This window comes from Eublepharis macularius, chromosome 5 (assembly GCF_028583425.1).
Source record: "Eublepharis macularius isolate TG4126 chromosome 5, MPM_Emac_v1.0, whole genome shotgun sequence".
Lineage (NCBI taxonomy): Eukaryota > Metazoa > Chordata > Lepidosauria > Squamata > Eublepharidae > Eublepharis > Eublepharis macularius.
The window spans coordinates 144,478,584-144,579,968 of NC_072794.1; the positions used below are offsets into that span (position 1 = coordinate 144,478,584).

General features: G+C 43.5%; 3 protein-coding genes across 7 annotated transcripts; 1 reads left to right on the forward strand and 2 right to left on the reverse strand.

The window, feature by feature from the left end:
* Positions 1-1,916: 1,916 nt before the first annotated feature.
* Positions 1,917-60,638, reverse strand: GDAP1L1 (ganglioside induced differentiation associated protein 1 like 1). 4 transcript variants are annotated; one of them, XM_054981026.1, is made up of 7 exons: positions 60,459-60,638; positions 52,445-52,453; positions 38,893-39,085; positions 22,495-22,668; positions 12,410-12,507; positions 11,456-11,570; positions 1,917-2,260 (listed from the first exon to the last, which is right to left on the reverse strand). In XM_054981026.1, exons 1-7 carry the CDS (start codon positions 60,636-60,638, stop codon positions 1,917-1,919), a joined length of 1,113 nt encoding a protein of 370 aa, XP_054837001.1. The 4 variants fall into 4 exon arrangements, with proteins under 4 accessions (XP_054837001.1, XP_054837000.1, XP_054837004.1 ...); XM_054981025.1 differs by lacking the exon at positions 52,445-52,453; XM_054981029.1 differs by lacking the exons at positions 22,495-22,668; positions 52,445-52,453.
* Positions 60,639-70,209: 9,571 nt separating this feature from the next.
* LOC129330819 (oxidative stress-responsive serine-rich protein 1-like) lies at positions 70,210-78,204 on the reverse strand. The gene is made up of 4 exons (XM_054981024.1): positions 78,178-78,204; positions 73,028-73,148; positions 71,592-71,696; positions 70,210-71,097 (listed from the first exon to the last, which is right to left on the reverse strand). The coding sequence occupies exons 2-4, from the start codon at positions 73,102-73,104 to the stop codon at positions 70,395-70,397; spliced, it is 885 nt and encodes a 294-aa protein (XP_054836999.1). The 5' UTR covers positions 73,105-73,148; positions 78,178-78,204; the 3' UTR covers positions 70,210-70,394.
* Positions 78,205-78,407: 203 nt separating this feature from the next.
* OSER1 (oxidative stress responsive serine rich 1) lies at positions 78,408-100,834 on the forward strand. 2 transcript variants are annotated; one of them, XM_054981264.1, is made up of 4 exons: positions 78,408-78,644; positions 86,109-86,207; positions 96,598-96,708; positions 99,836-100,834. In XM_054981264.1, exons 2-4 carry the CDS (start codon positions 86,146-86,148, stop codon positions 100,515-100,517), a joined length of 855 nt encoding a protein of 284 aa, XP_054837239.1. In that variant the 5' UTR covers positions 78,408-78,644; positions 86,109-86,145; the 3' UTR covers positions 100,518-100,834. The 2 variants fall into 2 exon arrangements, with proteins under 2 accessions (XP_054837239.1, XP_054837240.1); XM_054981265.1 differs by having other exon boundaries at positions 78,640-78,701.
* The last annotated feature ends 551 nt before the right edge of the window (positions 100,835-101,385 follow it).

Sequence of the window (101,385 nt, forward strand, 5' to 3'; positions counted from 1 at the left end):
ACACCCAGCATCTAGCAAATCCTGAAATATGTGCAGCATGAGGGGCAAATTTTGTTAGTCTGTATTTTCTGAGGGGGGAAAAGTTATCCAGAAACCAGTTTGGAGGACTGAATGGTTTTACGTGTTGGATCTAGAACTGCATGTCCCATTACTGAAATGTGTTGATTGGAATATTCACTGAGTTAAATTATTCCATTTAGAATTCAAAGGGAAGTTTTACTTTGAAATTGGAGTACGTAAACTGCCATCAAGTCGCAGCACTGACTCATGGTGACCCCATAGGATTTTGACAGCAAGAGATGAACAGAGGTGGTTTGCCATTGCCTGCCTCAGTGTAGCAACCCTGAACTTCCTTGGTGGTCTTCCATCCAAGTACTAATCAGAGCCAACCCTGCTTATCTTCTGAGGTCTGATGAGATCAGGCTAGTCAAGGCCATTCAGGTCAACTTGAGAATCTAGGGCTGCAGATTTCCCTTACAAATTCCACATAGTTGAATCCTGTCAGGTCATTAAGTTCAAGCCTACCTCAGAATCATGATTCTGACTAGGAAACCCTTCTCTCTAAACCTAGAAATCTGTTTGGTAGCTGGTTATGGTTAACACTGGTGAGAGAAAGACTTTCTGCACATATTCAGAGACATAATTGTTTACTTTCCAGGATTTAGCCATGCCATTGAAATTCAATCCTGAGTGTAAGCCAATCCCCTAACCCGTGAAAGTGAAAAAATGGCACACGTGCTCTCATACACATGTATATGCACGCGCACACACAAACACACACACACGCTTTTGGAAATGAGTCAACTGATGCTGAACACATTTAGAAATGTAAAGCAGTTACTCCTCCCATATGGTTTATTTAGGATCTCAGAGGTTTTTTTAAAGCGTGAGTAGCAGTGATGCTCATTATTCTTTTCAACATGCAAAAGGCACAAGAAAGTGAAAAACGTAATTTTTTTTTCCTCTGTGCAAAGTGTTTCCAAGAAAATACACAGCGAGAAAGTGACTAGGGGAAAAAAACTATGAAAGGAAGAGGAAACACAAAATCAAAATAACAGAACTCCTTTGGAAATTACTTGAAACTTATGAAAACAGTCATGTTGTTAAAGAGTCCAGAAAGGCTCCATCGGTGAACGATGCTTGGCAAATTCATGAAAGAAGCTGGAGGTGAACACCTCGGTAAGACAGAATTCATCTTTGAAATCAAGATTACAATCAGAAAGACCACTGGCTGTTAGCTATAGATACAAAAAATTAAAAAAATTGAAGTAGAAAGTGGATACATTCTAAGCGCAGGTTAATAAAAACACTTGATTGAATGGAAAGAATGATACAAAAAGAGAGAGAGAGAGAGAGAGAGAGAGAGATTTCATTTCCACCTAAAGCCAGAACTTCATAATCTACTGTGGTCTAACAAATCACATTCATTCCTTTTCTTTAAAAAGGCTCTGGTCTCTCATCACATCACCCACCCCAGTTTGGAGGAGAGGGAAAGTCCCTGCTATTTGCACCCGTGAAAAAATGTGCTATGTGGCCAACAGACAGTGGGAAAAAATGTAAAGGTACAGAAGAGAACCCCCTATTTGAACTCTGTTTAACTGGGGTTACCACATCTTCTGATGGCGCTTGACTGTGCTAGAGGGCAGTTTTGCTCTACGGCGGTTGTGTAAGCTTTATACACGTCTACCGTTTACAATTTTATAACAGTTAAACCTAAAAAAGGCTCCTTTTAAACAAGTTGACTATTTTTGTTGACTTGCTTCCTTGCAGTATAAGTTTCTACTTCTAGACTATGGAATGTTACATTAACAGTATAGTTATTCATATTGGTTTCAAATTTTCATTACAATTACTGAGGATTCATCATGGTTTCACACGGCACGGAGACACCAAACTAAACACCAGAACAGCCAGCATTAGATGTATTTTTTCTTTAGATACCAATAAGCAAAATACCCCATCCCCCCTAGAGATCCCATGAGGAAAGAGGCTCCAAAAAAGGACGGAGGTTTCCGTTTGACCAGCCTGAAGGCGTTGGGTACCACAGCCGAGAGGAGGGTGGTGTGTATGTCTCCCAAAACTTTCCTGAAGGCAAAGCGTTTTTGTATCCTTTCAAAGAAGTTCTGTAGGTTGGGCCTGCTGCCATCTTCCCAGTATTTCTTAGAGAGTCCTAGAAACTTGAGGCGGTGCAGGGTGGCTCCCAGCAAGATGTCGGCCAAGGTGAAAACACACCCACAAAGCCAGAGTTCACATTTCTGTCCTGGAGAATAAAGCCATAAGAGAAACAGCGTGAAAAGACACAGCGATCTCATTTGGAGACTTGAGAACAATATTTCGCCCAGCAAACTTAATCACTGGTCTACATTGGAGGTGATTAAGTGATCTTCTAGCAATTGGCCTATGGTAGTAACTGAGGCTGCCAGCTATGGAGAGAGATGCATTTTGATAAACCTCCACTGCCAAATTTTTGTATTTTCCACATCACATCTGGAACAGGGAGAAGGAAGCCACTGGTTATCCTTTAAATCTCAGATTAACGGGGAGGGCAAATTTTAATCCACAATTAAAACAATTTATTAATTTAGTCAAAGGTATTTATTTCATAGTGCTCGATGTGAAAATGTTCTTATGTGATATGAAGAGAAGCAAAAGACCTGACAGGGCCTCTCTTCTCTGTTAAAGCACCTTTTCCCTGTTGGTCTTGGCAGAATTTAATAAAGCTACTGCCAATGTTTAACCTTTTCAACAGACTGTAAAATCAACCACTGTACAAACTTCCCAGACATCTGGGAGGATGGGAGACAACTACAAATAGTTAAAGAGAGCTACCATGCTGGTCTTGAAAGCTGTGTTTTTTCACTGTGCATTGAAGGTGACTTTTGTTCATACTCAGGGCTTTTTTTTTAGGAGGTACACACTGGTATAGACTACCAGCAACTCTTTATGGAGTACCAGAACTTCTTGGGCATTTGGGGGTTGGGCTAAAAAGGGAGAACATAATGGCTCCTCTTTTTAAAAAAGAAAAGAAAAAGGCACTATCCATACTAATCAGTGATGTAGATGTCAGAATTAATATTGCAAAGTAAACAAACTTGTGCCCTTTCTTTCTTTGCATGATTAATTCTGCCATTGCTGCTATTTTGCATAATTTATTCTGCTTCTCTTATTGGCAATAGCTATTCAGCGCACTGATGCTCCAATCCTTTCACTAGAAATCTGCTGCGACTTACATGGACTAGAAACTCCCTTTGTCTTCTGAGATTTCATCACCCGACATTAAGCGGATTTTTGCAACCCTAACACCTAGATTTTTTTTAAGTAGCAGTTGAGAAACACTGTGTGCTTCACCAGAACTACAGCTCTATCTATATTACAGAGAGAGTTGGAAATTATAATATATAAACCCAAAGATCATCATGTGCAGTGATAAGTTAATGCAGATTTCCAAGCAAGTTGTTCATGCTCTTGCACATGCAATTTTTCAACATATAACAAGACAAACAAAAATAGTTTTCAGACCATGACTCTTTTTTCTCCGAATTGCAGGTTTCCTCCCTCCCTGTGAAGTCTATCACCTTGGTACTTTTGCAGTAACTCGCTAAGGAATTTTGAAGCACATTGCAATGAAGAAGAAGGAAGTGGCTTGAGGTGTAGAAACCCTGATGACTTTCAAAGCCATATACAAAGGCCTGATAAAGGCCAGCCCTCAAATGCATAGACAGGTGCCATTATTAAAAACGTTAATGCATAGGAAAGGCTAACCTTTAATACTCTGATGTCTTTGCTGGGATGAGATGTCTCTAAGGTTCCCTGCAGTGTGGGCTTAGTTATCTCACCCTCTAGATAATACAAATTTATATATTCTCTTCTGAAGGAGAATTGGGAGAGGTTATTCCAGGCATTTCCAGACCCCTTTCCCAGTCTTGCTTTGGAATTCCTTTCTTGATCTCTCATGAAATGGGCTTCTGTCCTGATGCGCTTGCACACCCTGGCATTTGCTTTCTCCTTCTTTTTTCTCTGTCCTTTCTATTGGCCTTTCCTTTCCTGGTCCTTTGACAGGTCTCTATTAGTATTGCCAAGGGCTTCTGTGAGGGCTAGGAGCAGCCCTCTATGACATCAGAGGATGGATGCTTCCCTAAAGCGGTTGGGCCTGGTTTCAATTGGCTCAGCTACTTTGATGTCACAGGCACTGGAGGTTCTTTGATGCCACAATTTACCTTGTTGGCTGCAGCTCAAACAGTTGATTGCACAAGGAGAAAGTTGGGTTCTGAGTCGGTACACTATAATGGGGGAGGGAAGGTGGCATGATATAGCCCAATCTCATCAGATCTCAGAAGTTAAGCAGAGTTGGTACTAGGATGGGAGACCACCAAGGAGAGACTGCAGAGAAAGGCAGTGGCAACCCACCTCTGCTTCTCATTTCTTGAAATCCCCTTGCTGGGTTTGCCATAAGTCGATTGCAACTTGATGGCAAACACACTTAGGCGCACAGACCGTATAATGGCATAGAGAATTAGTTGCGATGCTTCAAATCTCATCTCAAGAGATGGCCTTAGGCAAGCCACTATCAGCCTCAGACCCCCTCCCTCCCATAATATGGGCCTAATGTACAGGGTTGTTATAAAGATGAGTGTGATACAGCACATGAAACACTTTCAACACTAAAAGCCCTACATGACATCCTAAAAGTATGAGCATTACTGAATTCCATGGGTAATTTTAGCTAAATTAAATAACAGTGGGGTTCATTTATGTCATAGGAGTTCTAAATGACACTGTTGTCAGCAGCTCCCCCTTCCTTTTAGGCACTTTGTAATGCTGAACTCAGCACCCACCAGGCCCAGTGGGGCTGTGGATGCACGCTTTAAAGATCTGCTTGTTGACAATCTGATCGGCATCCTGTAACAGCTGGCCACCTGTCAATGAGCTGCTTGGTGGCTCCACCCTTGTAGCAGGAAAGGGGAACAAGACACCCCGTTAATAGACTCTTGTGGGTCTAGCCACACCCCCCATGGGGCATCTGAGTAGAAGAAGGCCCTCCCAAACATGGCTAGGTCCTTTAAGTGAACTGAGGGAGGAAGATGCACCAGCTCTGGCTCCCCGTACAGCAAGGAGTAGAGCTAGGGGAGGGAACATGGAATAGTGTAATGCTCAACCCCACCCCTCTCAGTCTGAGGCCAAGGTAGGGGGCTTCATCGTAAGCAGACCCTGGCATACAATGGCCATGGACTGGGGACATGACAGACACCTTGTGGGCATGAATCAGTTAAGCCATCTCACATCCCTTTGCCACATACAGCTAGATGGCCCGCACTCCTTCTGAGGTAGGGAGGCTATAATGTGGAAGCATAAAACTCAGATGGGCTGAAGGGCCCAACTGTCTGCTGAACAGATATCCGGCAGCCACAATCAGATTTTCCCACTCCCTCAACCCCAAGAAGCCATTGATGCTGATGGAGCAAAGGCACAGAAATCAGACCAATAATTTCAACCATACCACTCATCATCCAAACCCCATATTCCCACTTATCACACCAGGCTTGCAAAAATCTCTTCTCCAACACCCTCATTTGCCAGCTTCACTCCTGGGCCTGAGCACCCAAATCCCCACTATCTAAGCCTAACTATCGCCAATTGTCTTCCAAAATATTCTCTCTCATGCCAAAGCAGCCATCATTCCCTAATTATCCTACCAGCTGAAGCATCTTTTAAAGGCTTTTTTTCCAATGACCAAACATCACTTGTGCATATTCCATTCCAGGGATTAATGACTCAGGAGAAATGCTGTCTGTGTGAACATTTCCGCTTGGGTATTACATTGTGATAGATCCAACCAGGTTTTCTGCTTATGGATGAAGGGAGGCGGGGGGGGGGGGAGGGGGGGCTTTGACCACTAAAAAGGATGTGCTGGGGATTCATAGTAAAGAGTCTAGTAGCACCTTAAAGACTAACCAACTTTATTGTAGCATAAGCTTTTGAGAGTCACAGTTTTCTTCATCTGATGAAGAGAGCTATGGTTCTCAAAAGCTTATGCTACAATAAAGGTTAGTCTTAAAGGTGCTACTGGACTCTTTACTATTTTGCTACTAAGGACTAACACAGCTAACTCCTCTGGGGATTCATGGGACCCATATGCATAAAAGTCTTGTAGGATGGAGACTATAGGTAGGAGGCAAATTGAGTGAGATTGAGCAAAGAAGCAGCCTGGATCCAGCCCATTACATTAACATGCATTGGCTGTTAACATATCCACATGACAATGTAGATACAAACGTCTAAGCATAAAGGGCACAGTCAGTGAACCTCCTGCAACACAAATGGAAGGATAGCCATGCTCTGGCCAGCCACCAGTGAAGTCCATTGCTAATGTGTTTTGTGAAGCATTAGCCACCAGGGCAGTTTCTGAAGACCCACGTGGTATAGAGTTGGACTAGGATCTGGGAGACCCAGGTCTGAATCCCCACTCTGCCTTGGAAGCTTGAGCCATTCACACACACTCTGCCTAATCTACTTCATAGAGTTGTTGTGAGAATAAAATGGAGGAGCTGAGAATGCAGCAAGCCACTTTGGGGAGAAAAGTGTGGTATAAATGAATTAAAGAATATGCCCCTCCTCCCGCCTCTCTACAAACAAGAGAAGTTTATAGAGGAAATGGGGAAAATGAACAGGAATATGAACATGGTGGGACTTGCTAGCTGCCCTCTTTAGCACATGGCAATAAAGCCCTGGCCTTTCCACCTTTACTCCAATCAATAGCAATAGCATTATTTGCCTAATGATATGGGCTCTTGCACACATCATTAACACTTTGAATTAGTACATCGGTCACCCATAAGCCTATATGGGGTGAAAGACAGTGTTTTTGCCGATTGCTAATCCACATGGTCTAGCAAAATGGGCACAGGGGACAGAGTTACCATTGTGCCCAACAGCAACCATAACTCCAAACCCTTTTTAACAGGAAGTATTTATTAGATTTTCATCCCATCTCGTCCTCCAGTTGCTCTGGATGCAGGGCCAGCTCCAGCGTTGCTGGCACCTGAGGCAGCTTAAGGGGTGCTGCTGCACGTGCACATGTGCACGCCGGACTGCGTGATAATGTCACTGCATGTGACATCATCACGCAGGGCTGGGTGTGCACACGGGGGGCCTTCTAGCCTTCCCATTCTGCTGCTCTGTGGGCCAGGCGCAGCCAACCACCCTGGCCACCAGCTGCACCTGGCAGTGCAGAGCAACTGAACAGGACGTTGCCCGCTCAGCTGCCCCATGCTGCTGCTGCCAGCACGCACTCCTGGCCACGCGCAGCAGCTGCGGGCCAGGTGCGACAGGCGGCTGGGGCAGCATGCATCCTCCCAACCCTCCGGCTCAGATGCTCTGTGTGCTGCCCTGGCCGCCTGCTGCATCTGGCCCGCAGCTGTGTGCTGGCGGTGGCGGCGGCGGCGGCAGCACAGAGCAACTGGGTGGGAGGGCTGAGAGGCTGCCCGCTCAGTGGCCCTGTGCTGCCGCCGCCAGCACACGCTCCTGGCCGGGCACAGCAGCACAGGGAAATTGAGCTCCGTGGCGCACGCCCCTGCCCCCGGGCCAGTGCCCCCTCCGGCACCTTAATGCCTGAGGCGGCTGCCAGGCCAGCCTCAATGGGCGGGCCAGCCCTATCTGGGCGGCATACATGGTGGCCATCTTTCTCCACATCACCCCCACAGCAATCTTGTGAAAGGGTTTAGGCTGAAAGAAAGTGACTGGCCCACCAAGCGAGTTCATGGCTCAATGAGAATTCGAACCTGGGTCTCCCTGAGCCTAACCCAGTTTTCTACCTTCCACCTTGAACAAGTAGCTTTAATCAGGCACTTACTGCTTCCCTTCCAGTCTCCTAGCTACTGTTATTGATATAGCTAAAGTATGCGATCACACTAACATTTATTTCGTTTATTTAGAACATTTTTATGCTGCCTCAGCAGGGAATCTGTCTTGAACATTAATTCACTTAGAGCACCCACATATTGTTCTAAATAACCACTTTCAAAACCTTGATTTGCCATCTGCCAGGATTTCATACATTTAAGAGGCATGGAGGGATTTGCAAGTGACCTAACACATACGTGCACCCTTAGGCTGCATTCAGACATGACAACAGTCAGAAAAGGGTTGAGGTACTAGTTAGAGTGTAACGTTTGCAGGCGATTCAAATGCATCGTCCCCAAATCCATACGCATGCACAGGCAGTATCTGTAAACACATGAGCAAGCAAGCAACAGCAGCAATCCAATGCACAACCAGGTTAAGTTACCTGACTGGCTCAGGCAATTGTTTGGATGCTGAAAAGCTAATCAAATTTAAAAAGGGCAGATTAGTGTGCCTGTTTTGAACACAGTATGGAAAAGTCCAGCCTCCTTTATCCCCCTCATTCCTCTCTTTTATGACCACCTTTGTGAACAATTCTAATAATGACTGGGAGTGAAAGGGACTAGAGACAGAGAGACTCCATCCACACAGCAGCCATCCTCTGTGCTGCCTACATTGCCAATGTGAATGCAGAGACATTTGCAGCGGCAACTAAGCCGCCCCGTGGCTGTTTTCCTTGGACTTTCATTGGTTCATCCCCACCCCCAGCTACCATTACCCTCCACAGCCAGAGAGCTTTTTGAGCTAATTAACATATCACTATAGCATTATAACATTCCTGCAATTTTGATTTTGCTACTACAGACTAACACGGCTAACTCCTCTGAACCTTTACAGAAGCAAACTGATCTCCATATCAGAAGGAGCTGTTTGCATCTCCATATCAGAAGGAGCTGTTTGCATCTACTCCGCCCTCCCCTCTCCTCCTCTATATCTGACCAGTTTCTTTTGGCCCTCCATGCATCTGACGATGAGAACTGTGATTCTCGAAAGCTTATGCTACAATAAAATTGGTTAGTCTTAAAGGTGCTACTGGACTCTTTTTGATTTTGCTACTACAGACAAACACGGCTAACTCCTCTGGATCTATTCCTGCGATCTAATCACTAGTTTTACTGCCCCTCCCCCAAAGGAAGCCTCTTGCCTTTTTGAATGGAAGCTAGGAATTCAGAGGGAATAGCAGAGAGATCGCTATAATGATGAAACGCTATAGCAACATGTTAATTGCCAATTTAAAAATATGTCTTCTGACTGCAGGGAGAAATGGCACCTGTGGCAGTGGAGGGGCTGAGGAAGGAAAACTGTACTGCAGAGGACAGGACCTGTAAAAACACGCTCCTTCCCAGCTGCACAACATACATACATGGTTTGACTATAGGGTAGCCAACTCTGGCTTGGGAAATTCCTGGGGATTTGGGGGGGGCAGTGCCTAGAGAGGGCAGAGTTCAGGGAAAGGAAGGATCTCAGTGGAAATGTGACGGCATAGAATTTGTCCTTTGAATCTGCCCTTTCCTTCAGGGGAACTGATCTCTATGGTCCTGGAGAATGCCTGGCCCCACCTATTTGCCTATGATCTTTCCAGAAAGATTGTACTAATCCAGGTTTGGAGAAAATAGCAACAAAGCAGGGGAAAATATGGAAAGTGGACACTTGGGGGCAACATTGTGTTGATGCTTAAAAAAAAACCCTGCTCCAGTTTGGACACCAAACTAGAACAAAGCCTCCATGTAGAAGCAAGCAGTCATAAACAGTGGGCTCACCAGTCTCGTGTTCTAATCTTCCCTCCCCCTGCAATTTACTAAGCTCAGCCAAACAGAGAAACCAAATTATTATCTAGGCAGGGTGAGCAAAGGTCAGGACCAACTGGAGGGTGGCAGTGTGAAAGGCCCACCATCATCCAGCAGAAACCGAGAATTACAGGAATGTCTCAGAATCTTTGGTGTCTCTTTTTAGATGTCTTTTCGTTTGTGTGCAAGCCTGGCCAGGTGAGAACAGCTGAGCTGTCTTCCCATGAAAACTGTCAAGGAAAGCTGAGACTGCATCCAGAGGATTCTTGGGTATTCACAAGATGCACATTCAGGGTAGCCTAGACATTACAATCCATCAAAGCCAGCTTAAAGTGCAGTTACATTTAGATCTAGCTGATGGCATAGAACGGAAAGGCTGTGCTGGAAGATTGCTTTAGATGTTATTAAAATCTAGCACTGCCAATCAAACCTGGAAGCAACTGCAAATTTGCCTGACTGTATGGATTTGTACAACATCTGAAGGTGCTCTTCAGTCATTCTAATCACCAGCTAAGCCTGGTGGCCATAGAACACTGCTCCCTATATGGGTGGGTATGTAAGCAATATTTACCTGCTGCCACAAGAGACTGAGCTAATTGAACTGATGGAGGCAGCCACTGGGATGAAGGGGTACAAGGAGGTCTTTCTCCATTCATTTAGTGTTAATGCCAGTATTAATATTCTGTCTGTACCTGTTCTCCCTCTAAGATTAGAGTGACATTTTGCCTGCATTTTTGGCACTAGGATGCTTTGCTTGAGAATATGACATTTTATTAGAATAGAAATAATTAATAGTGATGATGTCATGGGGTCCACCAAACAAGAAGTCTGGATACAATGTCTTCAGTGAATGCTTTAGAAAATCAATTCCGAATGGGTGACGTTGGTGGAGCATCGTTATGCTGTTTGCCAGTATTGCTGCCAGCTCCTCATCTGAAAGTATTACCAGGTGGGGCAAGGCTCATGATAGCAAATCTAATTGGCATGCAGAAGGTCCCAGGCTCAATCCTCGGCATCTCCAGTTAAAAGGACCTGGCCGTAGGTGATGTGAAAGGGTTCTACCTATGATCCTGGAGAGCCACTGCTAGTCTGAGCAGAAAATTCTGACCTTAATGGACCAGTATTCTGATTCAAGGCAGCCTCATGTGTGGCATGTCTATACATTTCCTGCACTTGAAATGTAGCTACTGGTTCCTTCCTCTGTGAGTCTCCGTACCTCTCCCCCACCCTGCTGCACTCCAGTTTTGACTATCCAGTGATCAAGAGCACACATTGTACATGACTGACAAATCAAACGGATCAGCCCCAAATTAACTCTGCTAACAATCACCGAAGGCCATTATTGCTGGATATCCAAATACAGAAGAATAAACAGTCAGCATAAGCTATACAAAGCTCTAAATTAGCACGGGGCAGGAGGGGAGGGTGAGCAAAAGGACCAGCAGAGAAACAGGATAGCAAGAGAATCTTGTCTTGATATCTGGGACCACTTCATAGGGCAAACATTGCCTGTAAGAGAAAGACACACAACCCAGACTGCCAATGGATAACCTAAATGAAAGAACAGTGGTTGGAAGGTGCCTATCTTTTAAGACTGTGGAACTGTCTCTGTTCAAAACTATCTTCTCAACATATGTCTTGGCAGACCTTCAATGAAGTTCTAAGTGGAGCTACACTTTTTAAAGCCAATATACTTCAACAGAAGGGTATAGCTCTGTTTAGGATTGCATTGGTTATCATTCCTGTACCAGATAGAACATGATACCTACCTTGATATTCAATTTTCCTCTTCTCCAGCTCAGCCTCAATCTGATCTAGCACCATTCCCAGCTCACCCAGGATTTTCTTCAAGTAGTTCACATTGTCATGTTCCAGGATTTTGGCCTAAATAAAAATAATGAAATCTTCATACCAAGCTAAATAACGCACGAAGAGAGTACATTCCTGCAAATAATCTCTTTACAAATCAATGTGTACACTGTTAAAATGAGTTTTTTAAAGATGAAACTAAAACTCCATCAGGATCTCTGTATTATTTTGTTATCCTTCAGTTCAAAGGAGCTCAGGAGGCTCTAGGTAAGATATTCAAAGCTAGGTGAAAATAATGATTTATTTTGACAAACAAAACAGATATTCTACTTTGAAGGAGATGCAAAGAACATTGATTCCAGATTTAGGAATTTAGGAACTCATCTCCAGACTACAGAGCCTTTGAAGAAAATGGCTGTTTTGGAAGGAGGATTCTATATCATTAAACTGCATTGAGGTCCATCCCAAACATCTCCAGGCTCTACCCCAAAATCACCAGGAATTTCCCAAACCAAAGCTGGTAACCCTATACCCCTCAATCCTCTGTCGCATTGGGCCCTGGATAAAAGACCACTTTTGTGATAAGTACAGGGCTTTTTTTCAGCAGGAACGTGGTGGAACAGAGTTCTGGAACCTCTTGAAAATGGTCACATGGCTGGTGGCCCCGCCCCCTGATCTCCAGACAGAGGGGAGCTTAGATGGCCCTCCGCGCTGCTGAGTGGCGCAGAGGGCCATCTACACTCCCCTCTGTCTGGAGATCAGGGGGCAGGGCCACCAGCCATGTGATTATTTTCTCCAAGGGCAACCCACCGAGTTCCACCACCTCTTTTCCCAGAAAAAAAGCCCTGGATAAGTACATTGATGTGCCCTCTCCTGACTTAGCAATATCCCTGTTGCTGCTTCAAATGTCTCACCATGAGTTTCTTCTGTTTGGAAAGATATGGCTCTGTTAACTGTGGCTCCTCTTCATGGTCTAACTTCAGAAGGTCCGTGCTGGCATTAACTAAATGTCCTGTAAAAATGGAAAGAGAATGGATCGTAGCAGGTTTTTCTGGTATTTCATCTCTGTCTCTCAGTAGACTTTTCGTTGACACATAGTCTAAAAATTGTTTTCTAGGAAACTGCCATACTTACTTGAATAAAACACACCAAGAAAGAAGTAGCCTCACAACGAGCTTAAGAGTTGCTCCATAAATCAAGGCGTTTGCTGAGCCTTCAAGAGAGGGCTTTGCATGTAAAAGGGTCACATGTTCAGGGACTAGGGTTGCCAGGTCCCCTTACCCTACAGGCGGGGGAACCTGGCACTCACTGTGCAATGACATCACTCCCATCAAAGATAATGTCAGTCTCTGGTTTGCACATGAACACACACTGGGAATTGAACTACGGTCCAGGTCAGAAAGGTAGTCCTTTGTTATTATCTTTGATGAGTGAGGACTCTCGGTCTATACAGAATTGACTTATAACCATTATTTGGAGTCTCTCTTTTTAAGTAACCCACATTCAACCTGCTTGGCCTGAAAAAGAAAAACTTTTTTTACACTGACATAGTTATTGTTTTATGTGTGCGTTAATGTAACTCTTTCCACTGAAGAAGACCCTCAGGGCTGAAATGTGTTGGGTCTTTTGGTTGATATACATGTGTAACCATTATTGTAATTCTCTGTTATTAGATGTGCAACTTCATCTTGTTGCTTTATACTATGATCTGAATTTTTAATGGTAAGGTAAAGGTAGTCCCCTGTGCAGGCACCAAGTCACTACTGACCCATAGGGGGACGTTGCATCACGATGTTTTCTTGGCAGACTTTTTGTTATGAGGTGGTTTGCCATTGCCTTTCCCAGTCATCTACACTTTATCCCCAGGAAACTGGGTACTCATTTTACCGACCTCAGAAGGATGGAAGCCTGAGTCAACCTTGAGCCAGCTACCTGAACCCAGCTTCCGCCAGGATCGAACTCAGGTCATGAGCAGAGCTTGGGCTGCAGTACTGTAGCTTACCACTCTGCGCCACGGGGCTCTTGAATTTTTAATGGTATTCTATATATACAGGGCTTTTTTTCTGGGAAAAGAGGTGGTGGAACTCAGTGGGTTGCCGGCACAGGGGGCAATTCTTGGTGGGAGGTGGTTCCGCTGGTACCACATGTGTGCACGCAAAATGTGCGCATGCTCCCAGGGCCAATGATGACTCCAGCGGCATGGATGGCAATCTAAACTGCCCTCTGTCTGGAGATCAGGGGGTGAGGCAACCAGCCATGTATCCATTTTCAAGATGTTCTGGAACTCTGTTCCACTGCGTTCCATCTGAAAAAAAGCCCTGTATATATGTCATCTTTAATCCTAAGATTTTGTGCACTGTCACATGTATTTCTCCCTGTTCACTTGCGCTCCACTTGCACTACACTTGATCAAGTGGAGTGCAAGTGAACAGGGAGGAATACATGTGAGTCTGTTCACTTGCCATTCAAGTGTCATTCGTCACTTGTAGCTTGGCCGATAGTTGTATCTATATTTTTTTGTTGCTCAACCTTTTGGTTCCTGACTTGATTTTCAGGTTGGGTTGGGTCCCCCCGCCCCCGCTTTATCTCTTTTGTGTTCTACCCCAAGAGACGGGCAACTGCATTTCACACTTAGTGAAATTTCCAGATTATCCTCCAGGACAGCCCCACATACAGCACAATGGTAGTAATCTATCAGAAAAACACGTACATCTCTACCCAGAGAAAAGACTAGCGAGTGGATGCATAACAACAGGGAGCTTGTCTGCAGGCAAAACCGTGAATGAATTCAGCCAGTAATGACTGGTGTTCATCCTTCTGCTGCCCTGACTTTGCACCTCCCCAAAGCAATAATTTGTAATTATCACAGCATCATTAGCTCAGCAAAATCAAGGGCTGCCTTATAAATCAGACTGTCGGTTGCCCTTTATTTCCCAGCACGACCAATGTGATTAAGGTCCCTACCAGAACCCCCTAGCTCTCTCTGCTCCTCCATGGTGAACTTATTAGATGACTAAGACCGGAAGGACACAACTATTTTCCAATCTAGCCTCTTCTGTAGCGGAGAAGGTCAATGGGCCGATTTGCTTTTTTAAAAAATGGAAAATGATCACATCATTTGCTGAGGCTGCAGTTTTGGGGCAGGAAAAGGTTACAGCCACCAGAATAGCAGAGAGAGCTAAACATCACAGCTGAGCTCTGTTCTCTTCAGTGCTCTTCTTTCAATTCAGCTCACTTCTGATATTAGAGCTGAGCTGGAACAAAAACCTTTAATTAACAGGACACAGAAAGGTAAGAAGGGGGAAGCGCATGGTATAGCTCATCTTGTCCATCCACTCCAGCTTTGTTTCCAAAATTTCCCCACCCACCATGTGTTTTACATGCAAACAATAGCCATGGGTATATATTTGGATCCCCCTTGTCAAGTCTAGGTGCATTTCTAACTGTAAAGTTCTTGGCACAGGGACCTGCATTTGTGCTTACAATATTCTGTACAGAGTCCAGTAGCACCTTTAAGACTAACCAACTTTATTGTAGTATAAGCTTTCAAGAACCACAGCTCTCTTCATCATAACATTGAACTTCATCTCCTCCTGAGAGGTTCTTCTTTATATACTTTAGCAGAAATGGATGTTCAGAATAATACAGATTAGTTATCTCCTGTTAGAATGTCCTAGGTATTCACTCTTGCTTTGTAAATTAAAAAGACATTGGTGGGATTTTAATAGGGATTTTAATATTTAAAAGAAGTAAAGTAGACTGTGCAAGACTGCAACCAGCTCATCCCTGCTCTAAGGAAGGCACCATTTCTCCCTTACGCTGTGGCTTCTTCTATTGCAAAATCTTGACACAGGCTGCAAAATGCATGTTAAAATGTACCTGCCATTCACCTCACCCCTTAAGGTATGAATTATATTTTATTCTTCATTTCCTGCCTTGGATCTCTAGTGGAGGCTCCTCTCAAGAGCACCACTTTTAAAACCTTTCCTGAATGCTTCAGGGCATACAAGGCTGTGACTTCATCTACAGCAAATCAATAGTTTAAAGCCCTATTGACTAGCCTGCCCCACTCCTATTTGCCATGCATACAAAACAGGCATTGCAGAGCTCATGTGTTATTAATTGCAAATTCTAGCTAGTAAAAATGCATACCTGCCAGGCTAGCCAAAGAAATGAATATTCAGGCAGGACTCCGACTAACAGTTTGCGGAAGCATCATAAAACAGAGCTACACCTTTTAAGTCCGTTGAAGTCAATGACTCTCTGCTTAGGATGTTCCCATTAATGTCAGATTCAGGGGCAAGGCCATAACCTGATTGGTACTAGTGGGTGTGCTACTAGGGCTGTGAGGCATCCTACTATGGTGGCAGATCTCCTGTTGGCTGTCCTTGTTGCCCACCACCACTCCACGTGGCAGTGGGAGGGGGAAAATGTCAGCATCCTGTGTGCTGTGAAGCCATTTCCTGGTTTTCCCTGGAAGTGATGTCATGGGGCACAGGACATTGCACACACACACCCATGTCCCTGCTCTCAAAGTTTCCACCAATTGCCACTCTCAGCCTGGCAACCTTTATGCACCTTATCCAGAAATTTCGCAAGCCAGAGTTGGCAAGCTGTTATAGAAATATTCTAGATAATTAAATGAATCTCCCAGCAGGCGGTGTTTCCAGCTCTGTTGTTATATCCAAGAATACCACACAGGCCCAGACCTGTTCGGCTTCAGCAAGGTTGCTTACCTCATGGGCCTCATGAGGAAGGCTGGCTATAGCCTGCATAAGGGAGCCCATCCTCGTGTCCCTTGGAGGTTTTTAAAAAATCTTTTTTATTCCATCTGGTTCCATCTTAGAACTGTATGTGGGCTTTTTGCACAAAGCTCAACCTGTAGATCCAGGGCCAAAGTTATTCTGTCCCTCTGGTTCTAGTGCCAGACTGGAACAGAACTGAGGCCCAGCTTTGTTGTCTAAGTCTCACTTGACAATGCAACATCTTTTCCATAGACAAACACGGACTAACATACAGGGATGGAAGATTCATTCCAGCTCCTATCCAGTAGTTCATAAATTAATTACTCTGTCCATAGTTCTCATGAGTAGCCTCTGGAGATAACTGAAAGAGTTTATGGCGTTTGAACCTTGCATCATCTCTGGCAACAACACCTGTTATGGTTGCCCTAGTCTCCGTCCCCACCATATTTGTCACGAATGGTCTAGTGTATACACATGGCCTCTGTCTGCATGGTTAAGAACCCTTCCCAAACTTCTTGCCAGTAGGAAGTACAGCTCATGTTGAGGGCAGCAGGAGCCAATCACTGTAGAGCAAATTCACACAGCTCATTTGCCGTGAAGGCATGAATCCTAGAAGGCAAAAAAAAAAAGTTCTAAAAGCAGTTGCTTAAATTGACTTGCATCTACATTGCCTTTATAGGATTCTCTTGCACACATATCATGTGTACAGTGGACTGGAAAATAAGGTTCTTGTGTACCATTGATCAAGTAGCTAGATGGTGTTTAACTCAGGAGCTGAGATTGGCTAAGGAAGATGAATAAGAAAAATAGGGAAAGATAAAGGGGAAACCAGAATAATGTGCTGGAGACTGAACATAAATCACCTGAATCTTAGTGGAACTGATCATGTGTGAACCGTCTGCCTCTCTCCTTCCTGATCTGCCCAACTAGGTTTGGCAGCCAACAGTGATCTCTGCATAAGCAATGCCAGTGCTGGCCTGCAGTGGCATCCAGCCATAGGTATCGTTCACCCAAGGGTACAAAATGCCTCGGTTTTCTTTCAGCAGCTTCAAATACATTGTTTAAGACAGTGTCCGATGTCAGCACAGAGTACTTAACTAACTTATCTGTTTCGTTTGGTGTTCCCTTGCTGACCCTCTCTTCCTGTTTATGCATTTTAATTGTTTATGTGTTTTGTTTAATTGCTGTTTATAGTTGCTTTCATAATATGTATTTTTAAAATTGTGTTTAATAGTTTTGTTTGCTGCCTTGAGGATCCTGTTAGGTGAGAAGGTGGCATCAAAATGTTCGAAATAAACAAATAAAAATAAGATGTACGATATAACCTGCTGCAGAAAGGCTGGAGCAGATTGGGGTGATGGGGGGGGGGGGTTTGACATTGCTCCAACTGTGCAATGTCACTTCTGGCTTGAACCCAGAAGTGACATCATTGCATCAAGGCAACAGCAATTTACATGTCCACCCACCCTCTGCTGTCTCCCACTGGTGCCATCACACTTTAGTGGCAATAAGTCCAGAAGAGTAACTTCACTTTCCCAAGAGTTGCAAAAGGTAATCTGCAGATTTGATTGTAAAAATCATTGTGCAATCTGGCATTTGTTGTGCCATCCTTCTTTGTAGGCTTCAGAACACTGAGTGCTAGGGATTTATATGTTCTTTCAAAGGTCTGGCAAGCAGAGAATTACTAGCAAGCATGGGTTTGGCAACCACTTGAGACCAAGAAGGCATTCCAACCAATTCCCAACCAATATATTTTAGGTAAAACACACAAGCTTTCAGCCTGAATCACAGGACCAAAACTACCTGTGATGCAGAAGTTCTGTGATGGGAACAGCAGATGTGTGATTTGGCTCTCAAAAAGCAGCTGTGCAGAAGGCCATGATCTGGATTTTGACCAGTTAGGGTTGCCAAATCCAGGTTGGGAAATTCCTGCAGATTCAGAGGGCAAATCCTGGGAGGGCAGGGTTTGAGAAGGTTAAGGTTTCAGCAGAGGTGTAATGCCATAGACTCTACCTGCCATTTTTTTCAAGGGAACTGATGCACGTAGTCTCTGGAGATCAGTTGTAATTCCAGGTGCCACCTAGAGGTCACCAACCCTAACTACAGCAATGAGGGAGTTAATTCTTTTCCCCAAGCCAAGGTCCTCTAATTCAAAATGCTCCTCCCCCCTCCCCCCCCCCCCCGCACCTACTTTAAGCCCCAGTATGGGGGAAAGGACAGGCACAAAGATACAGTGCCTGTTTTATTTCTGTACCTTAAGCACCTTGGGATGAGGAATTTTCAATTGCAGGAACTATACATGAGGGAAGAGTTAACTCCTCCCCTTACCAGCACTTTATCTCCACCCTCCTCCACCCTGCTACTTTTAAAAGGCAAATTCCATGTCTGGATTTCTGATCACAAAAAAACTTCTGGATCATTTGGCCCTTAGATGTAAATCGAACAGCTGGAATCCAGCAGAGAAATTAAAGGGCAAACCCCTGTGGCGTTATTGTGACAATCCAGAGCAGAGCTGCATTCTACGAAGACGTCCTTGAGGCAGAGTTATATTAAGCACTCTCAATGTTTCATGAATGCTTGTAGGGCAAATACAGATTCTGATGCCAGTTTATTTCTGTCCCTGTAACCTGATATGCATACAACAGGGCTTGCCCAAGTCAATTCTGATGGAATCCCAGTCCTAACCTATATATACCAGGCAAGATCCAGCAAGAAGTTAAGTACTTTTTAAAGAGCCATTGATTTCAGAGTTAACTACCTGATTATATCTTATGTTGAAAAACTGTTTATTTGTATATGAAAAACAAAATGGAGACTTTTATTAATAATTATCAATGCTGTTGATAGTAGGATAAATCATCAACCCAGAACAAGTCTAAAGGATCTTGAGTGCTGAGAAAGGCCTTTCTCTGGACCCTAGAAAATGGCTTCCATTCAGAGCAGACAGTATTGGGCTAGGTGGGCCAATGGTCTCACTCAGTATAAGGCAGCTTCATCCTGTGTACATCATTTGTTCATGTGGTTTTATGTGAACTCAGACAGGGTGACATTGAACAGGCATACTTAAAGAGGTTCATTGGCACCTTAGAGACTAATAAAATATATTACAGAATAAGCTTTGTGACTCAGAGCCAAGCTACAAGTGACGAATTACACTTCCCTGAACAGGGAGGAATACACGTGAGTCTGTTCACTTGCCAGCAAGTGTAATTCGTCACTTGTAGCTTGGCTCTCAGAGCTGACTTCATCAGATGCATGAAGAAGTCACTTAACATCTGAGAATTACAAATGCTGCATTCATAACTTTGTACTCTGGAAATCTGTATTCCAGCAGTGCATACTGATATTCTAAACTACTTATTTATGGATTTGGTGACATTGCTACCAGCTGTATACGACTTTAGTACGTTAATAAAAGAGGTAAATACATTCTTCCCTGTGACTAAAATTTCTGCAGTCCTAACCTTATAATTGAAAACAAAGGGTATATGTGCCCTATCCCACTTCTTTGAAAGAGTCCTAGGAAATTGTGCTGTGCAGGAGGCCAGAAACCTGAGAATTGTCGGTAGTATCCTTGGACCTATAATTCCCAGAGTTGCCTGAAGGAGCAGTAATTATAGTTAAGCAAATTTAAGAGTGTTATCCTAGGCTCTTCTATCTGCGAGTCAGCACAACTGAACAGTTTGGGGGGAAACAGCCATAAGAAAGGGTTGGACTGTGACTGATTGTAGATGACCTGCTTTGCATGCAGAAGGTCTCAGATTCAGTCTCCAGTTTTAAAAAAATCAGGCAATATGTAGCATGGAAGTCCTGTACCTGAAACTCTGAGGAGAGCGGTTGCCAGTCAGAGTGGACAACACTGACCTTGAGAGACCAAAAGTCTGACTCAGTATAAGGCAGCCTCTTGTGTATTCATGTAAGATCGAGCTGTAACTCTTTAGTTATGCCCAAAGTGTGCTAATCCTGGGGACAAATATGCCTTTGTTCTTCTGTATCATAACTAGGCAGGCTATTATTCTTGAACTATCCCTTCAGCCCTGTGGTTCTGTTCTTTGCCTTCCTGCCAATTTTTTGTTTTTTACTTCTTCGGTCATTTTGAATCTGGATTCCTCAAGCTGTAACTGTCTCTATTTAATTACAAGAACTGTGGGCACACATAAACATGAATCTTAAAATAGCTGGATGTCTGGGATTGTAGGTAAATGGTGTGATAGAAATTGGGCAAGGTTTAGAGCTCCATCCCACAAGGCTTATTTCCAGCATGCACAACTCTGCTTCGTTTGCACATTGAACAACCAACGTGCATGTGTCAATTGGGAGCCGCTCATGTTTGCTAGAGGTCCTTTGATAATACAGTAGCGTTTCCAGCATCAAATCTGCAAATCATGAATTGCAGACCCCTGCTTTTAAACACATGTGGAGATGCACATGACAGCTTTGACTTTACAGGCACACTGTGGGAAATTGCACTATTGGCATATCTATGATGGTCCCACAGCCAGCACAATGATGTCACTTTCAGGGGTGATGTCATGCCCCTTGGGAGCGTGTGTACAATGCACATTCCTGGGGTGCCTGCCGGTGGCGAGCAACCTCCAGGAGCTTGCCACCTCCTGCTGACCACTGGTGGGTTAGCAGGCAAGGTGGCAAACCCCCGGGAGTTTGCCCGTCACTGGTGGGCACTGGAAACCCTAGGAGGAACCTCAGTGACCCCAAAGCAGCCATTTTCTCCATAGGAACTCAAATCTGGAGATCCCTTGTAATTCTGGGAGATCTCCAGGCAAACCGAATTGATTTTTCTGTGGGCACACTGACTCACAAGGACACCAAAGAGTGCAGCACGAAGTGGGAGGGGGGAAGCTCATTTGCACTGCCATCGAAAGTCTCCTGAGGAAAAGACATTTTCTCCTGAGAGAAAATGTCTTCCTCATCCACAGTTAAGACAGAGCGAACTACACCACAATCCCTGTCAGACATGAGGAGACATTAGCTCGGTCTGAAGGAATCCTGGTAAGTCTGGACTGTGTGTGGACTGGAATAACTGAAATCTGTCCTTTAAAAACTGAATTGCTGTGGAAATGTAAACCGTATGTGTCTATATGTAAAGCTCTGTGAGGTTTTTAAGGCAAGAGGCAAACAGGTGGTTTGCCATTGCCTGCCCCTGCAGGTCTTCTGTGAGGGTCTCCCATCAAGTACTAAAAAGGGCTGGCCTTGCTTAGTTTCCAAGATCTGGTGAGATTGGGCTAGCCTTGGCCATCCAGGCCAGAGAAACACCATTACCTATCTTAGAATTAAAAGCTTCCTTATGATGAATCATATTGTGAGGCCATCTGTTTTCTACTCTGAGGGGCTTGTTATTTCCAAAAACTCAGTCAAGGGCTGTTCCAGCACTCTTATTTATTTAAAATAGCCTCCTTGGTGGCTCTGGTTAGGCAGAAAGGTTGGATATAAATAACAAATATTATTATTAATATAACAAATATTTATATTCTGCCTTTCCAGACTGAGATATCTGAAGCGGCTTATAATATTATCAATTTATTTATTTATTTAATTAGATTCAAACCCCACCCTCCCTGTGAATGGGCTCAGGGTGGCTAACAACTGGAGAATACTTCATACATCAGACATTAAAACTATGTACAAATATCTAAAAACAACACAAAAAATTAAAAAGCTAAATATAATACAAAACTGGCACTGTGAACAATACAGGCTACAATAAATACCTAAAAAACATGGATATAGCTGTGGCACAGGTCTAGCTGCCAGCAGAGCATGGAACGTGGTGGGCAGGAAAGGGACAATTCACAGGAAAGGGACAATTAAGACAATAACACAAATCTTGAACCAGGAAACTTAAATTGAAACTTTGTTTTCAGAGCTGGTACTGCTCCCCATGCCACCCAGCACTCCACAGCCTAGCAGCAACAGAACATCTGCTTTGAATACAAAAAGTGCCAAGTTCAATCCAAGGCATCTCCAACTGATCTGGTAATAGGTGATTTGAAAAACCTCACTCTGAGACCCTGGAGAGCCACTGCCAGTCAGAGCAAACAACACCGAACTTGATCTGAGTCAGTATCAGACAGTTTCCCATCCACCATCATCATTTCCATGTTGATCATTCACTAAATACCCGCAGTTGTTTGGTTCAGGAGAAGAGAAGCTTGCAAGATCCAAATCCCTCCATGACTCTGACATGTCCACACAGCCATCTAGTCCTAGGCAACCCTGCTTAAGTAGCCACTTACTGCGGATCTCAGCTGTAGCATACTTTGGAATCATGGATTCTGTGGTGAGCTCTGGGTGAAGGATGCATCCGTGCGTATAAGCGTCCATGGGCAAGGAATCCAGGAGCTCTCTGTACTGCATCACTCTGGAATGAAGGAGGCTCCCCGCTTCTGGAATTAGCTGGGTAACATTTTCTGAAATGCAACAAGAAGGGGAAAAAATAAAATAAAAACTGCTTTTAATTATGAACAGTGCATTATGGGTTCTTATTTGTAATCCAAATTCTGCATTCTAAATACATTATAAGCATTGGGTTGGATCCAGAGGAGATTATCCATAGACTTCATGGCGGCAGGGGTGGGGTCTGCCTGATACTTCTTTTCCACTCTAGACCTCCAACTCTACCCTTGTGCTATTCCTGAAATCTCTTGTTTTCCAGGGGCATCATTTTAGGGGGCATTTGAGGCTCCAATGGGAGGGGAGAACACCATGTTCCGAAGAAGGGAAACCCTTCCATCAGCAGAAATCCTCTGTGGCATCTGAGCCATTAACAGTATTCACTTAGTGTTGATGGATTATTTTGCATTCAAGATGCAGATTTTCAAAAAGCTGGGGATTTGGGACAATAAATGATCGATTGCATGTTGATGAGGGATCTGCAGCAGCTACCTACATGATCATAACATTGCATTACATCACTCTGGGTGTAGCTTTTTGTGGTGCTCTACACAGAACTTCTAAGGCGTAAGACTTTGGATTGGAAACCGCAGAAAGTTTCTGTATGTATATTTGTGCAACAGTCCTTGTGCAAGCGGAGGTAGTGAAATAGCTCCTCATTGTCTGCTTCTGTTAACTGCATTGTATCCTCACTATCTTTTCTGCATTCACAAGGTTAGGTTTGCCAACTGTGGCTAGGGATATTCTTGGAGATTTGGGGATGGTACCTGGGGAGGGCAGCAGGGATGTGATGCCGTAGAGTCTACCCTCTGAAGCTGCCATCTCCTCCATGGGGAGCTATCTCTGTAGTCTGGAGATCTGTTGTAACTCCAGAACTAGACGCTGGCAACCCACACAAGGGATTTCTTCTGATCAGTTTCAAAAGCGAATTCAATAAAACAAGGACAGCCACCTGTTGTACATTCCATTGCTCCAGATGCACATTCTTATTTCATTAAAGTCTTGAAGGGTCTTTACAGTGTTGTTTGCACAAATGGAACTGCGCTAAGTACATCTTCCTTACTGCTCACATCTTGTTAGTTCCAACCTCGTGTTTCAGTTGGCATTGGATGGCCATGGGTAGAGTGTTCATATTTGTAGGGGTTGATGTGTTTTTGACTTGAGCCATTTACCCAGGGAAACTACAGTAAAAATTCATAAACAGAACCATACAATTGTTTGCTTAGTGCTTTTAGTGCTTTGCATATCTTTCTCTGTTTTGATGTTACTCCTCTGCCTTGCTAGCTTGTTGATTGTTATTTCCATTATATAGACAGGGAACTGAGGCCAAGAGACAGGGGCTGATTCCAGATGACTAACCTTAAGGCACTTCATGCCGTCCTCTTCCGGATCGCGACGGGGAAAATGCGAAACATCGCGTTTCCTCGCGCGAGTTTTGCGTGGCGACGCGCAAAACTCACGCGAGGAAACGCGATGTTTCACATTTTCCCCGTCGCGATCCGGAAGAGGACGGCATGAAGCGCCTTAAGGTTAGTTATCTGGAATCGGCCAGGGTCATGTTCAAAGCCACCAAGGGAATCCACATCTGGGAATGGGTTTTAGTCCTGAGAAAACTGATACACGAGTTTGAAATGCAAGATACTTAATAGTTTCTCTACACAAGACATCGTACACAGGGATGCTCAAGTGACTTCCTTTCTGCATGGGCATATATTCAAGTATACTCAGTCTCCCTAGTGGTGGATGTGTGTCTACAATGGGAGTACAAGTGTAAGATCTTTCACTTGATCCTACATCTTGTATAGAGAGACTCTTAGAGCCAAGCTACAAAAGACGAATTGCATGAGGAAGAGCACATGGAGTCGCAATGTTAGCCGAGAAGCTGAGTTTTAAAAGAGATTAGAAGGCTTTGTTAATTTCCCCTCTCTACAGAGCCAGGGAGATTGCTGCTCAGAGGGTTTGTTAATTTCCTGTTTGCCTCTGGAAGGCTGTCAGTTTCACCTCCCCTTCTAAGAGGCTAAGAGGAAATAAACAAACCCTCTGAGCAGCAATCTCCCTGGCTCTGTAGAGAGGGGAAATTAACAAAGCCTTCCGGTCTATTTTAAAACTTAGCTTTCTAGCTAACATTGTGACTCCCTTCACGTGCTCCCCCTCATGTAATTCATCTCTTGAAGTTTAGCTCTTACTTGGTTCCTAATTCCTTGTGCATGTGTGAGACTTCCACTGATTCTCTCCTTTCTTAGCAGCCCCTCCAGGTCTTTTCTTAAGGGCATACTGACTGCAGGCTGTTGCATACTATTATGATTTTTTCTATATTCAGATTTGTGTGGTCATAAATATGATTTTAAAAATCAGAAAACCTAGGAAAGAAATCTAACCTTGCGAGGGTCATTCATATGTTTTAACCAAATTAGCATTTCCTGGACACAAATCCCATAATTTAGGATTTTAAAGCGTCTGTACGAATTGCAAGATTCATGGTTGCTCATTTAATCTGGTAATTTTTGTTTCACCTCTAGTCTGAGTCCAGGTCTCTAGTGTCCAAATTCAGTGCTCATTTCACTGGCTGTCATCCCAGACCTCCAGTGTTCAATTCCTACTGCTCATAAACTGGCAAGATTTTGCTTCTCAGATCTTGGCATGCATTATTTACAGCCTCATTCCTCAATTCCCTATTTCAACATTTAAGTGTCTTCATATTGCTAACCTTATTTCTCCTCCTATCCCATTCCACTGGGCAGACAGCATGCATCCATCTTTTGATTGCAGCTACTTCTAAAAACGCAGAGGGGATGATGTTTGAATAAAGAAAACCATATTTTTCTTCATACTCTCTGGGCCATTTTTTATAGGGGCATTCATTTTTATGGGTCCTACAAGCAGCTTTTAATCGGCATCAAGTACATTTGTTGACATGGTTCCAAAGTCTTCCTGTCACTAGTGTGTTTGGTGAAGTTTAATGTCCTGATTTGGATTTTGTTCTATATCTAAACACAAAGGAATGTTCACAGGATTGTTCTGTAAGGATTGGCCAGTAGTTCCTACTAGTTAGTGGTCTGCGCTGAAGGTTTATCTGGTGGTGTGCAATCCCACCAGATGAAGATACGGTGAGGCCAATCCAATTATGTTACCCATTTATACGGGCCACCAGTTCAGAGGTTATGTTATTGGCAATACTCTGGTAATTTGCCAGTGTGGACCCATTTTCTCTGCACTATTTTTGGTTGCCTTCTCATGACGTGCTCTAAATTATAGGGAAGAGACTGGAAACAGCTGTATTTTGTGGCAAGTATAGCCATTGTAAACAACCACATAGAGATCGTAGTTTCAGATCTTTGTTTGACAGACCTTAACCAAACATAGCTAGTGTAGTTGTCTATTCTGACAATCAGTTAAATAAGGATAGGTTAATGAAACTAAGGTTAAAATATAATTTCCCAATCTATTTTCTTCAGCCTTTAAACAGAAGAATCACAGAGCTGGCCAAGAGCAGATGGTATTTAGTTAGCTGATTTTTTTTTCAAGAATCTTGGGAGCTATCAGTCACAAAATGGTGGCTCAGTAGGAGAAGCCAGTCACAAAATGGCAGCTTGAAGAAAAATTCTAGTATTTCAGAGCAGGTCTCCAGAGGAAAACTTTCCTCTGCTCTTTGCTCAAAGCAACCCCCCCCCCACCATTGTAACTTGCCTGCAGGGGGAAAAACATACAGTTACCTGTGTGTTTCTCCCTGGAAGAGACAAATAGCAACTTTGACGCAGAGGAGAAAGAGTCAGCAGCAGCATGCTCCTTTCCCATCCACAGCAAGAGTGCACACAGGAAGAAGAGGAGGAGGAGGAGGAGAGGCAGATGAGAAAGGGTGCTGTTTTTGTCATTTTCCCATCCAGAGCAAAGGTGTGTGTGTGTGTGTGTTCCTCCTCTTCCTTTGCATAGAAAAGCTGAAAAGCTGCTGTGGTAGCTTGAAAGAAAAGGATAAGTAGTGCTCGAGGAGGGGCAAAAAGCTACTTTTATTGCTTGGAGATTGACTGGTCACCTTTGTTCAGTGTAGAAACGCCAAAGATGGAGCCTCCTCAGCAGATGCTGGTCTTGGCATGAAGACCTTCAGTGAGGGCGAGAAGCCCAATCAGATGCACTGGCAAACAACTCTTGCCATTAGGAAGTGTCCCCTAATGCTCATCTGAAATTTATCCATACGTTTCTGAGAGCTTTGGGGGCTGCCCAGGCCTGGGCTGAAGAGGCCTACACATGGGTGGGTGGCATAAGGTTGTTGTTTGTAAAGTTTGTAAACATCTGTTGTTTGTAAAGTTTGTTTCATGAAACTGTTTTTACATTGTTCTTGCTTGCCTTAAGTCCTGAGATGTTCAGGAGAAAGGCAGGCCTATAAATATTTTAAATGAATATTACTTCTTAGCTCCTTAGATCAAGCCTTGTCTTGTGGAGCAGCCAAGATCAGATCTTTGCCTTCTTCTGTATGAAAGCCTACCCAGTTCCTTCAACTCTCTCTCATCAGGTTGGTTTTCAAGGCTCCCCAACCACCTTTGTTGTTCTCTGTTTCCAGTTCTTCCAGATCCAACTTTTGCCTAGAATGAGACACAGTAGAAAGAACTGCCTCTTGCAGCTACTGGTGTTTTGAGCAAGCCCGGCTGCTTTTGTTTAGCCCCACCTGCACGTAAAACAGTGCCAAGAGATGTGAAGACTCATTCTCCACGGGCTCCTTCAACAATGAAAGGCTTGGTTGATGCTGCTCAACAATTAAGGATGTTACCTCCTCAGCTCAGCTGGCTGCTTAAGACAATGATGGGCAAGCTTGGGAGCAGCCCCCCCCCCAATCCTAAAATGGCTCAGGCAACTTGCCAGTTATCCCAACCTATACTGTAGCAATATACTATTACTGCCAAGACAAGTTATGGCTTGATCAGTCAAAAGACCAAGAGAATACCACTACTCCCCAGGACAGTGCAGAGAGACTGAAAAAAAGGGGGGATCCCTTTCCAGCCAATTTGAAAGAGGCCCCCCAAATTCCTGCTCACCCTCACAAAAGGCAACAAGCAATTCCTGCCTTATCCATAAGGAGGGCAGGTGGTCCAGTTTGCTCAAATGTTGCTGCAGAGAGCAGGGCAGAGAGCCCACTTCTCCAACACCCCTTTGATTGGCTGCTCCACCCAAGGCAGCAAATAGCTCATTAAGAGACCAGAGTGCTCTTGTGCCTTATTCAAAATTGGGGCTTCCAAAAATAAGTACCTCATAGGGATCCCCTGCTCCCATCCTCTGCCCCCCCACTCACCTGGCCAGTTGGGGGGAGAGGCAGGGGACTAGGCCTCCTGAGGTGGCGCAATGACATAACTCCAGGGAGTGACATCATTGCAATGCCCCAGGAGTGCTCCTGTCCTCTGTGTGATGACATCACTTCCTGGAAGTGACATCGTTGTGCCACCCCAGGAGCCCTCACGTGCTTTGTGCACACACAAAGACATCAGAAAAGATGAGTGCTGGGTTCCCACCTCCCATCAGGAGGTTAAGGGGACCTGGCAACCCAAGTACCCCAGCTATATAGGATCTCTTTTTTCCCCTGGGAGCACCCAAAGAGGAAAGGTTCCCACAGGTCAGCAGGGCATTCTGCGACACTCCTCACTACTGAATTAACTGGAACCTTTTTCTCTCTCTCAAATAGCCTTTTAAGTTCAGTATCTTTTTTGAATGAGTGGTGTCAGCTTGTTTACATCATATCTATGATGCCCCATTGCTTTTTTTTATCTGATCCATATCACTCACTACAGACTTCCTGTTTTTAGCCAGAATTATTCTTGCAGTTAATAAATTGCCAGTTAAGTCCTTGCCTTGAGATTTGATTGAGCCTCTTAAAAAGACCTAATGGTGTAATGACTGAGTCAATAAACAGATTATGCACTATCATTTAATGCAAGATTCTAACCATCCTTCTGCTACCATAGATCTATTTCTAAAACAGCTATCGCTGTGCCTAATGGAGAGGGGAGAGCCACAGTAGGAGATCGTCTCTGCCTTCTGTTCCGATCCTCCTCTTCCCCTGAAAACCCCTCAAACTGTCCTGACCAAGGACTGTTCTTGTCCTTTACTCACAGGGAGCCAAGAACTATCCCATCAGCATAGAACTAATGAATGTGCTCCCCTTGGGTGAGAGCAAGGAGATAAATTGTTTTGGTTGCTGAGAAGTTCTTGCCCTATGTGCTACAGGCAAGCCTTCCACTTACCCACCAAGGGTAGAGAATTACCTACCCCCAGCCCCAATTCCTGCCCCTGAGCAACTATGGAGTGGGAGAAAGATAGCCTCCATATTGTGATGCTTTCAGGGTTTCCCCTAGTCTCTGTGGTCAAGATCTATATAGATGAAGGCAGGCAGCCTCGATCATCACCTGCAAGTGGTATCACAGCCGTCCCAAACTCTCCCCTCCCCAGACACCACCCCTAAAGCATCTGGCATTGGCTGAGGCAGCGTTGGGAGCTGAGCTCCAAAGGTTGCTCTTTCAAACTCGCCCTGATGCAAATAACTCTCCCTCTCTCTCCCCCACTATGGCACGAGAGAGGTTCTCATCTACCGCTTCATAAGACCTGGTATGGTCTAGTGGTTAGAGTGCCAGACTCAGCTTGGGGGGGGGACCGACTGAAATCATAAGCTGACTAGCTGTGCAGTCCTAAGTAGAGTTACATCCTTCTAAACTCATTGTTTATCATCATCATTAGTAGTATTAATTTCATTTATACCCTGTGGAGCCAAAGTGGCTCACATCATTCCCCTCTCCTCCCTTTTATCCTCACAACAACCTTTTGAGCTCGATAAGGCTGAGCGCGTGAGACCGGCCAGAGGTAACCAAGCAAGCTGCCATGGCAAAGCAGGGATTCAAACCTGGGTCTCCCAGATTATAGAGACTCTAACCATGACACCACATTGGATCTAAGCCCATTGACTATAAGGGACTTAGGAGGGTATGACTCTGCTTAGGGTTGCACTGTGAGTGACCTTGCTTGAGCCAGCCTCTCTCTCTCAGCCTCACCCATCTCATAGGGCTATTGAGAGGCTAAAGTGGAGAAGTGGAGAACCGTGCATGACCCTCTGAGTTCCATCAATTTCCCTGCAAAATGACTGCAAAACAGGGAACGACATTTAAATGAAGACTTTTTACTCCGTGTGTGTGTGTGTGGGGGGGAACTATGTATGGAAGCAGCCCTAGTACAGTGAGGATGCTGAGAATTCTCTGAGATCAACCCTTGGCCCCCTTAAAACAACTCCAGTTCCCAGAGTTCCTTGGGCAGACAAACTGGCTTTAAGTCTGTGGTGTACATCTACCTTTAAGCCAGTGGTACTCCCTCCACAGCTCATGGGCAGCCATATTTGCAGTTACCATCAGCCCAAAGACCCACATTTACTTGCATTCCTGGCATGAGTCCTGCACCTCAGAAAAGCTCATGGCTTACCAGTTCCTTCAGTGGCAGCTGGTTCAAGGTGGAAACCAACTGCCAATCCCAAGCCTCACTGGGCAAGGGCCTCCTCCACTTTTCTGAAACATGGGGCAAGTGCCACGTTGGGGCAGAACAGCGTTCTGATAAGCCACAAATGACGTGTCAAAGAGCCACATGTGTGGCTCCTGAGACACTGAGTAAGTATCAGGGCTTTAAAGTTTTCTTGCACTGGCCCTGCAAGCAAAATGGGAAACGAAGCTTTTATGGTGCACACTTTTGGCTCAGCCTACCTGGAACTCAGGTGGTGGAGTGGATTAAGGGGTGTCCATTCTGGCACTAGGAGCACTGAAGTGGAAGGGGGAGGGTTCATTTATAGAGGTGGGTGGTTGATACATAATCGGTTGTAACTGCCTCTAAGAATCAATAAAATGTAACCTCCCATATATATGTTTTTTCTGTAGTACCTTTCCTAGTAATCTTTCCTAAACACCTATCTCATACTGAAAGAGTTTTAAATTTTCACTACATCTTACCATTTCCTTCTAATAGCATTTATTTATTTATTTATTTATTTATTGCATTTCTAGACCACCCTCCCAGTCAGACGGGCTCAGGGAGGTGTAACAGCATACAATTTGCAACATACAATTTAAAAACAATAAAAATATTATAAATAAACATTAAAACACTATTCCATATACAATAAAAAATTTCAGTTTTAGGCACAGGGCTTGGCTCTTACATCATGCCCTGCGCCACACTTATGAGCTCCTGCATGGGTGGTGGACGGTCTTCAGTGCTATGGCCGGCAAGAGGACAGCCTAGCCACATTCACCATCTATCTTTTCTATTTTCATTAAGTATATTTCTTTTCCGCTGCCAACTCAGAACACCTTCCCCTTCTCCAGTTTGTCACTTAAAAAAAACAAACTGCCCCCAAATCCCCCAACAACACTCATGCCAGAAAGGGGTTCTGAACCCAGACCTCCCAACCTTATCCTGACACTCTAATCAAACTAGACTTTAATATCCAGAATTGCTACCTAGCCAGTATTACAACAATTTCTACTAGCTTGACTCAGTACACAGTCAGATGGCCCAGAGAATATATTATACCTGCCCTTGAGGGCAGAAAGACAGAGTACAAATTTCCAAATTAATAATTAAAAAACAAATAAATATAAGTTACATTTAATTTAGCTCGGGAACAAATTGGCAGCCCAGGTGCTGGTGATTTACCTTTAAATCCCTTTATGTGAGATATCTGTGAGAGTGCCTCCTCCATGACAGGGTTGCCAACGGACCTGGAGAAAAATGTCCTGTCCCTTTAATAGAGGCTCCCTGGGTCAAAATGGGTAGGTGGCTCTTTTCATGGCATGATATTACCTGGTAAATAAAATCTCATTAAGCCACTACTGAAAGGACAGAATAATTTTTTTCTCCAGGCAATTGGCAGCTCCACCCATATGTCCTCTTTTGTTCCCTAAAATCCACAGAAGACGAGTTCGGTAGCAGTTCCACATAACATGAAGCAGATAGCCAGAGTCTGAACAAACTTTTTTCCTTTACGGTCCCTCAAACCATGGAACCAATACACTCCTGAACTACTTGGAAGTTGAGAGCTGACTTTTCCTTTTCCTTTTCTGTTGATTCAAGATTTTAACTAATTAAATTACTAAAATAATTATATCCCACCTTTCCTTGTGGCTCAGGGCAGGTTACAAATCACAAATTAAAAACATACCGAATAAAATAAACCTGGCCCAAGTACTCCCCAAGATATCTGCAATCAGACACTCCATTAAAAGCCCTGGCAAATAAAAATAGTCCATGCCTCCTAAAAATGTGTAGAGAGGGCAGCCACCTCACCTTCTCACGGAGCTTGTTTCACAATGTTGGAATGATAATAGAAAAGTTCAGGGCTCATTTCAAGGGGGAACGTGCAGGAACGCAGTTCCGGCAGTTCTCCCAAGAGGTCACATGACAGGTGGCTCCGCCCACCTGACTCTCAGCCATTTTTGGCCCGTTTCAGCCTGGATTAGGGTTGCCAGGCCCCCTCAATCTCCCAGCAGGGGAACAGGGGCCTGTCACTTATGTTTTGGGAGAGGGGTGTGTGCACGCGCTCTGCGCGTGCGCACACCCCCACAGGCACGATGACATCACTTCGGGGGGACATCATCACATGGCTGGGCGCTGCAGAATGCACCCAAAAAGGGCTGTTCTACCGCGGATTGGCCCAGTTTTGAGGCGCTACAGAGCGCAGGAGTGTTCCTGCACTCCACAGCGCCTCAAAACGGGCCCGATCTGCGGCAGAACAGAGCATTTTGGGCGCTGCGGAGCGCAGGAGCGCTCCTGCACTCTGCAGCTGCTGAAAACAGGCCCGATTTGCTGTGGATCGGGCCCGTTTTGAGCACTGCGGAGCGCAGGAGTGCTTCTGTGCTCCGCAGTGGCTCCGATCTGGGCCAAAACGGGCCCGATCCTGGCAGCTGTGGTACACAGGAGCACGCCGCGCAGCAGGGGAGCACACAAGGAAGGTGCACGCCCCCCGCTGCTCAGGTAAGTGTGGGCGCGGTGTGGGGGTGGGAGATCCCCTGCTCCCACCGGGAGTCTGGGATCCCTAACCTGTTTTGGGGCCAAAACAGCCTGGATCGGGCCTCTGACGGGTGGTGGATCACTCTCCCACTCAGCAGCGGCCCAATCCTGACCATTTTGGGCCCCTTTTCGGCCATTTTCAGCCCCTTTTTGCCATTTTGGGCCCAATTTTAGCCCTGAATGGCCAGGATTGCGTCCAAAACAACCAGGATACATGATGTCAGGGGATGTGGCATAAGCAAATCAGTTATGCTAATGATACACTTCTGGTGATGGCAAGGGGTGTGGCATATGCTAATGAGTTATACTAATAAGATCCTCCAGCTCTTTTTCTACGAAATGACCCCTGGATAGGGCTGCCAGAACCCTGCCACCCCTGCCCCTCCCTGGCCAGCGGGGGGCGTGCACCTTCCATGCGCGCCCCCCTGCGGAGCTGCGTGCCCCCGCGCACAGCAACCGCCAGGATCAGGCCTGTTTTGGCCTGGATCAGGGCCCCTGTGGAGCGTGGGAGCGTTCCTGCGCTCCGCAGGGGCCCACAACGGGCCCAATCCGTGCCAAAACGGGCCCGATCCTTGGGGATTGGGCCCGTTGTGGCGTGGATTGGTCCCGTTGTGGGCCCCTGCAGAGCACAGGAACACTCCCGCACTCCACAGGGGCCTAAAACTGGCCCAATCCGCACCAAAACGGACCCGATCCGTGCCAAAATGGGCTCAGATCAGGCCCGTTTGGGTGCGGATCGGGCCCGTTGTGGGCCCCTGCGGAGCGCAGGAACGCTCCCATGCTCCACAGGGGCCCACAACGAGCCCGATCCGCGCCCAAACAGGCTGCACGGTGACGTCACTTCCCAGCAGTGATGTCATCACGCTTGCAGGAGCGCGCACGTGAGCTCTGCGCGCGCGCGCACCCCCCTCCAGGTAAGGGCCAGGTCTCAATCTCCAGCTGGGAAATCGAGGGGGCCTGGCAACCCTACCCCTGGAAAAGTTGATTGCAGTTGGGCTTCTCTCAATGAGGGTACACGTAGCAGGGGGCTACCAGAAGACGGCCACAGGTACACATCTAATGAGATCTGATTTAGATGTGCTGCTTACTTTGGTTTGTGGTCATGACATTATAGTACAGTCGATTTAAAACATAATTTTTTCCAACCTGGGTTTTGTAAATGCATAAATAAATGCAGGCTTCCTTGGCCTAGTAAGGCTTAGCCATGAAGCCTGTCCCTCAGTCTGAACATCTTGCTTCTCATGGAGAAAATCTGGCTAGACTGAACTCTGGTTCCCTGCTGTTCCTTCCTTTTTGCAACTTTTGCTAGAGTTGCCAACTCTGGGTTGGGAAATTCCTGGAGATTTGTGAATAGACCCTGGATAGGATGGGAGGAAGGAAGGGAACTCAGCAGGTTATAAAGCTATATAAGTCTACCCTCCAAAGGTACTATTTTCTCCCGGGGAATTGATCTCTGTAGTCTGGAGATGAGAAGCAATTCCAGGAGATCTCCAGGCTCCACCTGGATGTTGGAAACCCTGTCTCTGGCCCTTTTGCTCAATAACTGCTGCTCCTGAACCTTGGCCTGACTTGGGCTAAACCTTTGCTGCTGACTCATACTTCTTGTAATAATATAATAATAATAACATTCTATTTATACACTGCTCATCAGGACAACTTAATGCCCACTCAGAGCAGTTTACAAAGTATGTTGTTATAATCCCCACAACGAACACCCGGTGAGGTGGGTGGGGCTGAGAGAGCTCTGAAAGAGCCATGACTGACCTAAGGTCACCCAGCTGGCTTCAAGTGGAGGAGTGGGGAATCAAACCCAGTTCTCCAGATTAGAGTCCCGCACTCTTAACCACTACTCCAAACTGTTGTCAGTAGGGATGCTGAACACCAGAAAATCCTGGCATGGGATGAATCCCTGATTTCAATACAGAAGCAATTGCCTCTGATGGTGGCATCACTCACATGCACACAAACACATAACATGAACATCATATTTAGGACTAGGTACCATGGAGTTCTGTGATGAAAACAGATGTAATATTAAGCAAGACTTTGCAGGAGACACCCACAGCGATGGAGGATGTCTGCCTTCTTAGTAAAATCAAAAAGAGTCCAGTAGCACCTTTAAGACTAACCAATTTTATTGTAGCATAAGCTTTCGAGAACCACAGTTCTCTTCGGTTCTCGAAAGCTTATGCTACACGGCTAACTCCTCTGGATCTATGTCTTCTTAGTGTCATAACTAAAATGACAACTATGTGTGCCTGTGAATCAAGTAGGGTTGCTAAGAGACCTAGAGAAAAAAATTCCTCTCTTTTTAACAGAGGTTTAATGTGTAGAAAGTGGGCAGGTGAAGCTTTTCATGGCATACAGGCAAATAACATCAACTAGTTAATAACATCCCATTAAGCCTGTATTAAAAGGACGAGGCATTTTTCTTCAGGCCATTGAATACCCTTGAATCAAGTGCCCCTTAGCCTTGCCCTTTCTGACTTGTTTCAAATGGGCTGTCTGCCTTTTAAAAAGTGATATATGCATTTACGTGTTTATTTGTTTATATATTTGTTTATTTGTTTGCTTTTCTCTCCAATAGAGGCACAACGTTTACAATATCACCCCCCCCCCTCCTTTATTTTATCCTCACAATAGGAGCTCTGGTCTGGGAGATAGGGTAGGCTGAGAACGAGTGCCTGGCCCAAGGTTATCTAAGAAGCTTCCATGGTACAGAGTGGGGATTTGAACTCAGGATGTGATGGCTTGACTCAATAAAAGAAGCCACGTCCTCTAGTTTGCAGGATCTGAGCAAGTCTGTTAATGATAGGATGTTTTGGAGGTCTTTCATTCATAGGGTTGCCATAAGTTGGAGGTGACTTGATAGCACATAACACACACACACTCCCTGATCCCAGTCCAAATTCTTATCACTAGTCCACACCACCACCTTATCAATAAGAAAAAGCCCTTTTGAGGAGTGGAGTGGGGGAAGGTTTCTTGGAATCAACCTGGGTGCCATGCACAGATTCCTCAGCTAAGAACTTGCATAACTGTTTCATTCTTGAAATCTTGATCTCAAAGAACAAAAGTATATTTAGACCAAAGATAGGGAGGAGCTGCCAAACTTGCTCCACTGCTCTGAAAACTGTGATGTCTGCCTTCACCTTTGCTTCAAGATAAATGTGTTTAGAATTGGAGCTTGGATTACATCTTTTGTGGATTCAGCAAAGACCAGAGCGATTAAACTAACCCAAAGTCTCATATTCTGCTGGCTACATTTTCTTTCCCAGCTGAAATCCGCTGAAGGCAGTAAGGGGTGGGGGTGGGAAAGGGAGTTCATTTGAATGCGAGAGCTTTTAAGCAACCAAGAATGCAGTAGGGCTGCCAAGGCTCCCCCTTTTCATGTGGATCTATTTTTAGGCCATTCTTAAAGCATCTGCTTGCACAGAAGACATGATCTGTGACTTTGGCTGCAAAAAGACCCCACTGAAATATCCGTTCGTAGCCTTTGAAGAAGTTTCTTGGTCTGGCAGGCTTTGGAAACAGAACTGAGAAAGAAGGCTGCAAGGAGAAGCTTCCAGCACAAAAGAAGGTGCAAATCCTATGTAAACAAAATGAAAAGTAAAACAATGTAAAGGCCAAAAGTAAAACAAAATGAAAAAAAAAACTGGTTAGTGACATTTCCCCCACCTTTTAGGGAAAACGCACTTGCAAAATTTCCCACTTTGGAGCAACTGCACCCATGTTCCATATATAATATGGCAGCTTTCTAGACCTGCTGATGGGACAGTGTGGTGGCAGTTGGGAAACTGTGCCATGTGGCAGCTTCTGAGCACAGCTGGCAACTTCTGTGAAGCTGTGCCTTTGTGGGTCAAGCCAAACTCAACCCTACCAATAGGATTGTCAGCTCCAGGTTTGAAATTCCTGGAGATTTTGGGGGTGGAGCCTAGAGAGGGTGAAGTTTAGGGAGGGGAGGGACTCGGAAGAGTATAATGCCATAAGTCCACCCTCCAAAGCAGCCATTTTCTCCAGGGGAACTGATGTCTGTTGGCTAGAGATCAGTTGTAATTCCGGGAGCTCTCCAGCTTCCTACTGGAGGCTGGCAAGTGGTAACCCTATCTACCAAAGAGCCCCCTACTTCATGAGATTGCACTGCTGGAGAACAAAGGTTATCATCACACTCTAGACTCCTTGGTAAATTGAAAATGTTGGACAGATCCGGAAAGAACACTTGTGTCTTTCCCTGGTATTGTATTCTTGGCACTCAGCCTAGTCACTTAACTGGCAAAAGAAAAGCAGAGGACCAGCCCTCACTCTGCTTTAGTGGAAGCAACACACACACACACCACAAAGTGGGCTGTCCGTAGGACATGGGGTGCCGATAGTCATCAAGAGATGGACACTGGACATCTCTGCATCAAATTGCCTATCCTGGCATGGCTACTTTTTCTCCACTGCAAAGCATCTATGAGGGAGGAAATTTGAAATGGAAACACATTTGGGGGAAAGGGAGGGTGCTTAACCCTTTTCCTGAAATTTATTTATTGTATTTTGTTTTATTTACAAACTTTGTATGCTGCCTCCATCAGGGCCACCCAGGTGGCTAACAGTTAACATCATTATAAAAACAATTAATAAAAAACACCAATCAGAACCAAAACTAAAACACGTATCAAAAGTACATAAAACAGCAAGGAAACATAGGGGTCGGATCACTGGGAGAAGGGAGAAATGTCTCTGTTTTTACTCTGCAGTGGTCAGGAGGATCTGTGTTTGTGAGTAGGAGTGTTGACAGGCCGGGAGGAAAAATGTTCTCCTTTAAAAGAGGCTTAATGTGTAGAAATTGGCAGCTGAAGCTTTTCATAGCATGAAGGTAAATAACATCCAAGTAAGTAAGTAAGTAACAGCCCATCAAGCCTCTGTTAAAGGAGGGGACTTTTTCTCCAGGCAGCTGACAACCTTGTTTGCGTGATAAATTTGGGTGCTTCTCTCGGGGTCACAATGATAAAGTATTTGGGGGGCAGGGGGAGGTTCCTGGGGAAAGCAGAAGTCAGGAGAAGGATTAAGTGATTCTTTCTTTTGGCCCTTTTGAATGGCAAACTGCGTCCTCACTAGAACAGTTCTGCAGCAAAGGAGCTGCTTTTGGGCTTCACCATCATGTTATAGATGCAGAGGAGTTAGCCGTGTTAGTCTGTGGTAGTAAATACAAAAAGAGTCCAGTAGTACCTTTAAGACTAACCAATTTTATTGTAGCATAAGCTTTCGAGAATCAAGTTCTCTTCGTCAGATGCATGATACAGAGACTGGTCAAATATAGAAGAGGAGGGAGGAGAAGGGGAGGAGAGAGAAGAGGCAATTACATATACTAGCAAAGGAATGTTTTGGTTGCACCCTCCCCCCCCCCAATTGCCTCTTCTCTCTCCTCCCCTTCTCCTCCCTCCTCTTCTATATTTGACCAGTCTCTGTATCATGCATTTGACGAAGAGAACGTGATTCTCGAAAGCTTATGCTACAATAAAATTGGTTAGTCTTAAAGATGCTACTGGACTCTTTTTGATTTTACTATCATGTTATGTGCAGTTGGGCACTGAGGCAGCTATGGCCATAATGTTTATGAAATGATAAGTTATCTTGAGATCTAATGCACAAAATCAAAGGAACAAATGAAAATCTAGGAAGTGGAGGTCTCCAGAACTGAACTGGATCTGCAGAAGTCCCCTTCCCAACTTGACTTTTCAAACAAACAGCACTTGGCCAAAGGCCTTAAAAAATAAAATCTTGTCGCCCTGCTTATTTGTTAACGGGCAAAATTAAATCGATAAAACATTAGTTGATTGATTTGTGAGGCCAAATTTCAACCATTAGAGCTGAGAGTTAATGGCACATTAGAAAATGAATACACCCAAAGCAGTTTCACTTCCAGTGTGTGACTGTAATAGGGAATTAAAAAGGGAAATGTTCAATATGGTTTTTTAACAGATAGCTTTGGTTTATAACCTACAATCCTGTCAATATCATAAAAAAGTCATCTATGCAAATTTATTTACAGCGGTTAACCTTCTGCATTTTAAACTGATTACTCAATGACCTTATTTAATTCATTGGCAGCCCTGCTTACAAACTCTTCTCTACTTTCCTTATCTATTCACATAACGGAAAAGGGACTCGGGGCTGAAGATTCCTCCCTAGACCCCTGCCTGTGACAGGCTCCAGATGTCTCATCTTACCTCCTATGAAGTTCTTTTCCATGTAATCAATGATCTGATTGTAGTCACTGATAATGTTGTCTCCATGAATGATCACAGGCACCTCTTCCCCAAGATTGAGCCGCATGAACCAGGGCTCTTTGTGCTCGGTCAGTGGCATGCTAACGTCCCGTTCGTCACATGGTAACCCCTTTTCTGCAATGACCAGCCGGACCTGGAGCAAGACATAAATGAAGAGATGACTCAGCACTGCTTTCCAACCTCAAAAAAGCATGCACTACATAAGTTACACTTGTGTGACCATTTTGTGCATTATCTTTATCGTTATCGTTATCATTATTTAGCACGTCAGATACTTCCTAATATTGCAACATGGCCCTGAAATTCCTTTAGTTCATATCACCTTTATGTAAATTACACCTGTGCACAGGGTACGGTTCCCAACCCAACCTAGGCAAATGCTGGGAGATTTGGGGGGAGCAGCTGGGGAAGGTAGAGTTTGGGGCAGGCAGTTCTGGGCAACACTCTAGAATTTCCTCTAATCTCTCTTGTAAAGATCATAGAGACTAGAGGAAATCCCCAGAGCATCACTATGGAGGCCACTTTTCTCCCACTCCTGATTTTTTTTGAGGATGGGAGCTTGGGGTTGGGGGTTGAGAATTAAGAAAAAAGACAGCTAAAGGAATCACAATAGACTAAGGATTATAAATGTATGATAGTGCAAAGAAAGTAGGTAGAGAGAACTTTTTCTCCCTCTTCCTTAATACTAAAATTCACAGTGACATGATTTAAACCAACTGGCAAACTAAAATATTTTTTCACACAATGTTAAGTTCATACATGGAGATCACTGCTACAGGATTTGATGATTGCCATTAGCTTATCTCTTAAAAGGACTAGAGAGCCGAATGGGGAAAAAGTCTATCAACAGCTATTAGCCACAATTACTAAATGGGACCTCCATGGTCAGAAGCAGTATACCTTCAATGACCAATTTGTTGGCAACAATGAAGGAGGGCTTTGCCTTCATGCCCTGTTTGAGAGCTTCCCAGAATGATCTAGTTAGTTTCTGTGGGAAACAGAAAGCTGGATTACATTGAGTTTAGCCTGATCGAGCAGTACTTTTCTTATGGAGTAATAGCAGATAAATTGTGTCATTTATGCTTCTATATGGTGTTATCATAGTAAAGTTAAAAAGATGTTTAATACATATTCATGTGAATTATATTTTCTAACTAAAAGCGAACAAGTAACAGTGAGATCTAAGTTTTCCAGGTCTCTTGACTCCCCCGGCAGGAACCTGGGACTTACCCTGCCTTGTCCTGGGTCTTTTTCTTTATGCGTGCATGCGCATGCTATGCACTCCCGACTTGCATGATGACGTCATTTCCATGAAATGACATCATCATGTGGGTCAAAGGTGGCTGCGCAGGGCAAAGGGCGTTCCCCTGCACTCCTCGAGTGGCACAATTCGGCCTGAAACAGGCCCGTTATGGGGTGCTGCAGGGTGTGATTTGGGCCACTGTGGCTGCAGGAGTGTGCCGCACCACCGGGGGGGCGCCCTGGGGAGCAGGCCCCCCACCAGTCAAGTAAGTGAGCACGGGGGAGAGAAGAGTGGGAGCAGGGGATCCCCCGCCCTAGGCGGGGGAATGGCAGCCCTAGTGAGATACAATGGCCAGTACACGGCCCTGGTAGGACTGGTTTTTCCCATCTGATTCTCTTCCTTCAGCCTCCTGTGAAGGCCAAAAAACGGATACTGGGTGTTGAACAAAAAAGCCACACAACATGAACAGCTATAGTGAGGAGGCGGAAGTGAGTAAAATCCCCTTGCACTGCCTCTTGCATCAGCAGAGCCTCTTGAACTGGGGAAATGCCACTGGCAGAAGAAACAGGAGGGACAATTTCATCCATTTCCACCTCCTCACTGCAGCTGTCCACATTGAGTCATTCCTGGCTTCACCCACTTTCTAAAAACACCACTTGGGGGGATCGCTGATGTATAGAATCTAACCCAACCTCAGCTCGTTAGGCAATACAGAAAATTAGAATCCTTATGAAGTTAGCAATATTCAGATTCTTCTGGTAGTAGGGAGAATCTTAGACTAGAGACAAATAATTTCTTTAAAGAGAATTTCAAGGGGATTAAGAAAAAAATTGCTTCATAAATTGTATCCAGGAATAGGCAGAAAGTAGACTAAAATCCACTAGTGAACTTGTGGCCAGTTTCTATTGAACCACCTAAATATTCACTGGTGGTGACCAGAATTCTTATTGGTTTGTTCCAGCAAGGCACTTCCTACATTCTTAAGCAGGGCTTTTTTTCTGGGAAAAGAGGTGGTGGAACTCAGTGGGTTGCCAGCACAGGAGGCAACTCTTGGTGGGAGGTGGTGCCCCTAGTACCACATGCGCACATGCAAACTGCACGCACGCTCCCAGGACTGCACAATGACGTCACTTTGGGTCAGCTGGAACAAGGGGGGAGTTTTTTAAAGTTTAAATCACCCTCAGCGCAAATGGTCACATGGCTGGTGGCCAGCACTGCTGGAGTGGCGCGGAGGGCAATCTAAACTCCCCCCTGTCTGGATATCAGGGGGTGGGGCCACCAGCCATGTGACCATTTTCAAGAGGTTCCGGAACTCCGTTCCACCGCGTTCCAGCTGAAAAAAAGCCCCGTTCTTAAGCAATGGAGTGAATACAGGATCAAGTTAACTATGGTGAGGATTGTGAGAATAATTTCTTGCTTTTGAAATTTAAAACTTTGGAATTCCAACTTTCGAAAGGAATTCTAATTTTAAAAATAGACCTCACGTGTATGTATAAAACTTGAAACAAGCTACACTAAAGTTAGGATTTTTGTCGTTATCATATTTATGTTAAATAATCACAATAGAAATAATATTGTTACAAACCCTGTAAAGTTGGAATAGCAACCCTCTTATTGTTACTGAAAATACTGAAAAATTAAAATTAAAAAATAGACCTCACAAGGCTTTTACCATGCACACAGACTTCTTTTGTTTTGCTGTGATGCTGCATTTGTGACTTTTTGAAACAACACAATAACCTGCAAAACTCATTGCCCAGAGAAGTAAGCGGACAATGGTATACCTCACAAGTAGTAAACCCTGCTCCAGTTCTCAGAAAATACAAATATATCCATCTTAACTCTCAGCTTTTGCTAGCAGCAGGCTTGTCTTCTATAGCCAAATAGCAAAAACCACAAGAGATCATCAGATAACAAAAGTCATATGGCTTTTAACCGCACAGTTCAATCACAGCTAGCTTGACAAGATTCTCCCAGCGGTCACCCTTTATTTAACCTCTGTGCCATCTCTGATGTGTCCCGTGCATGGCACACTCAGTATTCAGCTCTGGCCCCGTTAATTTGATTTGTCCACTACAATGCAGGCACAGAACAGGACAATGGCCAGTCACTGCCCACGCTGACCACACAAGACCTGCACTGAGTTGCAGCCACACTAAATTGACAATTTCTGCTGATTTCCCCCTTCCTGCTGCAGACCCCCCCATGTCATTCCCTGCCCCCCCCCCCAGGAGCAGCATTTAATGGAGATCTATGGGCTGCATGGGGGGGGGGGGGGAAGGTAGGAAAGTTCCATTCTGCCACTGGGAGATTTACAGTGCAATCCTAAGCAGAGTGACTCCAGTCTAAGTCAATTGAAATCAGTGGGCTTAGACTGGAGTAACTCTGCTTAGGATTGCACTTTTAGTCTGAATCCAACCCACTCCATCCACCTAATCCATGTATGTTTGAAAAAAACCAGGTAGCATGGCAATGCATGCAGATCATACTTAAATTCACAAGCGGAATACCAAAGGATTGTAATTTTAGCATAAAACTACTACTTCTCTGTCCTCCAAACCCACTCATGAAACCCCCTTCTTCAAATGTCTTTCTGCCACAAGCTCACCTTATCTGCTCATTCACCACCATGGGACTCTCTACCTAACCTATCCATGCTATTTATGACAGATGTCTGATCTCTCTTCCACTCCTGTCTATCTTGTTAGTGGAGACTGAAAGACTTTTGAATAGGGGGACTGTCTCTCTTCTGTGTTCAGCATAGCACCTGGCACTACATTACAAGTATAAATAGCAGTAAAAAGGAAGTAATGCTGTGGATGTTACTGGTTCAAGTCCAAATTCTCTTCATATATAAAAATATAATATCAAGGAGGCTAGCTAAAATCCTTTTCCTTAGGGTGCTGCAATATGCAATGTTGAGGGTTCTGTGAATGTTTCCCCCCCATATTTTTTCTTTAAAACCAGATGCATGGGAGACTGACTTCAGTTGGGATATGGTGTAAGAGAAGAAGGTTTTAAACCTTTCTCTCATACTATCTTCTTCATCTGAGCTGCCCTTTGCTCCACTGCAGCAAGTGTAGAGGTTCTAATACAGATGGGGCAAACAGTGACTCCCTGGGGCCATATCAGTTGAGGAAAACAAAGTGTGGGGAGGTTTCCTAGTACCCTTGTGCTGGTTGGAACTGAGCCACCACATTCTCTGTTCACAGAAATTCCAGTATCTCATCTAGTTGAGCTGATAATAAGACAGCAGAAATTGGAGCAGAAATTGGGTGGGGGGGGATTTAAATGTGCAGTCTACCTGAATTTTGCAAGGGCAGAGTTCCAAGAAGGCTCTCCCACATCATTTTACTGTATGTGGCCCAAAATGCAGTAAATGTGAGTTTGTGGCTGCCTCCACAAACTGAGTTTTCCGCAGATGAGACGTGCTGTGAATTGAATTACAGAGAGCAAGTACCCTATTGAGGTCTCCAGACATGCTCTGTTTACATGCCTTCCCCACAACAAAGGGACTGGCCCAGTCAGTTCTCTGTGGTGGTGTTTTCATCGAGTAGCAGTATGTCCCTGTTTGCTAGCTTGAGCTGCCAAAAGCGACACGGGCGGATTTCATCCCTCACACTTCTGGGTGATTAGACTGATGGTTTCATCACTAGATAATTTAACTATTGGACTGTGAGGGGGGGGGGGCATTGCGTTTGGCTCAGCCAGGCCTCAGTTCTCTCCAGCAGGTGCTGGGATCTGCTGAGACAGGAAAGACGCATGGCGTGCATTCCTTCACCGCCCACGCTGTTCAGCAGCTTTTCTGGTAGGGAGCACGACTCGGCTGCCTTGGCCAGCTTTGCCTTTCTCGCTGGAAATAGAGAGAGCCGCTTGGTGAAAGAAACTACCAAGAGCAAGGAAAGCTCTTGGTGACATTACACTAATAGTCAGTACATTATCTAGCAGTTGGCTGAAGCTACAGGGAAGGATGTCTTCTCACATTACCAGATAGAAGTTGCTTTTCCGTAGACGTCCCTATGGCTGCAGTTAGATCACGCCATGTGAGGATGATCAGGGTTGGCCCTGGATCAAGTGGTCCCCCAGGTGAACAGCATTGCCAGCACTCACGCCTCTCCATTCTTCCAACTTTTGAATACCTTATTGTTGATTGTATTTGTAGCCCATGCACAATTTGGGTGCATGATTTATCCAAGCAATATAAAAGAAGATACATTTGCATGCTAGGATCTGTAAATCTGTGTTTCTTCACGCCACAAAACAGCAAATAAAAGCAAGAGTGTTTCCTCTAAACAGAGAGAAGTGTTTTAATCTTAAAATACCTGAAATGCACAAACACGAAGACACAAGCAGACACCAATGTTGAAGGGATCAGTGTTAAAGTACTATAAGTAGGTGACACCCTCAGACTGCCAACCCTTTTAGTTTGTACAAGTTGTTTCAGTACACAGACAAGCCTGGTAGTCACTGGGTCTGTTTGCCCCTAAATCCACCCGTGATGATGTTCCTACCTAAATTGCTGTATGCTCACGTAGTGTAGTGGCATGACCATAGCCAGCTGTCCTTTTCAGCTGGGCTGCAATATTCCTGTGGCTCGGTGATTTCTCCATAATTAATCAAACTTTCTATAAGCTTGTCATCTCTCTCTCTCTCTCTCTCTCTCTCTCTCTCTCTCTCTCTGCCTGCCTGCCTGCCTGCCTGCCTATATCCTGCCTCTCCTCATGCTTCAAAGCGGCCTAATCTGATTATGTGTGTTGCACTGTATATGAATGGTTAACTTCAGAACACATTGATTAAGAGCTGTCTTTTTTTTTTTAGTTTAAGAACTTTTGCTTGTTCATAACACCATCTTCCTTAAACAAATAATGACTTCCTTACTCTGCCCCCTACTGTCCCATGGCTAAGTGGTAGAGCCTCTGCCTCAGAATATCCAGTGCCATCCCCAGCATTTCTAGTTAAAAGGACCAAGTAGTAGGTGGGGCAAAAGACCTTCACCTGAGACCCTAGAGAGCCACTTCCTGTCAGAGTGGGCAATACTGACCTTGATGGACTGATGGTCTGTCTTGGTATAAGGCAGCCGCATGTGTTCTAAACATCCGACCATGCTCGAAGTACCAAAACAACAAAAAGAGAATTTGTTTGAAGACCAGTTAGGAAGAAAAACTGATTGTCATCTTAAAAAGTCAACCTTGATCTTGAGGGAAAGGTGGATAGGCAGAACTGGGGAGGTCAGGTGGGTGGAAATTGGATTACTTTGGTGGACCACTATTTTTTAAAAAACAGAAATGTCCTCATTTTTTAAAACACACTCATTCTGTAAACTGTAAAATCATGCCTGGAAGAAAGGAAAGACAGCAGCTGTTTTAAGAAAGGACCTTGGGTGGGATGGAATAAACACTCCAGGTGGGATGGAATACACAGAGATGTAAGTGGGCCACAAATGCTGGATGAGTTTTCCAGTATGTTTACATGGAGTAAGTTACATAAAGCATATTGTCACAGGCTATGACCTACACAGCAGAATCATGGAGTTTTGTGTGATTCGCAGCCCATGTGGTGTAGTGGTGAGTGTATCAGATTCAGGCTGGGGAGGTCAGTGTTTGAAAGCTCACAGCCATAAAGCTCACTCTTTCCCTCAGCCTCACTTAACTTTGTTAGGATGTTGTGAGGATAAAATGGGAGAGACCCACGTATGCCACCTGAAGTCCTTGGAGGAAGGACAGGATAAAAACAAAATGGATGATAGCAAGAGTCCAGCAGCACCTATAAGACTAACAAAATTTGTGAAAGGGTATATAGCTGAAGAAGTGAGCTGTGGCTCATGAAAGCTCACACCCTGCCACAAATTTTGTTAGCCTTATAGGTGCTATTGGACTCTTGCTCTTTTCTACAGCTACAGGCAGACTAACACAGCTACCCATCTTGATCTATCAAAATGGATGATGTTATTTTTGAAGAAATCAGTTTATTTAGCATTTATGTAATTAATTCCAGGTGTTAAAAAACACTTCTTAGAGCATTGTGCGAATGCAGTCCTGGGTCTACTGCAATAATTGTATTTTATCACACAATACTAGAGGTAAATGTTGATTTAGTATTTTACCTAAAATCATTCTAGCACTTAATAATAGACTATATTATATTAAGACATTTTCTCCTCTCCCCTTCTTCTTTTGTTACAGCTCTCGATAAAACACCGGGAGCATTTCATGATTGGTTTCTATATGTGTGGGTGTGTTTGATTATAAATTGTTTATAATTGACCACTGAGGAAGGCCTTAGGGCCGAAACACGTCTGGTCGGGTTTTTTTACTGTATCTTGGTCTATTTGTTTTGGTCATTGCACTGTACCATCATCTGTACCTTGAGATGTTTTAGCAAGTTTTAGCATATACATGTAGCCTGCCATTCAGGCCTTATGTTTTAAACTTGTTTTTAATCTGCATTTGTGCACTTTCATAATCAATATTTTCTAATATATCAAAATAAAACTGAATCCAATGACGATATGCAAGACACTGTCTTTTTTTTTTTTTTTTTTAACACTACAGACTATCACAAGGAAAGGGGAGAGGGAAGGGACAAAGGGGGGTGGAAAAAGAAAAAGGGGGGGAATGAACTACAAACACTAAACACTACACTTCAATGTTTCCCTTCATACTGTCATAATACAAAAATAGCTCCATAGAATAATGATGGAGTGGTTAATCATACAGAGAATAAACATTTCAAAATCTGATTAAACTTTCCTCCCCCTTCTAGGTCCCGGACGCAATTCTCTCTGTGCAACTGCTGTTGCGATGCTCTCCTCCTCCCCCCCCCCTCCGGCTCCTCCTTTTCTTCGTTCTTGGTGCAGCAGAGTTCTGGGTTTTTATTCTCAAAATCCTTTAGTTGATCTTCTGATAATATCTTATAGGCCTGATCTTTATATCTGAACCATATTCCTTCCGGGAATAACCATTTGTACTTTATTCCATGGTCCCTCAGAAGAGCTGCAAACTTTTTATATTTAAAACGCCGTTTCCGGACTAGAAATGGAACGTCCTTCAAAATCTTGACTTTCAAACCCATAAAGTCCAAATCCGCATTGTATGAGTTATATAGGATGGTGTCCCGAATCTTTTTAGATAAAAAGTCAATAATGATCTCACGAGGCAACTGTCGCTTTGTTGCATATTTTGAAGAAGCCCGACGGACCTCCAAAATGGCGCTTTTAACCTCTTCTTTAGTCGTCCTCGCGGGTGTCGCCAGTAGTTCCGAGACCAAATCCCACAGATCCTCATTTTCCTCCTCTTTCACGTTTTGGAGACGCAAAATTGTCTGCGTTCGTTCCACCTGTAGCCCGATCAGCTGGTTCTCCACCAACTTCAACTCCTTTTTTGTAGCCTTCACAAGTGACGCACTTTCCAGAGCAGACTTTTCTGCCCCCCCCGCTGCTGCCTTAATGGTTTTCACCTCGCTTTCAATTAAGCCCACCCTTTGATCAGTTTCGTTCAGCTTGTCAACAAAGGGTTTTATGGCTTCCACCACCGCCCTGCGCACCAACTCTTCGAGCGACTCCCCCTTCAAGGTAGCCGAGATTGACTTACCGAGAGCGGGACTTTGCTTCTTTGCTGCCATTTTGGGGGGGGGGGCGCCGACAAAATTCTGGAACTCAACGAAGGGGAAGAGCGAGTCTTCTTCAGATCAACCTCTCCTTCACAAACGCTTGTAGAACAGAAGGGATTCGCTTGTTTACAGGCTTCCGCCTGTTTCTTTTACTTGCCGTTTCTCGTTGCCCGGCGGCACTCGAGGCGCCGCGCACATCTGCCAGCCTCCATAGGGACAAACGGGCAATTCCCCCCCCGCATTGGTTTCGGGGAGTTCTTCCCGCCGCGTCCCGGACCCTGGCTCCCTCCCTGGGAGTCCTGGGGGCTAATCCTTGCAGATCAGCCGCCCGGTCAGGGTGCCCGGTCGTTTCCTCCCGGACCAGCCGAGAGGAGCGTCCGGCATGGCTGAGAAAACGAAACCGAATCCGATATGCAAGACACTGTCAATGGCGAAAATACATGAAACCTGGTGAGCTTCATAAAAAAAATTCCACCAGGTTTCACGAATCAGACCAGTGATTAGAGCTTGCCAGGTGCCCACTGGGGGGGGCAGGCAAACTCCTGGCAATTTGCCCCTCTGCCTGTAGATCACTGGCAACTGGCGGAAGGTGGCAAGCCACCAAGTGATCACTCGCCACCGCCAGGCAAACCAAGCAAAAGTGTGGCGTGTGTGCCCACATTTGATAGTCAACCCAGGAGTCTGAGGTAAAAAATCTTACACTTAAAGCATTCTTGGCAGAAGAATGCTTTGCATCTTTTTTGCTTGAAATCTACAGCGGTGAAGATTCTCCAACCTGAATACTGCTTGTTGCCAGCCACTTGATTAGGTGGGGCTGACTTTTAAAAAACGCACTCAGTAAGTCTCATTTCATTCCGCCCCCTCACATTGAGCGCTGCAGCAAAAGCCGTGTTTCAGTGCTCCTCATTTCTGGGAGCTCTCAAAGCACACAGAACATGGGCCAATTAATAGAGGTTGAAATTACAGATAATGAATTGAAAGACATGAGCCTGCAAACAATCTGGGCAGAGTGCTTTTCGTACAAACTCATCGCTGGTGGCTTCAAAACAACGGTGTCTGTTTCATGAAGTGCTCGATCACCTGCGCTAGCCACAAAAGCTTTTGGCAACAGGCAAGTTCATGAGGAGCTGGGGAGGAGGCAATTTGGATAGTGACTATGGTGCTGTGGTTTAATCCTTCCTGACCCCATCATTTTCCCATTAGAAATTGGCTGCCCTTCACGAACTATTGTTATCTTCCCATCCTGGAATGGCCTGGAGACCACTGCAAGATCAGAAATCTTCTCTTATCATTGGCATTCCTGTCATTCCCATTTCCGTTGGCACTGTCAGCTAGAGGGGCAGGAAAGCATGATCGGAGTATGCCTCTGACCTTTTCAGGTGGGTAGCCATGTTGGTCTGTAGTAGAAGAAAAAGATTCTGGTCCAGGAGCATCTTAAAGACCAGCCAGATTTTCAGGATCTGAGCTTTTGAAAGTCAAAGCTCCCTTTAAGGTGCTACTCAGACCTTTGGGTTCTTTAATACTCTAGATTTCGGCCAAGCTGTTTCAGTTCTGCCTCGTCTCCCACTTTGAGAAAAACCACCTGTTATGTAGGACAGCTATAACTGGACTTTCTCACAACTTTTCTGCAAGCACAGCTGAAGCCCAAGGTGGGTAATTGTCAAGGGTTCCAAGCCCCTCTGGCCCGGCCCAGCTAAGGGGAAGAGCCACAAGCTGCCTGGAAGGCCTTTTTCAAACAGCACACAAATTACAAAACAGGCAAGAGGAGAAAGTCTCACTCTTGCCTAGGTAGGCTACCACCAGCTCTCCTATCTATCCCAAGGCTGAGGACTCAGGGAGCAAAGCTCCAGAGCCTATTAGGGAATTAACCAAACAGAAATCTGCTTTGCAAGGGTGGTTTGCAAGCAGAGGTCTCAACACAAAGCACTGTTATGGAAGGTGGTTCTCGAGCACACACAGGGTGAGTTCAACAAAGATTTTATAGCTTTGAGGCTTCAGAGTCACAATAACCCACACAGGGTAAAAATACAATTGTTTATTAATCAGTGTGCAAGGTTATCACAAAGCACAAGACAAAATAATAATAATAATAATAATAATAATAATAATAATAATAATAATAACAACAACAACAACATTCGATTTATATACCGCCCTTCAGGACAACTTAATACCCACTCAGAGCGGTTTACAAAGTATATCATTATTATCCCTACAACAAAACACCCTGTGAGGTGGGTGGAGCTGAGAAAGCTCCAGAGAACTGTTACTAGCCCAAGGTCACCCAGCTGGCTTCAAGAGGAGGAGTGGAGAATCAAACCCGGCTCTCCAGATTGGAGTCCCATGATCTTAATCACTATACCAAACTGGCTGTGAGAACAAAAAAAAGCTATAGCTGTTAGCACTACATACCACAGTAATTCCTTAGGAGGCAAAACAAGTTGATCTCAAAGATGTAGCAATCAAAGTCTCTGGTCAAGAGCCCACAAAGTCAAGAAGCAATCTCAAAGTGGGGAGCCTCAGTCCCTCTCACAAAATGAGCCAGAAGCAGAACAAAGGGGCAAGGGCAGTTGTCTGTTGCTGACACCCACCACAAGCTCAGACTCCATTTTTAGTAGCCAATTTATGCTAGTTGAGGCCAGAGTAGCTCAGGCCTGACAGCCGATCTGGTCACAACTTGCCAACATCACCTGAGAAATAGGAGTCTAGTGCAAAAGGGAAGCGTGTCAAGTCTGCAGCTCTTGGTACATGACCCAAATCCACAGGTATGAATTTGATTGCCAATTAACTCACAAAAAAAAGTTCAGCTATGGTGGCTCGACTTAACACCAGCTAGAACAGCTTGCCTTATCTCAAGGACAGAAGCTAAAGTAGCTTGCTGCTAGCAAGAGACGAAGAGGCCTCTCAAGGGGGGAGAATTTCTCTTAGAAATGAAGCCTCTGAACTAACTCTCAAGAAATGACTTCTCACACAAACTGAACATAGCATTTTTTTCTTCACAGTAACAAATTCCCCTTGGTGGTTTGGTTTGTACACTGACTGTACCTTCTTCTGAAGGAATTATGACATTCCAATTGTCTGTCACCTGCGCCTTGGTAACTTACACATTAGGGGTTGAACCCAGGGATCTGCAGTATGGTACAAGGACTGCAGATCCTTCCTGTGTCCCCTCCCTCCCAACAGTCTTTTCTGACCCCAGGAAAGTTGATTCCTGGGACTGCAGGATCCAAATGTGCTAACAACCATGCAGGTTCTAGGGCTGCCCTGATGGGAGACATCGGGACACTTCTGAATCTTTCCCATGGCTGGATGGGATTGCTGGTGGAAAGAACACGGGAAAGATCTGCAATCATCTGTACCTAACTGCTGATAGATCACTGGATCCAATCCAATATCATTGTAATGCATGCTAACTGTGGTGGCCTTTGAAAATCACTCAGGCATAACTGTTAGTAATGATCACTGTGGCAAAATTGTGAACTGGCACTGGGTCTGAGTGCATAATGCTGATGCTCAGATAGTAGCTTCACCAGCTTCAAACTGGATTTCCAGGCAAAACTCAAAGTCCTTTTGACTTATAATGCCTTAAATGATCTTGGACTGGAGTATCTAAAACATCCCTTTGCCCTAGAGAAGCCTATATAAAATGCTTAGATTTATCATCTGAACAGCTGCTCCATGCATTGACCCCTGACAGAATTTAGATTGGAAACCACTAGGGGCAGGAATTTCTCACTGGTGGCAATCTGTCCATCTGACCCCCCCTCCCCCATACTTCAGAGATGTCAAAACTGTTCCACATAAGAGAACTTTTGATGAAGAGAATGGCTGATTCCGCACACGTTGGATAATGCACTTTCAATGCACTTTATCAATCGTTTGAGGTGGATTTTTTGTTCCGCACATGAAAAAATTTGTTCCAAATGATCTATAAAGAGGATTGGAAGTGCATTATCCAATGTGTGTGGAATCACTACATGATAGGTTGTTGTATGCTGCTTGTTTATATTTTAATTTCTTATGGTTGCTATAGAATTAGACTGGGGCAGTTTTACTCTGCTATTTGGTGTAGTGGTTAAGAGCAGCAGGACTCTAATCTGAAGAAACGGGTTTGATTCCCCACTCCTCCACTTGAAGCCAGCTGGGTGACCTTGAGTCAATCACAGCTCTTCCAGAGCTGTCTCAGCCCCACCCACCTCACAGGGTGATTGTTGTGGGGATAATAATAACATACTTCGTAAACTCCTCTGAGTGGGTGTTAAGTTGTCCTGAAGGGCAGTATATAAATCTATTATTATTATTATTATTATTATTATTATATTAAATCTATTGTTTTGTGGGACTGTTTTGCTTTTGTGTTTATGCTTGACAGGTATTTTTTCAATGTTGTTTGGTTGGATGGCTTGTTGAGGTGGAAGAGCAGTATAGAAACAGATTAATTAATTATTCTCCACAAAAAAACCCTCCCCCCAGCCCTACATAATACAACAGTCCAGCACAACACTAACTTGTTGTCATCTCGTATAACCAATGAAACATATCCAGGCCTAACCTAATTCACCAAACCATAATAGAAAAATTAATGATGGGTGAATTCCCTACAGCTGAAGTAACAATCAGGTTACTAATTATGAGAGGCACTGTCAAACGCTGAAGGGAGAAAAAGACTTTTATCAAGAGTTCTAAATTGCCTCACAGTTGTTTCTGTGCATGTGTGTGGGAAGGCAGTGTGGTGCCTAGGAGACTGTGTGACATTTCCCTTCCTTCTATGTATATTGTGTATCATGACACCTTTCCCCATGACTATCTGCATGCACTTCTTCCATATATATCACTATAGATCCCCTGATGGAGACAGAGGTATTGAGGTAGATGCTACCCATATCCTACCACTCCTCTGAGCAAAGTTTGAAGCCTTCTGCCAGCCAAAGGAGATTTCCTTCAAAATAAGGGGCTCTTCCATTGGAAGTAGAGCCTCTTAAGATGGAGGATGTTTCCGTAGGCTGAAGGAAGGATCCTTGGAGAATAGTTGGATCAACCCCACTAGATATATGGAGCATCTTCAGGTATTATATTTGGTCCACTTTAGTCCCCTTTACAACAATGTCAAGAGAGTTTCAGCAACTCAGGACTTTCATTAAGTCCAAGTAAGGAGTTGAAATAATCACCTTTTGAGTATGTACATGTACCAACTTTCAATTTTAGCCTTGGCTACTTAGTCTGATGAATGCTTACCATGTAGGCAAAAAAGCAGCCCATAAGCCTGAAATACATCTCCTGTTATTATAATCTCTTAGCTGTAATTTCAGAATTGACTTCCCCAAGATGTGGCCATAGCCAGTGCTTAGATGGCTTTAACAGGGGATTAGATAAAATCATTAAGGTTTGGACTGGCTTTTAGTATGAACGCTAAATGATCTTACCTGTTCAGGAGCGGTGTACCTCTGAATGCCCGTTTCTGAGTGATAAAAGGTTACGGCTGTTGCTTTCATGCTCTGTTTCTGAGAGTCTCTCTACACAAACATCTGACATGGGAAGAACATGTGTCGGGAGATGTAATGTTAGCACACGGGCACATGGGCATGTGCGCGCGCACACACAAACAGAGTTTCTGTTGCTCTCTTCACGGTGTTTTGCTAAGTTTAACCTTTGCCTGATACTTCTCCACAGTACCTCTTTTTGCATATCCTTTTCATCCACCTTTCCTTAGCCACCACTTTGGGCTGTTCTCTGTCCATCCAGCCTTCAAGATTCTGTGACATCACAGCAACTCAACAAATTGTTTAGCGCTTAGTCAGTTTATTCTGAAGTCAGCCCTCTTCAAGCTGCTCCTCTCCTCCACACTAAGGGATTTCTAACATGTGTGTTGAGGCCCCCTTAGTAGTCATAGAACATAACATTGTTCTTAAGGAAGGAAATTAAGTTTTCCTGAACTCCCCTCACCCATTCCTGTCAATATCATATAACCAATTTTGACCTTAGGCCTTGTGTGAGACCTTTCCTTTAAATCATTCTGTGGTACCATTGCAGCTTAGCCAGTGACTGGAAGGGAGGCTGTATTACTTATCACTTGAGCTTGTTCTATCCAGTCTCTCTTCCCTTTATTCTGCGTTCTCCTCCATCAGTCCTAATAATGATCAGATCCTTCCTCAGGTCTGCCCGAAAGCAGTACTTTAACTTTTGCCTTCCTGCCATTCTCTGCTCTTCACTTCTTCCTTTTGGTCTGGTTTGTTCTCACATCCATCACATGCAGGGCCCAGTACTTACTTTCAGCCTCCCCCACCCTTCCAATTCCTGTTCTCCTTCTCTCCAAGCCTCCACAGCTCTTCTCTGTGCTTATGTGGCATCACAGGAGTTCAGTCAGTGGTTAGAAGGGAGCTCACAGCTAGCATCTTTCTTATTACCTTAATCTCAAAATAAATAAAGTAAACAGAATAAAGTAACAGAAAAACGCACAAGTTTTTCTGATATGAAACTGTAGTGAGAGAAGAGATGGAGTCTTGGACTAGAGGTTAGGTGCTGAATACTGAGCTCTTCAAATGAAAATTCAATCATAATAATATTATTTTGTAATCAACAGCCATGGTTACTATACTTCAGAGTATCAGAAGCTGAACCTGAGGAACTTTGGGAAGGATGAATTTATTGAGTGTGTGGGTGTAAGTGGGGTTTATGTGTACTTAATATTTTACCACTTATTACACGGCTTTTATGTTACATCTGAATAGTACTGCTGATTAGTAGTATTGCTGATGGGAATAGATGCAAAAGGAAAGTCCAAAGCTGTGTGTCGCATATAATAGGAACATGAAATGTGAGAAGTCTGAATCAAGGTAAACTCAAAATCATAAAATAAGAAATGCAACATCTAAACACTGTAATCCTGGGTGTAAGTGAACTAAAATGGACTGGATTAGGGTATTTTCAGTCAGAAAATTACAAAATGCTTCATTCCAGAAATGACCAACTCAGAAGAAACGGTGTTGCTCTAATAGCGAGGCAAGTTGTAGCACGAGCAATCATGAGCTATATTGTGAAATCTGACTGAATAATATCAATCAGACTTCATGGAAGGCCGATCAACATTACTGTCATTCAAGTTTATATCCCAGCTACAAATGCTGAAGAGGAAGAAATTAAAAACTTTTACACAAATATACAAGAAGAAATTGAACATGTATCTACACAAAATGGGCACATGTGATGGGAGGGCATGGCTGCCCATGCTGGGAGAGACAACATCACTTTGATTAATGGCTGGAGATGCAACTTCATCTAAATAATGCTCTTGAAGAATTTTAAGACCATGTAAAGAACAGATTTGCATCACTAAATTTAATTGATTGTGAACTGAGAGAACTGTGGGCTGAAACCAGAGACACTGTAAAGAAGAATGTGCAAAGACTATTCCTGTAGCCAAAAGAAAAGAGAACATTCAATGGATGACTGATGAATTTGCTAAAGATAGGCAAGATGTGAAAGTGAAAGATGACAGAAATAGAATAGAATTCTAAATGCAGATTTCAATAAATTGCATGCAGAGACAAAGAGAACTATAAAGAATGCAAAAACAATAGAAGAGAACAATAATAAATGAAGAACAAGTGATCTGTTCCACAAGATCCAGGAAATCAAAGAGAAATTCAGACCAGGGCTGGGGATGCTGAAAGATCCACGCAGAAATACAGTATCCAATCAGGACAAGATAAAGAAAAGATGGAAACAATAAAGAGATCCTTCAAAGAAGAATCTTTTGATGAAGAACCTGTAGTTTTAGAAAGTGGAGTGAAAGCCGTACTCAAAGAAATAAGGGGAAACAAATCACCAGGAATAGATGGTATACCAACAGAGGTTCAGAAACTTAGCCCCTCAAAAACAAAAATATGTCAACAAATATGGAAAATAAAACAATGAACCACAGACTGGAAATGCTCAATCTACATTCCAGTTTCAAAAAAAGGAGATGCTAAAGATTGCACCAACTATCAGACCATTGCACTAATTTCTCACACAAGCAAAGTGATGCTCAAAATTCTACGACAGAGACTCTTACTATATATGGAACGAGAAGTGCCAGATGTTCAAGCAGGATTCAGAAAAGGAAGAGGTACTAGAGATCATATTTCAAATTAACAATAGCGAATGGAGCACACCAGTGAATTCAGAAGGGAATCTGCCTGTGTTTTATAGATTATAACAAAGTTTTTGATTGCGCGGATCATGAAAAACTATGGATGGTGTTAAAAGAAACAGGTGTGCCACAACATCTAATTGTTTTGATGTTGAACCTGTAGACTGGACAAGAGGCTACTGTTAGAACAGAATATGGGGAGATAGAATGGTTTCCAATTGGCAAAGGTGTCAGACAATCTGTTAAACCTATATGTACAACATATTGTAAGAAAACCTGGATTTGATTTAGAAGAAGTTGGAGTGAAAATTGGCAGAAGGAACGTTAATTATTTGAGATATATAGATGATACAATATTAATGGCAGACAATAGTGAAGACTTGAAATGACTACTGGTGAAGATTAAAGGAGAAAGTGCCAAAGCAGGATTACAGCTGAACATCAAGAAGACAACAACTACCAAGGAATGACACAATTATAATGCTGACAATGAAGAAATTGAAATTGTTAACAATTTTTTATTCCTTGGCTCGATCATCAACCAAAAAGGAGGGTGTAACCAAAAAATCAGGAGACTGAGACTTGGAAGGGCAGCCATGAAGAAACTAGGTAAAGTCCTTAAGGATAAGGATGTGCCACTGGGGACCAAGATTAAGATAATCCACACTGTGGCATTCTCCATTACTGTGTATATGTGAAAACTGGACAGTGAAGAAAGTTGACAGGAAGGCAATTGATTCATTTGAAATGGTAGGCTGAAAGAGAGTTTTGCGGATACTATGAATGGCCAAAAAGACAAATAAGGGGGTTCTAGATCAAATCAAGTCTGAATTCTCCCTAGGAGCAAAAATGATGGAACTGATACTATTGTACTTTGGTCACATCACGAGGAGACAAGACTCATTGGAAAAGGCAATGACACTAGGAAAAGTGGAAGGAAAAGAGGAAGACCCAAAATTAAATGGCTTGATTCAATAAAGGAAATCACAGCCTCAGGTGTATAAGATCTGAGCAGGGCTGTTAATGATAGGACATTTCGGAGGTCTTTCATTCATAGGGCCACCGTTAGTCAGACGTGATCTGACAGTACTTATTATACATACACAGTACTGGTGTGCATGTTCTGGTATTACAATAAAAATGGGGTTGGATCCTACACAAAATTTCCACAAATGAAAGGAATTTCTACCAGCAGAGCAAGATTTCTCTGCCATCACCCTTTCTCTCCGCAGCCCCAAATGACCCCAGATATGCTGCTCCTGTGGGACAGGGTACCCCCAAGAATAGCATGAGAAAAGAGCCAGAGGTTTGCTGTGGAAGGGAGGAATCAGTGAAAATGCCCCCTTTGGTCAGTGGAAAAATTCCAGTGGAAAATGTAAGATAAGGAGAGGCCTCTGAAAATAATCTATGTACTAAGGCAGAATCTCCAATGGCCAGATATTTTTAAGATATTGGTGTATGTCCACTAGATATGACAGAGCTCAAAACACAGACAGCAGAGAAGACCAAAATGTATCATGTGAGGTGGCCACAAGACACGGAGCTGATTTTGCAAAGTACATTTTGTAGTACATGCTGTGCTTTGCTTGCAAACACAGCCCACTTCACAATAAAAGACTCAGCCCTGGACTATATGAAGTGGCAATGGTAAAAATGTCAGTACATACACTAGGGCCTTTGACAGCTATACTGGACTCTCTAGACCTAGGTGGTGTATTCTCCACCTACAGGTTGCTGGGTTTAATGGCTGGAGCTGCAAGTTAGAGCATGAAATACAGTGGGCAGAATGGGTATTGGGTAAAGGTGGAAGGCCAAGCTCCCCATGTTTTTGCCAAGCGTTGCCAGTCCAGATACTTCATGCTGCCTTCCAGTTGCAAGGGCTGAAGTTATACAGCCCTATTGCCTTCTGTGTCCAAAGAAGTCTCTGAAGCTGAAGAATGCAACATCTCTGGTAGTTTACTAGGCAGGCTCCCAAACCTCAGACTATACAGTTCTGGAGCCATGCCTTGGATTCCCTGATAAAAGGAGCATTTTGGACCATATGCAAAATGCCTCTCCTTCACTATAAGTAACCTCAACTAGCACCCGTGCATCCAGGGACAGGGGGAAGGGAATTTTGGGGCAAAGGGCATCATAAGTAGTAATCTTATTTCTTTCTGACAAAAATGAGTGTCAGTGTAAGAGTGCTGGATGAGGATCTGGGTGAACCAGATTCGATTTCCCACTCTGCCACGGAAGCTCGCTGGGTGACCTTGGGCCAGTCATACAATCTCAGCATAACCTACCTCACAGGGTTGTTGTGAGGATAAAATGGAGGACAGGAGAATTATGGACGATGCTTTGGGTCCCCTTTGGGGAGAAAGCTGGGGTACAAAGGATGTAAATAAATAAATGCCTTGCCCCCAATCTGAAATACTCTACGCAAACTGAATTCCTCACTCAGGGTTTGTGATTGCAGGTCATTTTAGTAAAGAATTCCCGTCTCACTGAGGAAACACCTGTAAGGACATGTCAAGGCTTTGTTTTAGCCCAATTTATCTCTGGTATAATCCATTATGAACAGTGGACTCGACTCCTTTGCTTGCAGAATTCCTCTCTATTAAACAAAGAAGAGTGGCACACTCATTGAATGCTCTGGCCATGGTACTGAACAAAGGGTAAAAACGCCAGTTCTGCCAGTCACTGTGGAATCGTGATAGAATTTTTTTCAGGTATGTCAGCACCTAGCTGTACATGCTCTGCTTTCTGCATGCACCAGACTTCCTGAACAAGAAAGGACACACCTATAAAATAAATACCTGTTTTTTCTGTCTGGAAGAAGCGAATCCTAAAATAATAATAATACCTAGCATTTATATAGATCTTGCAGAATTCAAAGCCCTGCCAACACATTTGTAGTCATCCTTACAACATCACTGTAAGGTAGGCCAGTATTATCATTCCACATTGCAGATGGGGGTGGGAAAGTCTGGTAGAGTGGTGGGCTACTCTAAGGCTTCCTTGTGATCCCAGGGCAGAGGCAAAATTTGAACCAGCTTATTTTCTTAGCCACTCTACACTATGCCAAACTGTGAAATATTCTGTGTATGTCAGGATTTGATCTCTGAACCTTATGCTAATAAACAGCAATAGTAACTGTTGGCATATGGAAATTCTAACCTGAAAGGCACTATTTCTTTTTGCCAAAATGAGCATTTTCCCAGTGCTGCATTTATGCATTTTAGTCCAGTATTTCTTCAAGAAGTCAATGCAATGCATACCTTGCAAGGCAGTGAGAATCCTGCTTTCTTTGAAAGCAATTTTAAAAATGCTTATCAAACTAGATTGGTTTGCAGTGGAGATTAGTGCGCTGCCACTTTAACTGGTTCAATGTGCTGCCTATAGAGACCCATCAGTTCTGGCAGAGGTGGGGCTAGCACTGGACTAGTTGTAGAACAGCATGTATGAGTGGTTAGTTAACTGTTTCCTTCCCAGGCAAAGGCAGAGAGAAAGACATCAAAGAAGCCCCCTGGAGGGAGAGTATCATGCAAGAAAAGAAGAGAAAGAGGGTGGGTGGGGATGAGAGAGAGGAGACACCAGTTTATATGACAGGCAGAGCTGTGCTGTGTGAATGTGGAACAAGTTACTTTAGCCACTAATCTTAAAGGAACAACCCTACTCCATTGGCTTCTTTGTGTGTGTAGGAGGGGTGGGTGGGGAGGCACACTTCCACCCACAGTTTTCTGGAGGAGAGATTATTCGACTTCCAGAGGAAATGCAAGGGCCTTATTCCTTGAAGAAGCCTGTCCATTCATTTTCACCCCTATGCATAATTCAGCTCCCATATATAATGAATGCAAAGAGAAATAGCAGGTGCTGAGTACATCTGCCTATGAAAAATAAGGCCAATGTCTATGCCTACCCAGGTGATGGAGCATTCAGAAATTAGGGGGAGGGGGGAGAGGGATTCCATTTGTTTTCAGTTCAAAGCAAAAAGCTAAACACACAGCCCCTATGGACAGACTTCAGAATCCAGGAAACAGGATTTGGGTTCCAATACTGCAGTCTCAGAAGTGAATGGGTTGTTTGGTACAGTTCTGACACATACATGCAGCCCTCCTCCACAATATATATTCAGGAACTAAGATCCATTGTACGTTTCCATGCCAGCCTTCCTCCATTATTATGAGCTAAATATTTCAGGTTTCTTTTTTGGATGCTTCTCTCCCCCTCCCCAATTCATTGAAGATTTCAAATAATCAAACAGAAGCATCGCACAATCTGAAAATCTGTCCCCACACCAGATGGAGACAGACAGCACTCCCCTCCCCCTGCTCCAAGCCAAATACTGTTGAAATTGCTGAAATGCAGACATAAAACACACCTCTGTTCCAACACCCTGCCTCCAGCCTTCTCCCCTGGGCATCCCCCAAGGGGAAAAACAACCTGCTTTTGTCTACAGCCTCAAATTCTCCATTTCCAGGAATGCTGCACGCGATCATATTGGCTGACATTCCTCCCTTCTGAATCCAGTTAAGTGCTTACCTTCTGTGAACTGAATGACTGGGTCCAGTGATACAAAACCAGACTGTCCTTGGAGCGGAAAGCAGGGTGTGCCGGGTCCTGGTTTTCCTCTGTCTCCATGGATTTGCCGGCATCATTCTCCAGGGCTGAAATGGGCCACCAGCTGCAGTTGGTGGGAGTAACATTGTTAGGAGTCGCCATGACAGCCCGAGATTATGGAAGAACAGCAGAAAGAAAGAGCTGCAGCCACTGTACTATCGAAGCATCACATGGGCTCATGGAAACAGCATCCTTACCGGAGCCAAAGGGCTTGAATTTCATTACTCACTCCAGATTGGCACAGGGAGACCAGGGCAGCAGGATCAGCAGCAGCATCTGGTATGGGAAAAGAGGCAGGGGTGTATCTGCGTGTGCTAAATCACAACCCATTTACAACCACGGCAAGGTTGCAACTGAGGCTCGCTGCTGCACTGCTCGTGCATTGTTCCAATCACAGACACAACAGACAGTCTGTGTTGCCTGATGACAAACTTGAGTATTCAGATGTGATTGGAGGTCCTGCATCTCATTAACAATACAATATTAACCTTCTTTGATTAGAATGACTTCTGGCAGGATATCAATCAACATGTTGAGGCAATCTGGTGTCAGATAAATGGGACTGATAGTTACCTAAGGTTAACTCTACTTCTATGGGCAGGCCAAGCCAGAATTCTGATATAATCTTTTCATCAATCAGAAAGCCCAGTTATGCAAACAAAGGAGGATTTTTTCTTAACGTGCATGTGCTGCTGTCCTGTTTTTGACCTTGACTTTTTTTGTATTTCAGGTTTGGAGATCTGGAGAAAGAAGACTGGCATTGAGGAATTATGGAGAAATAGTAGACAAATTTGTAGAGGATATGTCACTCACTGGCTAGCAGCCATGACAACTAAATGAAACATCCATGTTCAGAGGCAATATACCTTGAAGTGTGGGGGACAAAAGGTAGGGGATGAATTCTACCTCCTGCCTCTGCTTGAAAGCTTCTAGAGGAACCTGACTCAGTGCTTTTAAAGTATGGTCACTCACATCTGGGGGCCCTGGCTTGGATGCTCTTGGGCAGACGTTCCCCCCCCCCCCACTTCGCCACAGCGTTGTGGTGTTTTCATGCACCTGGGTTTTCTTACCTTTCCTTTCTCAAACCTGCTTTGCTGTAATGTTTTGGGAAAGTTCACAACAAAGTTAGAGTGACTTCCCCTTTCCACTTATATCAGTGCCATTTCCTCTGTCCCAGTCTCCTGCAGCAGCCACCCCTCAAAGGCTTTAACCCCCCCCCCCCGACAATTACGATATCTTTATAGTGGTCTAACGTTATAAAAGTCTGTTAGGTTCTGCGAATTCCCAGCACTCATTCTTAAGAAATTAAGACTCCAACCTTTGTTGGGGAGATATGCCTTTCTTTCTATATCTCTGCAACAATAGGTGCTAGAAACTTAGTTTTTAAAAAGACTCAAAGAACCTATAGACGGAATGGTATAATGTTATCATACTATAACAATATGTCAACTGCTGATCTAAAAAGCTCCCTGGTAGCATGAGAGGAATGGTTGCCATGGGAAGGAGGATGGGGCAGGGAAAATGTGGGGAAACTTGCCGTGTGAAAGCCCCATTGCCACAATGCTGTAGCAGCACCCACAACAGCGATGCAAAAAAAATGACACAAGCCCATCCCTGAGTGGTAAACCCTACAAGTCTCAGGCGGGTAGCCATGTCGATCTGCAGTCAAAGAGCAAGATCTGGGTCCAATAGCACCTTAAAGACCTACTAGATTTCCAAAGCATAGGCTTTTGAGAGTCAAAGCTCCCTGGAAATCTGGTTAGTCTTTAAGGTTCTATTGGACCCTGATCTTGACCTAGAAGTTTGTAGATGGACTTTGGTTTTATTAAGCAACTTTGATTTTCTTGGGAGAGAAATGGGAGATTCGCTCATGCTATTCTTCATGGCACCCCACCTCCACCCAAGAGCCAGGCCTGTGGCTAATAGTGGCAGCACCTGGGCCACAGCTGGAAGAATCAAAGACAAGGTTGCAAAAAGGAAGCAGTTAAATAGGCATTGCTAAAGTAGGGAGAAGGCTGGAAAAGAACCAGGAAACAGAGTGGTGGCCAGGGATGAAGATTCAGTCCAGGGTTGGTAGATAACGGGGTCCAATACTTCTTGGAGCAAAGAAACAGAACTGGGAAAGCAGAGCAAAAACTGCATGAGGGGTGTATCCTACCACTCCACTCAGCCAAGTCTAAATAAAGCCTTCTTCTAGTCTCAGGAGCCTTCTTCCTGTTCAGCGTCATTCAAGTTGGAGAAAAACTTAAAAATTTCACTGAGTGGAGTAGTAGGATACATACTAGAAGATCTAGAACTATGATGGGCACACCCTGGGGGCCCAAGCATCATATCTGGATCTCCTCCTACTTTTATGGGCTCTGACTTGAATTGTAGCTTCCCACAGCTGCATTTATGTTTTTTTTAAAAAAATGCTGAGTAGACCCAGGGACCTTCCAGTTTTTTGGGTAGTGTCCCCTAGCTTCTATGAATTGTTTCCTCAGAGTCTGTATCTGGGTAGAGATGCATATGCTACGCCAATTGTGATGGGCTCATACATGGATTGGGGTTTTTTTTGTAAAATAGTAAAGAGTCCAGTAGCACCAACTTTATTGTAGCATAAGCTTTCAAGAACCTTATGCTACAATAAAGTTGATTAGTCTTAAAAGTGCTACTGGCCTCTTTACTGTTTTGCAACTACAGACTAACATGGCTAACTCCTCTGGGGGTTTTTGCAGTTGCCCTTTAAAAATGCACAGGAACTGCAGACTAGAATGATGATTTTTAGACATTTATATAATGCTTTTGATAGTTCAAACCACTTTGTATACATTATCTTGCAATCCCTACAACAACCCTGTAAGGCAGGCCCATATTATTATGCTCATAATACCGAGGCGGCGGCGGGGGTGGTGGTGGTGTCGGTATGCCTAAGGTTATCTATCAAGTTTATGGCAGAGGCAACATTTGAACCAAGAACCTCCTGAATGGCAGCTCATGCTCTCGACATGTGCCCAGCTGCTGCTCCCCATGCAGCCCTCTGCCCTCGAGCAACCACTTGTACTTCTTAGGGCCTAAAGTCATAGAGGAGAAGCGGTTGCATCAGGAGGGCATTTTTATAAAGGGAACAGGGTTGTAGTTTTAATATCTCGAAATATTTAGGCCATTTTTATTCCATTCATTATTGTATGCATTCCACTGTTTTTCTTGCATGTTTTCTAATTCTGTAACGCAGCTGCATTGCACTGTTTATTGGATGTATCATACTGTTATTTTTCCATTCTGTTAATTCTGTAATGTGGTTTTAATGCATTGTATTATATTGTTTTATTGCATTGTTCTTGTGTAATCCATTTCGTCTCAGTAAGAAAAGCAGGTTACAAATGAAGCCGCCTTCTCCATGCCTTCCCCCCACCCTTTCTGCTCTCTCTGTCTAGTGGGGAGGCAACGAGCACAGGGGACTCCACAGTAGGCCCTAACAGTGGCTTAAATAGGGCCCTGTAGACCCTCCCACTTCTAGGACAGGGGAAAGGCCTTTCCTGTGTTGCTTTTGGCATCCAGACCGCCCTTCTATCTGCAAGTTTCTTCAGGGTGGGCAGGCTGGTTGCCAGGTGATTTGTCCTGTTAGGCCGGGGCAGGAGGGCTGCTGCATCTGTCATCCAATAGCAGGGCAGTGGCCTCCCTAGGAGTGTAGGCAGACCTCATAGGTATACTAAAGAATTCAAAGGACTTGGTGCACACCACCCCCATAGGCCACGCCCTAGGGTTACCAGGTCCTGGTTGGGAAATTCCTGGAGATTTTGGGGGTGGAGCCTGGAAAGGGTGAGGTTTGGGGAGGGGCTTCAGTGGGGTATAATTACAACTACCTAATGAAAGGGGCTTTGGAATGGAGATCTTCCATGTCATTCTTTCAGAGACGTCTTTGGATTCCCAGATGTGTAAAGCAGCCACAGGGGAGACCAGGGAGTCCAACGTGGATCAGGGTTGCAGAGCTGGGGAAGGATTTCCTCATATCTGACTCCATTCTCTCAATCAGAAATCCTCCTCCCAGGGCTGCTTTTTAAAAGAGTGAGTTCCTAGCACTTACAGTTGTGAAGCAAAGCCATTGTGTTGCTAGAATGCAAGCTGGGTTGAAACTATACCTTTAAGCCATCTCTTACCTGTTCCCCTCTGCTCCTTTCATTCTCTTCTTTTCTCACATGCTTTGTGGTATACCTGAAGTCAAGCTGACTACAGCAGACAAGAGAAGAGGATGGTAATGGAGAAAAATGGGCAGGAGAAGCGGAGTCCTGCTGATGTTGAATCAATCTCTGGGTTGCAACCGGGCGATTGTAATGACAGTGCATCGATTGGAACACAAGAGAGAGTTCTGGTTCTGGAACCCATCTTGAGAATGCTGCTTGCAGCCTATCAAAAAGTGTGGTTAGCACAGTCCGCTGTTTCCTCTTTTAATTTCTTTTTCTCCTAGCCAGAGGCAGTCTAGACCTAACTCTCACTGTGTGGATTGCCATTCTTGAGGCCCGTTTCCTACTGCATGGCTGTAGCATTGAGTTGTTTAATGACAAGAAATAATCATTGTTATTCCTACAGGAATTTCAGTGCAAAGTGCTGTGTAGTAGTCTCAGCCCTAGTACCTTGGGCTGACAATCACAAATAATAATAATATTTGATTTATATACCACCCTTCAAGCCAACTTAATGCTCACTCTGAGCAGTTTACAAAGTATGTTATTATCCCCTTCCTTGCTCCTCTTCCACTTCAGCAGCAGCTGTTGACTATTATACGTAACAGGCAGACCTCATAACTTCTACTGAAGGAAAGAGATCTGATAAAGTGAGCTCTGACTCATAAAACCTTATGCAGAACTACAATATAGGAAGAGAACTGGATGGATCAGCTTCTGCTATCGTTAAACCACTGGATTATTCAAAGATGCCATGTGAGCAGTTCAAATGACAGAGAGAGGTTTCCTCAGTAATCTCCACACACATGGTAAATTGAGCATTAAGTGTTTATGGCAAATCGTAGCGACAAAAAAAGACAGCTGGGTGGGGAGGATAAGCAATTGGTGCAAGAGGAATAATGATTAGAAAACTAGTTCTCTCACAAGTACAATAAGGCATCATTGCTGAGCTCTAGAGCTCGGTGGTTTTCTGCTTATCTGGCTCCAAACCTCAGCAGTCTAGTGCTATAATGCAATGTCCCAGGCTGCTGCTGTTCCAAGTGCTCAAGGCTGGGCAATGCATGCTTCACAGCACACATCCCTCAACCCTGATCTTCCACTCCGCATGAATATTATAATCTAGCGGCAACTCCACCTCTCCCCCCTTAACTGATGCTTAAGTTCCCGCACCATTCTGTCTCCTAGAGGGCACTGATCATGTCTGATGCTTTTCATGCTGTTGTAGAAGGAGTCTTCATGCTTAACATTTTTTATAAGTTTTTTTAACACACCTGGAAAGTCTCCTGAGCATGTAGAAACCTTAATTACCTTGTCAGCTCATGTTCTCATTCACTGCCTTACTGACAGCCACAGGCCCATCAAATTCACAAGTGGTCTTGGCTTTCTCCAAGGCTGGGAGGTAAGGTTTCCAAAGGGTCACCATGCTCACAGTGGTCACCTGAACACTCGTTATGGAGAAAGCTGCACCTCCTAAAAGTCTCCCTGACATACAAATTTGTTCAAGAAATGCCCCTCTGCCTCCACTTTGAGCCAAGAGTTAGCCCGCTGATGCCACAAAGAGTTAGACTTGAATTGGGGCAGGAGGTAGCCACAGTAAGTCACTAAAGTTCAGACTAATCTAGGAAGAAATGGGGGGTAGCTTCACATATGCCACCCTGAGTAAACACACTTTTGGGGGGGAAGAGAGTAGCTAGTAGGGCTGCAGTGCATCCAACTTTCAACATTCCCCTTTTAAAATGGAGGCAAGATGACTCTAGATAAGACTCTAGTTTTTCCCATCTCCTTACTGCCCCAATCTACTATGCAGTCATGGCTTCTTGGGTCAGGATGATTTCAGGTTATATGATGCTGTTGCCTAGATCCTCATCCTTGTCAAGGGCCATGCTGGTTAGCGGAAATGTGGTTGTTTTGTAAAAGGCAGCAACAGAGGCGGAGGTATCTGCAGAAAACAAGTTGCTTGTTATATTTAGAAACACATTTCAAGAATCTTTACCCGCTCTAAATAAATATCCTAAATAAAGCAATATTTTGTAGTTTGTTTGAAGTACCACAATCTGGAGTAGTTTCATCGATTTTAATAATGGTTCAGCATCACACCACAACTAACCAGCTGGAAAAAGTAACAGCATTCTTTTTTTGTACCAGCATCATTCTCAATAAAACTAGGCTGTTTACCAACTACCCTTTTGCATCTTGTTGGAAGATACCAAGAGAAACAGGGTTTGGGGGGTTTTCCTTCGTGTTTTATAAAAATTGTCCTTTTTTTACTGGCAGCGCTTCCTTCTCTTTATAACAGCAGCTATACATGTAAGATTTTAGCAGATTTACTGACAGAGTGATGAGAAAAACTTTAGTTGCTTAATTTCTGTAGATTACTGGATGTTAAAGCATAGGATCATAGCAGATTAAAAGTTGCTAATCTTATTTTCAGTGTGGCTGACTATATTGAAGTGAATTCTTAATATACGTGCATACAAGAGGATGTCTGGGAACAGCTGAGGTCCAGAGGATAACTTCAGATTCACAAGAACGTGCAAGTGGTTTCTGTGAGTGAGTAGACTCTATACACACACACAGAGCCCGGGGTAGTGGGGACAGTGTCCTGCTAGGATCAAGAACTGGGTTCAGATTGTTGCTCAGCCATGATACATGGCGGGTCACTTTGGTCCAATCATAGCCTCTCAGCCTATCCTATCACGCAGTGATCTTGTGAAGATAAAATGGAATCGTTCCCATGTATGCCATGCTGAGTATTTGAAGGAAAGAAGGGGTGCAGATAATGACCAAACACAGGTCCTCCTTCCAAAATACACATTTCTCCTTAGAGAATATCTGTACAAACACTCCTATATATACTTATGTATACGTGCATGCAGCATTTGGCTCCAGAAGAAAACACCAGTCACATAGGAAGTGAGTGCAAATAGTAGCAGAACGGGTTTTTACACAAATGTGACATTTGCAGCTCTGAAAACAGGAATCAGAAGCCAACAATTGCTTACTTATTTGCAAGTGTGCCTTACAATTCTAACTTCCAACCCTCAGTATTAATTTTTGCATTCTGATAATGAATCAAGTAATGTGTATTTTTTAGCATCCTTGAAAATCTGAGGTTTTCTGCAGAAAATCCTACAAAAATGGATGTCCTATACAGTAAGACTATATAAGATTAGATCTTACCAGCTTTTCTGCTGGCAAATGAGGGAGGAATGGCTCCTTTTGACAAGCAAACAGGTTGTGCCAGGGATCATGGAACTAGAGGGAACAAAAAAAACACTAAGGAATGAGATGAAGAGGGGAACTGGTCAGGATCAACAGAAAAATCTGGTAGGATCCAACCCACTTATTTTCTTAGCTCTTTGCCTAAGATTTACTTCCCTTGCACCCACTGCAACGTTTAGGTTAGGATACATTTCTTTTACCGACACAGTATTTTCTCAGGCATTGCTGTACTGAAAGCTCCTACTTAAATGGCAATTAAATTGGTCAGATTTGGAGCAAGCAAAGAGAACTACCATTCTGTATAAATCCTCTTGCTAAAACCAGAAAGGCTCTCAAAAACAGTACCCAAAGCTCCATCTAGTGGTCCATTTATTACACAATGAGCATTGTTTAAACGGTGATTTTAAGTGACAGCCTCCAGACCTCTCTTGGACGCTGCAGGCATCATTGACTGCTTCTTTCTGATGGTTCTTCAACAAGCACTGAGAAGCATCTGTCTAATTAACTAAAATACTGGAAGTTAGTCTTACTGCTTTCTACTCTTGGTTCCAGCACTGACTTTTCTTGCCCTTCTTGTAACCTAAAATGGGGGAAAGAAAGTTAATCTGAGGTATGGAGTTTATTCTCTGGAGACATTCAGTACCAGTAACATTGGGGATCATTTCATCAGACCATAGTAAGAAATGTTTCATCTCCAGGGAAATGGGAATAATAGGTCTGAATAATAATATCCTTCATGAAATGTGAGCAAGTTATCATTCGCTTTTAAAGTGCAAGGAATAATTAGAACTGAAATCTAGAGGACAGGGGCATGTATGCATGTTTATTGCTTGACTGCAGCATCAAATGGTAACTTGCATGTAAGAATGAGATACCATAAACTTTCATAGCTTTTCAGAACGATCTCATACATTCAGCTGCAACTCATCAAGGGCACTGGCCACTGAGGCATTCTTCCTTGCCACTTCCCTCAAAGCAGCATTAAACGCCATGCTCTTTGGTGACTCCATTCATTTCAACATGGAGTGACAAGGACAGCTGTCTTGTGGGACTGAATATAGAGGATTAGAGAAAGAAAGTCATTTGCATGGGAGAACCTGCCCTACTTGTATTGTGCTGCTTGAATGGCACAGTTCTTTAGTTTTTTTCAGCTGCTTTTATCTTTAATCACACTAAACACTGGAGATATATGCCATAACTTATTTCAATTTTCCAAGTGCTACAAAAGGAAGTATGCCTCTGCACCCCCCCCCCCCACTCTTACACACAATTAGGTAGAAAATTGTTCTTATCTGCAGGTGCCTGTGCTTGCTCCTAGGCATAAAAGCACTCAGCTACTTCTAGATGTCTCTCCACAGTCATCTTTGTGATTGCGGGTCACCTAAATCATCGTGCTGCAACTAAATGTGGCACTGGAACACAATCCAGGCTTTTAACCACAAGGCAAATTCCTAACTTGAAAGTTAGTATTAACAATGCAGGCTCCTTTGTAAAGTGCAGCTAGATGAAAGGGAAAGAAGAGGCAAGGTCAGAGCTCTTAAAGCTACACATGGCTTGCAAGAGCCCACTGATAAAGCAGGCTAAACTTTGTGTGGCATGCCAGCTGGCCTTGTTACATAGTGCCAATTATTTTAGAAGCATCAATCCACTTGGAAAACCATTAAACTTAACTTAGTGATTGCTTATGTAAAAAGCTTTGAGAGAAGGTCCACACTAATACTTTTGTTGCATTTAAGTTTACGTCTTTTGTACATTCAGCCAAGTAATGTTCCAGAGATGCAGAAAGATTTGGACAGTGTAGGGCTTCTCACCAGACTGATCAATAAACAGTTTATACCTCTTAAATATTATTACAAAAGTTTTATGCAAAAAATCCAGGTGGAGTGCTAAATGGGAACAGGGAATGACAGATCTAGGGATACTTTAATAACTTATGCCTAGACTTGCCACTGAAATTTTGACCAAAATTCAAAACTAATTCTGAAAACAAAACAAAGGCACACTGACTGCAGAGTTTCAATAAGGCTAGCAAAATTGTTCAGATGGGTTTTGCACACCCCTACTTAGGCCAAGCCATTTCCAAGCCACAGAAGAGCTCTTGAAAACATTATGTCAGCATATGCAAGGAACTATTTCAATGTTCCACTCCTTCATGAGGAGATGGCTTGGATATAATGCTGGATTTTAAGCAAGTTTAGATTTTTAAAATATGGTTACTTTCAATGATATAGTGAGAACAGAAGGATGGATCATGGAGGAAACTTTACTGAGGTGCAGTCTTGAAATTGTGAATCTAATGGAACTTTCATACAGAAGCCATCGTCTCTTTTTTTACTTTATTAAAAAACTACACTGTATGGCGCAAATAAACATTTGATCAAACACACAGCAATGACAATGGATACACTTCCAACTATGGCACTGAGGGAACATCTCACTATCACCACTGAATTTCCAACCCATGATTCTCATGTCAAGTGTACATCATCTCTGCCATGTGGGACATTTTCTTGGGGATATACAAATAATACTCCATGTACCCTGAGAGATCTTCAATAGTCACATCATCCACAAAGACACGAGCTTGCTCAGAACAAGACCGGGCAGAGCCGGATGAAAGTGTACCAGAGGGTGACCTGTTTGGCAATGACTGTGAACGCACTTCCAGGACTGCCTTCTCACATTCCGATAGGACACTCCGCAAACCAGAGAAGGAATATGCTTCTATTGCTTGCCACGGTTTGCATCGGCATTCCTTGTCCGGACAAGAACACTGCTTCACATAACTCAGCTTGGATAACGACTGGAAATCTGAAGGATGGCTGGAATCCAGGCTGGTCTCAAAGGCCAAAGAAAAAGCAGGACAGCTCTTTCTCAAATTCTCTGAAGGTTGCTCACTTGTGCAAGTGCTCTGGTGCTCTGCTCTTCCTCTCCTGCAGTTACTGCTGTCAAAAAGAGGACATCTCTTTCCTCCCAAGTATGGCTCTTCTGTAACACCAGGGTCTGTGCTGAGTTTGCTCTTCAAAGCATCTACCTGGCTTTTGTGCTTAAGCTGGTTATTTGCAGAGGATGCTTTCATGTTGCAATATGTAAACTTGGGGGGATGCAGGACAGGAGATTTGGAACGCCTGCGGCGCTGTGGCCTCGTTGCCCCTCTCAAGGGTTTTCTTGCACACCTGTAGAGAGAACAGAAAATATTCAGAACCTGGTATAAGAATTCATTTTAAGTGTCATCTAATCTAAAAAGTTTTTCTAAAATTCTGAGGATAAGTCTGCTGAAAGGGTCATAGAATAGAAAAGATCACAGAGTTGGACTCAGCAAAGAATTTCTGTGGGCACAATGGCTTCTACCTGTGTAGCGTGACTTTCTCAGCTCCCTCCTCTGGTGGCAGCACAAAATACACCCCCTCAAAGATCAACCTGAGGGTAAATGCAACGAACACAAGTCACAGCATTTATTCTCATCATTTATAAACTGCCTTCATCATGAGACAAGATCTTAAAGGATGGCTGAGACAGGGTCCAAGCAGAGATCACATCACTGATCTTTAACTGATCTAGCCACCCAAATAAGCACATATAACAACTGCAAACAGGAAGATAAAGAAAGTGGATTTAATTTTTAAGGATAATTTGCCTTGAACAGACCGCTGATAGTAACAAATCTTACCCATGCCAGGTCTCTCTTGAGCAGACAGTTTGATGCCTGGCTCCATCCACAGTTGCTCGGACAGGAGCTCTCAGGCTTGTACCTTCACTCATAGATGTAGAAGACCTGTGATGAGAGGAAAAAACAGCATGTTAAAAATTATTAAGTTTGAATGTTAGTATTAAATCTGCTGCCTACTGGCAGATCCACATTAAATCTGCTGCCTACTGACAGATTCACATGACAGACATTTTAAGTATAGTTGCAAGGCATGCCCAGATCTTCCCATCATCTGGAATAATTTCCCGATTTACTGCTTACTTATAAATAAATGAGAATTATGATGTAGTACTGGCATACTCCTTTGTGATATTGTTTGAATTAAAATCTCGGATACAAAATTGTTTGGGTCCCTAATGTTGTCTAAAAAGTGGAGCCTTGCGCAGTTACCTAAAACTGAATTACTGAAATCTTATTTGCCTTCACTTAAACTCCTTGAGCATGATTTTTATGCTAGGTTTGCCTTGCCAGTCGTACTGTTTTTAAACCTTTCAACTTCCTGAAGTTATGCTGTTTTAACAAAAAAAATTTTAATCCACTGTATTTGGAACTGGGTCCTCATTTTCAAACCCAGCAATTCCCCACTCTGTAGAAATGATATTTGTTTTTCAGTAGGTCTAGCACTCTGATTCTAAGCATGTTACATAACAACTCCCACAGATTTCAGGCACTTATGTTTACATAAGATGCTTTAGAATTTGAATGCAATCTATCTTTCATGTACTGTTGGCTGTTCCTTCAGTTAATTAGTTATTTGCTCACTTCCCTGAAAGTGAAAGATAAGGATATCTCTTGTATTGTACATTAGGATGAAGATCAAAGGGAAGCTCACATATCTGTCTTTATTTTATCCTGCATAACTGTTTTTCCTTCTCACTCACTGAATGAATGGTCCATAGTCATGAAAGTCTACCTGTCTATTTTAAATAAAAACCACTTTTTAGACAATAAAAAACATGGTTATGTATTTTTCGTCTATTTTTAAAAAAATAGCATTTGCACTTCATCTTTCTGTTTTAGATGCAGAGGAGTTAACCGTGTTTGTCTGTAGTAGCACAATCAAAAAGAGTCCAGTAGCACCTTTAAGACTAACCAACTTTATTGTAGCATAAGCTTTCGAGAATCACAGTTCTCTTCGTCAGATGCATCTGACGAAGAGAACTGTGATTCTTGAAAGCTTATGCTACAATAAAGTTGGTTAGTCTTAAAGGTGCTACTGGACTCTTCTTGTTTCTGTTTTAAAAACACTTCAAAACATATCAAAATAATAAAAATATATACAAAAATACTTAACATGGCTTACAATAGAATAGGTTATGATCACAATAAAACTAACACCAATAAGAACAGTAAAATAACTATATATGAGACAAATTCATCTGGCCATCATCACCTACCCAGCTGGATCTACTCTCAGTTTCTTGAAAGCGGTTTGCAAACTTTCTTCATCTCCTTCTTTAGATTCTGAATCCATTGGTAGACTGTTAGGATATTACTGGATCTGCCATATAATGAATACTAACAAAAGAAAAATCAATTACATTGAGCTGAGTTGGAGAACATTTCAGGGAAACTCTACATAAATGCAACAAAATACATTTTAAGATTATTGAAGCAGCACTGGAAATAGCACTTCATCATTACTTGTATTACACATAGCTCAGACACAGTTTGACTCACATTGACACCACACGTGAAGAGACATCTTACAAAAACAGGTTGAGCTTATTTGGTAAAAGGATTCAAGATTTAATTTCTATCAACACTCATGTCACTGAAGGTACACATTTGTCTGCATTACTTTGAACTATTTGCCAATCACCAATAAAAACATACATGAATACAGGGCTTTTTTCTGGGAAAAGAGGTGGTGGAACTCAGTGGGTTGCAGAAGGCAATCTAAACTCCCCTCTGTCTGGAGATCAGGGGGCGGGGCCACCAGCCATGTGACCATTTTCAAGAGGTTCCAGAACTCCGTCCCTCCGTGTTCCCCCTGAAAAAAGCCCTGTATGAATATATGATATGTGAATACTTAGCAGTCACGAGCTTAAATGGGAAGCTGACCCATGGAATACTAAAGTTGAAATAGAAGCAACTGATATATGATATTTACTGAGAGAAAAACTATCCCTTTTCTTCACTAACCAATCCTAAACCACAAGATTAATTGCAGAAGAGAAACGACTTAATAGATAAATATTTTATTAATCATGCAAGCCAATAGCCGAAGCCATATTTTTCATATTGGAACCAAGGCTGGGAAAAGTACAGATGTTTAAACAACCGGTGAGGGAAACTACATAAAAGTAAATTATTTTTTTGCCTCTGATCAGAACTCTTTACATATCAGGAGGGAAAGGAAAATGTGTTTACACCTGGAAGCAAAGATTATAGTAAATAAAGTGTAATCAAAACAGGAAGTTTTTTCTTACTGAATGTTGTTAGTGGCATTCAGGAAATTAAAGCACAATTTTGGATTTCCACTCTAATTCATGGGCACAGCTAAATGGACTTTATGAGGTTTTCCTATGTTAATTTTATGATCATCATCACAGCTAGGTATGACATACCAGACTTCATATGATTGTTTTAATTTGAAATAGCACCACAGAAGTCTACTCCACTGTTTGTTGAATGTATTATCTTGCTCTTACTGTATTCTTTTCTATTTTTGTAATTCCATTTTCTCTGCATTGTTTGACATATCATGTCTGTTTTTTCCATTGTCTCTAATTTTTGTGACCTTAGTCCTATTGAATTGTTTGTTGGATATTTCATGTTATTTGACAGCATTGTTTTACAATGTATGAAAACTGCCTTGAGTCTCAGCAAGAACAAAGAGCTGTAAATAAAGCAAATAAATAAGTGACTGCTCACTTATACTGCAACAGAAGTACCATGGGATTCAGTTCCTGCTTATGTCATATTAGTGGTATGAAAGTAGGAGAGAACAAATCTCACTTAATCAGTAGGCTCCAGCAAATATACTGAAATGTAACCATGCATGGTTACACTCTCTCTCTCTCTCTCTCTCTCTCACACACACACACACACACGCACACACACACAATGTTTTAGCAAGCATTTTCACAGTAATCAACCCATAATCATATTAGAATCAGAGTTTAATTTTCTTTAGAGGGCACTGATAATGGTGGAACTATCTTGTGGATATGAAGCATTGTGATCACAGTTCAGTTTAGAAGAAACTGAATGCATAAGCACTGATAGAAACCACAGCTTGGTGGTAGATTATCTGCTTTGCATGCTGAAGATTCCAGGTTCAATCCCACACATTTCCAGTTAAAAGGAACAGGTAGTAGATGATGTGAAAGACCTCTTCTTTAGACATGGAGAACTGCCAGGGTAGACTATGCTGTCCTGATAAACTGATAGTTTGACTCAGTATAAAGCAGCTTCATATGTTAGTTGACTTTTTAAGATTTAAAGGATAAGTATTTTAGGGCTGCAAAGTACACCCACCAGCTCAAGGAATGCAGAAAGGTACCGGCTGGATATTACAAGCAGAAAGGTACCGGCTGGATATTAGGAAAAACTTTTTCATGGTCAGAGTACTTCAAAGGTGGAATCAGCTGCCTAGGGAGGTGGTAAGCTCCCCTTCACTGGCAGTTTTTAAGAAGAGGTTGGATGAATATTGGTCAGGATGCTTTAGGCTCATTCTGCATTGGGCAGGGGGTTGGACTAGAAAGTCTGTATGGCCCCTTCCAACTCTGTGATTCTATGAAATACGAATGACTGGGAAATTACCATTAACATTTTGTAGATGGGCTGAAGTTAGAATTTAACAAATAATGAAGTACAGAAGAAATGTTTTTTTCATTTACATAAGGACCAATTCATAGGACCAATAATCCACATTGTAAGCTGAAAATCCCTGCAACCTTTAATAATTTCCTGGCATTATGATATATACCAGACTGAAAATACTGTGATTTAATAATATTAGCTCTCATAGAATCTAACCTTCTGAACATTTTCAGAAATTTTCTGAAGAACAAGCAATGTTTGTACTAATTCGTATCAAATTAGTCTATACTAATATTTTGGTTGGTAATTGATGGCTTTTGTAAGTTTGTAATTGTAATTGTAATTGTAAGCTTTTGTAATTGTGCTGTTCTCTTCCATAATTCAATTGTTGGGATGGTTAATTTATTTTTATGTTATTTATAGTCCACCTTGCTCACTGAAACTCAAGGCAGATTATATAGAGTAAGTCAATATGCTCAACAGCTGGGACATTTCAACAAACAACATGGATTGCAGAAATTTGAAAACCAGCAGAAATCCAATACAGAGCTGAAACAAAACAAGCAATTTTACATAACATGTTTAATGATGCAGAAACTATGCAGTAAGAGCATAACTGCAGCAACAGATGTGCTATAGTCTACAGTCCCCTGATCTTTACCAAAGCATGTCTCTGAACCATTTCCTTTCAGAACAACGCTACTGCTCATGATTGTCCACAAAGCAATGATAGTTTATATCAAAACTGCATTCTGGTCATAATATCCATAGTTTAAGAGAGTAACCTGAAGTAGATGACATCCCTGCAAACAGACACACTCTCCTAATGGTCTATGTTTTATACTCCAATGAGCTTATCTTCAGGCTATTTTGATAAACAACTTAAATACCTTAACATAAATGTCTTTTATCGGTCTCCTCCTAGAGACCATCATGGGCAAATATTGGTTACTCGGATCTCTCCCTTCCCAGCTGGGCAACCAACACTTGCTCTGAATTACCTCCCCTTCCCATCCCTTCTCACACAACTATTTTGACCTGAGATTTAATTATTCATCAGAGGCTTAGAAAGAGGCGAAGGGTGTAATGGAAGTCTTAGCGTAGTTCAAGCAATAGAAACACAGATTACAAAGAAACTTTGTGGTGTTTTTTAAACAACAGACTTCACTGAAATTATTTTTGATGTATCCACACTCTTATGACAAAACTGATTCAACTCTTCAACAATTTCACTCAGGATGTTCTACAAAATGAAGAGTCATTTCCTTAGTATCCAGCTCTACATAGCAGGACCCACAAGTTGCAAAACCAAAGAATGTGTACTCGCCACAAAAATCAATATGCTCCATATTTTGCATTATCCAGTCTTTTCTATTGTCACTACTTTAAAAATACATGATGTGCATGCATGGCAGTCACAGGATTGAATTCAGCAGAGAATTTCCATAAATAGAGCATGAGAGGGATTTTCACCAGTTCCCCTCTCCTGCTGCACACCAACTACCTCCTTGCACTGTTCCTGGGGGTGCCCTATCCTCCAGAATTAAGGGCAGGAGAGGGGAACTATGAAGTTTCCCTTGAAGGAAATCCCTTGTCCATAGATTCAAGTGGATCCAAGTCCATATCACAAAAAGCCATTTGTTAACATTTAAGGCTATCTGCCATGCAGCTTCAAAATTATATTTTATAATGGGTCTGACTGGCACAAGAGGTTTTAGAATTATGTTGTAATGCTACAAATAAATGAAACATTCACTTATGGAATAGACTTACTGAAGTTGTCAGCAAATAAGCAAGTGTTTTGATTTTCGTTAGGATATCAGACCAAACTAACATAATTTTTAACAAGACTAATAAGTGCATCTCCTCAAGAAGGAAAAGAGAACAAGGACCAACAAACACACAAACCCTTCTCATACACCAGTGAACAGTTTTTGAAAGATAACTGGGAGGTTCCAGCTAATTTCAAAACGACAGCTGTCATGTGGGGTTAGGGAGGGGGGGGGAGAAAGCCCAGTTGTGGTGGACACAAGCACCACAGACTGAACATTCTGTTTCAGTATCAGTATCGAAGAGAAGCATGCTTGCACAGATCTATACAGATGCATTGGAGTCTGAGGTCAACAGAGCTTACCCCTCAGTCAAGCATCTAGCCATACAGCCGGGCAAAACTGTCAGATCAGAAACTGCATACATGCTCTTGACTTTAAGCAAAACATGTAGTTTATTTTCAGGTAGGAAGCCGTGTTGGTCTGCAGTAGAACAGCAGGATTTGAGTCCAGTCGCATCTAAGAGACCAAGAAGATTTTCAGGGTGCAAGCTTTCGAGAGTCAGAGCTCCCTTCTTCAGATACTTTGAGTCTGACTAAGTGACGATCGAAAGCTACACCCTGAAAATCTTGTTGGTCTCTAAAGTGCCCCTGGATTCAAATCCTGCAGTCTATTGTGAATCGCTGTAGACTCCGAAAGCTAAAAGTGGTCGAAATTCGACAGCCGACTCTGGCATTAGATGGAAGCGGCTAGCACCTAAGCAAATAAGGCCAGTGCAATATGAAATGTAGGGAGGGGGAAAGCATTTTCAATCCGCTCTTCCCTTTGGCCACTTCTAAAGAAGCCTCCGCCTTGAGGGAAAAGAAGTGAACTGGCAGCTGAGGGAGTTGCCCGGAGAGGGCCCCGCCGAAGCGAACCCCGACGGAAGGGAGCCCATTCCCCACTCGCGCAACCACTTTGCCTTCTCATCAGGCCTGGACCCGCGCCTTCTCCCCTAGCGCACCACTCACCCTCACACAGCCGAGAAAGTCACTGTCGGAAGTGAACGAAAAAAACAACAGGAAGTGTCGACAACAGGCACGCATGCGCACGCCGCCGAGGGAAGCTTTCCCGCGCGCAGGAATTCCAAATCTCTGGCAGAGAGAGAGAGAAGAAGCCAGCCAGCCAGCCGCTCAACCAGGAGGTGCGCGTGCGCATTGACCGCACCTCCTGTCATTCGCCAGGTGTTGGTACCCTCCCTAGAGACTCAAGGGAAGGCCGCCTTTACGTCCGGGTTACCCGGCTGTCTCTCCTGAGGCGGGAGAGCGACGCGTTTCGAGGTTTTTGCGGCGGTCTTCGCTGGCTCGAATAAGTGTGGGCCTCTTCGTTACCTCCCAAAGCAAAAGAGACTCAAACGGGCCTGTTTCTCTTGAGTCGCTGCGTCGGGCGTTCAAGCTTTCGCCTTCAGAAGATTCTTTCCCGTAGCGCTGAGTCTTTGGTAAGCCGGGCTAGGCGGCTTCTGGGAGGGCTTCTTAACTGGCGGGGGACTCAACAGGTAGGCAGGCTCTGTGTAGTTCTCTGCCAGTGCCAGCACTATTATTATTATTATTATTATTATTATTATTATTATTATTATTATTCCGTTTTCACTGAGATCTATGGCCGATTGCTGTTAATATGTTAAACCTTTGTTATTAGCAAGAAAGAGAAACATAAAAACTTAAAAGAGAAACATAAAAACAGAGCTGAAAGGGATCTCAAGGGTCATCTAGGCCAATATTCTGCACAATGCAGGAAATTCACAGCTATCTACCCCCACCCCCCTTCACCTCTCCCAGTGACCTCTGCTGTATGCCCAGAGGAAGGAAAAAAGCCTCCAGAATACCTAGCCAATCTGGCCTGGAGGAAAACGCCAAAGTGATGATTCTTGGATATGTAAGAAAGGGCCATAAGAGCCTAATGCCAGCTTATATCCTTTCATGCCCTCTCTTTCCTGATCAGCATATGTTTAAACTTATACATAAACTTATATTGTAAATACAATATAATCAATAGCTAGGACATTCACTGAGCAAAATGTAATATGATTAACAGGATGTTTAACAAACAGATGCAATAGGGTGTCTGTGTGTTATGTGCTGTCAAGTTGCCTCTCACCTATGGCGATCCTACGAATGAGAGACCTCCAAAATATCCTATCATTAACATATTTGCTCAGATCCTGAAAACTGGAGGACGTGGCTTCTTTTATTGAGTCAAGCCATCTCATTTTGTGGTCTTCCTCTTTTGCTACTGCCTTCCACTTTGCATTATTGACTTTTCCAGAGAATCTTGTCTTCTCATGATGTGACCAAAGTACAATAGCCTCAGTTTTGTCATTTTAGCTTCTAGGGAGAATTTAGACTTGATTTGATCTAGTACTCACTTTTTTGTCTTTTTGGCCATCCATGGTATCCACAAAATTCTCCTCTAGCACCACATTTCAAATGAATCAGTTTTCTTCCTGTCAGCCTTCTTCGCCATCCAACTTTCACACCCATACATAGTAATGGCGTATGGTAGCAGAAAATTGGAAAACAAGCAGAAAGCCAAACAGAGATGAAACAGAGTTTAAATTTAATTACTTCACATAGCAGCCGAGCAGTTTAATCAAGGCACTGGGTATGTGCTGCATCACATGGATACATTTTTTTCTTGCTCAGTGGTGACTCATTTATATCAGGTGTGAATTTGGAAGATATGAGATAGAACTTTGTTAGCTGTGGCTACAGTCGCCATCTGTTCATCCAACAAGAGACTGGGTCCAGCAGCGCCCTCAAGCTATGAACCAACTCCTTTGGGTGGGAAGAGTGTAATCCCATCCAGAGCAGGAGATGTTCCATTTCCTGGGTCAGACTTTCTCTCTACTAGTAGTGTCTCCATTTTGTCAGGATTAAGTTTCAGGTTGCTAATTCTGATCTATTCCAAAATAGCTTCCAAACACTTGTTCATGGTTTCCACGGTCTCCCTGGGATCTTCTGGATGTATAAGGTAGAGCTGAGCATCATCCACATCTTTGTGGATGATGCCCAAATCTCCAGATGATCTCTCCCAGTGGCTTCACATAGATATTAAAAATCATGGGGGACAAGGTGGGATCTTGCAGGAACCTGTAGGCCAGAGGCCAAGGGATGGAGCAGCAGTCCTCTAGCACCACAGTCTAAACCAACCTTCGAGGGAGGAACGAAACCACTGCAGAACAGTGTCTTCCCGTCCCAATCCCAAAAAGCAGTCCAGAAGGATACCACGATTGATGGTATCAAAAGCTGCCAAGAGGTCTAGGAGAATTAATGGGGTTGCACTAACCCTGTCCATCTCCTGACAAATGTCAACTACTAGGGCAACCAAGGCAGTATCAATCCTTTAATGAGATGTGAAACCAGTTTGGAATGGATCTAGACAATCTGCTTCATTCAGAAATCCCTGAAGATGTCCAGCCACCACTTGTTCAAGTACCTTTTTCAAGAATGGTGTGTTTAAGACTGGGTGGTAGTTACTTAGCTCCCAAAGTAAGCTTCTTTAGGCATGAAAGTACCCCTGCTCTTCAATGCATAGGGGACCACCCACTCTCTCATGATGGGATTTACTGTCTCCCAGATCCAGTTACTCGTCCCCTCCCCAGCAGATTTAAGCGGCAGGGGGTTGTAGGAGCAGGTAGTAGGTCTCAGTCTTTCAAGAATCCTGTCCATGTCCTGACTGGACATACTGAAAAGGATTTTTAAATCGACTTCATTTATATCCTGCCTTCTCCCTAAGGGGAGCACAAAGTGGCTAATATTGTTCTCGTCTCCATTTAACCCTCACAGTAACCGTGAGAGGTAGGTTAGACTGTGAGTGTGTGACCCAAGATCACCCAGCAAATTTCCATGGCAAAGCGGGTCTTTGAACCTGGATCTCCTAGATCTTAGTCTGACACTCGAACCATGACACCACATTAGGTCTCAGCCACACAACTGGACAAATGAGGACCATGGGACCTTCTGATCCTGTCTCTCCTAATGTAGAGTCAAAGACAGAATTGTACGATTTTATCTGCAAAATGCTTTGCAAAATGATGCAGTGGGCTTCAGAGCAGTCCACCTACTCCTGTAGGCTGGAACCTAGTCATCTGACTACCCCTTCTGTGTTCTGTAGGTCTGCAGTGTAGAATAACTCATAAATAAACTAAAAGACAAAGACCGCATGTATAATATACAATGAACAGACAGTAGACCATATAAAACTGGAATATTAGAAACAGTTATAAGCAGAAGACCTGTGAGGATGGGAGGGAATATTATTCCTTCCATATATCTCTCTGCACACTTTCTTTTCTTCTCTTGGCATCCGCTGCAGCCTTTTAATCTCTCACATTTGCCTACTTTTGTGTGCTTCTCCACCCTTCAGCTTTTCCTTCTGCCTTTTCCCTCCCCCTCTTATTTTCTACTGTTTTCAGTACCCCCCCCCCCAGCATGGAAGCCAGTTGACTAGCAACCCCAAAATGGCACGCAAGGTCTCCTAGTGTGGTTTTGTGAAATCTCAACAGGTGTTCTTAAAGTTGCAGGTGTTATTTCTGTGAGTTAGAGGATATTGATTTAAGTTTTTCTACAAACTTGGGGCTGGCCCCTTCGTGTGAATTTTCTTTTTATCTGCACTCTAGGTGTAGGTTAAGAATTGGGGCTATAGGTTGTAACAGTTTACAATGCAGAGTCTGCAAGAGATTTATTTATTTATTTAGAAAACATACGCTGTCTCTTCAGAAACTTACTCAAGGTGGGTTTAGGTACATATCAAACATTTGTAATAGACTAAAGTGACACTTACTGGTATTTATTTACTTGTGAAAAGTTGATCCCTTAAAATACTGATGTTTTAGCAGATAGAGAAAAAATTTATTTTGAACTGACTTAAAAGGGAGAAGTTCTTAAAAGGGCAACATAAAAGTTCTTCAAACGTCATAGCGTTTTATGCACAGGTGTGGGAAAAATGTCGTCATCTTCCTACGTGGCGCCGTTTCCTTCCCCATTTGAAGCAACCCCCAGGGATGCCCAGCACTGTGACTGGGCTAGTTTTGCAGGGAAAGATGCGAGCCCTGGAGCAGAAGTCCTCAGCTTTGTTGAACCTGCCCTAGCTAGTTTAATAGGGAAAAACAGAGAGACAGCAAAGAAACTTGCTTTTAAAAGAAACACATTGAGTACTGGTGAGTTTGCTTTGTGTTCTTGCTCTCCTTTTGTGTAGTGTTCTCTCTCTCTTTGAGTGTGTGTGTACCTGTCTGTCTGACTCTGCTTCTGTGTTTACCTGGCTGGGTTTACATGGTTGTTGCTCTTGTGCATTCTTTGTACACCTGGTCCTTTTTATGCTTTTGGGTTATGCTTTTTTAATCTGGAAAGTGCTGATTTTTATTGGGATGCATGGCAGCATAATATGTGATGGCATTTGATTTAAATATGGGTGCATAATGGACTTTTGGGCCAAGGGAAGATCATATGGGTTATGGGAGAAAATGGAAATAATACCTCCCTGGACCATATTTGTTTGGAGAATCTTTGTGTCTTGTTTTTTGTGACTGTTGGTTTTATATTTGTTAAGGGTCTGCCTTAGTGTTGCACATTTTGCTATAGTTATGTGGTAGTAATTATGTAGCCTCAGGCAAACATCTTTAAAGCTGCATTGCAGAAAACAGAGGCCTCTTGGTATGCAGACTGTTGTACATGTTGCCCTTTTCTGTTTGGGGACCTTCAGGCCAGGGAAGTTTTGCTCTGCATTTGCAGTTCTAATATAGTTGGAGCACTAATACATTACCTATTTGTAAAAGATCCCGATTTGGATCCTGCGTAGGGTGAGTAGAGGTGTACTGCATAAATAAACCTTTCCTGCCAATCTTCCACAGTCAGATGCCCCTTGAAATTGTGTTCCTGATGGGCCACAACCCACAGGAGTATCTTGGAGGTCAGAGTAAGGAGTGGCTGCAGTGAGAGGGACAAATCAGCAGAAATCATCCTTGCCCTCTTTTATGACCAGAAGTGCCTGTCGTGAGCAAAAAGGCAGCTCAGGATCGGAAGTCCCAGTTCAGAAACAGTTCATGTTTAAGGCCTCACTGTTTTATATGCTATCTATTATGCTTTTTATATTTATAACTTGGATCATATTACAATTGTGTTCTGCCTCATGAAAGCATAACTTGAATTCAAAAGGATAATTTATAGGCTGTTTGATTTATTGTGTATTTGTACTGCCTGAAGAACTTAATGAAAAGGGACAAAGCCAACTAAGTTAAAGTAGTCTGCTTTTAAGTTCCTTTCTTTTCTGAGCAAAATATTAACACAGGCAGCCATCAGCCAGCCTATTCCTAATAATGGCTATTAAACAAAAATCTGATTAGAAGTTACAGCTTGTGACTACAGTGATGCTTTGCTGAGCTGCTGTGCCTGCCTGTGACTACTACACGCATGGCCTTGTTAACAAATGACTTTAGCAAGGAGTGTGTCATTGATATACTGCCATTCTTGTCTTTGTGGAATTTTTGGCTGCACTCAGTGATAGTCAGATGATCATTTTTTACCTGTCACTTGGACTGACATGCCAGTTGTATGTCAGAATGCACTTAACAGTTCAATTGCTTCACTGGACTATGAGGCCTGCCTAGGCGTCAGGCATGCTGTCTGCTTTCTGTCGTTGTTCTAGTGCCACATGAACATTTATTAATTGAAGAATTTGTTCACTACTTAGTTTTGTTATGAAATTGGTTTTAAAACTACTTTTTAAAAGAGAGACAAAACTTTTTAGGGGGTGGATTGGAGAGGATGGTTTGAGACTGTAAATTTCAGCCAGTCAGCACTGAGCATACCTCACTTGTGTTGCAGATTGACAGAACTAATTTTCCTTGAGTTTGATCCTAGAGAGGAAATTGACACGTGTGTCAGAATGACACGTTTCAGTCATTTTGAAAGGGGAAAAAACCTCCTTTTAAAGTCCATTTTCCAGGCCTTTACATCTCTGTGCTTTTTGTTTCCCACCCACCACTTCCTTTCTTTCTAGACTTGGCTTGCTTAGTTTTAAGTCTGTAAGGCAGGGTTTATCTTTTGACTCTCATTGTTCAGTGCCTAGTTCTTGAGTTATGTTACAGATATGGGCAGAATGTGTAAACTGATACTTGGTGTTTGCATTATGAAAAGTAAAGGGCAGGAGGAAAGTGACAGTAGCCCGCCTCAAAGTTTTGGAATTGTGAATATTTTCTGTAATGATAAGAATGACCTATGTACCTGCTGACATCCATGTGCTTGATAGGCGAGTGGCACAGGAAGCTGTTGCAGATGCCACTTCCATTTATGTTTTCCTTGTTGCCTGATTCAACACTTGGTGTTGAATACATCAAGCATATTATGACACATCTATCCTTCTAGATGTGTCATAATGACAGCCAACAAGAAAGCCAAGTAAGAAACTTCCCAGATTAAAGAGCCAGCAAACATCAGCTGAGAGAAGGAGCAGGGAGGGAGTTGCATCCAAGTGAGCTCTTTTCTGGCAGTTTTTCTGCTGCTTGCTCCTTCAGCTTGAGCTCTACAGACTTTTAAAATCTCTGCTTTCCTTTCTGGAGTACGTGTAGTTTAGAGCAGTAGAGGCACAGTTATAGCGGCTGTAATTTGGCCCAAAGCAACTTTAGGTCGCTGTGTTTATATTGTAGTTGTCTTAACAGCAATTTTACACATGGTTACTGTGAAGTAAGACCAGCTAAGTTCAGTAAGACCCTGGAGCTATGCAGCCTTTCTTGAGAATAAGGCCCATTGAATTTGGTGTGGTTTAATGCAGAGTAGACTGGTTTCTTTCATAATTGCAGTAATAACAAAAATGGTGATTTCCCCCCTTCTTTTATTCTTGTTTTCTTCTTTATTGCAGTATCCGCCTCTATTGGTTTTACTTTCATAATGCCTGTCCTGCTGTGCCATATTTTTCCTGCTTGCCTGCTCTACCATATCCCCTCTTCGAGCAAGTTTGCCTCCACCAAATGTGTTTGTCTTGTCTGCCTCTTCCTTATGCTACTATTCTTCAAAGAAAGCTTGCTGTTTATGTTACTGCTTGGAATCTTACCAATTTTCCTTTCATGTTAAACATGGGTGGCTTTCATTGCCTCAAAGGGAGGGTTTTGTTATTCTCTCTGTCTGAAATTTGGCAGTATGGGTGTCCACAGGGATTATTACAACCCTGCTGTATTTTGTTTGGTTTGAATGGAACACCATGCAAGTATAAACCTAAGAAAAGGGTGTGTGTCGGTCTTCCATTGATACTAATGGGAAATAATAATGAAATAGAACTATGAAAATGAAACAATAATGAAACGAAACCCATTCAAAACAACCCAATAATGGAACAGTCTCTTTGGGAATTAATAACAAAAAATGAAAGAAACAAAACAAACTTCCGTGCACGAGACTGTTGCAGAGTGATCATGTTGCAAGTCTGGTATGCTTGTGTTCTTCGTTGAGGAATTGATTTTTTCCCTCTTTTGCATAGAGGTGGACTCAGTTATGAGGCCTCGTATACAGTTGGAAGTAGGTAAAATATTGACGTGTTGGAGGAGTACGTTTGGAGAATTGCTTTTCCTGAATGATCTTAGCAATGATGAAGCTGCCATTCAAGTACTAGTGCATGAAATTTGTCCTAGACGTACCTTTCTTCCAGGAACAGGAAGAAAATGTTTTTAACATTGTTTGGTGTTGCTTCTAGGCTTGTAATCCTTCATATAGCTTCATTCTGTCCAGAAGAACTGGAACGGCTTATTATTTTAATTGAAGACTCCACACAGAATTGCTGTTTTCTCCTTAACATAGTGTTACATATCTAGATAATCTTTCAGTTTGAGTCACTTTCATTAGTCAAATACAGAATAAATTCATACCTAATTTGTTGCCTCCATTTTATTCTTATGTTTATTTTCTCTCTTCAGCCTGCAGAGAAAAAGAGCAGTGGATTTCTCTCCAGCAATGTTGGAGATTGAGGAGAATCTACAAGCAGCTTTCAAAAAGCTAAGAGTTGATGCAGAAGGGTAAGCAAAAGTGCAGTGAATTTTTTAAAAATAGAACTATGCATGTTGCTTTTTCTGTGCAATACGGAACCTGGAACAAAATTTGCTTTGTACATAATCATTTAAAAAGTTTTTAGCTGTCTTGGCTGAGGAGAGACTATCTATGATGAATAACTGCTGAGACTTGGGAAACTCCTGACTCCACTGCCATCAGACACACAGCTTCCTTCTTTCATGCTTTTTGCTATGTGTCCCCCTGCTTTTTTATTTCTAAAAAAGAATTTATACAGCACTTCATGAGTGTTCAGTATTGTTCATATGTGCTAAATTGGCATTTTCTGCCCTCCTGAAAGGTAGACCATATTTCAGAGATAAGAGAAGATGCTGAAATAATAGTGGAGCAATCTGAACGGAGGACTTTGTAGGATGCTCTCAGGGAGGAAGGGGGCTCCATGTTCTTTGCAAACAATATAAACTTAGTATTAAATTAAAATGTATTTTTTAAAGGCTTCAGATATTCTGCCAGCTATGGTTTAAAATAACAATTAAGCTCTGACACCTGAATTAACAGACTGCGGCTTGCAAATCATTGGCAAACCAGAACTGCGAACCATGGTTTGTATTAACTTGGTTTGGTGTGAATAATTACAACCTTCCTCCAGGAACTTCTGCATCATGGAGGTAGGAATGAACTTGTGAACTATATAAACCTGAGTGCTGAGAGTGTGGAAAATGAAAGCAGGCAAACACTTCTGAGCCGTTTAGAGTCTAAACATTATTAACTATGGTTTGACATGATGGTTGAAGTGGAGATTAAGGAAATAACTGCAGATATGTGGCTAGAGTTCTTTCATCTTGAAATATATGCACCTCTGAGAGATTAGTGAAGTCTGAATTCTCCTCTGTGGTATTTCACAGACCTCCAGGTTAGTTGCTTTTGTTCTGCAAGTGTGAGTGAAGAGTATATCAGTTCCTGTCAGAAGCTTCCCTCTGGTGCTAAGCTGCTAAGTAGCATCCATCTTTCATGTTGTATTACTCAGTTGAGCTCATGCTGTTTTCCCCTTAATGATAACTATACAAGTTGTATTGGAATGGAGCTGTTCTGCTTTGCTGGTTTATGCCATCCTAGATTGGCCATGACTCATAACTGACGGCAGTCAGTTGGTTTGAATCTGGTCCTGTTTCAAGAAAGCAGTCTGACTGTGTGTCTTTTGTATCTTGTGAGTCAGTGATCATTTTGGGTGCACAGAGCAGTGCCGATGATAATTTTCAGCCAGTTGTTGGAGATGCAGCCACCCTTTTACTACTCTATAGGATGGTATCAATTATAGCCATTCTTTTGTCTGTAGAGAACTGACTATTCACTAAGGGTTAGGAAACTTCCTGGGAGGCAGGTGTGGGAGGGACTAGTTGTGGCCAAGGCACTGGTAATTACTAGTAAAACAACTCGCAGCAATGTGACACATGCCAATAGAACAGCATAAAAATAGGAAGCATTATTGACTAGTTGAATAGTTTTTCCATGCTGTCCTTGTAGTGATTTTTATAAGGTTCAGTTCAACGTTTCCAAATTGACTTGTCGGTGAAGGAACTACTGCTCCATATTTTAATTTGTGTGTTAGAACACACGCCTATTTGACTTCACCATTGCCCTTTATTAACTGAGAATGTGCACTGGAAGAACAGACTCAGTAGTTGCACTTCCAGAAGGCAGTGTGAGAGGCTGGACGTGCTACATTGCAAGGGAGCATATCCACCACTTTCTTGCGGAGGACTCTCTGGTGGGCTTCCATGGAGCCCCAAGGTTTCTGCAAACACAGATTGTAAACCTGAGACCGAGACTTGCAAATACACAGCAGCAACAAGAAGCATTCCAATTGCTTGACAAATGGCAACTGCAGGCTGCATCATTAATTCCTTTAAGTCTCATTCTCTTGTTCACAATAATGACTCAGCCTTCCCTATCGATTGTGCTGTGTCATGCTTCTTAAGTTATGTCTGTAGCTGTACCTTAATATTTATTATAACTCTCCTAGTACTATAAAGAAAACAGGAGAGAAACCCCCTCCCCCTCACGAGTTATCACAAGTTTGGAAAATGAAACAAACAACCCCCCCCCCCCCAAAAAAACTAGGATGAACATAAAACTTTTTTTGTAGAATTTTATCTTTTTTTAAAACGACATAAACTCCTTGCTTGTTTCTAAAAACAGTCTCTTCAGCTGCATTAGAACAGGTGGAGCACATCTTGCCCCTTTTTATTTATTTATTTAAAATTTGTTTTACATCTCTCATCAGTGTCTCTTGAGGCTGTCCTTAGATCCTTGAAGCAGTGATTGTACATAAGATACAATTCCCTGTGAGTTTTCTCTTTAATAAAAGTACTAGATTGCTATTCTTCAGAAACAAGCTAGGAGACCCTGCAAAAATGGGGATGGAGGATGGGAATAAATGATTTTGATGTTTCCTCGCCATATCAAAATCTCCCTTTTCCTGGATTCTGTATGTTTTCAGGACTTGAGCAGACCAATTTCCCTTCTTCCTGTATTCTACTTTCCCCCCTTTAAAAAGCTCAGCTGTTCTCAGAGTTCTTTGCCTTCTGAAGCTTTCTCTGTCTTCATTGGACCATTTTTTTGGGTTTTACTTCTGGTTAAACATACAAAGCTGTATTTTTCTGTGTATTTGAGAAGTTCCTCAAAATGTAGAAACCTCTGTCTTGTCTGTAAGTGACCAGGTTTTGATGCTTTAGCAATAACAAAGACCAGCTGTGGAGTGATAGGCTGTGTCCACCCAGCAGAGAATCCCAATAATCACAGTAAAGCTGCCTCCTTTCACATGTGTGCTGTCAAGTTGCAACCAACTTATGATGACCCCAGCAAGGGGCTTTCAAGGCAAGTGAGAAGCAGAGGTGTTTTGCCATTGTCTTCCTTCTGCAGAGTCTTCCTTGGTGGTCAGACATCCAAGTACTGACCCTGCCTAGCTTCTGAAATCTGACAACATCAAGCTATACCATGCTACCTTCCCTCCCACTTTCATTTAACCTCCTTTAATTATTGGTACATTCTCTAACCTCTATTGTCTCTTAGTGGTTCCTGTAACCATACTTTTTATGATCTAGTTTCACTCGCTCAGTTGCAACCCTTAACTATATTACTTTGTCAGCCCTTCTGTTCTTTGCCTTAATTGATGGGATGAAAGAATAAAGCCATGTTTTTTAATTCACTTGTATGAGGACTCTGCATATGTATCCAGAAGTATTCGAATTCCCCACTTTTATATCTCAGAATCTTGGATAATTCAATTGAATTTGGAGCAAATATTTCTAGAGCAGCAAAGGGAATTGTGTCTAATGTTTCTGTGAACCCTTGGGTTAAAGCGCTTGTGATAAGATTTGAAAATGATATTAACTGTGGAGTTTAAATTACTGTTTCAGGTCTATATGTTTTGTTTTACTATGTTAGTGTGAATTTGTTTTTGCAAATTAATGTTCTGTGTGGGAAATGGAAAATACACAAGGCTCTAAAAGAATCCATTTGATCATTCATAGCTGTTTGAGCATAGCATGGCACCACCGGTGGAGTCACCATCAAAGGGGCAATTGCAAAGAGAGTTGCCACTTTGGGGATTCATGATGGGGAGGACCTGCTCCTTTATCTGCTGGAACAGTGATAGTGGAAGGGCTAAAGGGCTTGCTGGGTGGTTGAAGGAGTGGTTATGCTAGTTCTTAGCTGCCTCCTTTTGGGTAGGGGGATAGCTGGTTGATATGTGCCAGGGAAGGTGTACTATCCACTGTGGTGCCCAGCCATTTCTCTTCTGCAGCTTGCTGAGCTGGTCTCTGTTCCTGGGTGATTTTAACATCCATGCCAAGGCCAAGCTATGAGGAGTTGTGCAGGATTTCATGGCCTCCACTATGACCCTGAGCCTCTCCCAAGTAATTACTGGCCCCACATATGAATTTGGTTTATTATACTGATGTGGAGGGTGATTCGGAAGTGGGGGAGTTAAAGTTTATTCCTTTGTCATGGACAAATATTTTCTGATAAAATTTAGACTTGTGGATTCCTCTTCCCTCCACGGTGATGGTAGACCAGTTATGATGATTGATGATGGTCGTCCCCAGATACCTGTTGTATCTTTCCTGTCAACACTTGGGAGATTTTACCACTTCAACTGCTAGCAGTTATGTCGAGGCACTGACTGCTCCCTGGCATAGGGAAATGGCCTGAGTGGTTGACATAATCACAGAGCCCCCAGGCAGAGCTCCCAAGGCTATCTCCCTTGTTTATGGGAAACTGATAGTAATGAAACAGGAAGGATGATGGCTAGAAAACTTGGGCAGAGGCTGACTGAACACAGCATAGAGCCCTTATCAGAGCCTATTTTGGGGTGGTGTTGGTAGCAAAAAGGCAATATTTCTTCACCACCATTGTGTCTGCATGTAATTGTCCAGCTGAGCTCTTTCTGTGGTTCAGAGGCTTTTACATCATCCGATCTGATCCAAGCCACACAGTCGCGTCCGACCCTCGGCTACTCTGTAGATCGTCCCCCTCCAGGCCTTTCTGTCCTATAGTGCGTCGAGAGAGATCCGCAGAGTCTCGCAGTGAAGTTTTTACAGGGTAGTTCACCATTGCTTTCCCCAACCCCAATTTTACATCATAGCCCCATGGAATTTGACTCTGACCACACAATGACCTGCTGCGATCCATTTGCTACTTACTTTGCAGACAAAATCACCCAGATCTACTCTGAGTTAGATGCTGGCGTGGATGCATTGTTCAGATGATGTATATTTGGCATCTGCTTATCCAATATATATGGATACCTTTCAACGTGTGGAGCTCGAGGATTTGGACAGGATCCTTGGAGAGGTGAGAACTACCACTTGTGTCCTCAACCTTTGCCCTTCCTGGCTGATAAAATACTGCCAGAGGGGAACTGGCCAAATGGGAAAGGGAAGTGGCAAATGCCTCCTTGAGAGTGGGAATTGTGCCACCAATCTCAAAGAGGCAGTGATTAGATCTGTTTTGAGGGGGGAAAACAACCAACCTGAGTCCTACTATGTTGGAGAACTTCCAGGCCATCTCCAGTCTTCCATTCTTGGGCAAGGTGCTAATATGAGTGGTTGTTTTTCAGCTCCAGGGCTCTTGGAAGATACTGGGTTTCTTGACCTATTTCAATCTGGCTTCATGCCAGGATTTGGAACAGGGACTGCTTTGGTCACCTTGGTTGGATGACCTGTACTGAGAATTAGATAAAGGGAATGTGACCCTGCTAATTCTGCTGGTTTTCTCAGAAGCCTTTGATACTGTTGACCATAGTATCCTTCTGAGCTGCCTCTTAACATTGGGACTAGAGAGCACAATGCTATGGTGGTTTGAGCCCTATCTGGGAGGTTGGTCCCAGAAGGGTTTGATTTTATTCCTTACACTATTCATTATCTATATGAAGCCACTAGAAGAGGACATCAGGAGGTCTGGGTTGTATCGTCAGCAATATGTACTTCTACTTTCTTTCCAGCTAATTCTGAGGTTGCTGTTGATGTTCTGAACAAGTGCTTGAACTCATTAATGGGTTGGATGAGGACAAACAAGCTGAAACTTAATCCTGATAAGAAGGAAGTTCTGTGGGTTAGTAGGAAGGTAGACTAGGGACTTGAGATCGTCCCCGTCTTAGATGGGGTCAAAAAGTTAGATTCACATCTTGGGAGTGCTACTTGACACAGCAGTCACTTTAGAAAGCCAGGTGACTGCTGTGGTTCAGAGTGGTTTTGGCCAGCTTTGTCTGGTACGTCAGCTGAGCCTGTTCCTGGCTCACTTGGATATAGCTATGGTGATCTATGCTTTAGTTACATCTAGACTGGACTATTGCAGTGTGCGCTACTTGGAACTCCCCTTGAAGAGTGTTTGGAAGCTGCAGCTAGTGCAGAATGCAGCATCTAGACTGCTGGTCAGGGCTAGCTATTGGGACCATGTGATCCTGATATAGCAATTATAGTGGCTACTAATCTGCTCCCAAACACAATTCAGGATGGTTGTTTTGACCTTTAAAGTGGTGAAGGAGACCCCTGGCCAACAGACTCTGGTTCTTGTCACTATCATCAGCTGCTGTACATAAATTTTATTGTTATGAATGATGAATGTTGAGGAGTAGATAGGGAATATTGCTGTTCATCTATGTTGGAAATGTTATTGTTAGGTTGTTTGGATTGTTGATGGAGAGGGTAGGGCTTGAATAACCCAAGTGTGAATGTGGGATGGGTAGATTATTTTATTTTTTCTGGTGTGGTGGGATTTGGTGAAATTGTTAGGAATTTGGTCCTGGGGATTGGGGTGGCATTTAGGGTTACTGGCGAAGAGGCCAGCATGGAGTCAGGGATCCCAGTAATTCAGGGACAGGGGCAGTATGGTGGTGGAGCGAGGTCAAGGAAAGGAAGGGCACAAAGATATGGTATGACTTAGTGCCCTTCCAACCTTCGCCCTATCCCGAAGTATGCTGGTTGTGGGGCTAGGAGTATTAGCCCTTCTCTTACACTGATGCTATGTAATGCCAGGTCCATTAATAAGACAAGAACACTGCTGGATTATTTTACAGTCACCTGGTATGCATGACTGAGACCTGGGTGAAGGAGGGAGAGATGATAGCCTTGAAAGAACTGATATCCCCCCACCCCACCCCCCAGGTTTCTTGGTCCTTCATGAGTCCCAGACAAGTAGCCGGGGGGGAAGGGTTGGTGATGCTCACTTGAGAGTCTTTCTCTTTCAGGCCGCTCCCCACCCCAAAGATTCCTGGCCTTGATTATGCTGGCCTGATGTGGAGTGCTGAAGAGGGTTTGGTGATCTGTCTAGTGTATCAACCGCCTAGCGCACCAGCAGCTTCCCTGCCGAGTCTGTTCGAGGTGGTAGCTGGCTGGGTCTTGAAGTACCCCAAACGTTTAGTTTTGGGAGACTTCAGTGTCTGTGTTGATGATGCCACTTCCACACAGGCTGTGGACCTGGTGTCTTCTGTGGCAACACTAGGACTTCCTCAGTTTGTATCAGCCCCCACACATCAAGCGGGCCACATGCTAGATCTAATCTTTGGGATGGGGATACATGTGGGCCTGGACATGATTGAAACTGTGCCATGGTCGGACCACTTTCTCCTGAAGGCTCATATCTGGGTGTACCAGCCCCCCTCCCCTGCATAGGTGGTGAGCTGATTTATGCTCGCCCATGGAGACTTATGGATCCAATTGGTTTCTGGATGCTCTGCAGGATCCAGTGCCCCCTGGTGGTTTATTAGATGCACAAGTGAAGGACTGGCACACCCATCTTTCTGAAGCCATTGATGAAATTGCCTTCTTCGCCCCCGTACTCGACTGGCTTCCTGGTATACCACGGAGTTACGTCGAATGAAGCAGGAGCTAAGATGGAGGTGGAATCGCAATGGGGGAGCAAGATCATCTTTTTAAAAAAAGAATACCTTTTATTTTATTGATAAGATTAAAAGTCCAATAAAAAGGTACAGAAACAAGAAAGTAAAGAAAAAGGAATACAAAAAGAGAAAAAGAGAACAAAAAAGAAAAAAACAAAGAAAAATAATACATATTTCATTTCATTTTCCATTTTTCTCTACAACATCTATCATGTCTTTACAAACATTATACTTGTAGTTTTGATACCTCCACAATTAACCTTTCAAATACTGCCCCCCTTCTATTTATTTTTACAAAATTTATCTTCTTAAAAACCAAATCCACAAATCATCAGTTCATTCTAATCTCACGCAGAAAGTCAATAAGGTGTTTCCAATTAACCATAAAGGCAGACAATGTTTTTATCTCTAATCAGAGCTGTAAGTTTGGCCATCTCCACTAACTCGATCATTTTCACAATACAGTCATCCATTGAAGGCCATACTGTACTTTCCCATTTTTGTACATATAAATGCCCAGTCAACGTTGGCATATATAGAAATAAGATACAATGTTTATATTCTAACTGTTTGTCCATTAGTCCCAGCAAAAAGGCTTCTGGTTTAAACTGTATATTAATATTCACAAATATGAATTTGTGACCAAAATTTTTTGCTTTAGGACAAGTCCACCAAAGATCATAAAATGTTCCTTCATGTTGCTCACATTTCCAACATTTATTTGACATACCTTTACTTATTTTTGCTAATTTATCAGGAGACATATACTACTGATACATCATTTTATAAAAGTTTTCTTTAAGTGTGGAACTCAAAAGTGAATTTGAGCCGCTTAACTCACATATTTTCCCACTGGTCCATTTGCATCTTATACCCAATTTTTTTTTGCCCATTTACTATACAGTCTTTCACACATTCTTCTTCCGTTTCAAATTTCAACAGGTATGTACATTTTGGAAATAACGTGTTCATCATTTGCACAAAGCTCTTTTTCAAACTCTCTTTTCATAGTCAAAGCCCCATAATTTTTATCTGATTTAAACCTTTCTAGTAATTGTGCATAGAAAATCCATTGACATTTATAATCTGGAAGCAGTGTGGGGATTTGTGGGACCGCCTTGAAATGGCTAGTCTGCTTCCTCCACAGTTGGGGACAGAGGATGGCACTAGGGGAGCACTTATCGCCTCACCACCCTTTAGTGTCTGGCATTCCACAAGGGATGATACTCTCCCCGATGTTATTTAACATCTACATGCGCCCCCTCACCCAGTTGGCACGGAGCTTTGAGTTAGGTTGTCACCAATATGCTGATGACACCCAACTTTATCTGTTGATGGATGGATGGCCAAATACCGCCCCAGATAGTTTGGCCAGGGCTTTGGGGGCATGACTGGATGGTTGAAACAGAGCCGACTGAAATTGAATCCTACGAAGACGGAAGTCCTGTACCAGGGCCGTGGGCTCTTAGGTTCTGGGATTTGACTCCCAGTTCTTGATGGGGTGCCGCTTGCATCACTGCAGTTGGTGAGGAGTCTGGGTGTGGCCTTGGATGCTTCGTTGTCAGTGGAGGCCCAGGTCGCAGCAGTTGCCAGGTCTGCATTTTTCCACCTCTGTCAGATCAGGCAAGTCGTCCCTTACCTTTCAGCCCCCAACCTTGCTACAGTGATCCATGTGATGGTCACCTCCATGCAACTCGCTCTATGCTGGGATGCCCTTGGCCTGCTCTGGAAGTTGCGACTGGCCCAGAATGCAGTGACACGTGTCTTGACCGGAACTCCACTCTGATGACATATAACATGAATTCAAGATTTTGGTTTTGACCTTAAAAGCCCTTACCGGATTGGGGCTGGCATACCTACAGGACCGCCTCTCACTGTATGTTCCCCAGAGTGCCGTTTGTTCTGTAAATCAACATCTGCTGGGGGGTTCTCTGGCCCCAAGGAGGTCTGGCTTGCCTGAACCAGGGCCAGGGCCTTCTCAGCTCTGGCACTGACCTGGTGGAACTCTGTGGAAATACAGGCCTGACAAGATTTACTATCCTTTCGCTGGGCCTGTAAGAGAGAGCTGTTCCACCGGGTGGTTGAGGTGGGAGGACCCCCCTTTTTTGATTGGCCTCCTGCCAGGGGTGGGGACACTGCCCCCAGTTTGTATAACATCCGTCAGTTCACCACCCACCCTATGGATTTTGGTGAGGGAAAGACAATGTGAGTGCTGCTGGTTTTTAAATTAAATCAAATCTGTTTTTTTAATGCCACCTGTTTTTACATTGTGATGTAATCAGCTCTGAGCCTGCTCTGCAGGGAAAGTGGAATATAAGTGTAATAAACAAACAAATCCATCCCTACATAGCTTGGAACTGGGGTATTTGAGGGACGGTCTACTCCCATATGTTCCTCCCCGGGAATTAAGATAATAGGGAGAGGCCCTCCTGAAAGTCCCATCAACCAGATGGGAGGTACACGAGAGAGAGAGAGAGAGAGAGAGAGAGAGAGAGAGAGAGAGAGAGAGACTTTTCACTTGTAGCCACACAATTATGGAACCATCTTCCCTGGGAGATGGGCCTGCCCCACTCTCTTTCAGTCTTTAGGAAGTAACTGAAGATAGTTTTATTTAGGATGGCATTTGATCAGTTTAGTTTTTTACTTACTGTGGTTTTTAAATTGTGATTTTAAAATTGTAGTTTTTGTGTATGTTTCACTACTTAAGTTGTGACCCTCCTGAGTTCCATAACATAGAAAGGCAGCTAATAAATATTTTAAATAAAATAATAATAAATAGCAGTGTTAGCTGATTTGCTTCAGGGGGGAAAAAACTATGCTAAGCTTGCAAAGGAAGTTTTGCTTTGTAGGACACTGAACAAGCCAGAAAGAAATGTGGGAGAATAAATATTTTAACATCTAAAATATGGTTTGGAAAGCATAATCTCTCTAACCATACTGTCGGTATTCTTTGTGGTATTTTTCTCACCCTTTTGACTTGTTCTTTTTTCTCATTTTAGATCCACTGCTTCTCTGTCTGTGAATGAGGTGACATCTCTGAGACCGCTTGTTAGACCTACAGATGAAACTAAACTGAAGAACGTGGGTGCATCTAAAGACAGCTGGCACTGGTAAGATGGGGGCGGGGCTGAGTCAAGCTAAGAAAACTACGTCAATGATGGAGTGTTCTACCAAAGGCTCTAGTCTTCTGCAGCTGCTTAAATAGTGACTGGTACCAATGCACTTGAGGCATAGTCTTGTGCCTGAGGGGCAGGACAAATTAAGACGGTCACTGTCTTGCATTCCAAGTGATCTTTAGCCCTTTCTTTTTGTAGAATTAAGAGCTGGCTTTCACGCTTCTATTGGCAAAAAGATGCTTCCTGAGATCTTGCCTTCTCCACAGCATGGCACTACTACTTAGTATAGCACAGAAGTTGGAAACAGTACGCGTATACTTTATTATGATTGTGTCATTTACTGAAGTGGGTGAAGGAATCAATTCTCTATTTATACTAATGCAGATTTTTAATAAATCCTTTTTTAATTCTTAAATGCTGGTAGCTGTTCGGTCTCATAGACTTCCATTGCTCAACCACACTATTTAAAACAGGTGCATTGTCTGTTGGCAATTTGCTGATCCCCCAGTGGTTCACAAGTGTGGCAAGCAGTCCCTGCAGTAACAAGGCGCTGGGTAGCAGGAAATTGGGGGTGAAGTACGGCCTCAGTAGCAAGCCTACACAGGGATGTGGGGAATCTTGGCCCTTCCTGTGAGCAGTTTCTACAAAGGCCAAGTGGTGGCAGCAGGTTTATGAGTGAAGGAGTTGGGAGGAACTGGGTGAATAGCATGTGCCAGGCAGAGACTTGGGGCCAAATTAGATGTGATGCCAGGCATGTGTTCTTTAACGTATCGGGTGACACAGTTTTATTCCGGAATTGTAGTTTTAAAAGGCAGAGCTGCTTGGGATCACTGGGGAGAGGAAGGATTCTCTCACTGCCCCAGGGGTCATTTTGTAGAAAAAGAGCTGCAGGAACTCATTAGCATAAGTAATTAACATGTGCCATGCCCCTTGATTGGGCCAAAATGGCCAGGATTCGGCTGCTGCCAGATGGGGGAGTGTTCCCCCACCTGGCAGTGGCCCGATCACGGCCATTTTGGCCCCAATCCAGGCCAAAATGGGCTCAAAATGGCCATTTGGGGCATGTTTTGTCCTGGATCAGGCCCAAACCAGCCAAGACTGGGTCTGTGCCAGGCAGGGTAGGGGTCCCCTGCCAGACACCAACCCAATCCTGGTGGTTTTGGCCCTGATCCTGGCCAGAACAGGCCCCAAAAGACCCCAAATGGCCATTTGGGGGCCGTTTGGGCCTGGATCAGGGCCAAAACAACCCGCACCTGGTCAGTGCCGGGCAGAGGAGGGGTCCCTTGCCCGGCACCAACCCAATCCTGGCCGTTCCAGCCCCGATCCCTGTGGAAATGGGCCCAAAATGGCCATTTGGGGCCTGTTTGGCCTCAGATCGTGGCCAAAATGGCCAGGACAGGGTCGGTGCCAGACAGTGGAGGATTCCCCTGTCCAGCAACAACCCAATCCTAGCCGTTTCTGCCCAGATCCCGGCAAAAAATGGCCCCAAATGGCCAAAAGTTGCCCTTTGGGGCCCGTTTCAGACTGGATTGGGGCCAAAATGGCGGGGATTGGGTCGGTGCTGGGCAGGGGAGGGTTCCCCTGTATGGCGGTGACCCGATCCAGGCCATTCTGGCCCCAATCCGGGTCATTTCGGCCATAATCCAGGCCGAAACGGGCCAAAAATGGCCATTTTCGGCCTGGATTGAGGCCAAAATAGCCGGGATCAGGTCGGTGCTGGGCAGAGGAGGGTTCCCCCGCCCGGCACTGACCTGATCTGGGCTGTTTCGGCCTCAATCGAAGGGGATTGTTGTTGGGGGAACTGCCGGAATGGCGTTCCAGTCCCCCTCCAAATGAGCCCTGCACTGCCCTCCACCGCCTCTGCTGGCTACTCAGCCCTGCCCTCCTGCCATGCTCTGGTTATTATTGCTGAGACAGGGCAGAAAATTTTCTTGGGGCTCAAACAGGACAGTAGTGCAGGAGATCTGAGAGATCTTTGTTTAAAAAACTGTAAAGAAGCCATGTGGAGCTGTTAATTGGATTGCAGAGGTGGTGCTGGAGAGGCTTTAAACCTTTCCTCGTGTACTAGTTTCATAAACTAAATTTCCCTCCCCCAAGTACTGGTGTTAGTTCTATAAGGGAAAGTTTGACAGTACATATGCACACACCAGTACAGGACCCTGCCATTTCTTTTAAGTAACAACAAACGTAAACTGTGATTATAGGGTTCCTAATCTAATTTTGTTCTTTGTTGTGCTAGATAGGGAATATTTAGTTTAAGACCTGGCATCTGCCTTGCTTACCTTCCTAAGACATTTAAACAGCAGATTCCACCCATTGTAGGCGGGAGGGAGAGAGCTGGTTGTTCCTCTCCCCATTGCTAAGCAAAACAATTGCAAATTTTCATCGCAGGGTCATGCCATTCCACCCCCATCTGCCATTGAAATATTCAGTTGACTCTTTGCACAGAGGCCTTTGTGCATAGAGTCTAATATCTGGAGGCCGCTACCATAATTTTTCAGTGTCCAGGTTGTGTGGACAGAAGTAGGTGTGCTGTTAGTATGTTGATCTCGCAATTCCAGTTCCACTACTGTGCACGTAATTTGAAAGCCTGCATAGGTCATGGCCCTGTGTTTAAAGCAGCTGCTTATTTTGGGATCCCTATATTTCCATTGTCTTTCAAATTTTCTGGCTTGCTTTTTTTTTTAACGAAACTGTGTCGTGGGTAGGGGGGAGATATCCATCTCAGTTTATCCATAAACAATATTTTTGCTACAGTTAATTTTCTACTGTGGATCTGTTCTGTTTTCCTTTAGAGATATGGAAAGGGAGGGGAAAGCAAGTCATTTGGCATACTAGTTCAAAGAATCCAAGAGGTATAAAATGTGTTGTGTATATTAGTACAGTATAATAAGCAGAGAACATTAAAGCATCACAGTAAGGCTCTAGATAACTAACAGATTTTAAATCTTCGGGTGTGTGCTATATAAGGCCTCAGCACTGTGGAAGGCAGCCCTTTTCCATTCTGTGTACAGGAAAGAAATGATATTTGCTGAAAGATCAGAAGTTGCAGAGTCACAGGACAGAGTATCTTAATGGTCAGCCATGCAGATTGAACAACTAATTTTGCTTCACTTTCTAGTTGCTTGAGGAAACCCTTGAGAGGAACTGCGAGAACACAGCGGCGGCGGCGGTCAAAATCTCCAGTACTTCGTCCTCCCAAGTTCATTCACTGCAGTGATCAAACCTCTTCTTGCAGCCAGCCACTGTCCAAGAATTCCACCAGCCCCTCTGAAAGTAACCCTGGCCCAGATATAACAGCTCCAAAGGAATTCTCTAAGATTGAGCAAGCCAGTCATCTTCTCAGTGACGCTGATCCGAAGCAAAACAGTACTGAGCAATCCAGAGCATCAACCGTAGAAATGCCAAAAAACAAACCTGAAGATGGCGCCATTTCTCTTTCCACAGCTATTCTAAAAGCCACAGATTTTGTAGATTTCCAGTCTGTGTCTGAGCAAAATAAAGGCAGTCTCTGTGCGTGTACAGGCAAGACCTGCCAGTGTCAGCGATGGCAGGACATGAAAGTATACATGTTTTCTGACCTGCAAAACTCTCTTCCATCAGCTCCTGAAAGAGCAACACAGGCGCAGGATAACTCCCAGGTCCTTCTTTCAAAAACTCCCTCCGGCTCTCTTAAGTCTTGCTCTGAACAGGCCAGGGCTAATGTGGATGATGTGACTATTGAAGACCTTTCAGGGTATATGGAGTATTTCCTTCACATCCCCAAGAAAATGTCCCACATGGCGGAAATGATGTATACCTGACCACAGTGGGCTGTAATGCAGGGCTATGGTATTGGCCCTTGGTCACGTTTCATCTGAGAGACATTTGCTCTCTGTGCTCTTAATAAAGACATCTCTGCATCACATTCAGCCTTTTAGTTTTCCATTCACGTTAATTTAAGAGTCACAAATCCAAAACCAGATGACTTCTGAATGCAACAAGCAAGATCAGGGCATGATATTGCCTTATAGAGTATCTGCTTAATGAATGAGTAGCTTGGATAAATGACTAAAATGTTCAGAATGTGGAATGGTGCAATTGGCCTTGGCAGTCCAGAATTAAAGTTCCTCTCTCTGTATGAGTCAAAGTATGCGTACCTTGTCTTTGCTCACTTTCTGTGAATTGTTTACAGCTTTTGTACAGGTCCCCGTTGGCTGTTAAAATACGGAAATGCATTATAGCTGGAAAACCAGCTTCTTCATGCTTGATCTTGCTTCATGTTTGGGTCTTCTCTAGTGTTCATCAAGTAAGATGTTCCATTGGACTATAATCCTCCATCCCTTAGAGGTAAATAGAGATTGCTTTTTCTCTCTACTTCTTGCTTTAAGCACAGTGTAAAATATGATTGAAGCAGATTTTTAAAAGGCAATGGAGTTAATAACAAACAGGAAGTTTAAATTTTGAGTTTTGTAGTAACATGGACAGGGACTAGAAGCTCAAATAATCCATATGTTGCCACTAGGTGTCAGCCTTGCCTCACATAGATAAGGAAATGCAGCCTTATATGTATGTGTGTGCCAACAAGTCACGACTGACTTATGACAACCCCAGCAAGGGATTTTCAAGGCAAGTGAGGAGCAGAGGCAAGTTCGTGGCAGTTTGTCAGAAATAAGCGAACCACAAACCGGT

What these genes read in the sequence shown, in the direction of transcription:
- GDAP1L1 (XM_054981026.1), bottom strand. Translation starts at nt 60,638, where the DNA reads ATGGCGACTCCTAACAATGTTACTCCCACCAACTGCAGCTGGTGGCCC. An exon ending in GGAAAAGAACTTCATAGGAG is followed by an intron (nt 22,669 to 38,892) that starts GTAAGATGAGAC and finishes GTTGCATTTCAG; the next exon opens with AAAATGTTACCCAGCTAATT. An exon ending in GAGGAAAATTGAATATCAAG is followed by an intron (nt 2,261 to 11,455) that starts GTAGGTATCATG and finishes TTTATTCTCCAG; the next exon opens with GACAGAAATGTGAACTCTGG.
- OSER1 (XM_054981264.1), top strand. Translation starts at nt 86,146, where the DNA reads ATGTTGGAGATTGAGGAGAATCTACAAGCAGCTTTCAAAAAGCTAAGA. An exon ending in CTAAGAGTTGATGCAGAAGG is followed by an intron (nt 86,208 to 96,597) that starts GTAAGCAAAAGT and finishes TTCTCATTTTAG; the next exon opens with ATCCACTGCTTCTCTGTCTG. An exon ending in TCTAAAGACAGCTGGCACTG is followed by an intron (nt 96,709 to 99,835) that starts GTAAGATGGGGG and finishes TTCACTTTCTAG; the next exon opens with TTGCTTGAGGAAACCCTTGA.
- LOC129330819 (XM_054981024.1), bottom strand. Translation starts at nt 73,104, where the DNA reads ATGGATTCAGAATCTAAAGAAGGAGATGAAGAAAGTTTGCAAACCGCT. An exon ending in CTGAGAGTAGATCCAGCTGG is followed by an intron (nt 71,697 to 73,027) that starts GTAGGTGATGAT and finishes CTCTCATCACAG; the next exon opens with GTCTTCTACATCTATGAGTG. An exon ending in TCAAGAGAGACCTGGCATGG is followed by an intron (nt 71,098 to 71,591) that starts GTAAGATTTGTT and finishes TTCTCTCTACAG; the next exon opens with GTGTGCAAGAAAACCCTTGA.